At 37.0% G+C, this 115,450-nt stretch overlaps 7 protein-coding genes and 1 long non-coding RNA gene across 10 annotated transcripts; 3 read left to right on the forward strand and 5 right to left on the reverse strand.

The window, feature by feature from the left end:
• Positions 1-15,175: 15,175 nt before the first annotated feature.
• On the reverse strand, positions 15,176-18,135 carry LOC147556631 (DNA-directed RNA polymerase subunit beta). Its single transcript, XM_086657555.1, has 4 exons — positions 17,634-18,135; positions 16,879-17,323; positions 16,640-16,755; positions 15,176-15,742 (listed from the first exon to the last, which is right to left on the reverse strand). The coding sequence occupies exons 1-4, from the start codon at positions 17,947-17,949 to the stop codon at positions 15,321-15,323; spliced, it is 1,299 nt and encodes a 432-aa protein (XP_086513681.1). The 5' UTR covers positions 17,950-18,135; the 3' UTR covers positions 15,176-15,320.
• Positions 18,136-23,856: 5,721 nt separating this feature from the next.
• LOC147556632 (uncharacterized) lies at positions 23,857-27,090 on the forward strand. 2 transcript variants are annotated; one of them, XM_086657556.1, is made up of 4 exons: positions 23,857-24,004; positions 24,191-24,414; positions 24,604-24,822; positions 26,793-27,090. In XM_086657556.1, the coding sequence occupies exons 2-3, from the start codon at positions 24,200-24,202 to the stop codon at positions 24,800-24,802; spliced, it is 414 nt and encodes a 137-aa protein (XP_086513682.1). In that variant the 5' UTR covers positions 23,857-24,004; positions 24,191-24,199; the 3' UTR covers positions 24,803-24,822; positions 26,793-27,090. The 2 variants fall into 2 exon arrangements, with proteins under 2 accessions (XP_086513682.1, XP_086513683.1); XM_086657557.1 differs by having other exon boundaries at positions 23,900-24,004; positions 24,183-24,414.
• Positions 27,091-43,888: 16,798 nt separating this feature from the next.
• On the reverse strand, positions 43,889-47,298 carry LOC147556633 (auxin-responsive protein IAA27-like). The gene is made up of 5 exons (XM_086657560.1): positions 46,247-47,298; positions 45,620-45,843; positions 45,335-45,494; positions 44,513-44,574; positions 43,889-44,222 (listed from the first exon to the last, which is right to left on the reverse strand). The coding sequence occupies exons 1-5, from the start codon at positions 46,780-46,782 to the stop codon at positions 44,185-44,187; spliced, it is 1,020 nt and encodes a 339-aa protein (XP_086513686.1). The 5' UTR covers positions 46,783-47,298; the 3' UTR covers positions 43,889-44,184.
• Positions 47,299-56,669: 9,371 nt separating this feature from the next.
• On the forward strand, positions 56,670-61,203 carry LOC147556634 (putative beta-1,4-xylosyltransferase IRX9H). The gene is made up of 4 exons (XM_086657559.1): positions 56,670-58,716; positions 59,952-60,201; positions 60,448-60,632; positions 60,822-61,203. Exons 1-3 carry the CDS (start codon positions 57,803-57,805, stop codon positions 60,613-60,615), a joined length of 1,332 nt encoding a protein of 443 aa, XP_086513685.1. The 5' UTR covers positions 56,670-57,802; the 3' UTR covers positions 60,616-60,632; positions 60,822-61,203.
• A 638-nt stretch (positions 61,204-61,841) lies between these two features.
• On the forward strand, positions 61,842-65,881 carry TED3 (Pex2/Pex12 N-terminal domain-containing protein / zinc finger (C3HC4-type RING finger) family protein). Its single transcript, XM_086657561.1, has 8 exons — positions 61,842-62,256; positions 62,422-62,535; positions 62,631-62,787; positions 63,015-63,151; positions 63,242-63,342; positions 63,956-64,073; positions 64,443-64,609; positions 65,292-65,881. The coding sequence occupies exons 1-8, from the start codon at positions 62,122-62,124 to the stop codon at positions 65,404-65,406; spliced, it is 1,044 nt and encodes a 347-aa protein (XP_086513687.1). The 5' UTR covers positions 61,842-62,121; the 3' UTR covers positions 65,407-65,881.
• A 6,831-nt stretch (positions 65,882-72,712) lies between these two features.
• LOC147556636 (uncharacterized) lies at positions 72,713-74,536 on the reverse strand. The gene is made up of 3 exons (XM_086658668.1): positions 73,890-74,536; positions 73,316-73,847; positions 72,713-73,117 (listed from the first exon to the last, which is right to left on the reverse strand). Exons 1-3 carry the CDS (start codon positions 74,534-74,536, stop codon positions 72,713-72,715), a joined length of 1,584 nt encoding a protein of 527 aa, XP_086514794.1.
• A 15,301-nt stretch (positions 74,537-89,837) lies between these two features.
• Positions 89,838-92,464, reverse strand: LOC147556637 (uncharacterized). 2 transcript variants are annotated; one of them, XR_015233508.1, is made up of 4 exons: positions 92,356-92,464; positions 92,161-92,232; positions 91,228-91,301; positions 89,838-90,117 (listed from the first exon to the last, which is right to left on the reverse strand). It is a non-coding gene; the product is annotated as an uncharacterized LOC147556637 (long non-coding RNA). The 2 variants fall into 2 exon arrangements; XR_015233507.1 differs by having other exon boundaries at positions 89,838-91,301.
• A 16,797-nt stretch (positions 92,465-109,261) lies between these two features.
• LOC147556638 (uncharacterized) lies at positions 109,262-113,670 on the reverse strand. The gene is made up of 6 exons (XM_086657564.1): positions 113,570-113,670; positions 112,289-112,483; positions 111,475-111,664; positions 110,805-110,893; positions 110,562-110,659; positions 109,262-109,632 (listed from the first exon to the last, which is right to left on the reverse strand). The coding sequence occupies exons 3-6, from the start codon at positions 111,482-111,484 to the stop codon at positions 109,506-109,508; spliced, it is 324 nt and encodes a 107-aa protein (XP_086513690.1). The 5' UTR covers positions 111,485-111,664; positions 112,289-112,483; positions 113,570-113,670; the 3' UTR covers positions 109,262-109,505.
• Between the last annotated feature and the right edge of the window lie 1,780 nt (positions 113,671-115,450).

Raw genomic sequence — 115,450 nt, forward strand, 5'->3', positions numbered from 1 at the left:
ATTAGGAGAACTTTATGTCATTTATTTCTTTATAACTAACATTTCGGTTCCTTCTCGGTTCCCCCGACATTTCAAGAGTATTTTCTCTTTCATCGGTCTGAGAACCAAACTCACGTAACTGGGCTCGGCTTAGATGGAATCTTACAATATTTCATATAGGGTACCATCCAGATACTTAAGAATATCTCCCTCACAGTTCTAGGGTAACCAAAGAATTCTCCTTTTTGACAAAACTATTTTCTTAAACAACTCCTTTAGTGTAGCGTTTTTAGTTTTGTTTCATAAAATGATATGTTTCGATCATTGGAACCTTGAATCATAGAACAAGGTGGGTTTCTCTTTTAACTCTTTCTTAGGTTATATGTCTTAACATATATACTTACTTGTAGATTCAAAACTATTCCATGATCACCAAAGTTATCATTCTATATTTTGTCTTTCTTCGTCTCTAGATTTCTATTTTTACTCTTTAATTGGCAATCTTATAAAGACTTTTGAATTTATTATTCGAGCCCCGTCTAGACCGAATGACGTAAAATTCAACTTTTAGTTTTTATCAATCACGATTCCCTTATCTATCCAAAGAGACCAGGTTGTCCACGAGGATTTACGAAGGAACATTCTATAAATTATACAGAACTAGGGCCCTATTTACGAAGGACCATTCTGTATATTATACATATATATATAAGGCTCTTGCTGTAAACTCGACAGATTTAAACACCTCTCTGAAAGCTATACACGGATTTACCATCCGAATATAGCCCAATGATATTTCTGAATATATACATTTGTTATGCAAAATAACATTTTTTTCTCGAAGATCATGTTAATTGCGATATTTCGCAATTTCTGTCGACTCTGTATTTGAGAACGTTTCTTATAACATTTTTTATCTTGGACAAATGAATTTGTTTGAAAACTTCATGGTCGTCTACCTCTTTGTAGGACGAAAACATACATTCAGTCACAACTGAATAATTGATGTGGTGAACGCGTCATCTTCCTTGAGATCGTTTATTATCTCCATCATATCCCGAGCCACTTAGGGAAAATTGAACTTTTCCTTCATTTGACTGGCTTAGGCGACCATAACATATTGGTCTTTGTCAAATGATCACTCAGTAAAAGATAAGATATCTTTCTCTTTCACTTTTCAAGTTTCTTTAATCTCGTAGCATATAACGGAGCACATATACTTCCAATCAACTCGTTAACAGAAGCACATCTACTTTCAATCAACTCGTTAACCATTGAGTCGGTCCTTACTTTGGCTTAGAAGAAACAATTACATGACTCGTAACTTTCTTATTTCAGTTTCACTTCTCATCCAAGCTTACCTGGTTTGGTTTTTCAATCAAACAAGTAATGCTATCTTAATGTGGAATTTTCCAATCAACCAAATCATGCCTCGACAATTTGGAATTGACATTTCGTATTATTTGTGTACAAAATCAAAATGTCAAATGCCACACCACTAACTTGCTTTTCATACAAACAAAGTATAGTACTGTTTATTTAAAACTAGGCCACACACACACACATACACACATATATATATATATATATATATATATATATATATATATATCACAATTCATTTAGTCGACCAAACTCAATCAAACAAAATATTAATGATAGATCATTTTATAAACCGAACAGTTCTAACCACATTTTCATCATTGCTCACTGTTTATGTTCAAAACTTTGTGTTTACACACTTTGCATTCGAACCGAGGGTTAACTAAACCGAGTTCCTATAAATTTGATTCGGCGAACTAAAAGCAACATTCAGAGGCATAAAATCATTCTAGAATTTTTCTGCCATTCCAACAGACATATTAAGTGTTTAGTTACATAACATACATGCTTCGGACACCAAACGAGCCAATATAACTAACCTAACATGCGACCCATGATCTACGCAATACAATATCATCATCTCTTAAGGTGTTTCTTTATGTTATAAGCACGAGTTCACAATTTAAAACAATTCAAAAAATAAATAGAGATCTGATGCAAATAGTTGTATCTTATGTTTAATTTAAATCCTTTTTTCCCTTTATTTGAATTCAATCAAAATGGCCACAAAATATCATAATAGGTATGGACGTATTGTAACGCCCCAAATCTAGATTTCCACGTCGGCCGCCATGAAAACCTAAACTCAAAGCGTTTCTCCGCAGAACAGTAAACATAGTCGATATATCCATCAAAATAGACAAATAATATCAAATGTGAAGCTCAAGAATCAATAAATCGTCTAAAAGAAATCCATTAAAACTTTCTTAACTCAAACAATGTTACTAAATCATCGACACGTAGGTCGGACAATACCGAATGAAATAAATAACTGTCTAGGAGGCGAAACTCCAAAGCGAAAACTAAGAAAGAAACTCCGAGCTGACGAACTGAGATCAAACTGGTGGCACTCCCCGATCTCTATCACCTGAAAAAATAGTAGGTTGGGTCAGAACCCAGCTAGTAGATTTCTAATTACCTAAGGTCTAAATAGACCAATTCAATACAAAACCAAGTATCGAACAACAGAACAATAATAACAGTCCATTATGTTACCCCTTTCGTGCCAACACAACTACCTAATCTCGAAAGCAAAAACTAAGAAAGAAACTCCGAGCTGACGAACTGAGATCAAACTGGTGGCACTCCCCGATCTCTATCACCTGAAAAAATAGTAGGCTGGGTCAGAACCCAGCTAGTAGATTTCTAATTACCTAAGGTCTAAATAGACCAATTCAACACAAAACCAAGTATCGAACAACAGAACAATAATAACAGTCCATTATGTTACTCCTTTCGTGCCAACACAACTGAAGTCAACCTGTTACACGGTTGAAAGGATTCATACAATACAACTTCCCTTTTGGAGGGTCATAACCAATTTTGAGGTCCACAAGATAGCGTCACTTGCCATTCGTGTTTGCATCGACTTAAACCTCTCAATAGACAAAGGATACCACCCAAAAAGGGGATCCGTGTAACACGAACACATATGAGCAGGAAGCGAGCCAACCTCTAGTTGGTAATTACTTCTCAAACTAGAAGTATGTGGTCCACAAGAATGATCTTGTGTTTGCATCGACTTAGACCTCTTCATAAACTATGGATACCTCCCAAAAAGGGGATCCGTGCAACACGAGCACATATGAGCAGGAAGCGAGCCAACCACCGATTACTTATGGATTACAATCGTCAATCCATATTTGAACTCAAACCCCTGGTCCACTGGGTTGTCCTATATCACATTGACAAACCCGTGTTTGCAATCGATCCACATGTCAAGCCAACCAGTCTTAGTTCAATCCATTAACGGAACTCAAGATCATGGTTCACCAAGTTATCTAATATCACATAAATAACTAGTGTTTGCAATCGACCCACATGTCGAGCCAACCATTCTTGGTTCCGACTAGCCTATGCTTTCTAGGTTAACAACCTAAAGCAATATATCACACACAACTATTGGTAGCACTCATGCTCCAATATCACACAAATAATCTCATACGATCAATTATCAACATCAATAACATAAACACAAACAATTCTTAATATCTAGCGTTGTTGTCCGGGTGTATATATATACCATATTTGTATAACCTAAATAACCTAAGTTGTTGTCCGGGTATATGTATACTCCATTAATATAACTATAATGTTCTAGGGTTACTTTATTGTTGTTGGAATTAGTTTATAATCATGGTATAAGTCTATTGTATCACTAATTGGTACTAATTTGATGAAAAATTAGCAAAAATTCATGGTTTAAAGTTGTTATTGTTCTAACCATTCAAATCTAGGTTTAAAATTGAAAAGGGCTATGTAAACCCTAGGGAAGAAGAAACCTACCTGAGATGTAGCACAATGAAGAAGAAATCAAAACCCTTTAGTAACCCTTTGAAGCTTCTTCTCTTTCCCACACTTCTTCTCTCTAAAAATCACTCTCTCTCTCTAAGTCACTTTCCCTTCTTCAACTCACGACTACTGCTAAAGAAAGGAAAAGAAAAGAAAAGGATGAGGTAGGGTTAGGGGTATTAAATTCGTTTTACTAAAGGCACCCCTTATATTAGTAAGGACACTACAATCTCCCCTCCTAAAAGGAAATTTCGTCCTCGAAATTGAACGTACCTGATGAGAGGAAAAGATGGGGATAACGAAGTTGCATATCATCCTCCCGCTCCCAAGTAACTTCCTTGTCATTGTGGTGATTCCACTGAACCTTAACCATGGGAATCGTCTTTCGACGAAGGACATGCTCTCTACGGTCAATAATCTGAACTTGTTCCTCTTCGTATGATACATTTGGCTGGAGCTCCAAATCATGGTAATCTATCACTGAATGTTGATCTCCATCTCTCACATGTTTTCGAAACATCGAAATGTGAAAGACATCGTGGACCCCTGTGAAGCTTGTAGGCAAGTCAAGACGATAGGCTACTTTTCCCACCTTCTCAACTATTCTGAAAGGTCCAACATATCTGGGAGCCAACTTTCCTTTCTTATCAAATCGCAAAACACCTTTCATAGGTGACACCTTCAACAAAACCTCATCTCCAACAATAAACTCCAAATCCCTTCGTCGGTTGTCGGCATAACTCTTTTGACGACTTTGAGCTGCTTGGAGCCTACTTCGAATCAAAGCGATTTTCTCAGAAGTGTCCCGAATCACCTCTGGTCCTTCTAGTTTAGCGTCACCTGCCTCTGTCTAACACAATGGTGACCGACAAGGTCTCCCGTATAATGCCTCGAAAGGTGCCATGCCAATACTAGACTGATAACTATTATTATATGCGAATTCTACCAAAGGCAAATGATCTTGCCAACTCCCTCCAAGATCTAGTATTGAGCATCTCAACATATCTTCAAGTACTCTGTTAACTCGCTCTGTCTGCCCATCAGTCTGAGGATGAAAAGCTGTACTAAAATGTAAAGATGTCCCCATAGAAGTTTGGAAACTCTTCCAAAACCGTGAAGTAAAGGACGAATCTCTGTCTGAAACAATAGACACCGGAACTCCGTGTAACCTGACAATCTCCTTAATGTAAAACTGTGTCAGTCGATCCCCACTATCTGTCGTCTTCACTGGTAGGAAGTGAGCCGACTTTGTCAACCTGTCAACTATCACCCAAATAGCGTCAAAGCCTCTAATAGATCGCGGTAAACCCGTGATGAAGTCCATCGATATATTGTCCCATTTCCACTCCGGAATGGGCAACGGTTCCAAGAGCCCGGATGGATGTCGATTTTCCACTTTCACCATCTGACACACATTACACTTCCTCACATACTCCGCAACATCTTTGTTCATCCCTGACCACCAGTACTGCCTCTTCAAGTCTTTGTACATCTTGTTACCCCCGGGGTGAACTGTGTACTTACTTCGGTGTGTTTTATCTAATATATCCCGTCTCAAGACCGGATATGCCGGTACATATAGTCTGCCTCGGAATCTCAATCCGCCGTCCTGCCCGGTACTGAACTCAGTCTCAGTCTCTTGCATTAACGAAACCTGTTTCTGGCACCACTCATCATCAATTTGGGCATCCACAATACGATTCAACAAAGATGGTCTAACAACCATACTACCCAGAAATAACGAGTCAATTCCTGACCCAAGCACGTCAATGTCGTATGTTGCTACATCCTCCAACATCTTCCACTGGTTCATCATCAATGTTGCCACGATACCCCTCGGTTGTCGGCTTAGTGCATCGGCTACCACATTTGCCTTACCCGGGTGGTATTGCAACGTGAAGTTATAATCCTTCATCAACTCCAACCACCTGCGCTGACGCATGTTCAACTCCTTTTGTGAGAAGAGATACTTGAGGCTCTTATGATCGGTAAAGAGATCAAACTTCTCACCATACAGATAGTGCCTCCAAATCTTCAAAGCAAACACTATAGCTACCAACTCTAAGTCATGAGTTGGATAGTTTTGCTCATGTGGCCTCAACTGCCTAGAAGCATAAGCAACCACTTTATCTTTTTGCATCAATACACACCCTAAACCCTGAATAGAAGCATCTGTATAAATCACAAATCTGGTGCCACTCTCTGGAATGACCAACACCGGTGCCGTAGTCAACTTTGTTTTAAGTTCTTTGAAAGCCTCATCACACTTCGTATCCCATGAGAATGTCACTCCCTTCTTTGTAAGATTCGTCAAAGGTCCTGCAATACTTGAGAACCCCTTGATGAACTGTCGATAATACCCAGCCAATCCCAGAAAACTGCGAATCTCAGTAACCGAGGTAGGCTGCTTCCAATTAAGCACAGTTTCAACCTTAGAAGGGTCAACCAATACTCCGTCCTTCGAAATAACATGGCCTAGGAATTTTACTTCCTCTTGCCAAAAATCACATTTCTCGAACTTTGCATATAACTGATGTTCCATCAATCTCTCTAACACCAATCTCAAGTGATCTTCATGATCCTCCTTAGTCTTGGAGTAGATAAGAATGTCATCAATAAAGACAGTGACAAATTTATCCAAGAAGTCCCTGAACACCCGATCCATGAGGTCCATAAACACTGCAGGAGCGTTAGTCAAACCGAAAGACATAACAAGAAACTCATACGAACCATAACGTGTCACAAATGCCGTCTTAGGAATGTCTTCCTCTCGGACTCGTAACTGATGGTACCCTGACCTCAAGTCAATCTTAGAGAACCACTTGGTCCCTCTCAGTTGATCGAACAGATCGTCAATCCTTGGTAAAGGATATTTATTCTTCACAGTAACCTTGTTGAGCTCTCTATAATCAATACACAACTGCATCGTCCCATCTTTCTTTTTAACAAAAAGAACAGGTGCACCCCAAGGAGAACTACTCTGACGTATGAACCCCTGATCTAGTAATTTCTGAATCTGGTCCTTAAGCTCTCGCAGTTCTATCGGAGCCATTCGATAAGGAGTTTGGGCTATAGGTTTAGTACCCGATTTCAACTGAATGCAGAAGTCAACGTCTCTGCGTGGTGGCAACCCTGGTACATCTCTGAACACATCGTGGTACTCACTAACCACATCAATACTATCAAGCCCCTCACTCATTACCGGATGCTCTTCTAGCTCTACGTTACTCAAGTGAACCTCTCTCATCGGACGAGTCAATGCTGACACTGTAAACACTTCTTCCCCTGGAAGAGAAAATGTGACTGTTTTGGCATAACAGTTCACAAGTGCATGGTATGAGGCAAGCCAATTCATGCCTAAAATCACATCGTATCGCACCAACTCAAGCACAAAAAGGTCCGCAGCGAAGTCTCGCTCACCTAATCTAATAATACACCCCTTACAGATGTGGTCTATCACGATCAAACCACCCCAAGCAGAAGACACCGAAAAAGATCTCCCACATCGATCTAACTCTATGGGTAACTTACGAACAAAAGAAATAGAGATAAATGTGCCCATGGCACCAGGATCAAATAAAATTTTACCCATTCTAGTATGAATAAGGAATGTACCTTCCACCACATCAGTAGGTGCGCGGTCATCTCTAGGAAGGATGGCATTCAACTGTGGTTGTTGCCCACGTCCCTGTGGTCTGCCCTGCGGGTTACGCTCATGATGACGCCCCTGATTTCCTGTTTGAGCTCTAGTCCTCCTCGGACAATCAAAAGACCTGTGTCCTACTTCCTGACAATTAAAACAAACCCCTCTAAATGGTCTCTGTCCCACACCATCAACATTAGCCACTGGCGGTTGCCTATCTGTAGTCACCACTGTCATATCCCTGTAGCCTCCCTCGACCCGAGGCATCTTACCGTCCCGCTGACCATTATAGTCGTTGCGCTGATTCCAACCAACCTTCCCATAATTTCTACTGTTCCCCTTTTGTTCACCCTTGCTTTGCACTTTGATTCCTCTCTGCTTCTTTGCCTCCTGTATCCGAGCATCGTGAACCTTAGCACAAGAAACCACCTTCTGATAGGTGTCGAAACTAGGTTGCCCAGCAATGTACCTAGCAATGTTGTCACGCAACCCATTTACAAACCTCTCGATCTTTTCATCCTCTGTGGGAATTAGTTGAGTAGCAAAGAGGGAGAGTCTGTGAAACTCATTCTCATACTCCAAAACTGATTGATTCTCCCCTTGCTTCAACTCCTGAAATTCCCTCTTCAGTGTTTGTTGTGCTGAGAAAGGAATAAAGTTTTCCATGAAGACCTTCTTAAATTCTTTCCAGGTGAACCTCAACGGATCCACTAGCCTAGACTGAGTGTCCCACCAAGTAGCTGCATTCTTCTTCAACTGGAACACTGCCATCCGCTGCTTATATTCCTCAGAGCAATCAAACGCCACGACATCCTCTCTATCTCCTTACACCATTCATATGCCTCTACCGGTCCTCCAGTCCCATCAAATGTTGGCGGTCCCATTTTCTTAAACTCATGGTAGTACTTCAACCATGTCATCTCAGTCGGTGGTCTCTGATTCACCACAGGACCTCCCCTCTCTAGTGTCGGATTCTGCGTCTGAGCTTGTTCCCTTGTCTGGGCCTCTGCTGCAGTGTTAATCAAATTTTGCAATGCGGCTGCATCAATGGTCACTGTCTCTCCTCTGTTCAGATTAGGATTTGTGGTCTCATGACCCCCTGACTGTCCATGTGTACCCTCTGGTGCTGTAGAACCCCTTTCCTCAGGTAGAGCACCTCGACCTCGACCTCTACCGCCTCCTCGGGTGCGAGCACTGCGACGACCTCTGCCACGACCAGTAGCCCTTTCGCTTTCCATAACTCTATTCAAATCCAAACGAGAAACCAAGTCAAAACGTAGACAGTGAAGAGCTTCGTACAAAAATTTACTACGTACTATGCGCTTAGCAAGGTTGAACCCTACACATTGACCCTAGGATTTATGAACCTAGAGCTCTGATACCACTTTGTAACGCCCCAAATGTAGATTTCCACGTCGGCCGCCATGAAAACCTAGACTCAAAGCGTTTCTCTGCAGAACAGTAAACATAGTCGATATATCCATCAAAATAGACAAATAATATCAAATGTGAAGCTCAAGAATCAATAAATCGTCTAAAAGAAATCCATTAAAACTTTCTTAACTCAACAATGTTACTAAATCATCGACACGTAGGTCGGACAATACCGAATGAAATAAATAACTGTCTAGGAGGCGAAACTCCAAATAACTACCTAATCTCGAAAGCGAAAACTAAGAAAGAAACTTCGAGCTGACGAACTGAGATCAAACTGGTGGCGCTCCCCGATCTCTATCACCTGAAAAAATAGTAGGCTGGGTCAGAACCAGCTAGTAGATTTCTAATTACATAAGGTCCAAATAGACCAATTCAACACAAAACCAAGTATCGAACAACAGAACAATAATAACAGTCCATTATGTTACACCTTTCGTGCCAACACAACTGAAGTCAACCTGTTACACGGTTGAAAGGATTCATACAATACAACTTCCCTTTTGGAGGGTCATAACCAATTTTGAGGTCCACAAGATAGCGTCACTTGCCATTCGTGTTTGCATCGACTTAAACCTCTCAATAGACAAAGGATACCACCCAAAAAGGGGATCCGTGCAACACGAGCACATATGAGCAGGAAGCGAGCCAACCTCTAGTTGGTAATTACTTCTCAAACTAGAAGTATGTGGTCCACAAGAATGATCTTGTGTTTGCATCGACTTAGACCTCTTCATAAACTATGGATACCTCCCAAAAAGGGGATCCGTGCAACACGAGCACATATGAGCAGGAAGCGAGCCAACCACCGATTACTTATGGATTACAATCAACAATCCATATTTGAACTCAAACCCCTGGTCCACTGGGTTGTCCAATATCACATTGACAAACCCGTGTTTGCAATCGATCCACATGTCGAGCCAACCAGTCTTAGTTTAATCCATTAACGGAACTCAAGATAATGGTTCACCAAGTTATCTAATATCACATAAATAACTAGTGTTTGCAATCGACCCACATGTCGAGCCAACCATTCTTGGTTCCGACTAGCCTATGCTTTCTAGGTTAACAACCTAAAGCAATATATCACACACAACTATTGGTAGCACTCATGCTCCAATATCACACAAATAATCTCATACGATCAATTATCAACATCAATAACATAAACACAAACAATTCTTAATATCTAGGCTGTTGTCCGGGTGTATATATATACCATATTTGTATAACCTAAATAACCTAGGTTGCTGTCCGGGTATATGTATACTCCATTAATATAACTATAATGTTCTAGGGTTACTTTATTGTTGTTGGAATTAGTTTCTAATCATGGTATAGTCTATTGTATCACTAATTGGTACTAATTTGATGATAACCTAGCAAAAATTCATGGTTTAAAGTTGTTAGTGTTCTAACCATTCAAATCTAGGTTTAAAATTGAAAAGGGCTATGTAAACCCTAGGGAAGAAGAAACCTACCTGAGATGTAGCACAATGAAGAAGAAATCAAAACCCTTTAGTAACCCTTTGAAGCTTCTTCTCTTTCCCACACTTCTTCTCTCTAAAAATCACTCTCTCTCTCTCTAAGTCACTTTCCCTTCTTCAACTCACGACTACTGCTAAAGAAAGGAAAAGAAAAGAAAAGGATGAGGTAGGGTTAGGGGTATTAAATTCGTTTTACTAAAGGCACCCCTTATATCAGTAGGGACACTACACGTATGGTGTACTTTCTGATTTATGATGGATCCATCAAGATAGAGTTAACATATCTTATAAATTTATAGCACCTTACTTCCTTCCAGAACTTCCATCGACCACGTCCCGATATAAATATGGAGACTAACAGGACAACTTTCGAGGAAAACCCCGAAGATAGCTTCTTGAACATTCATCACTATATTTCTTGTCGACTCATTTCATTAAGACAAAGAACTTGTATATAATAATAATTTAATTTAATGATTTAAATCCATAGTTAGATGCATTATTGTAGCGGAAAAAGAATTGCAAATGTCTTACAGACATTACGTCGAACAGGATGTGTGCATCAATATTTCCATGTAATCTCACCTTTCCTTGTATGTTCCAAACAATGAATTCAAGGATGTAGAGTTATATGTTCATTTAGGTGCATGAAACTTTACTACTAGATTAGGACAAGAAAACTTTATTCTCGAAATCCAAATTCCAGAATTCGGGTTTTCATGGATAGTCAAACTGACCTTGGATTACTCCACCAAATTTGTTCAAGCATATTCACAAAGATAAGTAATACAGTATTTACCCATATTCCTCTTAATTGTTATTACATATGTCGACCCAAATATATAACTAATTCGTCTTTAGATTGTTGGATTCGGGTCTATATATAATTTAAATTCAAAGAAGATTGAGATTCAGAATTACCTCTTAATTGTTGAACAAAAGAATCATTTCGAAATACAAAACAAGGGAAAAAGCTGAGACGAGATAAACTCTTGAGTAACGACGAATTACGCCATGTGTGTACCCACAGATCAACGACGTTTTGCCTCAGAATACAACGGCTTTGTTCTCCTTCCCAGGTACGTTGAAGAAGACCACGACGAACATTGACTAGTATTATGAACTTCAGGATTTCGAAATGACCATAAAACAAATGAAATTTATGAGTAAATTTTTCTGGAGTAATTTTGAAAATTAATGCAATATTGTTATTCTGAAATGATATTCTATCTATGGTCTAAACACTGGAAGAAATGGATTCGAATTTGGAGTTCATTTGGGTTCTATAAAAAGAAATCGAATAAGTGCATTCATTAGGGACATGGTTGTTGGGTTTTAGGGACACAACTGTTGAGAGAAAAACTGACGTTTTCAGGGGGGTGGCTACATTGGGGCACATGCCCCCCCCCCCCCCCCCCCCACAAGCCCCAATGTTAGTAATGACCCTTAGGTTTTTGTTGTTGAAACAAATTAGTTCTACTAATACCCTAGTGCCTAATTATGCACAACATGCATGTAGACCACATATGTGTGGATCAAGTTTTATTACATTTTGTAACTTTTCTTTGGTTAGTCTTAATAAAACGGGTTACGGTAAACAGGAAATTGGGCCTCCGGCCCAATTTCTTGTATTTTTTTTGTTAAAAAGACAACCCATCTTTTTAACTAGCTAGGCCCCAAGTAAGTTATAAAAATAGGTTTGAAGGACATTTTTAAAAGCACCAAATTTTTAAGAGTCAAAAATACTCTTCATTCAATTAGAAATACCTAGTAATAATCTAACTAATACATCAAGAACTTGTGTTTTTCTCATGAACGAACCGAGTTGGATTGTCGACGCCGATTAGAATTTCTGGGGTTTGAATCGATTTTGGCTATAAGATAGGTTGATGTTTTTAGGTTTTGGTGATTTAATCTATTTGCTTGTTGTTTGAAGATGCTTTTAAGGGGTTTGATTTAGTTTTTGGTTCTAAATTCTAGAGAGAGAAAAATTTATATACTTTCAATGGAAGGAGAATTTGATAGTGTTTCAAGGTATAATCCAACTTCTTCATTGCTTTATTTTCATTGAGTTATGAATGATGGATGACAATTTGTTAGTTTTGATGTTTATGTTCAAACTTATTCGTTGGATTTATATGGAAGTTGTGAAAGTATAGTTGATGCAAACAATGTGTTTGATAAAATGCTTGAAAGAGATGTTGTTGCTTGGAATGCAACGTTAGTTGGTTATACAAGACTTAGGTTGGTTGAAATAGCTATAAAGTTGTTAGATGAAATGCCTGTGCGAAATATTTTTTCTTGGACAATCATGATTGGTATTTATGTTCAAATTGAGAATTTCATGAAAGTTTTGGAAGTTTTTCGAAGAAATGTAAAATGATGGTGCTAGAGCTTATAAAATGACTATTATGAATTTGTAGGGGTTTTAGCTAGTTTTTCGTTACAACATTCTATTAGACAATATATAATAATTTGTAACAAATTTCATGTTAAATCAATTCAAAAACTAATTTGCAAACCATTTGCATGGCATTGCAAGGTGTTTGCAAGGCTCTGCAAGGTGTTTGCAAGGCTCTGCAAGGTATTTGCAAGCTTTGCAAGGCTCTGCAAGGTGTTCGCAAAGTTGTGCAAGGTATTTGCAAAAGTCATGCAAGGTGTTCGCAAGGCTCTGCAAAGTTTTTGCAAGGCTCTGCAAGGTGTTTGCAAGGCAGTGCAAAGTGTTTGCAAGGCAGTGCAAGGTGTTTGCAAGGTATTTTCTTATACTAGGGTTAGGTTGGTCTTTTTACTGAAATTGAAAATTACATAATTGTCATCAGGGAGGTGAAGCCTAAAAAACTTTGATGAATCCTTTTTAACCAAAGTCATAATTTCTTAAGGAGTTTTGGCCAAATTCCCGTAAACCGGAAATTCAGTGATTGCTCATGTATCCAATTTCTCATCAAGAGCCTTTTTGGATTTATACTAATGAAGAAAAAAAAATAACTTAAGTAACACATTTTTAAATAGAATTGACGCTCTAGAGCAGGGTCTCTTAATCTGGACATACTCGAAAAAAGGAATGTACGTATTAATAAATCCATATGATCATTTCCAAAAAGTTTTTCTATCTCTACAAATTGGAAATGTTTTCCGTCACCTATTAATTTGGTAGTAGTTCAACCACCTAAAAATATATAATTTTAAAGATTGAAACCGTTTTTTGTCTTTTAAGATTATGAGAGGAAACAGATATAATGAATCTACCGGTCATGATTTGAGATGAAACGGAAGGGACCATCGTAATGTATCATGGTTTTTTTTTTTTTTGTTGAACATGTATCATGGTTCTTTTGCATAATAGAAATAGATTTAATGAGGGTGCACCAATTATCATTTTCTGTGAGAAGGTGACATATCTGCAAGTCAACATTCGAGATCAAATATATTGTATTTTGTATAATAGAAATGAGGGTGGACCAATTATTATTATTTGTGAGAAGGTGACATATCTACAAGTCAACATTCGAGATCAAATATATTGTATTTTGTATAACGGGAATTGTATTTCAATCTGGGATGTTGATATAGATGAGGACTACATTAGAAATGACTAAGGACTTCTAGAAATAGAATAAAGTAAACCCTAATACATGAGACCGGAGGCTTCTTCCACACTTGTTAACTCACCTAAGGACTTCTAGAAATAGAATAAAGTACACCCTAAATACATGAGAGGAGAGGCTTCTTCCACACTTATTAACTCACCCCCTTACCTTCAATCCTCGTCACACATTGATTCTTGTTATACCCAAACTCTGATACCAGTCTTGGGTGGTCTTGGACCTCTCTCACACCAAAAGCTAGCTCGAGATGTAAGGTTTTTCTCACACTTATAAACTCACCCCCTGCTCCTTCCACAAGCAATGAGGGATTATGCCAACATGGAGAAGATAAAGCTTCAAAGGTGGCTTGGTCCTTTTTTCTTCGCCTGCTGTTAGAAATATTTTTTTTTGAGAAATCGACTACGATCTACGTTAGTCGTTAAAGGCATTGACACATCGAGACGATGTGATATGACTATTGAGCCTAAAGCCCGACGTAAATGGCCTATAGCTTGACGAATGATATGGCCTAAAGCCTACATAAACTATCAAGTTCAATATTCATGGATTTGCACTTCCATGAGATCGAACCTGGGACCTCTGCATTGCAGAGTATATGCACTAACCAACTAGGCTACCGGTGGTTGGCAGCTGCTGTTAGAAACTTGGATAAGAGAAAGAGGAGATAAAACCCTAGAAAACACTGATTGTTGAAAATAAATAAATAAAAAAAAACATAGTTCTGCTCGACCGAGCTAGGCGCCGCCTAGCTCGACTCGGCTGCCTGGGCGCCAGCTAATTTGAAAACGATTTCGGCTTCAGTCGCTCGGCGCCTAGACGCGGATTTTACTGCATATATGGTTAAACAATATAGAGTAACAAACCTTATTAAATAAGTTCAAAGACAGAAGAGTGCTTCAAACTCTAAGGACTTCGAGTTGAGCTTTATACCCTTAGAACAATCTCTGAATATACACTGGGTGCACTCTGCAAACTAAGAGAAGGTGCTCCCCCCTCCAAAACTAATGGGTAAAACTCATAATTAAAAGTACGTACATTAAGGAACTTCTCACACTCATATTACACCATAAATCAAAACACGGGCTGCTCGGACGATCATCTCCCTCTATATCAAAATCGATAAAAGAGAATTGACACAAAAATTAGACACTAACTGAGATAAATAACCAATTCATTTACAAAGTAAACAAGAGGAAATGCAGGCACATTAATGAATCTCATAATTCGTGCAGTAAAGGCAAAACATCTGCTAAATCTAAATTTTGACATAAAATTTTAAGACGTTGAGTCTGAAATTTGAAGATACACCATCTGAGTGTATCCATTGAAGACAGAAGTTTCAATTCGGTTCAAGCCGAGCTTCTGAAACAACCCAAATCGACCATCTTCAACAATTGGGTTGGGTACACGGGCTGGATCATATCTTGTTTGATGAGTAAGAGAAGGTCCAGCCGCCGGAGGTAGCTCCCAATAGATATCAAGAACAGATTCAACAAACCTACTGTTCTGAAAATGTTGAGACAGTGAAATTGCTTTACTACTGTGATTAAAATCATCCCTCATATGGCCTCTTACACCCCACCATGCTTCCCCAGGTCCGCATAGTTCTTCTACATCAACTGCTTTCTCCCAGAATTTCTTCCTTTTCATCCTTATCCTAGCTTCATCACTATCTTTAAAACAGCTATGTCCTCCACCTGCAAAATATGAAGGCTCAATATCATATAAAAACAATTTCTAGAAGCTCAAAATCATGGTTCGCTTGTCTCTTCAACACTTACTTGACACACGCGTGCGCACACACACACACACACATACACACATATGTGTACATAAAATTTAAGGAAATTCCTAAAAGCTTTGACATCAAAATAATTGAAAGTGCTACTGCTCTTAACTTCTAACATCTTGCTCAAATACTTTTTAAGACAGCAGGAGCATAAATGTTAGTATCTTACTTGGGCAGATAAAAAATCACCTTAGTTTATTAAGTTCAAGAAAATAAAATACACGGACAATGTTGCATCACAAATACTATTTTGGTTTTTCGCTCTCTTGCTTAGAGAAATAGAGTTCCTCTTTGCGTTCGTCTGAGGGTCTTGGGTTACGTCCACAATTTGAGCTTGTTCTTGAGGGCAGGGATTGCCAAAGGGAGATAAGAAAATTTGGATAATTACTCCTCATGTGGTGATGTGATTCGTTCAAATCAGAAGTAAAGTTGGCGTGTCTACTTCTTTTCCACTTTGGTGTAAGCAAAATAGTTGGGGCCCTTTCGGGTTAGAGAGATTTATAATTCGGAGGACTTTATCACAACTCTGTGAGTGTGAATTCTTGGTAGGAGTGTTGTTTTCCCCTTCGTTTGGGTCTTGCATTTTTATAAAACCTATTTCTATGTACCCTTTTCTTTGAATATATATATATATATATATATATATATATATATATATATATATATATATATATATGTATATAATATATTAATTCTTCTTTTCTGAAACATGTATCATCACTAGTTTTATCTATTGGAAAAACGATAAAGGTTCTACGTTTCATATCAGTTCTATATCCGCAAGAATTAATGGACGAGTGCACACCTCTTATATAGAATTGATCACATATTTGTCTCAATGAATAATGATCGCCGGTGCCAGTATCGTAATTATCCTCAAAGATCAGATGCCGGAATCCAGCTTTCAAGGCCTGTTTCAGTCTATTCAGACAAATACAAAGATAAAATTTCACACTGCAATTTATACTAGAACTGCTAATAATTAGGAAACCAAACTGAACTGAAGTAATCAAGATTTATGACTATACTACAATGAAAATGTACCTTTTCAGTTCATTCTGATGGTCATCAAAGAAGATCAGAACCTTACTTAAATCAGAAACTCCATGCTTCTTCATTACACTCTTCCAATCAACATTTCCAAAATCAACGAAATCTTTACCAGCATAGTAAGTACAATTTCCATCAACATAAGCAGGGCCTTTCTTGAGGTACTTCTCTGGGTGCCGAGGGGTAAACGACAAGATTGGAGTCTCTGGCATCGCTTGTCGAAGAACCCAAGTCGAATGCCCCTTGAAAGCTCCACTCTCTATCATAAGATTAGGTTTAAGCCACCGAGCCATAAACCATAGTCCAAAGCTGTGATCAAAACCCATTCCATACATATTGTTCTTGATCGGACGGGTTTCATATATCGGTACAAACTCTTCCAAGCCCTTCAATAAATCCTTGGATGTCCATTCAACTGTTCTTCCCAATTTCGATCTGCCTTTTGACAAGGAGAAGAACTTAAATGGATACCCAAATCTCATTTCTTTAAGGTGGATTAATTTATCCAGTTAATTCTATTTTAGAACAACATTCTGTAAATGCTAAATGAATAAAAAACTAGAGAAAAAAGAATCAAGATATTTAGTAAATAGGACACCATGAGATCTATCAGAAACCCTAGAATAGAGATCGAAGCTTCATTTCTCAAATCTAACAAAAACCCTAGAAAAAAAAATGCATAACAAGAATCTATCTAGATGTACAAGATGGTTAATTAAAATTAAGAGATCTGAGTGAGAGATACTTACACCAAGGAACACCAAGAGTACCAAAATCAGAATCAAGCCCATCAACGCCAATGACACTCCGAGAATAATAAGATTCATTTGAAGAGATACAAACGAGATTGCGAGAGCGAATGAAGAGAGAGAAAATGAGAATAAGTAGAAACATAAGGAGAAGACAAGGCCATATACCACCAATTTTGTAGGTAAGATGATTAGTTGCTCTCATTGCGAGAGAGACGTTCTTTCTAGGTTTAGATTCATCATCTCTTTCGTTTTCTTCATCTTCTTCACTAATCTGCGCAGTTCTACCACGCAGAGAGAGTGCTCTCTCTAGCATTTTTCTGAAAACAGAAGATGATGAGTGAAGATTTAAGTTCGCCAGTTAATTAGAGTTTTTCACAACTGAAAGTGTGGGGAGAAGAGAGAGAGAGTGAAATTAGGAGGAGTGTGATTCGGACATGGAAATTGGGGTGATTCGGGTTATTAGCGATTCCATGTCAACATGAAAACCCGTTATAGATACACAGAACCAAAATACTCGGTTCGGTTAGGTTGTTGTTCCAAGCAATGGGCTTGAAGAGTCCTAGTCGAAACTCAAAAAAAATTAAGGAGTCCTTGTCAGAATCGGAGTCAACTTCAGATTGGTTCTACTCGTTAAACTGAAGATATAAATGAACCATTGTATTCGTCTTGCCGAGCTCTTAAGCTTAGAGTCAAGAATAGCTCAAATCCGATTCCGGATGAATGACATATTCAAGTTTACAAGTTTGGACGATGTTTGGTTAATGGAGTGACTAATTGGCAATAACAAACTGTTAGATTGGAGACCATTTGCACAAAGAGAGCACGCCCAGATCGGACGGGTGACATTCGGTCCGTGCATAAGGATAGATCTGACAGATCTCGTTAAACCTGCGTCGGGCATGGAGTGGGACATCTCCTAATATCAATCTAACGACCACCGAGCTTCATTTGTTAGGCTACTTTCAGGCATGATCTGATCGATCTAACGGAGGGCGTTGCCTCCGAGCTTTTGAGGGCGATTTAACGACCCAAATCGCAGCCGACCATGATCTGTTGTAAATTAAGTGAAAACGTCCAGTGGCGAAGCTAGAATATTTTTTCGGTGGGGGCACTTCGGTAAAGGTAAAAGTATTAATATGCTAAACTTACGACAATAAATAAAATCATTCAAAGAGAAAAGTTCAACGAAAATAAAATTTTCTTTTTTAAGTCTACCGTTATCTTTTGTTTTGTAATAATAAAGTAAAATTTCGAATACTGCAATTCTTGATATATTTATAATCGTACTCAACACCCTTTTTTTTTGTTCGAATCTATCGCATAATAAAACCATAGATATATCAAATTGTTGTAGTTTTGTCGAAGCGTAGGAATAACTTACAATTGATCCATATTTCTTTCATAAACCAACTTTAGAATTTATATCGGAAAAATCGTGTTATGGTAAAGATTGTAATAATAAATAAAATTTCAAATAATTTAAAGTCTTAATATATTTATAATCGTATTCAAACATTTTTTTTCTTTCGAACCTATTGCATAAATAAAATTATAGATATATCACATTGTTATAGTTATCCTAATGCATAGGAATAAGTTACAATTGATCCGTATTTCTTTCATAAACCAATGTTCATATCGAAAAAAATTCATGTTATTGTAAAATTTGTCATCGATATGACAGTAAAGAATCTTATTACATATAATCTATGTTATATAGAACTGAATTAAATTTTAAATATCCAATTTTGTATAGAACCGAATTAGATTCAAATGAAGAAATTACAACAATGTATATTTACTGTACGGGAATTTGGCCAAAACTCCTTAAGAAATTACGACTTTGGTTAAAAAGGATTCATCAAAGTTTTTTAGGCTGCACCTCCCTGATGGCAATTATGTAATTTTCAATTTCAGTAGAAAGATCAACCTAACCCTAGTCTAAGAAAATACCTTGCAAACACCTTGCACTGCCTTGCAAACACTTTGCACTGCCTTGCAAAGCCTTGCAAACACCTTGCAGAGCCTTGCAAACACCTTGCAGAGCCTTGCGAACACCTTGCATGACTTTTGCAAATACCTTGCACAACTTTGCGAACACCTTGCAGAGCCTTGCAAAGCTTGCAAATACCTGGCAGAGCCTTGCAAACACCTTGCAGAGCCTTGCAAACACCTTGCAATGCCATGCAAATGGTTTGCAAATTAGTTTTTGAATTGATTTAACATGAAATTTGTTACAAATTATTATATATTGTCTAATAGAATGTTGTAACGAAAAACTAGCTAAAACCCCTACAAATTCATAATAGTCATTTTATAAACCTTAGCACCATCATTTTACATTTCTTCGAAAAACTTCCAAAACTTTCATGAAATTCTCAATTTGAACATAAATACCAATCATGATTGTCCAAGAAAAAATATTTCTCACAGGCATTTCATCTAACAACTTTATAGCTATTTCAACCAACCTAAGTCTTGTATAACCAACTAACGTTGCATTCCAAGCAACAACATCACTTTCAAGCATTTTATCAAACACATTGTTTGCATCAACTATACTTTCACAACTTCCATATAAATCCAACAAATAAGTTTGAACATAAACATCAAAACTAACAAATTGTCATCCATCATTCATAACTCAATGAAAATAAAGCAATGAAGAAGTTGGATTATACCTTGAAACACTATCAAATTCTCCTTCCATTGAAAGTATATAAATTTTTCTCTCTCTAGAATTTAGAACCAAAAACTAAATCAAACCCCTTAAAAGCCTCTTCAAACAACAAGCAAATAGATTAAATCACCAAAACCTAAAAACATCAACCTATCTTATAGCCAAAATCGATTCAAACCCCAGAAATTCTAATCGGCGTCGACAATCCAACTCGGTTCGTTCATGAGAAAAACACAAGTTCCTGATTTATTAGTTAGATTATTACTAGGTATTTCTAATTGAATGAATGGTATTTTTGACTCTTAAAAAGTTGGTGCTTTTAAAAATGTCCTTCAAGCCTATTTTTATAACTTACTTGGGGCCTAGCTAGTTAAAAAGATGGGTTGTCTTTTTAACAAAAAAATACAAGGCCCAATTTCCTGTTTTTCTTTAATGAATTTTACTGTTCGTTGTAATCCGGCATCAATTATTTTTTTTTATTCTTTGTAACAAGTTTCAACTTCATCTCTGTTATATAATTTATCAAACTTTACATAAGTTTTTTGTTTCCAAAATTATTGAATAATTTGGTTAGTTTTGATAAAAAAAAAACAATAATTATTGTGGCAAAGGCGAAAACGTCTATGGGTTTAATTTAAATACATAAATCACACAGTTATGTTAATGTCATTTTATTCATCCTTTTGGCATCAAAGATCGAATGTGAATAACAAAAACAAATTGAAAAGAAAGAACATAAACAACGAGTTTGTTCATTTATGATTGATGTTGACTAAAAATGAAGGTGCTGTTTGTTTTTTCAAATTTTCAGATCTGAAATCTGAATTGGAATCAATTCAGATTTCAGATGTTTGTTTTCTTCATTTAAGAAAATCTGAAATGTTATCTGAATTGGATTATTGTCTGAATTGGCTGAAAAGTAGTCCATATTTTTCAGACTTCAAAACAAGTCTGAAAACAAAAGTCCATGGCTGAAATGAGTTAAATGGCATTTATGCCCCCATATGGTTTCAAAATATTCTACCATTATTTTATTTAGAACCAAAACCACCACCAAAACCACCAGCAAAACCACCACCAAAACCACCACCGAAACCACCAACACAACCACCACCGAAACCACCACATTAACCACCACCGAAACCACTACCACCACCACCACCACAGAGACCACCACCACCGATACTACCACTGAAACCACCACCACCACCGATACTACCACTGAAACCACCACATCCCACTGAAACCGCCGCCACCACCACCCACCGAAACTACCACCACCACCCACCGAAACTACCACCACCACCACCACCACAACCAACTAAAACCGCCACCACAACCAACTGCCCGGACTACCACCAACAACAACACGGGTACAAATCCCCCCACTACCAGAACAGGAACTAGACCGCCACCACAACACTAATCAAATCGGCACCACCACTAGAAACCAATCGTCACCACTAGAATCATGAACCACCAGATCTGTCGAGAAAGTGAATCGGAGAGAGAGATAGAGAGAGAAAAAAGGTTTCAAAGAGAGATAGAGGGTTTCAAAGAGAGAAAGAGAGTCTCAGAAAGAGGGAGAAAGTGAATCACAGAGAGAGAAAGATAGAGAGAGTTTGAACCTCGCCGGACTTCATGGCCGGACCTCCATTGTGCCTCCACTGCCGGACATTTCTTGTTGGAGAGAGGAGGAGAGACGGCAAAGAGATGAAATAGAAAGAGGGGAAAGAATTTAGGGTTTGGTCTTTGGTTTATAAGGTAGGCCCATAGGGGGGGAGAAATTGGACTTTAGGTTTTATTTTTCAAAAACATTTAACAAGGGCATAAATGTCAAAATAACAATTCAGACTTATCAATTCAGATTTAAAAAACAAACATCTGACTTCTAAATTAATTTGGTCAATTCAGATTCAGCCAATTCAGTTCAGGCAATTCAGATTCAGCTAATTCAGATTCAGACATTAAAAAAAAACAAACACCACCGAAGTCTTTTTTTTTCCAGAAAGCTATGATTATCTAGTATGTCCTGGATTCTCTTGGATTATACATTTGCTTCAACAATCGACAAATTATTATATTGGTTTCCTTGTTGACATACATTGGTTCGACAAATATGAGTTTTCGTTGTTCATATGTTTCTATAACAATAAGTTCTTATTTGCGAATATTTGAATGTAGATATGTTAAGCTAACATATATGTGTCGTATTTATTTGAAATTTAAGGATCTCCACGGGAAAGTCTTTCTCTATCAGGAGTGCTTCTCTCATGGTCCAATTGGGATAGCTTTTCCATTGTTTAATAAATAACCAATCAACTTGCGTTACTCAAATAGTTTTTCGAAAAAAGAGGAATAGGTAGATGCCAATGTTGTTATTTCACTGATTTATTTACATTAGTTTTTAATTCAAATGGTACTACGCATGATATGAAAGCTAGGACTGGAGGTTTATTCATAACAGTGAAACACACGGTGCTCATGGAGCCAACAGTGGTCCTGACAATGTTGTTACGCTCTAATTTAGAGTCCCTTCGATCCCACCCCGCCAGGGACGGAACCAGGATTACAGTAAAAGGGGGGCCACTTTAATACGAATTTGGTTGTTTTGTTTGACAATTTATTTACATTTTATACTTATACTTCGTTTATAAAAAATGATCTTTGTGTACATATAATTCGAAATAAGAGTTATGATTTTTTTTAACCTCATTTTACTTTCATCACTTGAGACCGTCTTCTAAATAGAGATTTCTGAGACTAAACTTTTGCTAAATAAGTCACAATTTATTTTTATAGTCCAATCCATGTGAGTGGTGGTCTCTCTTAAACTCTATAAAAATAAAACATAAAATTGGACAATATGTGTGAGGTTTTTGATACAATAAATTGTATGTTTTTTAAATTCAAGTTCCAGAAAATTTGATGGTTTTATATAGCATTAGTCTTAAAAAGTAAGACTACATTGTAAAAATCATGTAGGCACAAGGGATTGAACCCGGGTTGCTCAAGTCATAAACAAAGGGTACTGCCATAAAGTCTACAAGTTTTTGGTGTTATATTTTATGTACTCTCTGAATTAATAATTGCAAACCTTGTGAATCAAAGTTACAACAACAGTCAATACGGCTAGGTCTAGGTCGAGGGGGGCCATGGCCCCCTTCGGCCTAGCTGTAGTTCCGCCCCTGCACCCCGCATAATATATCTTTCTCTACATATGTTTTTATCTCCAAGGAACGATTTTGAAGCATTTGAAAATTTTATCTTTGAAGCATTTCGATAATTTCCGCCATTCGTGGACTTCATTTCCTTTTTCACGTTTGTCAGTAGCTCGTGTTATCTAATCTAGTTTTTATAGGTTCCGCAGGATTGAAGTTATTACTAATAGATCATAGAAGATTATGGTGTTATTATGGTCGTGTCAAGTATTTATGTCTTGTTAAGTTAAAGAAGCGGTCCAACGGCACGGAGGGTGTGTACAGAGAAAATTTGTAGTTGTTTTGGTCACACCGTCCAAGCCCAGTCGAACTTAAATCAGTTTCTCTCTCTTCCCTTATCCTTTAAATCGAAGAAAACGTCGTTTCTTCTTCTTCGTATTTCTGACCGAAGAACACTCACTCTTCTTGTTCTTCCTCAAGGTCATCTTCTTCAACTCAACAACACTCCCTTCCTCTTCGACTCAACGGTATGTCTACTTCTCTTCTTTTCTTGTTCTTGCTTTTCTTCACTGTTTTTGCTTCACAGAATTTACGGTTAAAGTTTTCTTTTGAAGAGTCTGAATTTACTTGGTGAATAAATCTAGGGTTTTGAACGGATGCTAAAATAATTTCCATTTGTAATCATAAGTAATAATGTTTTCATAGATTATCAGCTCACAGATATGTCAACTCTAAGCTTTGGCTCAGTACTCCATCTACCAACAAGCAGTGGAATCCATTATAGAGGTGGAAAGAATAGATCGAATGTAATTCAATGTCGGTGGGAGAAGCCGCTTGAGGAGCTTTACAATTTGAAGGTGGAACGACAGGTTTCAAAGAAACGGTTGGATGAGCTAGCAATATCCCGATGGTCGATGTGGAAGACAGGAAAATGCAGGTAATCTTCTTTATTCTTGAACAAATTTGCTCGAAATGTGAAAATAGTCCCACGCGGGAGAAGAGGTATTAGACTATTAGCAACCAAGATTATAATGTCTAGATCCTTTCCACTCATCGACAATTGTTTTTGAGTTGGATGACCACAAACTTAAAAGTAAATTATACTTTTCCCTGTTTACCAAATTAGGTTGTCATGGGATTGGCATGTGGACCAACTAGTTTATGTCGTGGAAGGTGAAGTTCGTGTAGTTCCAGAAGGAAGTGAAAAGTACATGTCATTTGTTGCCGGTGATCTTGTACGTTACCCTAAGTGGTTCGAGGCTGATCTCTACTTCAATGCTCCTTATCAAGAGCTTTATAGCTTCCGAGCCTATGGAGATGACTAAACTTTCTTCGTGTTTTTAGGGTATGTTCTATTCCTGATTTTTTGATTTCTTCAATTGTTTCATGATATTATATTGTTGGCTTTACTTCATTCATCGTATTCAATTTTTCGTTACATTTGTTCATAGTGAATGAAAACTCATGAAATAGTAGAATACAAATAAAAATAGAGTATTAGTTAAAACACTCTTACCTGTTTCTTTAGAAACATTTAAGAGGACACGAGTATTTCCCGCACAGTCCCAGTGGCGAAGCCAGGATTTTGTCTCGGTGGGGGCACATATCAATCATCACAACCAACGCTTAAATAATGGTAAAACAAAATGGCAATTGTTTATAGTCATTGCCATTGTAACATAAAAGTATTTGTTACAATTACTTTTAATTTGAATTTTGTTCTATATGGTCTGAACTCAAGACCCTAGGGGTGCTTAGGCAAAGAGTATGAAAGGTAAAAGACTGCTGACAAATTCGGGGATTAATTTAGTAAAGGGAAAAGCAATAAAAACTTCAAATTTGGAGGTTGTGGTCTGAACTCAAGACCCGTGGCCCGTGGGGTTCTTAGGCTGCAGTCTGCATGACAATTAGTTTTACAAGATATAAATAATATAGCTATGAAGAAAAAGTCGGGATTAATCCCCGAGTACACCCTGACTACTCCTCAGTCCCCATCTTGCCGACTCGACTAGGAGCCAAAACCCTAGTCCCGTGGAATTCCGAGTAAATCCCCGACTTGGTCCGACTAGGACCGAGTTGACTAGTCGGGCCAGTCGGGATTATTTAGCTGAGCCTTTTTTTCTTTTGCTCAAATCGACAAAGGTGGTTTAGGATTTGCTCATTTGGCTTTTCACCCTTCCTCTCCCCTCCAAATATCATTATAACCAGATTGAAGTAATTTTGAAGTTTTCTTGCTCTCCAAACAAGATTCCAAGTTTCTCTATCTTTTCAATCTTTTTTTACTACTTCTTTTTAGAACCCATATTGTACTCTTTTTCTCTATAAACTCAAATAAATGTTAGTTGTTAGTGTTTTATACTTCATTAATGTTGTAGAACTTGTTGATAAGTATATGTGTGCTTCTTAGGGATGAATTTTTAGTGTTTATAATTCATTAAGACCAAATACTTATATTTATACCTATATATAATTATATATTAATATTCTACGACTAGTCCCGTGTAAATACGACTAGTAGCGACTATGCCTAGTCCCAAGTCCGCCGACTAGTCCCCCTTGCCGACTTTTCCAACATAGTAATATAGAGAAGCAAAAGCAGACTGCTTTACAAACTAGTCTTTACGAAGGTCTGTTCATGGTTGTGGCCTGCGGACACATGCCCCCACATGGCGTTATGTGCCTTCACCCCTGCGGCATGCTCAAGTATTACCTGAAACTTTGATTTGTATAATGCGACAACTAACTGTTGTGGTAGTTTAGTTAAAGTGTTATATAGTTGCTGGGTACTTGGAAAAGAAATAGCGGAAATGATGTGATTTTGAATTTCATAATAAATTTGCCTAGGCAAGAGAAGTTCTTTGACAAATTATTTAGCCCAAGTTTCCATCTTAATGCCAATCGGTTATGTGTGTATTTGACTGAAATTATATGGACCTGGTTCAAATTCCAACCTCAGTCCATGTGTGACTATATTAAACACGCCCTTCTTGTGGTTCACTTGAGTTTACGCTTCTCTGTTTTACTTGGATGATATGGAGAAAGTGTAGCCACTAGGCCTGTCAGTTTGTCATGTGTGGGTCTAGATCTAATACCATATCAATTTAGCTTATCATTTTAATACTTGATCTTACCTAGTTACCTTGTATCATGTTAAAGAAGCATGAACGTTACTGTTTGATTAACAAAAAGTATTAAGTAATGATGTCCTCATAAATATTTAATCTTGATTGACTACGTTAAATATCTATATCAAGTACTTCATGAGTTCTTGCCCTTAACCCTGAATTCTGATACTTATTTCATTGTTGAAAATAGGCGAATGAATTATGAAGCGGCTTCAGATGATTTAGATAAGGGTTTCGCGAGGATGATAATGATGAGCGCTAATCAAATTAAGATATTATCGATCTAATCCATGTGACAGGTGGTGATAGTTAAGTGCGATTTCTTTTGGTTGAATGTTAATATTATCATGATGATGGTGTTGACAAGTGAAATTAAGCTTCAATTTTGTGATCTGAATCAAAGTTAGGACGTGTTAATTATATGCTAATGTAATGTTAATTTATTTAGTCAATTGATTATGGGTCGAGTGATGTTCTCCCCGAGAAAAGTGAATTCCATGTCCTTCATGCTTTTTATCACATTCTAATGTGAATGAAATATGACTCAATGCCCGGTCATGACCTCGCCGAATTCTGGTCAGAGTACATCTCACTAAATCTGGCCTAGATATTTGCCCTGGCGGGGATATGTCTGGATTATGGCAGGGCTGAATTTGTCCCTTTAATTTACTCTGGGAATTGATGTTGTTTGGAAGACCAGGGACGACGCGTCAAGGTTTCTCTCTTTCATTCTCTTTTTTTCTAAAAATATTTTTTTTTATATTCTCCTTCATCCGTAACAAATTCTTTCGTTGTCATTTGCCTTTATCTTGCTTCTTTTCTCTGTAGCTTTTGTTTGGCATCCGAGTGATCGGACTGATATTATGATTGTCCCTGAATTACCTGCAAGCGTAATGCCCTAAATTGAAATGTTATTAGTATAGGAAAATCATATTATAGTATTCGGAATCACTTGATTGGATGTTCTGAAGAAATTCGTAATTTTCGTTTGTTCCGGCAAGTTATTTGTTCATAAAGAAATAGGGGATATTTTGTTAATTCATCATGGTTGGTGAGGCTTGCTTCGCTGCCTGACAGTGCAGCGCTTACTTTGTTGTTTGACCAGAAGGCTTACTTTCTTGTCTGATCAGCAAGGCTTACTTTGTTGAAGCACAAAGTATCTTTGGTTGGGGCCTGCTTGTGTAGGACTTTTGTCCGGGTAGTTGAAAATACTTGTGCTAAAGAGACAGTTTTTTCGAGGATTGGCGAAGCAGGGTTGCATTGCCTGATGAATCAGGGGTTTTTTCTTGTTCAGTATCTGACGATGTAGAGCTTATATTGCTTTGATGGATTGGGGTTTTTTTTTTCGGTGTCTGGCGATGCAGGGCTTACATTGCCTGATGAATCAAGGGCTTACATTGCCAGATAAATTAGGATTTCTTCTTTTTCGGTACCTGGCAATTCAGGGCTTACATTGTCTGATGGATCGGGACTTTATATTTTTGGATAAGTAAATGCGTGAACTGAATTACCAAACTGACTTTTATTAAACAATATTTGCACGTAATAATATCTCATTTAGTTGATCAATCTAAAATATTTCATGATAAAAAACTAACATTCTTGTGAAGAAAAGTGAGATATGTTAGTTGGGTATCACCTCGATGGCCCTTGAGAAGGGTCCTTTATAAGGCTGTTTATCTGTTGTGCTTCACAGTTACGGGCTTGTCGTCTTTTAACTCTGGCTTTCTTTGAAGTAGCCTTCATTCGACATGGTTGTCACTCCGCCCTATGCTAGGATTCTCGCCTTGCCCAGGAAACCTTCTTTCCTTGATTCGTTGATTGTTATCATCCGCCGTTCCTTAGCAGATGCCATGTAAGATTCTTTGCTACTTTCAGATAATCTCTTACATTTCCTACCAAGCTAGTTCTTAGGGCAAGTCCAATGTGGGGCTCGGGCTGCCAATTTTGGGAGCCCCTGAATTTTAGGAGCTCCAGGCTTTTCTCTATTCCAACGTCGGGCTTCCAACCGGGGCTCCCAAATCAAAACAATACACGTGTGCGAAATTTTGATTTTAAATTTCGACTGTGAATTATTAAATTTCGACTATGAATTAAAATGTGATATTATTCGATAGAGATAATTTCAAAAAGATAAACACAAAAAAAAATTCGAAAAAAATACTTAAAAAAAATATTTAAAATAATAACAAGATTAAAAAAATTAGTTTACAAAAAAAGAAAATTTTAAATGAAAAAAATAAAGTAAAGTGGGGTCGATCCCCTTTTTTAGGGGATCCACCCCAAATATGGCTGTTGGAACTCCCAACGGCCATATTTTAGGGGCTCCAGCCCCGGGGCTCCCAAATTTGAATTGGGAGCCCCAACCCCCACCACATTGGAGTCGCCCTTAGGACTCGAAATTATTGCTTCAGGTGAGGTATGGAAAGAAGTACCACGCCTTCAGCCTTGTAAACTATTCGTAGGTCTACCACAATGATTTCCAATATTACTTTTCTTTGCAGTTTGTTTTTCGCCTATCATAATGGGAAGAAGTATCACGCCTTCAACCTTAACTTGATTGTTGCCAAACCTGAGCAGAGGTGCAGTTTAAGGAACCTTTCGTCGATTTGTAGTTTCTCATAGCAAGTTCTGGACATAATCTCAACAGAGTTGTTGCCGATTAACATCCTCTAGATCTTCCAGTAAGCTACTGACGCTTCTATTATTAAAGAACTGTCGTGGGGGATAATTGTCCCAAACAGATCATCATCCATGAAGAAGATTTGAGCGGTTTCAGGTTTAGATATTTTGAATGGAGGGAGTGGGCCTTCACGTCTCGCGCATACTTTTTATGCGCGCTATTTTTGCGATCTCCTGCAGTCGGACCTCCCACTATAGTAGTATGGTTCCTCCCTCAATCGATAGGATGCGATCATCACTGTCTTCTCGGTGCTGGAGCGATCCTTTTCCTTTTTAGCACTGGCTTTTCCATGAGTTCGAGATTAGGTGGTGGGTTCCCGTATCTAGCTCGGACCTTAATCATTTACCCGAGGCACTTAGACTGCTGAACTAATTTGACTCAACCCAACATCCTCTTTTAATGAATTTGTCGAGTTCTTCGCTTCTGACCATTGTCTATATGATATTTCTGAGATGTTTGCAATACTCTGCCTTGTGACTATTTTCTGGACCATTTCCCTTTTTTTTTCTTCTGGATTCAGTCGGGGTAATTGCACCTGGTTTTTTAGAAGTATTTCTAGGATTTCCCATCTCTTCCTTATCAGGGGAGTATACTCGGTATACTCTGGCCTAACTCTTTTATAACGGTCTTGCTCGGTTGAGCGGCAGTCCTCTTCTATTTCTCTCGACCTGGATTTTTCTTTCTCGTTCCGAGATTTATTCACCTCGTTATTTTTCGAAGCTTTTCCTTAGTCTATATAACGGCTTGAACTCTACTAGTCATCTCTGCCAAGGTCGCTGGCTCTTGCTTAGCGATCTCATAGAGTAAATGATTGTTACGTATTCCTCTTTTCAAAGCTATTCGGGTGAACCATTTCATCTTTGAATCTCTTCTCGAAACTTTTCAATTTTTGTATGGCCTTCAAATCCTTATCGTTTCCCATGAATGGAGAGATGTACCCGTAGGAGTGGCAAACAGATTTTTAGTGAGGGGTTGAAGGGGTTCCCCCTTTCTTATGTTTGTTGTTTGTTTCCTCACTTGCGACACAATTCTCAGAACGATTGCTTTACCTTTTCCTAATAACACATTTGGACAAAAAAAAAAAGTTTTGGGAGCTCGTTTCTCGTTTTTTCTCATTCTTCTTCCTTTTCTTGTTTATTCTCCTTCCTCGTCCTCATTTTCTTAATTTACACAATCCTTAAATCTATCATAGTCTTGCTAATGATTGGATTTTTCTTCTTCTTCTTAAAGTAGGGTTTCATAAATGTCTTTTTTGGATGATAAAGATTCAGAAAGCAACTATATTGATCTTCACGCATATCTTTAAGAGTTGTATAAAAAAAGAATCCCCTCTTAAGAGCATCTCCAATGGTTCTTCTCCAAATGCCCCTCCAAATGAATATCTTCTCTAAATTTGGGGCCCATTTTTGGAGGGGCTCTCCAATGGTTCCAACTCTATCCACCCCTCCAAAACATTTACTACATTATTTTAACCTAACATTTAAACAAAAACATATTTACTACATACATAATAAATTAAAAAAGACAAAATAATTATATTAAAAATTACTAATATATTAGAAAAAAATGCAAAAAAATTTGCATGAAAAGAAAATTAAACTAAAAATAGTCTAAAAAAATTACAATACATTGCACTACTTAAACTTAAACTTAAACTTCTTCATTAATATGGAGGTAAGTCTCCATTTCTGGATCCATCTCCGCATTAATGAAAATTTTTATCAATGAAAATTTGTCGTAGTTTTCAGTTTAATTTGTCTTCGTTTCAAGTTGTACTATCTATTTCAATTAATGAAAATTTAGTTATGTTAATCTTTATAAAATTATATTTTATTTTTATTAATTAAAATATGTTGAAATGAAACTTAATTAGTACAAAAAAAATAAAATAAAGCAGGGATTTAAAATGAATAAGTAAGAACTTATACAATAAATTAGGACTAAAAAAATAATTTAAAGGACTTAAATTAAACACATAAAAGCAAAAGGACCAAATAAAAAGTCCCATCTCATATGGAGAAGGTGAATAGTGCCCCTTCATGTTTGAAGAAGTACTATTCATGGTTCTTCAAATCTTTGGAGATTTGGAGAACCATTGGAGAAGGATTGGAGCTCCATCCCTCCAAAAGTTGTACTTTTTGGAGGGATAGAGCTCCCATTGGAGATGCTCTAAGCCATTCAGAAAGTAGGTTTTCATAAATGTCTTTTATGTTCGGAAATATGTTCACGCATATTTTTCTTTCATTTTAAACTTCTATCCAAACAAAAAAGAATCCCCTCTCAAGCCTTTTATCCTTTTCTTACTTGACGGAAAGGTCATCAGCAGACGACCGATGACTTTCAACATTAAATAAAACTAATCTCTTCTTATTCCTCTCACTACCACTTTCTTCTGAAAAAACCCACTTAGGTTTCAATTGTGAAATCCTAGGTTGGGCTTCACAAAGAAACTCCAGATTTAGGCTTCACGAAGAACAGAGAGATGTGCCCATCGGACTGGCGAAAAAAAATTCAATGAGGGATGGCAGGGTTCCCCTTTCTTCTGTTTGTCAGTTGCTTTCCCTATTGGGACAAATTCCAAAAACTAGTGTTTTTCCTTTTCTTCAAAACACATTTGGAGAAAGAAACAATTTGGGGAGCTCGTTTTTTTCTTCTCATTCTCTTCCTTTTCTTGTTTTTAATCTTCTTCATCTTCATCCTCGTCTCTCAATATACACAATCCTTAAATCTATCTTAGATTTGCTAATGATCGACTTTTTTTCTTCTTCTGAAATTAGGGCTCATAAATATATTTCTTAGGCAATAAAGATTCAGAAGCAATTACATTGATCTTCACATAGCATATCTATAAGATGTGTATAAAATCCTGTTAGAAGATTCTCAACATAAATTTCTGGTATGTTATCTGATTGCTGACATAGTCTTATATCTGATGCATAAAATGAATAGGGTTCACAAGTATCCTTTTAATTAAGATTAATTTTTATGATTTGGTTCATAGGCATGAAATGAAATCATTGTCGGTGACCTTCATCATTAAATAAAAGTAATCTCGTCTTCTCCCTCTCACCACCACTTTCTTCCGAAAACGCCTTTAAGGTTTCAACCAAGAAACCTGATGTGACATGAAAATGTCTCATCTAAATCTCTTAACTCGGGTTAGTTATTCTATAACGGGCAGTTACTCTGATAAATTATGTGTTTCTGTTTCCCAGGTGTCTTTTACGGAGTTTGGTGCGAAAAATTGCTAATATCGGGAGAAAGACACACTTGAGGGTATTTCGGTCATTTAGAGATGAGGGTGTTCTGGAAATTTTAGTACTCGGTTGAAAAGTAGAGTCCAAGACGAATCCGTGGGTAAAAACGGATGTCGAATCGGAGTCCGGAGCGAAAAGTTAGCTGAAGTCAAAGATCGGAATGAAAAAGGCTTGACCAGATCAACGGATGACACGTGGCAAGAATTTAATGGGTAACAGGATTAATCTGGACGTTATTGGTGTCATTTCGGTATGGTCTTCGGGTCCAGTGGGATAAAGTCGAATGGCAAAATGAAGAATAATCTGGTACTCCCGTGCGTCCATATTTCGGTGCTCCCGCAAGGATCAGTGGTCCTCCTTTACGTCAGAAGCACGTGGCTGCATCGAAACCTATGTCGTACCGCCTTTTAGTCGTCCGCGAAGCAGCAAATCAGGCCTACTTAGCCACCACGTCACCTCCAGCACGTGAATAGCAATTGGGCATATACAGCTCACTTCAAATCCAATCTTTCCCACATTTTTTTGGAATTTCTTTTATTTCCTTCTATCTTCTCCAACTCTTTGGAAAGAAATATTTCAAAACCAGTAGGGAGAGAGAATGAAAGAATATGCTTTTATATGGAAATAGGTGAGTTGTTCTCTATCTCAAAGAAGATTGTAAACAAGATAAAACAGAGATTGAGATTGAAAGAGAAGGCATAGCTGGAAATATTTCCAGAGAAAGAAATAAAACTGAGTGAATCTTAAGAAGGAAATCTTAATAGAGATTTAAGAAGAGATTTTCTTAGACAAATGAAGAAGGATGGAAGTGATATTTATAAAGATAGAAAGCTGTTATAGGGATCCTCATATTTTAGAGAGAGAAAGAGATTCGGCTAAGATGACAGAGAAGAAGGAAAGAAATTAGAAACAGATATTGAATGAAGTTGTTGATGAAATATTTTAGAGAAGCCGAGAAGGACAGAGATGATCTTTGAGAGATATTCCATTGATGGAAGGGATGATTTGAGAAGATTTAGAAGATTGACAGAGGAGCTGAGTATGATTTTTCTACTCTTATATAAGCAACAGAGAAGAAAGAGAGGGTGGATCTCGACTGGGGGGTCTTCCTCTAGTAGCTCAACCAAAACCGAATATATTAGAGAGAGAGAGAGAGAGAGTGATGTAGAGAACACTCGGTTTTGAGCAGAAATCATTATCTCTCGGCTGAGAATTAAGAAGACATTACACCATTATTGTTGGAAGGTCTACTCCACTCGGCTAAACCGAGTGGATTAGTCCACGGTTAGGATAAGGATTCCTAGTATAATTAGGAATCCTAGTATTATTAGGATTGTTGTATTAGATAGAGTTTTATATTTCTAAAACTTCTCCGATGTAAACCTATATAAAGAGATCCATACATAATGTAAAATATAAGTTGTAGTGTTAATAAACCAAGGTATTTACCTATCTCTTTCTCTCTCTCTCACACGATCAACAACTCACCATTATCATCTCAGTTTTCACTCGAAGTTCATCATCAACCACTCTCGGTTATAACCGAGAGCCTCATCCTTCACTCTCGGTTATATCCGAGAAGCCATACCATCACTCTCGGCTTCACCCGAGAGTTGTCAATCAACCTCTCGGTTGTTATACCCGAGAGCAACATCTCACTTCCTCTCGGTTCTCAACCGTGTCTCCAACTCACTTCACCTCCACTCGGTTATACCCGAGTGTGTTCATCGTTCAAAGGTCTAACCCTTTTCACATGGTATAAGAGCCTAATTTTTTTTTTCTCTTGAATCATGACTACTCCCGAAACTTCGGAAACTTCTCAAGTTCACACTAATGTCAATAGTGGGCCGTTTGATGTTCACCATTCGGATTCTCCTACTACTATTCTCATTACACCACTTCTCACCGGTGATAATTACTCCTCATGTTCTCGAGGAATGTCAAAGGCTTTAAGAGCCAAAGGCAAACTAGGATTCGTAGATGGAAGCATCGATAAACCCACCGACCCTAATGAATTAGAACAATGGGGACGATACAACGATCTCGTTTCTAGTTGTCTTATTAATTCGGTAGACCCACCTCTTAGATCATCTATCTTATATGATGAGACGGCATCCGATATATGGAAGAATCTCTTTGATCGATTCCATCAAACCAATGCTCCTAAATTTTTTCAATTAAAGAGAGTTATTTCTTGTCTCAAACAAGAGAATTTAGACGTTTCTACGTATTTTACACATCTCAAGGCTCTTCAAGATGAACTCAATTCCTTGCTAATCACCAAGCCTTGTATATGTGGACATGGTCGCTCTTTGGTTGAAAGAACCAACCAAGATAGAGCTATGAAATTTCTTCAAGGTCTTAATGACCGGTTCTCCTCAATTCGGAGTCAAATCTTGTTAATTGAACCCTTCCCTTCAATTCTTCGAATCCATTCGCTTATCAAGCAAGAAGAGGTTCAACAAAATCTCGTTACTCCCATGAATGTTGACTCCAATACTGCTGCCCTTGCCGTTGGTTCCAACGATTACTCACATAACCGATTCAACGGTTCCGATAGACAACGTACTAAACATCCTCGACCCTTTTGCGAAAATTGCAAAATTCATGGACACGATGTTTCCTCATGCTACAAATTACATGGGTATCCACCCAATTATGGTCAACGTAGTAGGAACCGAACACGACAAGATGTCGTGGCTGCCTCGGTTTTGGACAACAATGGTTCGGCCATGAACCATAACGGTTCGGGGGTGCCTGCATCGACATCTTTCACTAATGAGCAATATCAAGGTATTTTGGCATTATTGGACCGAAATAGGCAACCCACCGACCACTCTAAAGGCACCAACAAAGATCCTCTCGTCAACTTAACGGGTAAGTATTCTTCTTCTTTTCATCCTCCTTGGGTTATTGATTCGGGAGCCGCTAAACATATTTGTTCAAATCTTTCACGATTTTCTTCTTATTCCCTTGCACCACCGGACTTCTATGTTCGATTACCGGACGGTTCCCTTATCAAGGTTGATCACATTGGTACCATCTATTTTACAAATAGATTTTATTTACAAGATGTGCTTCATATTCCATCTTTTCAATTTAATCTCATATCTATTTCTCAAATATCTAATTCACTTCGTTGTACCGTCTTCTTTGACCGCAATTTGTGTGTTTTTCATGACCGAACAATGAGGACGGAGATTGGGCGTGGTAGTCTTCATGATGACCTTTACTTCCTTCGCACGGAGCGTCCCATCCTTTCGGTTTCAAGTTTAGATAGTTCTAGTCATGAGTCATTTCTTTTATGGCATTCGCGTTTGGGACATCCATCTTTTAGTCGTTTTCAATTTTTCAATTCTAAACTTCCATGTTTGAATTTTAAGTTTTTATCTAATAAAGTACGGTGCGATATTTGTCCACTTTCTAAACAAACTAGGTTACCTTTCCCACTTAGTACTTCTTCTTCCTCTCATATATTTGAGTTAGTCCATGCGGATGTATGGGGACCCTTTCCGGTCCCATCCACCTCCGGGTGTAGATACTTTTTAACCCTTGTCGACGATTTTTCACGTTGTACTTGGATTTTTCTTATGAGTTCCAAATCGAATGCTAGCAAATTCATCACTAATTTTTTCGATTATGTCTCCACGCAATTCAATTGCAAAATCAAAACATTAAGATCGGACAATGGATCCGAATTCATGAACTCATATTTACAAAATTGGTTCATTGATAAAGGAATTATACACCAACGTAGTTGTACTTACACACCTCAACAAAACGGGGTGGTTGAACGAAAACATCGCCACATTCTTGAAATGGCCCGTTCCTTACGCCTTCAAGCGAATCTTCCTCTCTCCTTTTGGGGAGAATGTGTGTTAACGGCCGTTTATTTGATAAACAAATTACCAACACCTATCCTAAAAGGTAAGTCTCCTCATGAAATTATAGTTGGTTCTCCTCCAAATCTTTCCCACCTTCGTGTGTTTGGTTGCCTTTGTTATGCCCGAATTCCTTTGGTCAAAACAAAGATGGATGCCCGCTCTTCCGCCGGAATATTTCTCGGTTACCCTAGTGGACAGAAGGGATACCGTATTTACGACATCTCAACAAAACGAATTTTTATTTCAAGAGATGTAACGTTTGTCGAAACTCGGTTTCCGATGTCATCTTCTCCTCCGGCAGCAGCGTCCTCTCCATGTCCGACGCCACATCTGTCCATTGACGACAATGGTACGTTTGACTTTCCGACAAACGTACCGAAGCACACTGTCCAGACGACGGACAACAGCTCGAACGAAGCTGCTGTTCCTGTCACTTCTGGACAGGCTACCAAAACAGGGGTGCCTCCAGACACCCCTGCTGGACCTGCTTCGGGTTCTCAACAGACCACCTCTCCTTCGGGGGTGCCTGCAGATTCCACTGATGAGCTCCCCTGTCCAGGAGCGCCCTCAACATCAGTCGCTCCATTACCTACCGACGCCTCCTCGTCGTCTCCTTCGCCGACCGTCGCTCCCACTTCGGATTCCGACGACGAGAATTCCGGCCAACCCAAGAGGTCTCGCCGGCCACCAGCCCACCTTGCGGACTACATATGTTCCAATACGAGTACAATCAAGTATCCACTTGAAAATTATTTCTCTATTAACTCGTTTTCCACTTCCCATCAACAATTCCTCTCTTCGGTTTTGACAACAACCGAACCAACCTCTTTCACTCAAGCAATGAAGTCCTCCCATTGGAAAGACGCCATGGCCAAAGAAATTTCGGCCTTAGAAGAAAACAAAACTTGGACAATTACCAGTTTACCACCTGGCAAGAAACCCATCGGTTGTAAATGGGTATATAAAATCAAATTCAAATCTGATGGCTCCATCGAACGCTATAAAGCACGATTGGTAGCCAAAGGCTACACCCAAATCGAAGGATTGGATTACAATGACACCTTTGCTCCAGTCGCTAAACTAGTTACTGTTCGTGTCCTTCTCTCCATCGCCGCCATCAAGGGCTGGACTCTCCATCAATTGGATGTTAATAACGCTTTCCTTCAAGGCGATTTGAGTGAAGAGGTTTACATGAAACTTCCCCCCGGGTTTTCCTCTCAGGGGGAGTCTAAAGTATGCCGCATTCACAAATCCCTTTATGGACTCAAACAGGCCTCCCGTCAATGGTTTTCAAAATTTTCATCCGTTCTTATCGAACGTGGTTTTTCTCAATCTAAGAGTGACTATTCTCTTTTTACTTTTCGTTCTCACTCCACTCAAATTTATGTTCTCGTCTACGTAGACGATATAATTATCACGGGAAATAATGACCATGCTATTTCCCAGTTGAAAGTTTTTCTTAATAAGGCATTCTCCTTAAAAGATTTGGGCCGCCTACAATACTTTCTTGGTATTGAAGTATCTCGCTCTTCTCAAGGCATTTTTCTATGTCAACGAAAATATGCACTTGATATTCTAAAAGATTCTGGACTAACCGCTGCACGTCCTTCGGAGTTTCCTATGGAACAAAAACTCCGTCTCTCTCCCACCGACGGGACACCATTGGCCGATCCGTCAATTTACCGTCGTCTTATCGGCCGACTACTTTATTTAACGGTCACACAACCGGATATAACTTTTGCCGTAAACAACCTCAGTCAATTCATGCAAACACCTAGTCAAGTACACTTAGACGCCGCTCATCGCGTACTACGATACTTGAAAGGTACACTTGATAAAGGAGTCTTCTTATCCGCAAACAGCTCTCTCCACATTACAGGATACTGTGATTCAGATTGGGCTGGTTGTCCTTCAACCCGTAGATCAACTACAGGATACTTTACAATGATTGGGTCCAGTCCTCTTTCCTGGAAATCAAAGAAACAACCTACAGTTGCCAAATCTTCGGCAGAAGCAGAATATCGAGCTTTAGCCATTCTTACATGTGAATTACAATGGCTCAAGTATTTATTACTTGATTTTGGAATTGATCACTCTGATCCGATGACAGTTTACTGTGACAATCGGGCCGCTCTCCACATTGCTGACAACCCCGTCTTCCACGAACGTACCAAACACATTGAGATAGATTGCCACATTGTTCGTGAAAAGATCAGAGGCAACGTCATTGCCACGCGCTTCACCAGTTCAGATAATCAGTTAGCGGATATCTTCACAAAACCACTTGGGGCAGAACCGTTCAAGAACATTATTGGCAAGTTAGGCGTTACTTCCATTCCCGCTCTAACTTGAGGGGGAGTGTTGGAAGGTCTACTCCACTCGGCTAAACCGAGTGGATTAGTCCATGGTTAGGATAAGGATTCCTAGTATAATTAGGAATCCTAGTATTATTAGGATTGTTGTATTAGATAGAGTTTTATATAAAGAGATCCATACATAATGTAAAATATAAGTTGTAGTGTTAATAAACCAAGGTATTTACCTATCTCTTTCTCTCTCTCTCTCTCTCACACGATCAATAACTCACCATTATCATCTCGGTTTTCACTCGAAGTTCATCATCAACCACTCTCGGTTATAACCGAGAGCCTCATCCTTCACTCTCGGTTATATCTGAGAAGCCATACCATCACTCTCGGCTTCACCCGAGAGTTGTCAATCAACCTCTCGGTTGTTATACCCGAGAGCAACATCTCACTTCCTCTCGGTTCTCAACCGTGTCTCCAACTCACTTCACCTCCACTCGGTTATAACCGAGTGTGCTCATCGTTCAAAGGTCTAACCCTTTTCACAATTATCATCTCAATCTTTTTTTTCTTTTATTCTTTTTTTGTTCCTTCTTCTTGGTGAGAGAGAGGGAGATTACAGAAAGAGAGAAAGAAATTGTAGAGAGAGAGAGAGAGATTGTAGAGAGAGAGAGAAATTACAGAAAGAAGTTGTTCTCGGATTGTTTGTTATTGTTCTCGATTTACTGTTTTCTTAAGTGAGAAAGAGAATACAGGGAGTTCCAATAGAAAGAGAGAGAGAGAGAGAGAGAGAGAGAAACAGAAACAGTAGAGTGAGGAAGGTTGGAGAAATTAATTGGAGAAGACGAGAAAATAGGTGAGAAAATAATTTTCCCACAGGGAATTCATTTCCGGGAAGATGAGAAAATCGTTTTCCTTAAGGGTCTGTTTGTTTATAAAACAGTAAAAACAGAAGGAAAATATTTCCTTTAGGGGTGTGTTTGGCTTCCAGACAGGAAATCAGCAAGAAAAGTTATGATTCTTCTTCCATTTTCTCTCTTACTTTTCGTATTTATTTTAAATCTCGATCATGATTAGTTTATAATCTCTCATCTAGGATTTTATGAAGAAACTAATTCTTGATCTTTTAGATATATTCTTGATTGATTAATTCTTTTGATTGAACGATAAAGTTTAATTTGTTTTAATTTGTTAAATCGGTTATCTTTTCACTATTTATACTTTTCGATTTGATGCATCGTGCTTATGTTAAATCATTTGACGGTTCATACTTATTAATTGATAAATAGTAGTTTAGAAATATATTTTTCAAAAGAAGACAAATACCATTTTATGATCTAAAAACCGATTTTATCGAAGACATCTCCCGGAATTAGGATAGTTCATTATCCGAAATTCTGAGTTATAAAAAAAGAGAATTAACCATTTTAAGTATTTGTTTCTAAAAGTGATTTTATGTGGTGGAATCCTAAACCCTAGGCTCCTCTCCCCATTTGAGTTCATTTTCATTTCCGTAATTTTATTTTAATATTTTATTTATTTTATTTTAAAAACCAAAACCAAATCATTTTAAAATCTTATTACTTCCTAATTTTAGAATAGGTTTCACTAGTCTCTGAGGAACGAACCGGTCTTACCGGAATTATTACTTGACGCCCGTATACTTGCGGGTGGTAACCTATTTAGGAATCTTTCTAGGCCCATCAAAACCCTAGATTGGCCTTCGCGAAGAAACTCCAAACTGAGGCTTCACGAGGTAACCCCAATTTTTTTGTTTTTCGTGTTTTTGAAACCACAAAAGGTTTCTTCATAAAACCCCGATCTGCGGTGTCACAATTGAATTCTTGTTAGGGTTTGTTAATATTGTAGTAAGCAAGAAACAAAGAAACCCTAGATTGGCCACTAGTCCTCTCGGCGAGCTTCCTGATGACCCTTCAAGAAAGAAAAAGGAAATGTATAAAGGGGGAGATTTGCGGAGTAAGGTGGAAAAAAATTGAAAAGTTTGACTATTAACTTTGACTAAAAGGAAATTGATGACGTCTAAATTTATCCTTCCAGAATCATTCAAGATGTTAAGACTGCTACGATGAATGTCGATCTGCTCCTCAAGAATTGGGGACGAAACTTACAAGGAACTCGGAAACTTCTTCGACGCTCAAAGCCTGTCAGATTGTCCTTGCAGTTGAATATTAATTGAGTATTGATTGACCCCTAATTTAGGAGTTGACGACTTACTCATTGATTGGCCAGTTTAGGGCGAAGCTTTACCTTTTATAGGCTTTTATGGCTGACCTCATCGAGCGACTGAGATGAGGCGGTTGAAATCCACCGTGTTGAATTGAAATTATTATTTTGTAGTTGGGAGATATTAGGGTACCTCTTTAAGATAATCCTGTTGAAATCCACCGTGTTGAATTGAAATTATTATTTTGTAGTTGGGAGATATTAGGGTACCTCTTTAAGATAATCCTGTATATTTGTACAGGAAAGTTTCCTTACCCAAAGATACTCGTTATTTTGGATAGATCGTGTTTCCAGTCTTGGGAAAATTTTCCTATCCGCTGGACTCTTGTATCCTAAGTTTAATAAAGACATAAGATCTTCACCGATTGAGATCTTTGATAGGATTCGGGATCAAATTGGTAAAATCATCATGCATGCTTCTACCCCATGTTTCCGGGTTGAGATATAAGCGCCACTTACCCAGATCTCCTTGTCTTCTCTTAAATCCCAAAGCAGACCTGGTTGCACTTCAGTTAGAGTAAGACTTCGCCGCCTAGGACAATCGTACCGACCCTCGGTTCTGGGCTTAAGTGCATACATCTTTTGGATTTAACTTCCTTATTGACTTGATACAGATTAAACCTTTGGACTTTTTATATTTTCTGAACTTACTTCTAGGGTCAAATTCTTTAGTTGGTCACAATTCGGAACCTGAACTGGAATTAACCTTGTGAATAAAGTACAAAAGTTTCTTGAAGACATCACGGTTCACATGCCCAACTACCCTAAGATGGAATTCAACTTTGCTACCAACTTGATACAGATTGACCCGTTGGACTTTTGATCTTTTTTGAACTTATTAACCGTAGTCAACTAATGATTATTTTATCATCAGATATACTGTGTTTACAGTCAAATTAGAACATTAGATAAATTTTAGGGTCAAATTCTCTAGTTGGTCACAATTCGGAGCCTGAATTGGAATAACCTGTGAATAAAGTACGACGGTTTCTTGAGACCTCACGACTCAATGCCCAATTACCGTAAGACAGAATTCAACTTCCCTATTGACTTGATATAGATTGACCCGTTGGACTTTGATCTTTTCTGAACTTATTAACTATAGTCAACTAATGACTATTTTATCATCAGATATATTGTGTTTAGTGCCAAATTAGAACATTGGAAAATTCGAGGGTCAAATTCTCTAGTTGGTCATAATTCGGAGCCTGAATTGGAATTAACCGAGTGAATAAAGTACAAAGGTTTCTTGAAGACCTCACGGTTCACATGCCCAACTACCTTTTTTTTTTTGCTAAGGACATGCCCAACTACCCTAAGACAGAAAAACATCTTAAAAAAAACAGAAAAACAGAAAAACAAAAGTATAACAATTATATTTATATATTTACTAGGTTTCCGCCGCGTTCTACGGACGCGACATATCCCTCTTGGCTAACGCCGTAATATTCTCAAATTCTTCCTACCAATTAAAAACTTCGATAATTTTAGAGAAGAAAGAATTGCAGAGAATAGAGAGAGAAATATAATTGCAGAGAATAGAGAGAGAAAAGTAATCCTATGAAAGAGAAACTTTTTTTTTGATGAAAGTAGACTTATAGTCTATATTTTATTGAAGAATAACTTCGTGAACAATGTTGGGTTTATCTATACCCAATTCAACTGAGATACAACTTGAGGGTTGTGGCCTTTGCCAAGCATTATTCGACTCATTTCTAAAAACAAACTTCGCTAAAGTGTGTGTTACAATATTATTTGAACGAAGACAATGTTTAAAGGAAATTGAGTGAATCAAGTCACTAAAATGGTGGATTTCTTCAATAATGAGTCTGATTCTCCAAGGAGGAATCTCCCTCTTATCCGAGCAAGCCTTAATAATTGTAGAAGTCTCCTTCTGTATCCACTACTTGGTGTCGAAAGCCTTGTGCCAACTCTATGGCTAGACAATGTTTAAAGGAAGAGTAACTTATTTAGTGGAAATATTTGTCAAAGAAATCATGAGAGTAGAATGAGAAGAAAGTGGGGCAGTAGTTATTTTAGGATTATACTGTATTTAAAAAATAATAATAATTAATGACACTACCTCCCTTCCCTTAAAAGTTTATTCACATAAAGAAGGATTTATACCAGCCGTCAGATGTGATCTCTATCAAGCTCCCAATAAAAATGGACGATCTGACTTATCCAAAATATTAATGACACTACTGCCCTTTTTTTAGAGTTTATTTACATAAAGAGGGATTTATACCAACCGTCAGATGTGATCTCTATCAAGCTCCTAACAAAAATGGGCGGTCAGACTTATCCAAAACAACCGACTAATCTGTTTTTATATATGATATTTATATATATACATTACAAGTTTCTCCTTTATTTATAAAAAAGAAGCCTAATTTTAGGGCTGCGCAGGCAAAAGTGTCACTACTATTTCTTTAGTATTTTTTTTTTTTGATGAAATACTATTTCTTTAGTATTGCTTTAAACTAAAGTGGAAAAAATTGGACAAGTTGTGTAAAATCTGTCAGAAATTATGAACAAGTTGAGAAACCCCAAGAGAAAAAACCAGAAGTTGTCTATGTTAACTGAATCAGATCTGATAAGAATTAAAATAGTGATCTCGTCTTTTAATGATTTCTTGGTCTTGTCTGCTTGAAGAAAGAGTATTGAGACAGACAACACAGTAGATGAGTGAGAGAGCTCAGAATATATATAGGGTCATTTTGGGAAGAACATCATGATATCATATTCCATCTTTAAAATTGTGCAAGACCAAGAAATCAAGAGTAACAACTAATTTTTTAGGTTAATTCATGTTGTAATACCAAATTAAGTCATACCCAATTTCTAAAATCCCTCATAAGTCCCTTTTTTCAACACTATTGTCTCATTCAGAGGGTGGAGAGAGAGAGAGAGGAGGCAAACAAACCATTTACATAGGTAAAATCAAAATACAAGGTGAAGGACAATGAAGAAACAAAATCCAAGTAAACCTGGATATTTGTCTCATGATACTTTTACTAGCTAAACAAGTATATCCAGATTACCCAAGACAGAAAACCTTGAGATTATATTCTAGAAATATAGTAGTAGTATATGTTTCATAAACACAGTAACCAACTAATTAAAACCCTTTTAAAGGGTTTATGAATCAGAGTTAATGCAGCTTACTCACCGCCTCCATGCAAGCGGTAGGACCGATTTCTCTCTTTTAGTTCTTGTTTTTGCTCTTCTCCATTGTCCTAGGAGCTGCAAGCAAGCCAAAAAAAAAGAGACCTTTAGCTTTAAAAGTAAGAAATCAAGTAAGCAATGCAATACGATACGAATTTGGAGTATTTTGAACTTCAATATACCAATAGTATTACGGTGAAAGATATTGGACATTGAAAGGAAACGAGGGTGGGAAAGGATTTTAATTTTCCTTTTTGGGTTGACAATTAAGGGTAGTTTCGACCAATAGCAGTGGGGTCCGATTCGTCGAAAAAAAGAAAATGCAGTAAACATAATCACATGGGAAGATATATTTAAAGGATATATACCTAAGCCAATGGCCTCTGAACCTTTCATAATTCTCAACCTCTTGCAAGAATCAGTAAACATGCTGCAATAAGAAACAAATTTAGAATCAGGCAGAGAATATTTTTACAGCAAAGAGTAGTACTACCTTACAAGAATAACAATTGTTAATACCAAATCAGATCAAGGAAAAGTTACATTTGAAGAAATTATGAAACGAAAAACCTAATCCGCAACATAAATTATGCTAAATAGCCGTAAAAGATTATTATAAGAAACGCCCAAGTTTATTCAGTTGTTTGTCTTTTCTCGTATTTCGGGGTTCTTTTATCTAAATTATTCACTTAAGTTACTCATCTGGCATAAACGTAATTAAAGTAGGGAGAAATTCTAAATGGCTCGAATTTTGGGGCTGACCACGGGCAGAGAAGTGATGTGACCGACTCCAATTGGTCAGGCCATGAGGAGAGAGAAATGACCTGACCAATTGGGACGGCCACCCCACCTTTCCGACCATGGCTGACCCCAAAAATTGAGCCATTTAGCATTTTTGCTAAATTAGTAGGATTATTATGTTGCGAATTTGAAAGTGAAGTAAGAAAATCCAAAAACTTGCACGTTGAGAATTGTTTCTTGCTAAACCTGTGAACTAGAGGAATATCCAAATGTTATCAATTATGATTCCTCAAAGTTTCATCAGTAGTGAAATTATGGTGAAATGTTTTATTATGTTTTAGTCTCAAATGAATCTTGAAGCCAAAGAAGTATTTGAAATATTTGATTTATGAGAAAGTTAAGTTTTTAATTATGTCCGAGGACTAAATTAAGTTTCATAGTGTACTTACTCCCAAGGAACATCGCCAACAAGCATCCAGTCTCCGTCCTTGTCTTCATAAGTTAGAACACAGTCGGACCCGTGGAGAAGATCCCTCAATCGGCTCTCGCTTAGCCCATCTCGCCCTGGGATTCCATTATAATTGCACTGCCCTGAATTCTGTTGTAAATCTTGTCGATTCCAACAAATTCAAATTATCATCTTAAGTTTGAGCATGTCTACTTTCAATAGATTGACAGTAAAGGTAATTAACAACCTAATCGCAAAAGGCTTGAGAGAGAGAGAGAGAGAGTACCAATCGTAAAGCAGCTGAACATCTTCCTAAGAGCCGATGAGAGCTCGACGTAATTGGTGTAGGTCTTAAGATCAACCTTCCTCAAGTAAGGAGCACCATCCATACTAACCTTTACATATAAACATTCAGACTTTACTTCAGTATCATCTTTCTTCTTTGCCGGGTTAGTAGCCAAGGTATTCTTTCGAAAAGATCGAATTGGTGGCCATCCAACTACTTGTGACCTAAAGAAGATAAGAAGAAAATGAGCTTCAGATTTCAAGTTTCTCTTATCAAACTACCAAAAACTGAAGAATTCTTTATAACCCACAACTTCTAAAACACCAATTATCTCATACAAACAACAAAAATCACTTGTTTCCTTGATTTCCCAAACAACATTGAAATTGTCAATAGAAAAACTTATTAGCAGAACCAGTAGCTCAAAGTAACAACACTAAAGAACATATGGTAGGAATTATACAGACTCAAGAAAGACAACCAAATTGACAAGATCACAATTATAGAACCCTAGAATCATAATCTGAAAAAACCCCATCAACAAATTCTGAAGACAAATTGAAGCAAAAGCTCACATTAAGAAAGATGAAACCCAGTAAGAGAGGGGAGAGAGAGAGAGAGAATTACTTTGCAGGGGGAGCTTGGTCATTTGTGGCAGAAATTTGAGGTTTCTTTTCTTGGGAAGGATTAGGGTTCTGAGGAACAACATCATTCATGAGAGTAGCAGCAGAACAAGACTGTTGGATACTATTCTCAGCACCTCCTAGAGGTTTCCCACCATTTCCACCTCTGGGAGAGAACAAAACAGATCCTTTTCCTAACTCAACATCTGATCCACCATTACCAGAGAAAACCCACTTACCAGAAACATCAATAGCATCAGAAAACCCCCTTTTTCCACTAGGAACAAAATTCTTCAACAATCCAAGTGGGTAAGCCCCATTTTTATCCTCTGAAACCTTTCCTAAAAAGGAAACCCCAGTTCCTCCTGTTGTTCTCTCTGGAGACTCAGAACCAGGTAACCCAAGTCTTAACTCAGTTTCTTTGTGGTTAAGAACATTGTTCTTCTTCTTCTTCTCATTCTCCTCTGTGGAAACAGTTGATGAAGTATTCTTCTCAATCTCTGATAATCCTATGTAATCATGCTCTAATGGGGTAGACATTAAAAACCCACTTCAAGAAGGATCACAATAGTAACACAAGCCAGCTAGTTCACAGAGTTGAAATCCAGAAGAAAGCATGAAAGATCAGAGTAATTAGGATCAACAACTCTCTCTCTCTCTCTGTAAATACATATATATTTATCTCTCTCTATCTCTTTCTTTCTCTAACCCAAGCTTGTTTAGATGATTCAGAAGGTTCCTCTATCCTTTCTGTAACTCAATTTTTTCTTTTTAGTTCACTACTCAAAACCCAGAACAGCAAATGAGAATGGCAGAAAGCTGAGACAACTTAACAAGATAGAGAGAGAGAGAGAGAGTAATAAAATCTAGAGAAAGAAAGTAGATGGAGAGACGGTCTTGATTTACTGGACACCCTTTCCAGGTGTCGAAGAACATTTTCATACAGTGAACATTTCTAGGTTGTCACTCCAGAAAATCCTTGCAACTTTTTGCCCCCGACTAAAAGACCGGGGTCCGGGAAGGAAAGAAAACTGACTGCTAAAATACGCCTCCACTAGAATGCACGAACGCCTGAGACGTGTGAACTCCTCGGACCATCCCCAGTTCAACACTAAGGCGGGGGGGGCGGGGGGGGGGGGGGGTAGTGGATCGAGACTTTCACAGACTTTCATAGACAAATTGTCCCGTAGACATTTCAAGACATTTCAGATGACTTATTATAGACAACATGTGTTCATAGACATTTTCAAGACATTGAGAGTTTGTAGACAAAATGTCTTTATAGACATTTCAAGACATTTGATCCATAAACAAAATGTCTTGCGGACATTTTAAGATCTTGAGTCCATTGACAAAATGTGTAATGCATATTATATTTGTGCTAATCAACCCTAGATGATTCAGATAATTTATCCCTAAAAAATGGTCCAACTATTGTTTGGTCTAGTTTTAGTAATCCAACTGATACAATCTTACCTACCTAGAACTTCACTACATCTAAAACCCTAAAATCTGGGTTTTAATCTTTCAATATTCCTAGTTTTGGGATCTTCCTCTTGAATGGCATTAAAACACCACTTACTGGACTTTAGCTATTTTAATCAATTTAATCCTATTAATTTGGCACACTTGAAACATACTGAAATTTAGGTGATGAAGATGGTGGCCATGGGGTCGAAGATATTGATGATGGGAATTGGGGACGAATATATGGTGGTGATGATGGTTGTTGTGGTGGGAGATGAAGATGTGGCGGTGGTCTGAGAAGATGAAGATGATGGTGGTGGTTCTCAGTGAAGGTGGAGTGGCTGCAATTATAGTCGAAGAAGGTGACTAATGGTGAAGAAGGAAGAAGATGGTGTTGAGTTGGAAATTGATATGTAAAAAAGGGTATTTCCGTCTTTATTTACATGTGTAATTCACGCGCTTGAAACTTAACTCCGAGTTGAGGGTTTCCGTCCATGTAGGGGTGTAAATCAAAAGTTTCAAAAAAACGGGGGTGTACTCCTAATATTGATATAAAAGTGGGTTCATTGTCAAAATCTCCCCCCAAAAAAATCTTATTGTCATATTTATCGTCTCAATTGCAGCTCTTAGTACAAGGGAAGCGAAACCAATTCTATCAGGTATCAGATAGATAGCAGAAAATTACTTGCAACAACAAAAAATAGATAGCAGAAAATAATCATCAATTTATCCACATAGAAAGTGACAATCAAAATATCATTCACCATTTAAACGATGTTACGAACAGGCCGAGCCCACATATGAGATAGTGGGGGCACGTCCCAATTTGCACTTCCCTGTGGAGATGTCTTCAAACCTGGACATATTAAATTTAATGTTAGTAGTTTAAGCCCATAACTCATAAGCCCAAAACTCATGTGCCACCAACAGTAATTTAAGCTCACGTGCTCACGTAAGTAAGAATCCCTATTACTCACCCAAAACCAATTTCTTCACTTATTAATCCTCCAAATCACTTTCTTCGCCCTTTTATCCCCAAAATCACTACCAACTGTCGTTATTTGTTGAAAGATTACCAACTTAAATACAAGCACAAGACATAGAACCGAAATGACTATAATTAAATATGTAGGTCATTCATAAGGGTTTTTGTTATTTTCTTTTTTTCTTGGCTTTAAAATAAATATAATAACATAGGAATTTGCGAGGGGGATTTAATATATTTTCTCTCTCAACGTTAATTCGTTTGACGGACGTTATATTTCTAGCTTTCTTATTTGATTGTATGATTGTCCTCTACACTATAAATGCATAACATTTCATGAATTCATTTGTCATGTAATCCAAATTATGCATGCGAGAAACATTACTTTTTATGTTTCAGTTAATGTTTTTAACCCGTCGTTTAAATGTATTTATAGTTTCTTTATCTATAAAAAAGTGCATGGCTAATAGGGGTCAATTCCCAAAAAATGTTTTTAACCCGTCGTTTTAATGTTTTTATTTCCATGATTGCCCTTCTTACAGAAGTGTTTTTTTAATTCAACATTGACCCCCATTTAGTATGGGTCAATTCCCAAAAAATTATAACCTTTTTAAACCAAACTAGGGGTCAAAATGGAATTCACTGAAGAAAAAATTAAAATCATTAGACACCTCATCTATCCACTCTGTCCTCCACATCATCTTTCTCGCCACCTCATTGTCTTCTCCGGCAAAAGTCGCCGGCCGGTAAAGTTTTCCGGCGACCTTCAAAATTTTTTACTTCTAGCTCTTTTTCTTTTTCACTCTCTCAAAACAAAAATAGATGCCCCAAACAAAAATAAATATTCACTTCCTCTCTCCATTCTCCGCCTTCCAAACCAAGGGCAAAAACCAGTTCCGCCCACAGATCAGACAAAGCCCTAAATTCCCAAAGAGACAACCATCATAAAAGCCCTCTTCCATTAATTGAAAATTGAGTTGTAAAAATCATATCAAAGAAAACATCAAGAACAAGTTTCAGAGTTTTGGGTTCACACACTGTAAGCTTTTGTTAATTAACACCTTAACTAGCACAAGTAAAAGATTAGGCTCGTGTACACTCTAAAACGACGAGGAGTGCTTGAAGAGATTTATAGATTGTCCTAAGGGATTTATTGGTGTTAGCATGTGTAGCACTTGCCCCTCTTACCTTCGTCACCTTCCCCTGGATCCTTACTAGTTGTTGGGATAGAAATGAAGTGGACCAATGCCCCTTAAAAAATTAACACCTTAACTAGCACAAGTAAAAGATTAGGCTCGTGTACACTCTAAAACGACGAGGAGTGCTTGAAGAGATTTATAGATTGTCCTAAGGGATTTATTGGTGTTAGCATGTGTAGCACTTGCCCCTCTTACCTTCGTCACCTTCCCCTGGATCCTTACTAGTTGTTGGGATAGAAATGAAGTCGACCAATGCCCCTTAAAAAAAACTAGTAGAAGAAGATAGCCAGCCCCACAGACATAAGGAAGAAAATCTATTGTGCTAGAGGAAGCTCTTTTCTTTGGCTTGGCTCTTTCTTGGTGGAAGGTTTGGTCGAATTGAATCAAGAGTAAACCACAACTAGAAATTGCATCACCAAACACTCTTTGATCGAAGATTGCTGAAATTTCTTTTTAATAAACGTCTGCTTTTAAAAAGTAACTTAGGAACCATTGGTATAAGACAACTTCTCCTTATCATCTATACCTAGCTATCGTAGACTGGAAGCCTCGTAAACTGGATCAGATCAATAAGCTATCACAGAGGTAAGGCATGCATCATCAGTCTATCGATTGATCTTTCTTCCCCCCAAATGAGCCGATCTAAAGTCAGCTCCATAGTTTCAGTAAGTAGAGTGAGAGTGACTAGCCTTCCTTTAAAGGCCAAATGGGTGCCTTCGCCTCTATAATAACCTTTATCTTGAAAGAGATCAAGCTTCTTCCATCTCTAACAAGTTCCAAAATGGGACTATAGTTATCTTCCTAATGAGTGTTGTATGTTTTAATGACCGAAATTTAATAGAGAAGTATATTGGGTATTAGATACCCTCCATCCACGTGAAGCCTAGTAACCAATCAATGTTTCAATTTAGTCATGCATCGAAAATTAATGGAGATGAGAAGGATATTGAATATTATATACCCTTCATCCACGTGAATCCTAGCAACCAAGTATTGTTTCTTTTGTCCCACACCGAAAGTAATAAAGATGAGAAGGATATATATTGAGTATTATATACCTTCCATCCACGTGAAGCCTAACAACCAATCTACATTTGATTTTAGTCCCACATCAAAAATTAATAGAAATGAGAAGGATTTTAAGTATTACATACCCTCCATCCACGTGAAGCCAAGCAGCCAAGCTATTTAAAAATTGTAGGTCCTGTAATCGGGTTCCCTCGAGTTGCCAATCAGTACGGGCTCGGGTGGGTAGCCGGCGCAAGGTTTCCACTTAAGACCTGCATTTTTTCCAATCAGTATGGGTGGGTTATGCTCGTTAGCGGGCATCGGATCCCGATATTGAGGGTTGGTCATGGGTACACGTGGCGGATTCGGGATTGCGGGCTTTATTCTCATCTAGTTGGGGGCAACTATCGACCGAATTACTTTTTCCTCCTCAATCTGATGGAACAGATTTGTTGAAATTATTAGTCTTTAAATTTGGGCGAATTTGAGTAGGAATTTCACCTTATATATCCAACAGTTGTAATTACTCGTTTAATACTTTAAACCGAACCACAACGATTTTTTTTGAAATATCAGGAGTTTGCAGATGAAAAGGGTTACACATCAAAAGAGGAAGTAAATATTATTACCCTAAAAAATTAATATAATCAAATCAAGGAAATTTATAGTGAATTTTACATATTTACTTCGATTGTTCTCTTCCAGGTTTTCCAGTTTTAATGAGAACTGAAAGAAGAGTTAGAGGTTACAAATATAAGGTTGTGTTAGATATTCTTTTTCGGATTTTCAATAACTAAAGACACGACCGAATTATGAAGTTTGTAGAATGACGGAGAGAAGGAGATGGCTATTGGGTCTCCGAGTTAGAAAGTGACTTATCGTCCTTCTACCTTCGAGTAACTATTTCTCTGTAGCATTGGTGAGGAGGTGAAGGTATATCTGCAAAGACTCTCCGGCTCTCAAGTAAGTTCAATATTGTGGGTTGAAAGCTAAAGATAATGCAGAGGTTAAGGATCATATTGATTTTTAGGGAAAACCTGTGTCATTTATATAGGCTTGCATTGCGATGGTGAATCATTGCCTTAAAAGAGGCCACGTGGCAGGGTCGTTAGTAGAATTTTTCTGATCATAACGGATATGGTTGTATATCAAGATATGACAAGCGGATATTTGGCGCTACCAACCTTCTGCATAATCAACATTCCTCTCAATAAGATCAGAGATTAAGGTGTCGGACAAACTTTTACAGTCCTCCAGTTACAAGGTTGATCAGGTTGCAGAGCTGACTCAGATTTACCCTTCTATTGGTCATTAAGCCATGACAAAGTTGGTGCCTTAGGAGACTCACGCTGACCTCCTATGTCAGGGCTCAGTTAACTTCTTGGCAGGTCAAGGTTGATCAAAATATGACTCAGGACGAGCCTCCCTCCTTAATTAGTAGAATGCAAAGATGTTTAAGGAGTAGAAAATTCTATGTTTCGTTCACCTGTAATGGCTAGTCAATGAAAAATTCATTTTATCAACAAATCTAATTCAAAGAGGTAAGTCATGTCTGAGGCAGAGACGGAAGCATTGCTCTGCTAGTATGTCTTTAGTTTTTCAACGAGGTAGAACATCTGCTTAGTTCCCACCTTTCCTGTCTTTGCTCACGCTACCTCGAAATTTTAACTGCAATTAATTCATTGCTCGATATTCTTCCAAAAATCTAGTTGGTATGTCAAACGATCTTTTAATGTTACTGTTATAAGTTGCATTCTCGCCAAACATCCATAACTCGGACATTTTTCTCGACACAGGTGATATGTAGTCATTATTCAAGTGGATCTCTGATTTTCTATAAGTAGTTTTATTATGACAAGAGAAAATGGATTGTAAAGTGAAGTCATGCTGAAAAGCATTGTTGGGGAAAAAATTCCTTCAATCTTATGGTTTTATATTCTCGATACCTCGTTTGATGTTGAAATTCTTAATCCCAAGCACTTACATGGTAGGGACTATCAGAGGCGACCAAAAAATAGTTCGAGATGTTACATGATCTCAAAAAAATACATGCCTAACGGTGGCATAAACTGAGTTCGAAGAAGAAGTCTTTCAAGTACTCGAGATAAAATTAGTGAAAAAAGCTTCGATAGTTGACCCAAATTAAAGTTTAGAATAATAAGTGAAATATGCAGAGTTAGAGGCAGCCCACGAGATGATTGTTGAAGCAGAAATGATCATCCCCAACTCTGAAAACCCAAAAGTCAAGTAGTGGATATGATCAAACCAAGTGCCCCAACAGAATATGACAGTGCCACTCCAAATCAAAATATCTGATGTAGAGGTTTCCCATGACAATACTTTGACTGAGGAAGAACGACAAGAATTGACTGAATTCTTAAGAAGTTATATGCACATATTCACTTTTAACACTGACGAAAGGCTAGGTATAGACACCTTAGCATTCGTATATGCTAAACATGAATACGAGAATGGAACTGTTAAACAGAAGAATAGGATCTGTCCTTATAAAAGAAGCTGAAATTGCCAAACAGGTGGGGAAACAATTGGAATTTTGAAGGACAAAACTGTGAGTAAAATAGTCTTTAAAAGTTCTTGGTTCAAAGTTTAAGTTAACTCTAAATTTCTAATAGAAAATGAATAAGACTTCACTTATAAGTTCTCTAAAAATTTGGAAAAATGTTTCTAAACCTTTAACGTCAAATTTAAAAGACATAAGTAGAAATTTTGAACCAAGAAGGCTAGACTTCTTTCTCCTCTTAGAAAGTGATAATCAAAGCCTCATGAGTCATATGCGCAACTCCATAAAGATGATACAAAGGCAATCAAAAGCTCACATCTCAACAATCAGAAATCTCCTTCCGAAATTTTAAGGCATTAACTTCTCACATATTCGCCGCAATAGCAATGCTCATGCCGACAAACTTGCAAAAGGGACTTGTGTCCAGTGAAGTAAGAGCAACTCCAACCTGGGACTGGAGGGGCTTTAAATTTGAATTTAGGGCCCCTCCCCCAGGTCCAAGCTCGGTTGAACGCCCCACATGACCGTTGGGGAGGTCCCTAACGGTCATGTTGAGGATCACATCCAACGGTCCAAATTTTTTTGTTTAAACAAAATAAAATTAAAAAAATAACTCATTAATAAAAAACTAAAAATAACTAAAAAGGCATTACATTGATAATCCAACTCGTTGATAAAAACTAAAAAAAAAACTTAATAATCTATTCGTTGTCGTTAGATCTCGTATTCCACAAATGTTCAACAAAATTTGCCTTCAACCGGGTATGGATGTCGTACCTTATAAGTCGACCCATACGGTCAAGCAATTCGTCTGGTAAAGATTCTTCGCGATGTACCAGACCCATTTCACATCCCTCGATAATGGTTATAGCATTTGGTCATTCGTCTTCAATAATCATGTTCTGCATTATGATACACGCCTTCATGATATGACTCATTGTCTTTACATCTCACTAACATGACGACCTCCAAATAATTCTCCATCGAGCTTGCAGTACACCAAAAGCTCGTTCAACATCTTTTCGAACCGACTCTTGTCTATTGGCAAAGTATGCTTCTTTCGGGCCACATGGATTACCATGGAGGGTACATCCCATCAACAAGATAATAACCTATATCATGTTGTGTACAATTAATTACATAATTAACCAGGGGATTCTCACCCATTAACAGTTTATAAAAAAACCGATGAACGCTCAAGAACATTAATGTCATTGTATGATCGACCAAACCTCCATATGCAAGCATCCTCATTACAGATGTAATCTTTTGATGAGGTGACAATCTCTTTTGACCCATTGCATCAATTCTTTCGGTAAATTTGGGATTGTATTTCCCAACAACATTGAGAATACGCAAAAATAAATCACGATTCATGTTGTAGCGTGCGCGAAACTTTGTATCATCATACGTTCAAGTTTCATTGAAATAGTCTCATAATGGTTTCATGACCGAGTTGTCTATTACGATCTATCGTTTGGTGACCCGAAACAGAACCAACATGACGAGAACGTTTTCGTTCAGCATTCTTTTCATTTCTTCTAACATTCTGAGATCATCATCATCCCTTTCTTGCAGCCCATGCATCTTCTTCAAGTATCATGTTCAATAAAAAAAATTGTTTTTCATTGTAGAAAAGATAGAGGGTATAGGAAGAGAAAGAGAGAGAGAGAGAGAGAGAGAGAGTGTTTGATAAGTTTGTAGAGAAAGATAAAGATGAAATTGATTTGAGTTTGTAGAGAAAGAGAATTGTATTTATAGAGAAAAAAAGTTGATAAAGAATTGAATATGGTGGTTGGAAGGGTAGAAAAGAGATAAATTCAAAATTCAAATTTTAGGGTCCTAAGAGAGGCTGATGTTGGAGCTGAATTTTAGGGCCTTAGCTGAGGCTGTAAAATTTGGGTGCAAAAGTGGTTTTTAGGATCTGGAACAGGTTGAGGTTGGACTTGCTCTAACTATATAAGGGCTAGGAGGGGCCTCACCCTTAAATTTTTCTCCTATTTATGTCCATGCAAGACCCAAAACTTTCCTTTTTAAGTGGATGCCCTCCCCCCCTTAATTGCAACCCGACACCAAATCCAAGTTATAACCTAAATAGCCAATGGTTGGTGAACACAAAAAAATCAATAAGGTACCCCCTTGTTTATCGACTAATTGAGCATTTCCTAACTCTTCTTGTTTCTACTGCAATAATTGAACAATCTTTCTCATCTATGCGCATAATTAAAACAAGTCTATGCAACAAGATGGATGACAATCTTCTCTCAGATTCTTTGATTTTGTACATTGAAAAGGAAATTACTCAGAAGTTTAACACGGATTCCATTATAGACGATTTTAGAGATTTGAAGGAGCGGCGGGTTCCATTTTGATACTTTAAAGAAAAAAATCTCATGTTATTTTTTTTTTATTTGTGTTCCTTAATCTTTATGACTTGATTGATATTTTTAGGTGGTAATTTTAAATGAATTCACTATATAAATTTCTCAAGTAAATTTATGACTAGAAAAGTTCGACCCCGTAACAAATAGAACTTGGTCTGTAATACCGCCCCTTCTCAGTCTGGATTGCAATTGTACGTTATATACTCTTATCTTTTCAGCAAAAAAAAAAGGCCGCGGCTTTGGGGAATAAAGAAAATTCTCCGGGGAATAAAGACTTTTCTTAAAACTAGTCAAATAAGATTGACTTTTATGTTTCTTTTTTTATTGCTAAGGGGCTTCTAATTTTAGAAGATGCTATAAAAAAAGGCTCCTTCATCTCATCACCTCTCTCTACCACCTCATCTTCTCGGCACCTCATCATCCTCTCCGGCGAAGGTCGTCGGCCGGCAAATTTTCCGACCGGCGACCTTCAAACATAAATTTTTGTTTTCTCTCTTCCTCTCTCTCTAACACTCCGGCGAAGGGAGACCTTCGCCGGAGGTCTGGTCCGTCCATGAACAGATCTGTTCGTGGACAGACCTTCAAGGTAGGTCTGTCCACGAACAAACCTTCAAGGTAGGTCTGTCCACGAACAGACCTTCAAGATCTGTTCATGGACAGACTAGACCTCCGGCGAAGGCCTCCCTTGACCGGAGTGTTAGAGAGAGAGAGGAAGAGAGTAATTTTTTTTTATGTATGAAGGTCGCCGGCCGGAAAATTGGCCGGCCGGCGACCTTCGCCGGAGAGGATGATGAGGTGGCGAGAAGGTGAAGTGGCGAGAGAACAGATGAGATAGAGGAGAACTTTCAAAAAATGTATTTTGTATTCCCCATAAAAATTTATTCTCCGGAGAATTTCAAAAAAATCTGGATTCTCTCGAGAATTTATTCCCCGGAGAATTTCCTTTATTCCCCAAAACCGCGACCGCAAAAAGCTAGAATTCCGTTAAAAGGTCAGTCCCGACTTACCACTCTCTTCGCGAACAAGTTAACATGTCGCGTACTTGCCTGATTCAAAAGAAAATAAAATTAACATATGGGAATGACGTGTTTGGCTTTTGTATTTTCTCAGTGATTGGGTGATCTTACTTCTTTCCACTTACCACTCTCTTCGTTCTTATTGCTCCGTTGTCAATGCTCATGGAGATTCGTCAGAAAATTCCTTATTACTTCATTATCATCTTCTCTCTCTAAAATCCCCATTACTATGGCAGAAGAAGAAGAAACCGGAAAGTATAAAACTTTACAAACAGATCCAAATCCTTGAAGATTTTTGGATTCCCCTACCAACCCAGATCGAGTTGATTACTGTGATTCTGCTGTTCTTTCTCTTCTTCATATTATTATATTAGTAGTAGTTGAAAAGATAGAAATACCCATCTCTTGTTTCTTGGTAATGTTCTTTTCCAGCTCATTTAAATACTGATTTCTTTCGTTTTAGTTTGAGATCTCAAATTTAGTTGCAGAAATCCTGATATTTTTGGAGGGTTAGTAGAGTTGATTTGTGTTTTCTGGTATTCTGGTATGTTGGTTTAGTTGGGTTTTCAGTTATTGATTAATAGTTCTAAGAGTTTCAGTAGATCATTTACAGTGATAGATAGATAAAAGTGAAAATTTTGACCTGAAACTGAAGTAGTTTAGACATTAGAAGAGAATTTGGGATTTTGGGTAAGTTGAAGTGGATTTTTAAGTAATTTGAGTAGTTTGATTTTAGTGGTTTTGATTCAATGCAATGGAGTAGTATTCTTAGTATGATGAGAAAGATTATGATTTCTAATCAGGAAGGTTTAATGTTCCAAGTTCGATCTGAGAATTAGTGGAGAAGTATGAAACTTTGATTTTCTTCTTTCTAATCATATATTGATGTTGTTAGTTTGATTACTGGGTATCTTGGATAAAGGAATTAGAGAACTAGGGTTTTGTATTTTAGTCATTTTTTAGGTCTGGGGTTGCTTAAGATGGCTTCAGTTAGAAGAACCTTATCTCCAGTGCCAAGACCTGGGACGATACTCAATGGTGATAATCAGTTGGTCCCTTCTCCATTGTCAAAGTCTTCTTCTGCTCAGACTCAACAAGTACCAGGAGGGATTTTATCTACATTGTTTGGTTGGATCGATTCTCACCCACTTTTATATAGAGTTAAGTCTTTTGTTCTTGGAATCCTCTCACAACGATCATCTCGGCCCATGGAAAGATCAAAATCGAAGAGACCTATTTGGAAGAGGTTGTTCTTTCAGTTCTTCATTTGTTTTGTGATTGGAACAGTTGTTGGTTTTATCACATTGGTCTCAATGAATTTTTCCATGAATCTCATGCCCAAGAATCAGACCTTTTCGTTCTATATCTTCCCTCCCAATGAAAACAAAGAGCTTTATCATCATACTGCTAAAAATGGGTTAGAAGATTCTTTATTAAGACTTAATAAAAGCTCACAGGAGGAATCTGTATTGAAGCAAGTAGTACGAGATGGAATCTCCAATCAAACTATAATGGGTCAGGCTCCTATTCAAGTTTCCGAATTTGTGCATCGGAAGCTTTTGCTAATTGTTACCCCAACTTATACTCGTCCATTTCAAGCCTATTATTTGAATCGTCTAGCTCATATACTAAAACTGGTGCCTCCTCCCTTGCTATGGATAGTTGTGGAGAAGTCTTCTCAATCTGCTGAAACAGCAGACATATTGCGGAAAACAGGAGTCATGTATAGGCATCTTGTGTGTTGTAAAAATGGAACTGACATAAATAGAGGTGTTCATCAAAAAAATGTGGCATTATCTCATATTGAAGTACACCAGCTCGATGGAATTATTTGCTTTTCAGATGATTATACCATGTATTCGGTTGATCTTTTTGAGCAAATGAGGGAGATCAGGTACTACTTGTCGGCATGAGATTTCATGATACTTGCATTTAATTTATGGTTTATTTTACTAAAACGAAAAACCTTCTTCCTCTCTTAATAAATCTTATTACATTGCTTTGTTTAGTTGTATTGCCACTTTGAGGGTTAGTGAAAGCTCACGAGAAACACATATTACATGCATCCGGTCTGGCACTTGCCTGTTACATATTTAGTTAGTATTTTGATGGGCAAATGTCCCAAGTTTTCAATAATTCTATTTCCATAAAAAGCCTCCCGGAATACATTTCGGACAATGGTGATGTAAATTTGATTTTGTAAAATTTGATGTCCACTTTGTTTCTCTGTGCACAGTACTTGAGATAGCTAGTTGTGTGTTGTAGTTATCTATGTAAACCAGTGCGATGTTACCAGATACACTGCCTCCCCTTCCTTACAACATACCTATTACCTGGTTCCCAGTACAGTTTTCGGTTGGGTTCGCTATCCAGTACCCAAATTCTTCGTGCCTTAATCAACCCAATCTTTTTGTAAAATTCTACAAAGCTCAACTAGTTGAGCAGTTAATTACATGACTTTTCAAATTGCTTAGCTGTCTTTTATATGCATCATATAGAGTACAGGTTCTCTTGAAAAAATAGGCCAAAACGTGGTGCAACCAAAAACTAGCATACTGAAGAAGTATACCCCCTAACACACCAGATACTCAAATGGTAGCTTATCGCGTACCCGTACCACGTACCAGAGTAACCCCATTCCAGGTAACATCGAACTAGATTCATGAGATTATAGTAGGGGTATTAGAACAAATATGAGTTTCAACTTTCAACCAACGTATTTAGAAGCTCACTAAAATCAGTGCGTGGACAAATTTTACTCAAAAACAAGAATCTAGTAAACAAATATTCGTCTGATTTCATTGTGTATGTAGAAGAACTAGCACTCAATGCATCTTAGTATTTATAGGTAACTGAAGCAACGAAAAGCCAAAAAAACATGTATCCCATGAGACAAGCTACAAACTCTACCAGTATTTCTTTTTTGAGAAAGTAGACACTAGTAGTTTGTGATTTGCCTATTTACCATGTTTTTATTTCTATATGCAACAACCTAGAATACTTCGCTTATGGAAGAAACTCTTATATTTTTGTGCTTCTTCTCTATTCTCTCAATCTCTATCCAGTTTAGAGGGAGAATGAAAAGACACTATGGCGTTACCATGACAGCTTATTTGTCTTAAAATGCAGGCGTTTCGGCGCATGGCCAGTGGCAACCATAACAGATAGAAAGAACAAAGTAATACTGGAAGGTCCAGTTTGTAATAACAGCCAAGTTAATGGATGGCATACCAATGAAAGAACTGGAAGAATTAGGAGATTCCATACAGGTATCTCAGGATTTGCATTCAATAGTACTATCCTTTGGGACTCCAAGAGATGGCATCTCCCCACTCGAGAGCCTATCAGGATGCTTGACACAATCAAAGAAGATTTCCAAGTTTGTTCTCTCTCTCACTCTCTGCATAACGACCCGAGCCCCATGAATTATTGACATTGTCCTTCCTTTTCCCACCAAAGATCTACCCCGTCAATACATGGTTTTGTTCTTAGCGAAGGCTCCATGAGGCCACCTAAAAGGCCTCGGCCGTCACTAGCTTGAGCTCCTATACCGCAGTCTCTGATGAAGCAATGTGGGATATTATGCTCTGTCTCTCTCATAACCAACATACGTTAATATTTGCAGGAGAGTGCATTCATTGAACAATTTATTGAGGATGAAAGCCAAATGGAATGTCTAGCGGACTGGTCAAAGATCATGGCTTGGCATCTTCAACAAGAAGCTTCCCATCCTTTCTATCCTCACAAATGGTTGACTACGAAGAATCTCAATGTTGTTATACCAATCAAATAATTCTCCCAATACAAATGGTAAGTAAGATTTATTTAACTTATCTTTTCTCAAATTGTCAGGTATTGTTGCTATTTGGCTCGAGCAAATCCTCGCCCCGAGTTATTTCCTATATATAAGATTATATTCCGATAAATGGCAAATGGGAACATTTTCACTATGGTTCTCTCTCGAGCTCATTTTTGTTTTGTTTAATTTTGTTGATGCAGGAAATATAATCAACCAGTCTCGATCTTCGGGTGCTTTGTCACCTCTACTCAAGACCGCTAGTTGATTCAAAAGCTGGCACATTTATAATTTGAATGGCAATATTATTGGCATAGGAAGAGAATGTTTTTCGAATATGAAGTTTTTCTATGACATTCATTTATTCTTGTTGTTCTCTTTCTTCCAACGGCTAAAGTTCATCAATGTACAGTCATTTGAGTTGGTTGTTGTCTTGCAAACCTCTAGTAGTTTAGGAGAACCATTATCTTTCCCGTTGAGGAAGAGATGAATGAGTTCTAAGTGTAACTTTTTGCTCAGTTTATATTAAAATTCCACAATTGTTGTAGCTCAAAATTTCATAATGAAAGGAATTGTTGTACTTTATTACCGTTTTTACTTATCGGATTTTTTTTAAAAATTCTTTCGGGAATCACAATTTTCGTTTGCCTATGACGAGTTTGACATCACTCTTTGGTCTAAATCGTGAAGCATTCCTCTTGATGGATAATTAAAGAAAGTACCATTATGTAGATGAGATACTAAATCAAGCGTTTATCCTTTATATTTAAAGATTTCAAAGGTCTTTTATAGAATGTTATGAATTTTTCTTTCTTCCATTTCTTCATTTGTTTTTCTTCTTCTCGATAATCTAACTTAATTGATAGGGGAGGTCTCCTCCTCGAGCGAGAAGGAGAATGAAAAAGCAACGACAAAAAGAGAGTTGAGATGAGAATTTTTAAAAAATGCGCCTCAATCTAAAAAGCACTATGTAACATTAGAAAATTTGCATTATTATCCTAGGAAAAAACATCTAAATTGCCCTTTCTAACACCAAGTTGATGAATATATTCGTAATAGAACTTGGTGTGTAATACACTCGTACCGCACCCCTTTCTGACACCAAGTTCGATGAATATATTTGTAATAGAACTTGGTCTGTAATACTGCCCCCTACTTAGTATGGGTTGTAATCATAATCTTATTTCCCTTAGTTATATATGCTTATCTTTTTACCAAAAAACAAACAAGCAAGGAAATCAATTAATGTCAAGCTATAAATCAAGTGGGGTGCCCTAATAAAGGAGGGTGGTTGATAGTCCTAACCTCCCCAAAGCCATACATTTTCTTTGCTAGAAGGAACCGTTCCAACTCTTTTTCTTTTTCCCCTTTTTACCGCTAAAAAGAAAAAAAAGATTATCTCTGATACTATTAGCAACAACACCAGCAGAGCTCAGCAGGGATTACCAGAATCTTCTCTCTCATCAATTCTCTCTCTCTCTCATCTTCTCTTCACAAGAACTGATGAATGAAAATAACCTAACCCTAGCTTCATCATCTTCTTCTTTATCCACCTCAGATCTTCCCTCACAGGATGCTTGGGTTAATTCCCACCAAAGATTACTTCCTCAGTGGCAGTCTGTTGTGGGTTCTTCTCAGGTTTCTTCCTCTTACTTTTTGTCATTGTTAATCTAGAGAAACCCTTGTTTTTCTTTTTCATTCATTTCTGTTTTATATTTGATTCAATTATGGTGTCTTCGTTTTGTAGTTCGTTTACCCATTTCAAATTCCGTAATAAAGTTAGGGTTTCTGTTTTGTAAACAGCCGCCTATCCCGATTCCGATATCTAGAGTTAATCAGGTTGATGCAGCTAGACTGGACGTGGAAATTTCTGGCATGTTGAAAGAACAATTGGTTACAGTTTTTAATTTGATAAAGGTGTTTTTTTCATAACCCCAGATGTTAAATTTTAGGTGTACTTCATTTTGGTTGTTGATATTTACTTGTGCTTCATTTTCTTTTGTTGGGATTAGCCAGGGTTCTTATTTCAATATGAACCAGAGCTTGATGCTTTTCTTGAGTTCCTAATTTGGCGATTCTCGATATGGGTAGATAAGCCTACTCCTGGAAATGCCCTGATGAATCTTCGATATAGAGATGAGCGTTCTATGAGTATCAGAGGAAAGGAAGGTAAGTGTCTATTGATGCTCACAAAGTAATATGTAGTCATGTCATAGTTATAAACTCGGATTAGGTATTGCTCTATAGGTCGGGTTTCGGAAATGGCTATAACGGTTATGTTAAGACTCTATTCACATTCTTTATCTTCGCACCAATTTTGCATCTTATTGTGTGGATTTCATAATTTATTTTAGTTTGGTTTCAAATTTGAATATTATGGCTATCTTTCTATTTAGTAAGAACGGGACTTGAAGGACCTGGACTAACTGTTTCTCAGAAGATATGGTACTGTCTTGCCAATGTCGGTGGTCAGTATTTGTGGGCTCGTTTACAATCATTTTCTGCTTTCCGTACATGGGGTGACTCGGATCAGGTATTACTCATCTCTCCACATCTAACTAAATCCAAGTCCATCATTATATGGTAGGGAATGGACTCTGATTTGTCATTTCATTTTCGTCAGAGGTCATTGGCACGCCGAACATGGGGATTGATACGACGTCTTGAGGGATTCTACAGAGCAGCTTCCTTTGGAAACCTCCTGATATTTCTTTACACAGGATGGTAATGTTTCAGCAAATGCTTCTCCTACCATGTTATATTTTCGATAATTTTATAGTTCATGCAAGTATTCCCGAGTACGTTAGTATGTGGGATCATAGATTTGACTTAGCATCTTTCTTTGATCCATATATAACTTGGATACTTTCATAGTTCATCTTCCTGAGTAGAATAGTAGTTAGGATCATAGATTTGTCTTACTGTCTGTCTCTGATCCATATATAGTATGGATAAGATTTAGTTACTTTTCAATTTGTTAGTTATCAATGTTGAAAAGCAATAAATAAACTGTCTTGAGGTGAGGTTGTCTTCGCCAAACGATGCATATCTTGGTTCAAGGTTCTGTTGTGTATATATATATATATATGTACTGAATGGTGCAAAAATGATGTTATTTAATACGTGACACTGTGATTGTTTACCAGTTTGCATGTCATGTGTTTTATGTTATCATCCTACTCAGTTTGCAGCAAACTGGTGAAGGTCCATGCAGCCATTGTGTTGTTTCCTATTAAATTCGATTTTCAACTGAAACTCATTTTCTTGACTAATAAATTCCTCAATGATAATTATCATGATTGATATTTTGTTTGTAATTGTGATTCTGCAACTGCAGGTATAGGAGTATTGTTGAAAGAGCTCTTAAAGCAAGGCTTGTATATGGAAGCCCTAACATGAACCGAGCTGTTAGCTTTGAGTACATGAATAGACAATTGGTCTGGAATGAATTTTCGGTGGGTATTATTTTCTGATTAAGTAGTTTTGGCTTCAACTTCAATTATACAATCATTTTGGAACACCTGTTGGTATCTTTTTTTATCCTTTCAAATTCAGACATAAAATTTGACTTGAGATGTGAATTGACTGGAGTCATATTCCAAATTGTTTGTTTTTATGACAATGTGTGTCCGAATTGTTCGTATGCAGGCTGATTTTGGTCCATTTGAGTCAGACACAAAATAAGTTTCAACTAAAATCTCATATACCAACTAGTTTTGTTTTGAAACACTAGCTCTTCCAATTGTCTCAATTTCTTATAAGTACATTCGAACTATTCCAAAAGGAATAGAATCTGAAACTTATTCGTAAACATCGATGTGCAGGAGATGCTGTTGTTGCTTCTTCCGCTTCTCAACTCATCGTCAATGAGAAGACTTCTTCGTCCATTCTCTAAGGACAAAACTTCTGGTTCTGTTGAAGATTTGAGTGCTTGCCCCATTTGCCAGGCAAATCCAGCTATTCCCTTCCTTGCTTTGCCTTGTCAGCATAGGTATGTCACACTTCACTCCCTTACCTTCTAACCTGCATTAATGTTCTATCTAATACTGATTTGTGCATTTTGAAATAAGCGTTTGTTAAAAGGTGTGTCCACTCTAGTCAATAAGTACTTCCTACGTTCTTATTCATATATCCTTGAGCCAAACTTTAAAATCTTGTCATGGTTATTTACTGTGACACCATTTTACCTTACACAACCTTCGCGAGAGAATTGTAGTGATGAGAAAGGTAGGGACACGACCAAATCTGGAATTCCTGTAGTGTGGTATTTGGTGAGGTATGAGAAATACAACATCTAATTGCTGACTTGTATTTGATTTTCTATCTACTTCTTTTTCTCACCAACTAGTCATATCTTAACATATACATGTGTACATATACAATTACTTGCACAGTAGATATGTATGTTCAGCTAGTGAGGTAGGCTTTAGATCTAGTTTAACATGAATTAAATGCGCAACAATTTTTTACTTTGGTGGGCTTACCATGGCCTTTTACAGGATATACCAGTGCCCATTTAACGGTTTTACCTCAAATTTCTGCATTTTTTCCTTTCTTGCTTACCCTTTATCATATATGAGTGCATCTATTTTCTTTAGTTTCTATGGCTATATCTTTTTTTTTATTTGATTACCTTCGGCAGTTTTGTGACATGATATAACTTGTTGAAACAGGTACTGTTATTACTGCTTGAGAACACGATGTGCTGCCACCCCATCATTCAGATGTTCGCGATGCAACGAACCAGTTGTTGCCATGCAACGGTACGGAGGTTCAATAAAAACTTAAGTTTCAAATTTCGATCTTTTTCATTCAAAATAACAAGGAAATCCGAGGATGACATTCAATTTAGTCACACCATTTCTTTACCTTCTGGTAAAAACTCTCTTCCCAGATTGAAATTCTTTCTCTGGTTTATTTCTCAAACATCCGTAGTCATTCTCCATCAGAAACTCAGATAATGTCCCAGCCAGGCTTAAAATGATTGGTTCTAATAACCTGTAATTTCGGGTTATCGTCTTCACACTTCCAAACCTGGGAAGGAAAAACCCAGAAAAGAAATGGTCACAGTTCAGTTTGTATCAATAAATTACAGTAGATTTTCTTCAAATTGGGGGATATTCAGCCCTTACTTAGCATATTACTGTAAGATGTTTAATACTGCATCTAAAAATATGCGTCTTTCATTGCATTGGGAACTAAATTTGTATTTCAATTTCCCTGCTCATAAATGAAAATTTCTTAGTGATTGAGGGTTCTCAAATAAGGTATTGTTACAACTGAGATTTGCAGAATTTGGTGTTTCTGATTGATCACTTCATTCTTTATGAATTAGGTTTTACCACTCTAAGAGTGCAATCTATTGAGGCGGGCGGTTATCCTAACTCTTATACCGTATTAAATTTGTGGGTCTAATAAAATATATATCAGTAAAGTGAGAAGCTTTAGGTCATGTGATCTTGCCTAGTGTTCTTTGTTCATTTTTAATATGAGAACCTGAAATCCCAATATAATTTAAGTTAATTTTAGTTATTTTATATGCTTTTATTTTTATTACGAATTTAGATCAAAATAAACCTATGAATCGTACGTATTGGATATTATTATGTTAATCAAATAAGTGAGGATTATCCAAAAAACTTGTGAGTAATAATTTATTGGGTTATTTCCCTAATGGCCCCCAACTTTGTGACCAGCTTCCCGCCTGGCCCGCTACTTTACGAGAAATATCCATATGGCCCCCTTCCGTTATAACACCGTTACTCTCTCTCCTCTATCACATTTTCTCTCTGCCACATCATCTCACCTCGCCCCGTCATCATCTTCTCCGGCGGGGTCGCCGGCCGGAATTTGGCCGGCCGGCGACCCTGCCGGAGAAGATGACGACGGGGCGAGGCGAGATGATGTGGCAGAGAGAGAAAATGAGATAGAATAACGGTGTTATAACGGAAGGGGGGCCATATGGGTATTTCTCGTAAAGTAGGGGGCCAAGCGGGAAGCTGGTCACAAAGTTGGGGGCCATTAAGGAAATAACCCTAATTTATTTCCAATAAGCTATTTGTGGGTGTTGTGGTGAAGAAAGAAATTTTTGGGGAAAAGGTGGAAACCCCAAAAAAAAACCTAAAATGACGACGACAGGCGGCATTTTTACTTCTTTTCCCTTCTCTATTATTCCTCTCTCTCTCTTCCCTTTCTCTCTCTTCTCTCTGTCCTACTCTCTCTCATCTTTATCTTCGGCAAAGGAGATGTAGCACCCTGGCTTTAGAGTGCTACCACTAATAGCGGGAGGCCATATAATTAACCCCCTAAACCTACCTCATTCTTTTCGGCCTTCTTTTCTTTCTTTTCCTTTCTTTACTTCTGCAACCGTGAATTAAAGAAGGGAATACAACCTAGAGAGAGAAAGTGACTTCTAGGCTATGTTCGAGGACCATTTTTTGGGGAAAATAGAAATAATTTCTACAATATTAAAATTTTCTACCTGTTTGACAGGCATTTTAGAGTAAGAAAAGTTTTGGCTCACGTGACCATATTTTCTCAATTTTTTCTAAATTTAAGGTAAACTTTTACCCACCTGCCCCATGAGAATATGTTTCTCCGGGAGGGAATCTCTCAACAAAACTCTCGGTCTTCTACTTTGTGTCAATATCTCTTCTTCTCTCACTGTAAATCACTCTCTCCTCCTCTCTCTCTCTCTACTAACTTTAATCCTAGAAATTGAAGCTTTTCTCCTAAAACAGTGATTTGGTGTACTTTGATGCAACTATTATTTTTGCTTGTATTTTAAGGACGAAATTAAATAGTGATGTTACTTTCTCTCTCTAAAACTCTTTTCAATGGGAGAGAGAGTTTGAATGGAGTAGGATGTTACCGTGTATAAAAATCACTAAAAGAACAAACAAATTTAAAGAAGAAAATCAATGGAAGATCTCTTTCATAACTTTTGATCTTCATCAGGAACAAGGTTTCGAATTGCTATCTGGTAGGTTAAGCTAGCAATCCTCTTCACCGAAATCACCTTACTCTTTCTGTCTCTTCCTTTCTTTTCTTCCTAGCATGTGGATCTCATTTCCGAGTTGGTTATCTCCCCTATATCTCTATATACTTGTCAATTTCCTTATATGAATTGTAAGATCAGTTTAATAAATTTGCCAATAACATGAACACAATAAAATGAGTTGTGGAATCTGAGAAAATGACATAGTATGGATGATTATGATGGTTGTTTGAATAAGACAATTCGAAGAACCAATCACTGGACAAAGGAAATAGAGATTATGATGGTTGTTGTGAATAAGGTAATTTGAAGAAACAATCACTAGACAAAGGAAATAGAGATTATGATGGTTGTTGTGAATAAGGCAATTATGATGGTTCAATCAGTAGCTATTTTCTCAACTGCTGAAATCAGAGAGACATCAAAATTGAATTGTATTTCTTCATCACTAGCTGCAAAACCATTATCTCCTTCATCTTCTCTCCATTATAACATGCCCTCTTCTATATTGCTTCAATCAAGATTTCTAAGTTACTGTAAATTTCAAATAAGCAATGACCTTTCATCATCTGTGTAATCTTAAATTTTTTTTTTTACAATTTCTTGCGGGGTTTTATGACACCTATGGTGGTGTTGATGGTGTATGAAGATGAGCTATACACTTCTCGAAATCAGCTGATTCAAACTAAGTAACGAAGATGGGGTATTGACGGTAACCAGATTTTCATGCAACCAACCAAACGGTGGAAATTGGGGAAAGGCTTTTTGAAGAATCGTTTTTCTAGAGAGAATGTTTCTCGAAGAAACATTTTCTCTTTATTTTTTTCTTTCCCTTATTTCCTATCAAACACAAGCCTAGAGAGAAGAAGTGTGAGAAAGTGAGGGACCTTCAAAGGGATACTAAAGGGTTTGGGTTTCTTCTTCTTGGTGCTACAAATCAGGTAGGTTTCTTCTTCCCTAGGGTTTATGATGGGCCTAGAAAGTTTCCTAAATAGGTCTACACCCGCAAGTGCACGGGTGTCAAGTTGTAAAATTCCGGTAAGACCGGTTCGTTCCTCAGAGACTAAGTCAAATTTCAATTCTAATCTTAAAACTATTATGTCTTCAAAATAGTGGTTTGATTGGTAATATTTTTTTTCAAATAATAAAAAGATAAATAGCAATTAAAAATTAAATAATACTAAAGTTGATATTCAGATAAAGGGAACCTATGAGAAGGGAGAATCTAGGGTTTCAGGATCCACTTTAGCAAATATGACATCTGACTTATGCAATTTGGATCTTCTTCTTTTATAACTCAAGGAAGAATAACCAACCTCGGATGATCTTTACTTTTCAGGACACTTACTTTAAAACTTTCAATTTCGGTACATAAAATCACGGGTACTCTAACTATTAGATATCAAACGTAAGCATGATACATTAAAGACCTAAAGCCTAAATATGAACCATCAAACATAAGTATAACTAATGAAAGGGGTTATCGTAAAATATACGCGAAGAAATCAAAGTATTTAAGCACTTAAAAGAGATTAAGTCAGAAAATCACATAAAACTAAAGCTTAACCTTAACCCTGGATCGGGAAAGTTAGTTACTCATGATGGATGAGAGCATAATAATGATTAAAAAGAAGGAAAAGAATAACATAAAAAGAAAGGAAAATAATTGGAGAAGAAAACACCTTATTTCGCGAAATTTTACTCTGTGCAGCCAAACAGACCCTAAGGGAAAATTGTTTTCTCGTCTTCTCAGAAAATACTTCTCTGTGGGAAAGTTATTTTCTTTACTTGAATTTTCTCTCTCTCTACTGTTTTCTCTTTCTTTCTCTCTCTAAACTTTGTATTTCTCTCTCTATAAAAATAATATAACTATCTCTTTCTCTCTCTGACCGAAACAGAAAAGAAAGAAGAAGAAAAAGAGATTTTAATGGAGTTTTATAATATTAATTCAATCTCTCTCTCTACAAATCAATAGCTTTCTCTCTCTTCAACTCTTTCAATCTGATCTTCTCTCTCTCACAAAGATAAGAATCATAAAGAATAAGAAGAAACAGAGAAGAAAAGCTCCAAAGTTCCTCTCTCTGACTACCTCGGTTTTAGTTGTTAATGGCCGAATATCCTATTCTCTCTCTCTCTAACTCTTTTTTTTCTCTTTCTTTTTCCGTCCAGAGATGATGGATAAGCTGAATCCTCCCCCTTTTATTCCCAGCCGAGAGAACCAGTTTCTCTCTCTATATCTCGATTATCTTCTGAAATCATTCCATCTCCTTCTCTCGGTTATCTTTTATCTGTGAAAAGAAAATCCCCCAGCAGCTTCAATTCCTTCTATGTTTATATATCTTTCCTTTAATCTCATCAAAACATCTCAATCTCTGATCCACGTCTGTCTCGGTTTCCTTTTAAGTTTAGCCGGTTCTATCTTTCCATGTTAAACACAATCTCCAGCTACCCTTACCCGAAACTTCCATTTTCGAAAAGATCTTCAGCCACCCATTGCCTTTCACACACACACACTCTCTCTACTGTTTACACTTGAAATTCTTAAACAGGAATAATAGTAAAGGAAGGAGGTGGTTATTGCTTAGTCAACGTGTAATTGTGTGGGTCATAGTTGTATTAGAGATGATTCGGTGTATCAAGCAGCATTATACCTCGTTGCAACGGAAGTCCATATAAAGCCATGTGACAGCAACCGATTCTAGCCGCTAGATGCATTCCGATTGATGGTAGTATATTGCGTCAGGTTACATGATATCAAAGACCCTCGAAATTCCGAAATGCACCGGCCTTGTGACAGAAGCTAACCCACACTCAAGCTGCTCTGTACACGTGTCCATCTTAGGCTTTGACCTATTGACTTTGACCACATCTTTATCTTGCTATAATCTCCTCATTCGGACTCCGATTTCACATCCGTTTTCGGCTATGAGCTCGTCTTGGACTCTACTTTCACATGAGAACTAATATTGACCAGAATACCCTTGTCATTAAAATGACTAAAATGCCCCTCAAGTATGTCTTTATCACATGTTTTCGCATCGAACTCCGTAACCGAGACCTGAGAAAGAAAATCAACCAAATCATCAGAGTAACCGCTCGAACTGGACTAACTAACCCGAGTTAAGAGATTCAGATGAGACATTCTCATGTCCCATCAAACATCCCCAAACTTAGATTTTGCTAGTCCTCGAGCAAAAATAAAACTAAACCCATCTCACCACTTTCGTAGGGAATCACGATTGCACTTAGCACGTGCAATAAGCCGTTAAACCTCTAGGTTGCCCTAGAGGACGAGTTTCGTCTCGTGAGGGTTTGCAGTGAATATACCCACAAAATTCAAATATCAAAAATGCAGAAGGGTCTAAATATGATGTGGACTAAAAATGTTTATCCGGTAAGTTTTCGAAAGTTAATAGAAATGAAATCCGAGTCACTCAAACCATACAAATGCTAAAAATCTTTTCACTAGTAATCAAGACCCAAAGTGCACATGACTAGCCAATATGAGCATCGTTTCGGTTCAGAACAGACAAGACCTTGATTACCTTCTCAATACATTTCGCCTCGACTGCTGCCTCACGGTCATACACTCAAAAATTAAAGTCACTCAGAAATGTTTCACTCAATGTGCGAGTATGAGCATGAAGAAAAACTCAACACATTACAAAAGATGGACTAAATTTTTGGTAAACGACTGATCTCAAAGAAGGAAACAACCACTAATACGGAATGGGGAAGCTAACCAACTCTTCTCACCTGATCAACTATCTAACAATGCTTCCTAGAGGTTAATGATGATGTCACTAGAACTCTTGAGAACTCGACGTCTTCAAATCTTCAAAAACTACTTCAAGTGATAAACACTTAAACAAAACTACATAAACATTTTTTTTTTCTTCTTTTTCTTTTTCTTTTTTTTTTTTTTTTTTTTTTTTTTTTTTTGGTAATACAACTCAAAATACACATCTTACTTTCTCAACAATTTCCTTGGGTATAATTTTCTCCTCTTTGCTTCATGTCTTATTCTAAATGATGGATGAGATCTATTTTCCTCTAGTTGACATTGCTTTCAAGTTTCTCAGACTACAAGAGAAGGGTTTACTTCCTGATGACATCCCTAGTGGTTGTAAAATTTGAACTCAAGAGATCAACTGAGCTCTAATGAATATTGCGAGGTTGAATAACTCTTCATTCTACTCGGAGTTATCACAGAAGAGATCACTCAAAAGAACAAGAAAGGCTCAGAATCTCACATAGGTTAAGTCTCCACTAATGATCGATTAAGTTCTCTCAGAAAATTCTACTCTTCACCTATCTAACACTCACATGGCTAGTGCACAGACAACTTCAAGACTCGAAATTCATGGAAAAAACTTTAGCAAACGGATAGTCCGACAAACTAGACTCTATAACTATTAACAAGCAAAAACAACTAAACTCACATTTTCAATCCAAAAATTAAAAATTTTGAACCCTTTTGAATTTTTGAAATAAGGACTAAAAATTCAATCCCCTATCCCCAAACTTAAACCGAACATTGTCCTCAATGTTCTGAAGACTATGCAAAAATAACAGGATGAGGGAAAGATATTACCTGGTTCCAAGGTCCTATGCATGGGTTGCCTCCCAGAAAGCGCTAAGTTTAACGTCTTCAGCCAGACGATACAGATGATTCAACAATCCTTAAGTAACATCTCCATAAACCAATAGGCGAAACATCTGAGGATCTACCCAAGACACGAAGTGATTAGTGCATGATAGTCTCACACTTGTGTAAAAATGTTGCAGTACCAGTGAGACTATAGCGATCAGGTAAGAATCCCCAAACTTAGACGTCCATAAAGTCGTTAAGTTTGGCAATGGACTAGAAAAACTATAGTCCTGATAGAAAGGATCTATGTAGTACGGAGAAACCAAGTGAGAGATTGCACAAACTTCCCAACATGCTCCCGATGGACACGATGCAAAAGGATCTTGAGGACTATCAAAGACGTCTATACTTAGACTAGCGGTTTCCAAAACAGGTATGTTGGGTACTTCCAAAGGAATAACCCGACTTACTGACTCAAATTCCCTAAAAATTGGTTCAGATCAACCTTATGTGATCTCTTTTATCATGATGTAATCAGGGTCCTTGAAGAATTCTGGATCTTCATCCAAGTCGAACGAGTCATCACTCTCATTTAATAGATTGAGCACCCATGACTCATCATCTTCGTTTCTGGAAAGACTTTCGTGTTTATCAATAAGATTATCGATAAAACGAGGTGTTGATATCGAATTTGACATGACCTCGACTTCTCCCTCCTCTAGAAGGGGCTCCAAAGTTTCGTCAGGACTAACAATTGACTCATACGATGGAAGTGGTGACTCTAAGGCTGGCAAACTAATCGACTCAGACACCAATAATGAGGTAGACTCCGATATGTTATCTAACTCATTAATAATAGCCTCCTCATCTAAGCTCAAAAGGGCTAATAGAGTTTCTAAGGGATCTCTCGACTGAGTCGTTGGTAATCCATCTTGAACTAATAACTCTACCAAGTTCAACCCACTAAACTCATCTATGTCATCCGGATGGAGTCCCGCATTAAAAATATTCATCTCCACCGTCATATTTCCAAATGACAATCTTAAAAGACCATTTCTACAGTATATGACAACATTTGATGTAGCTAAAAATGGTCGACCTAAAATGACAGGGATTTGACTCTGGGTATCATGAATAGGTTCAGTATCTAAGATGATGAAATCTACAGGAAAGATAAACTCACCAACTTTTATCAAAACATCCTCTACTATGCCACGTGGTCGCTTGACAGACCGATCTGCCAACTGAAGAACTACAGAAGTAGGTTTTATTTCTCCTAAACCTAATTGTAAGTACACAGAGTAAGAAAGAAGGTTGACACTGGCACCTAGATCTAACAAAGCTCGTTCGATCTTATGGTCCCCTATAGTGCAAGGTAATGTAGGGCTTCCTGGATCTTTGTACTTAGGTGGGAGGTTTTGCTGGATGATAGAACTCACTTGTTGAGTCAAGAAGACCTTCTTATGCACATTCATCTTACGCTTTCTAGTACATAGGTCCTTAAGGAACTTAGCGTAAGCTGGGATCTGTTTAATTGCATCTAGTAATGGAATATTAATGTTGACTTGTTTAAATATTTCCATTATCTCCTTGAACTGAGACTTTTTCTTTGGCTCTACGAGACGCTGAGGATACGGGGCTCTAGGAATGTAAGGCTCAGGCACTACAGGTGGTTCCTCAGACTCAGGAGCCTTCTCAGGCTCTTTACTAGGGACACTAGTTGGTAAGGTGGGTTGATCAGAGTTTAGTTCACTATCTTCGGGAACTCCTACCTTATTCTCAATTACCCTACCACTTCTAAGGGTGGTTACTGCATTGGCCTGATCCATTGGTTGTTTACCTAGTGTACCTTTTGGGTTTTGCTCAGTTTGACTAGGAAACATACCCTTTTCCCTCTGGCTAAGGGCTTCTGAAAGTTGACCTACCTGGATTTTCAGACTATTCAAGGATTGGTTGGTCTCTACTTGGCTATTAGCTAGTTTTATGAAGGCCTCCTCTAGAGAGTTCTTGTTCTCTGGAGGATATTGTGCACTAGGCTGAGTATAGGGATTCCTAGAGGCATTAAACTCAGGAGGGTTTATTGAACTGCTAGGTTGACTCTGGTTTTGACCCTTGTACCAAGAGAAATTGGGATGATTTCTCCAACCTGGATTGTACGTGTTGGAATAAGGGTCATACTTCTGACGATTGTCTGGCCTAGAGGTTTGATAAAGAAAATTGGCCTGTTCTTTTTCATCATAACCAAATAACAAGGTACACTTGTTCCCTGTATGAGAAGGGTCTCCACAGACGGAGCACGGATAAGAGGTGGATTCATTTACAACACTCATGATGTGAGTGGGATCCTCCCTGAATGCTTTAGGCTGACCAAGCTCTAGGGCTTCTATTCTTCTACCCATGGTGGCGAGTTTAAGTTCTGACTCATCAACTCTATAGATGCCACCTTTATTTGGAGTAATATTTGTCCTAGTAGGAGGTCCTCTAGAAGTTTCCCATTGGTGGGATTTCTCAGCTAATTCTTCTAAAAAGGCCATGCAATCATCAGCACTCTTACCGATAAACCCGCCATTACAGAATGACTCTACCATGGATGTAGTTGAATAATTTAGTCCATCATAAAGAATCTGGACTAGTCTCATTTTTTCAAAACCATGATGTGGACACTGCAGTTCAAGTTCTTTGAACCTCTCAAGATAGTTATAGAGAGACTCTCCTTCTTGTTGCACAAAACTGTTAAGACTTTGCCTTAAAGTGATAGTTTTGTGTTTAGGGAAGAATTTCAGAAGGAACAAATTGCTTAATTCTTCCCATTTAGTAATGGAATGAGGTTGTAAGGCATACAACCAAGATTTTGCTTTCTCTTTTAAAGAGAAAGGGAACAACCTAAGTCTCAAAATTTCATCAGGCATATTGGGGAGATTCATAGTCCCACAGATTTCTTCAAAATCCCTAACATGGTGGTAGGGGTTCTCGTTCTCAACCCCACGGAAGGTAGGGAGCATTTGAATAATGCTCGGCTTCAACTCGAAGTGAGTCGTGGAGTGGGGTAACCTTATGCTTGATGGTTGACTTTTTCTAGTTGGATTCATGTAATCCCTGAGTGTCATAGGTGGGTTTGCGCCCCTGGCTTGGTCTGGATTTTCACCCATAGTGTCACTCAAAGGGAGATTCGCTAAAAGATTACTTAAATGTGTTTCTCTACTGATGAAACGACCTCTCTTATCACGATATCTATCGGGCATAAACTAGAGCCCAATGACCAAGGATATTCTCAACAAAACTTTTTTTTTTTTTTTTAAATCGAAAACCGAGGAATCACTACGAAGACCCTAGAGGAAAGCAAACACAATCAGTCTGACTCCACCAAGCAACCTAAACAAAATCTAGACGAAAGACAAGTTGGTCAGATTTCCCTTAAAAATCTAGACAGCTCCTACTTCGTTACAAAGCTTGAACTATAATGTTTATGAGGGTTACTCCGTCCAAGTACTACGATCAAACAACTCTTGGAGACGACCAACGATAAACGTTGTGATAGCCGTCCAACCTGGTAACGTTTCCTCTTCTCGAGGCGACCTTATAAAGAGTTGAGTGAACTTTCCCTTTAGGAATGCCCAAATAAAAATCAAGTCCCTGAATTGTTCCAAAGATCCTATGAGCTCGTCACCTTAGGGGCTGATGTCTAAATCAAATTTTAATTTTAGGTGAGGTTTAGGATCGTGAATGTTGTTACCTATTTGGGCAAGAGAACGGTGATGAAATCCGTCTCCTATCTTTCAATTGGGTTATTGCCCTTACTAGAATGCTTATACTAAACAATTCGATCAAGCAATTAGGCACACAAAACATACAATTACCCACTGACAGGGGCTTCGTGGGTGATTAAAGAAATTACCTCCCGTTCAAGACGGGCGATGACCCTTGCAGACGACCCGGGCCACTCTCCCGTGAGTGTTCGAACCCGAGGCTTCGTTTTGGTTTTCGGTTACAATTTATAAAGCCCTCCAATTTAGGGTCAAAACTTTAATACCAAAAATAAAAACTAGAAAGTCGAAAAGTCTCTCTCTCACCAAAAATAAAAAACACTAAAAATAAAATGTAAATTTTCCTTCTTGAGCTCCTCTCCTTGTTGCGCCTTTTCCTTCGCTCCTTAGCGTTCTACACACCAAAAATGGAAAAGCAAGTCAAAGTGTCCAAAAATAAAAACTTACCAAAAATAAAACTTTCCAAATATAGAAATAAGATAAGACAAATTCAAACTTAGTCCCCGGCAGCGGCGCCAAAAACTTGATGGGCCTAGAAAGTTTCCTAAATAGGTCTACACCCGCAAGTGCACGGGTGTCAAGTTGTAAAATTCCGGTAAGACCGGTTCGTTCCTCAGAGACTAAGTCAAATTTCAATTCTAATCTTAAAACTATTATGTCTTCAAAATAGTGGTTTGATTGGTAATATTTTTTTTCAAATAATAAAAAGATAAATAGCAATTAAAAATTAAATAATACTAAAGTTGATATTCAGATAAAGGGAACCTATGAGAAGGGAGAATCTAGGGTTTCAGGATCCACTTTAGCAAATATGACATCTGACTTATGCAATTTGGATCTTCTTCTTTTATAACTCAAGGAAGAATAACCAACCTCGGATGATCTTTACTTTTCAGGACACTTTAAAACTTTCAATTTCGGTACATAAAATCACGGGTACTCTAACTATTAGATATCAAACGTAAGCATGATACATTAATGACCTAAAGCCTAAATATGAACCATCAAACATAAGTATAACTAATGAAAGGGGTTATCGTAAAATATACGCGAAGAAATCAAAGTATTTAAGCACTTAAAAGAGATTAAGTCAGAAAATCACATAAAACTAAAGCTTAACCTTAACCCTGGATCGGGAAAGTTAGTTACTCATGATGGATGAGAGCATAATAATGATTAAAAAGAAGGAAAAGAATAACATAAAAAGAAAGGAAAAGAATTGGAGAAGAAAACACCTTATTTCGCGAAATTTTACTCTGTGCAGCCAAACAGACCCTAAGGGAAAATTGTTTTCTCGTCTTCTCGAAAAATACTTCTCTGTGGGAAAGTTATTTTCCTTACTTGAATTTTCTCTCTCTACTGTTTTCTCTTTCTTTCTCTCTCTAAACTTTGTATTTCTCTCTCTATAAAAATAATATAACTATCTCTTTCTCTCTCTGACCGAAACAGAAAAGAAAGAAGAAGAAAAAGAGATTTTAATGGAGTTTTATAATATTAATTCAATCTCTCTCTCTACAAATCAATAGTTTTCTCTCTCTTCAACTCTTTCAATCTGATCTTCTCTCTCTCACAAAGATAAGAATCATAAAGAATAAGAAGAAACAGAGAAGAAAAGCTCCAAAGTTCCTCTCTTTCACTACCTCGGTTTTAGTTGTTAATGGCCGAGTATCCTCTTCTCTCTCTCTCTAACTTTTTTTTTCTCTTTCTTTTGCCGTCCAGAGATGATGGATAAGCTGAATCCTCCCCCTTTTATTCCCAGCCGAGAGAACCAGTTTCTCTCTCTATCTCGATTATCTTCTGAAATCATTCCATCTCCTTCTCTCGGTTACCTTCTATCTCTGAAAAGAAAATCCCCCAGCAGCTTCAATTCCTTCTATGTTTATATATCTTTCCTTTAATCTCATCAAAACATCTCAATCTCTGATCCACGTCTGTCTCGGTTTCCTTTTAAGTTTAGCCGGTTCTATCTTTCCATGTTAAACACAATCTCCAGCTACCCTTACCCGAAACTTCCATTTTCGAAAAGATCTTCAGCCACCCATTGCCTTTCACACACACACACTCTCTCTACTGTTTACACTTGAAATTCTTAAACAGGAATAAGAGTAAAGGAAGGAGGTGGTTATTGCTTAGTCAACGTGTAATTGTGTGGGTCATAGTTGTATTAGAGATGATTCGGTGTATCAAGCAGCATTATACCTCGTTGCAACGGAAGTCCATATAAAGCCATGTGACAGCAACCGATTCCAGCCGCTAGATGCATTCAGATTGATGGTAGTATATTGCGTCAGGTTACATGATATCAAAGACCCTCGAAATTCCGAAATGCACCGGCCTTGTGACAGAAGCTAACCCACACTGAAGCTGCCCTGTACACGTGTCCATCTTAGGCTTTGACCTATTGACTTTGACCACATCTTTGACTTGCTATAATCTCCTCATTCGGACTCCGATTTCACATCCGTTTTCGGCTATGAGCTCGTCTTGGACTCTACTTTCACATGAGCACTAATATTGACCAGAATACCCTTGTCATTAAAATGACTAAAATGCCCCTCAAGTATGTCTTTATCACATGTTTTCGCATCGAACTCCGTAACCGAGACCTGAGAAAGAAAATCAACCAAATCATCAGAGTAACCGCTCGAACTGGACTAACTAACCCGAGTTAAGAGATTCAGATGAGACATTCTCATGTCCCATCAGTTTACATAGCCCTCTTCAATTTTAAACCTAGTTTTGAATAGTTAGAACTATAATAGCTTTAAACTATCAATTGTTGCTAGGTTATCATCAACTTAGAAATAATTATTGATACAATATACATATACCATGTTTTTAAACTAGTTCCAACAACAATAGTATAACCCTAGACCATTATAGTTATATTAATGGAGTATATAGATATCCAAACAACAACATACACTATTAGGGTTATATAAATATAGTACAAATACACCCGGACAGCATCCTAGACGCTAATGATTATTTGTGTTTATGTGATTGGTGTTGATAATTGATGTTTGAGATAAATTAGATGTAGTATTTTGCATCTCTTGACATACTTATGAAAGTAAACTCATCGTAATAGGTTATAGTGATATTATAACCAATACTTATCAGACTCGTTTGATTGTATGAGATTATATGTGTGATATCGGAGCATAAGTGCTACCAATAGTTGTGTGTGATATATTGCTTTAGGTTGGTAACCTAGGAAGCATAGGCTAGTCGGAACCAAGAATAGTTGGCTCGATATGTGGGTCGATTGCAAAGTGGGTCGATTGCAAACACTAGTTATTGATGTGATATTGGATAACTTGGTGGACCATGATCTTGAATTCCGTTAATGGATTGAACTAAGACTGGTTGGCTCGACGTGTGGGTCGATGCAAACACGAGTTTGTCAATGTGATATTGGACAACCCAGTGGACTAGGGGCTTGAGTTCTAATATGGATTGACGGTTGTAATCCATAAGTAATCGATGGTTGGCTCGACAGGATGATCGATAAAAACACAAGTTCATTCTTGTGGACCACATACTTCTAGTTTGAGAAGTAATTTACCAACTAGAGGTTGGCTCGCCTCCTGCTCATATGTAAAGTGCTCGTGTTGCACGAATCCTCTTTTTGGGAGGTATCTGTGATTTATTGAGAGGTTTAAGTCGATACAAACACGGATGTTAAGCGAAGCTATCTCGTGGACCTCAAAATTGGTTATACCCCTTCAAAAGGGAAGTTGTATTGTTTGAATCTCTTCAACTGTGTAACAGTTTTAGTGGTGTTGACACGAAAGGTATAACATAATAGACTATGTTATTGTCTTTCTTTTGTTCGAAACTTGGTTTTGTTGTTGAATTGGTCTATTTAGACCTTACGTAATTGGAAATCTACTAGCTGGGTTCTCACCCAGCCTACTATTTTTTCCAGGTGATAGAGACCGGGGATTTCGACCAGTTTGATCTTAGTTCGTCAACTCAGAGTTTCTTTCGTAGCTTTTCCTTTCGAGATTAGGTAGTTGTTTGGATTTCTTTTCTCCGATTCGTAGTATTTCCTTTCTGACTCATTTGTCATTGATGTAATCGGATACTCCAAAGATTATTATTTAATCTGTTCTTCATTAGTTTGACTTGTGATTTCTTATGAGCTCCATAATACATTGTTTTGCCTTTTATTTGACTTTCATGTTTATTATGTTATGATTCCGTGGCGGGATGCTCTATATCTTGATTTTCATGGCGGCCGACGTGGAAACTGGGACTTGAGGTGTTACAGGAGTTTATTCCATTCGTCGGAGCTCGTCTGGTTTCAAAACCAAATCTCTTCTCCAGCGAAGGGGAACCCCTTGTCGGAGATATAGACAAGATAAAGAAAGAGAGGAGAAAAAAGGGAAGATAAGAGAAGAAAAGTGTCGCCAGAGATGCTGGAGGTATCGCCGGAATTTGAGTGAAGGTCGTCAGAGTTATTGGTGGTTGTGGGAAAGGAAGAAGAAGCTAAAAAATACAAGGGTTTGGGTGTTTGAGGGAAACAAAAAGTTATTAATTATTTTTGTTCCCACCCAAAATTTTGCACCCAAAAAAATTTCTTGATTTCCCCGTAACACCGTGGATGAAAAAAGGTCACAACTCTTGCGAAATAGTTTGTGCTCAGGAAATCCAGAAGCCTAAAGTTCCATTCGTAATATATGGGTTGCAAACAATCAGTGTTGACCCAGAAAAATTTCTTTGTGGGGGTACTTTTAGTTATAATAAACAGTTGTAGATTATCCGAAAATCTTGGTATGACGTTCAAGTGAGTGACTTATATATCATAGCTACATTCTCAACTAACTCGACTGTTACTAACCTATGAGTTGTACTGACTGTAGTATCAGTAAAAATAATTAGTCTTTTACATATTCGAATGATATAAAAACAAGGGTATAACTCGTTCTTGATAGACACAAATAGTTTTGTATTCTCAACACGTAAAGATAAGCTTGGGAGGTGTAATCTTTGCAATTAAAGATAAGTTTGAGAGTCATTTATTCATGATCAATTTATGTTGCCACAAAAGTTAGGAAAAGAGAGATGAGACAACTTTTAGAAAAAAATGGTAAAAAAAAATTGATCTTATCACTGGGATAGTCCATATAGGTTGCTTTATCGTTCTGTAGTCAGTCTTAGTCACAAACGTGATGGTTATGTTAGTGATACTGAGTTTGTATGCGGTTCGGAATATGAAAAGAATGTCTCTTTCCATCAGAAGATGCATGTGCAACAGAAATTCATAAGTTAGAACTCGAAACCTATCATAACATCATGTTGGTACTGTTTATCTCTTCTTCAATAGTAAAGTATAGATTACATTGTCTTAAGAATTTCTTTATATTTTTATCTCTTTTGCAGTAAGACTTCTTAAGAAATTGTGCAACTTGATCAATAGATACAAAATTATATCCTTGCAATTAAGATAGTAACCATTTGATTGGGACCAACACCAGCAAGAAGGGACAACTTGACCTCCCTAGCAATGGAATAACCATAATTGGTTCTATTAGTATATACTCGACGAATTGATGACTTAATAATGAATGATTTTTTTATCTTATTAATTAAAGCCAATGAATTTCGTAATCTACATTTTTCTTATGAATTATGTATGCGTTTAATGTTCATAACATTTCATCCAAAATTTTAACTCTGATTTATATCATGTGGGCATAGATTTACATGTTTCCAAGTGTTTTTTTAGGATAAATTCATTAGTCTTCTTGCGTTTCCTGTCGTCGCTAATGTTTTAAATCTATTTTCCAATACCACCCCTATTTTTTTTAACCAGCAGAATGCATAACCCGCAAGATAATTCCTTCAAACACACAAAAAACAATAATGATTCACATCCATTGAACCAGATGAAGATTAACACAAACATATCTCAAAATGTCAACACAAACATATCTCAAAATGTCAACACTTGAAAAGAAAAAACATTTAAATTGTATTCAAAGATGCGAAACATAGAAAGAGGGCATGCTTTAGTGTCTACTACTTGATGGCCCTAAATCTTCATGCAAAATCTTCCTTATCCTCTCAGAACTCTATGTATATCCTGCATAACAAGGTTCACAACGTGCAAGTACTAAAACACAAAAAGTAAATAAATTATACAAACGCATAAAGTTTCAATCATTATAATTAACTCAATCTGGTGTTGCAATAGAGGATTAGATCAATTAAATCTTGATTTCACAAGTTATTCAGGTGAATCGCTCGATTCGAACTAAGTAGTACTAAGTAAATAATATTATTAGAAACGGTATGTAACATGTCGGTAATAAGTATTTACTAACGGTTTTTACCGTCGCTGATGTTTGAATTACAGGAAATACGTTGACAATATTGGAACTGTAACGACAATATTTAATTAGAAAGCCATCGCAAATGTTTAAAACATCAGCGACGACGCGTAGAAACCGTCGTTAAAAATATTTTCGATGCCGCTTGTACCGATGGGTTCATCAACGTCAGGACCTCTATTAGTGACAGTATAAAACCGTAGCTAATACGTTTTTTTTTGTAGTAAGAAGTCAGTTCTTCAATACCTACGATGGAGAGATGTTGGGAAAAAATAGACGAATAATCCAAACGGAGAGCAACAATAATGAAAGAAGCTATATAGGTTTAACAAACTGCTATACGGGTTCAACAAGATGCTATACGAGTTAAACAAGAGACTCTACAATCAAGTATAAAACACATGAACCGAAAATATGGGCGACTTAATGATGATTGACGTTAGGTCTCTCGACGAAGATGGTTTACAAATGCTTAAGGCAGCGTATGACGCTTATTTATCCGGTAAACTACGGTACCCAAGAATCCTTCTAGCTAGATTTAAATTTTTCTATTGTTGTTTAGTCGTATTTAAGTAAATTTAAATTTTTAATCGATTATTAGTTGTAATCAATGTTGTTTAATCGAACTTATTAAGTAAATTGAGAAATTTCAAATTCAAACTTTAGGTCTCAAGAGAGGCTGAGGTTGGAGCCAAATTTTTGGGCCTGAGCTCAGGCTGAAAATTTTGGGTGAAAAGTGGTTTTTCTTGCCTAAGACAGGTTGTGGTTGGAGTTGCTCTAACATCTGTACCAATTGCTGCCGACCCATTGATAATAGGAAGAAGATTGATAATGATTGTAATATTTGGGTTGTGGGTAGATCTACAAATGCTTCATCAGTGGAGTCGAAGACTGTAATTCCAGCTCCATCTTCATCTTCGTCAAGGGCGGAGTCAGGATCCAAACCTAGGCCTGCTAGCCTGTAAAAGAAAAAAGTGGAATAATGACTTGAACTCAAGATAGATTTTGTAGATGAAGTGAAAGAGGATTGGGTTAGAAACAAAATAGACTTTCATTATTTTATTTATTTATGTTCTCTTTTTGATTATTCTTTATTTGAGAAAGGTGCCTTTAATATTTACAAAATCCCCTTAAGACTTCTCTCTTAGCATGACCTAACAAAGAGAAGAAAAAAGGTAAAGAAAGGAAAAATGCGGATGGGGGGATTCACACTTGTACTTAGGACGCACACATCCAGAGACAAGACTAACTGAGCCATCAACTTTCTTTGACAACCACTACCTTCTACATAGATATTCAGAAAAACTAAGCGTGGTTGTAGGTAGGGTTAGTCTCCATGTAGCTCCGTCCAAGGGCAGAGCCAGAATTTGAAACTATACAAGACTAGCCTAAAATTTCTATAACCAAATTTCTTCTTACGATAAATATATAATCGCCGAAAGTAACATGCAAAAAGCAATTTTCACTGTCAAAGTAAAGCTTTGTATCATTATTATCACAAACCACATATGCAATTACCTAAATTAAAGTTTAGTCGTAAATCATTTCGAAAAATGAAAAGGAAGAACACACATATTAAGAATGCGAAAATCGTTCTTTGTAATTTCAAACATCTGCCAATATCTCCATGCATCTTTATTGGGGAAGCCAATACAAACTATTAGAGCATCCGGCTAAACCACAGAACCTAGTAAGCAATCCTCAGGATGGAATTCATAATTTTTCATGTAAAAACATTACAGAAAGGTCGTTGCAGCTTAGTGGTTCAGTAACTTGTCCAACATGTTTTTTTTCTTCTTTAACCTACGGAACTAATTTCGTCTTGCCATCTTGTTTTGACCAAGTTGCTGAAACAATCCCTATATTTTGTCTAGCTTCTAAAATAGTTCCTTAAATAAAAAATATCTGTTATTCTTTTTCTTCTTTTGTTAGTGACTACATCTTATTTTGATATGAATTTTACCTTTATTTATTTTTAATATTACAAAAGATAAAGAATTATTATGAGGGAAAACGAGAGATTTGGTATTTTGCCCCTCTCACATATTTTGTCTTCGTGTCTGACCTCTCTTTTATTTCATCTTCCTCTGGGAGAAGACGAGACTCGTTTGCAGAAACGGACTAGTTCTTTGTTGGCGAATCCCATTACCCTTTTTTTTCTCGCTCTCTATGTCATTCTTCAAACTACTATCTACTTTATTATAGAAAATTATATAAATTTGTACATATATGTATAATAATCTGCAAAATACGTACACATTTGCATAATATCTATATGTTTGATTTACTTTAACTTTAAACTTGCGCCAGTTAACTGAAAATGTTGGTTCTGCCTTGGCAAAGAAGCTCAACTTAATTATAAACATTTTGTTTCAGACACTAAGACATTTTAGATTACTTGTTAATTTTCTTACAATGCTTAACCAGTAGAAATGTCCGTTGCACCAAAAGCTTTACTTGGAGTGCACAAAAAAAAAAACACACACATCTCCTCTTGTATCTTAGTGGTTTTCTTTTCAATCTTGGACTGACATCTAAAAATATGTAACGGGAGTCTAAAAGATTTTGTTATTAGTATTGGATAAGGGGGATTCATGATGTTTTAAGAGAAGGAAACTTTAACCAATTTCACATTTCTTGAGGAACATTAATGGTTTAATTCTCTAATGATCCCAATTTCTTGCCATTTCATTATTATAATCTACATTTGGTTGTAATTGGAGGTTAGCTCCAAGTTGTCACTTATTATAGTGATTAAAGGACATTTCTTTATACGATTTCAACGTATTTTTTTCGTTTGTCAATGAAGTTACATTAACTGCATAAAACCTTTCCAAACCACTCTATAAAACTTTCAAGATAAGAATCATGTACAAATTTTTTTTCGTTAGATTATAAAATCTCCCGTAATAAAATATAATTGATATAACCCGTAACTTTTGATTAGGGTGTACAATTAGAGAAGTAAAAAGAGTTCGATATTGTGCTACACTTGTATTGATATTATAACTCAATAAAACTAGAGAGCCATTTGTATATCGTCTGGACAATTAAAGCAAACTTTTATTTAAGTGAAGGGAAGGAAGTAGAAATAATTCTAAAAAACTTTGAACTAGTGAGCCCGCGACCCGACCGCCCGAGTCCGTCATAGCCTGAGAGCGGTCGCGGGAACTCTAATTGCCAAAATGGTCCGGCCTGAAGTGTCGCTACACCCTAACGGACAACCTTGTTTCGAGCCCGACCTACTCGAGTCCGTGAAGAATTTGCCTTAGCTCGACTGGACCCACACGATTCCCACCCTCAGGCGGGCTTATGGCTAAATTACGAGACGCCTATTGGTCAAGTCGCTCCCATTTGCTCCCAACAATCTTCCGACCCTTGAGCTTCTCGGCTAATCCACAAACAGATTCAACAAGTTATTTTGTTCCTCCAAACTATATCGCATCAAAGTTTCTACTTCGACCCTCACCCTCATCCTAAACGAACAAGGAAAGAAAATAGAAGACGAAATTCTTTTTCCCTAAGTTGTACATATATTGCCCATGTCTATTATAAACAATCGGTCTTCTACCATGGGGTGTTTAGCCTCATAAATATGTGTATAATCGGTCGTATTTGTATTGTTTAGACGCGTTAAGAACAATATTTGTTTCTCTATATTATAAAATTTACCTGTGCCTTCACCATCACAAATCCACTCTATAATAAGACATGTCATTTAATAAAATTAAAAACAATTACTTAATAAAATATTAAAACTAAAGACCATTACTTAATAAAGCTAGTAATCAATAATAATAAAATATATAGTTAACATAGTTAGTATTTCGTTAAAGTTAATTAAAACTAGTTAAAAAATTTGATATTTATAAAATTAATAACTTATATTAATAAACATAGTTAATAAATTAAAAACATTAATAAAGCTAATAACATATAGTTAATAAAGTTAGTAACATTACATCATATCGTTAGTAAAACAATAAACCTAGTTCAATAATATCTCTTTTGCAACTGACTTTCCAATAAAAACTGATTTTTTTTATAAAAAGTAAAAGTGAAGAACTCGAGATTAAATTATAAGTTTAAGATTTAATATTGTTTTTAGTTAAAATGAGGGTTATAGCTAACATATCATTTAAGAAATACATACGAGGAAACATTAAAAAGAACAATGATCTTGTTGAGTATTCACAATTGATGTACATGACACCATTAATGATAAGCACTTGCTTGAGTTATTATTAGAAAAATCATTATATGTTTTTAGGTTTTCTTCATTTTTGATGATTACTATTTTTCATTTGAGTGTTTCCCCTTACGAACACGTTTAAAGTAAGGCATTTTTTTCTTTTCGATCTAACAAGAATAACTTTTGTTTATCTATTATACAAAACTATTTAATGCTTTTTGAGATTATAATTTTAATTAATTAAAATATAAAACAACCCTTATAATAAAATAGGTCACAGTAATATTATTAAAATAAAAAACTATTACTTAAAGAAATAATAAAATTAAAGACTATTACTTAATAAAATTAGTAAATAATATCAATAAAAGATATAGTTATTAAAGTTAATATTTTATTAAAATTAGTTATTAACTTATATTAATAAACATATAATTAATAAATTATAAATATTATTAAAAATATAGTTAATAAAGTTATTAATGTTAATAAGAGTTATTTCTTAAATGGCCACCTAGTTTGTGACCAGCTTCTTGCCTGTCCCCCTAGTTTAGGTTAAATACCCAAATGACCCCCTTTTTGTTATTTCAATACATCGACTGAAAAGTCAATTTTTTACTGTCCTAAAATACCCTTCTTTAACTTTTATTTATTTTAATTTCTTTCTTTCTCTCACCTCTTTCGTTTTATTATTCTCTCTCATTTACTAGAGTTGCAGTCCACCAATAAGCCAACAACCACTGTAGGTATAACCACAACCGGATCACAATATTTTTTTCCTCTCTTTCCTTTCTCCTCTATCATCTCTCTCCCCCACCTATTTCCTCTCATTTATCTTTATCTCGTCCCTTAATTTCCTTTTCAGAGTTCCAAAGAAGGGAAAAAAGCAACATAAATTCTCAAGCCTAGAGAAGGCGAAAGTTCTTGGTCAACCAATGCGACGTTCTTTGAATGAACCGGAGAATTGGGGGAATCCGGATTAAAAATTTGGGAATGTTGAGTATGGGATTTAGAGAGAGAAAGTAGAGTTCGATAAAATCCTGGCTTGGTAATTATCCCCTATAAGAAAGAGAATTAAACAAAAAAGATACTGCAATATTAGTCAATCATGGGAAATGATCATACCAGGCGCTGTCATACATCAAGTCTCGATTCTGTAACTGATTAATGGAAAACCATTTTTGACATCAGCAATCATGACTATACTAATAGTATTTCTCTTTCTTGATATTGCACTAGTTTTTGTTTCCACCACATTAAGAAAAGAGACAGCAAAAGGAAGTTTACCATATGCCAAGTTTGCAAGTAACTAGTGTTCTAAATCTTGAAATAATTTTTCAAACAAATGAGGAAGGAAATTAGGTGATAGAATAACAACTGTTCACCGATTAGTTTCCCCGTTTGGAAAGGTACTTACAATTTAAATTCTTGTTTTCCCCTTACAAAGAAATTTCAATTATAACAAAGTAAGGTCATGTCTATCAGGCTGGAAAGTGTTAAGGTTGTGGTCATTCAACTCAAAATCAATTGACAATGAGTGGAGAGGACCTAGACATTATATTCTTGGTTGCTAGGTACCCTTCCCCCCATGTGGAACTATTCTTACACGTCCCCTCACGTGTGGCGTGGTTAGCCTAACACCTTTTTTGCGCGTGACGTGGAACACGTGTAGACCTAGTTCTGATACCATGTTAAGTTTGTAGTCATCCAACTCAAAACCAAATGACAATGGGTGGAAATGACCTAGACAATATATTCTTGGTTGCTAGTTACCCCTTCTCCCACGAGGGATTGTTCTCACAGGAAGGATGAGATTTTCGAAAATAACAAACACGTAATATGGTTTTTGGTAGTCATAATACCTTTCTTTATGATTTGATTTGATAAGAAAACGATAAACACAAGGGAAAAGGATTCACAAATCACTATAATGAAACAAGTGAGAAAAGAGAATATCTTCCAAACAAGAAGTAACCTTTATATTCATTTGGTTGTTTTTTATTTTTGATTTTCTTCTTGAACACTAAAGAGTCATAGAAAGAGATAAGACTAAAAGTGATTTTTCTTAGGGAGCGGCTAAAAGCACCCGTTAAAAATGTTGTTAGCCCCCTGTGGAGGAGATTGGCTGAGGTCAATCTGTTTTGACCACAAATATCTGTGGCACTCGTTGAAATTTTTGTATACGGATCGACCCTCCGAAGACCTAAGCAAAGTTTTCGACTCCGACCAGTCCGAATGGGTTTTGAGTGGACAATCCGAGTGGTTTCAGAGAGGACAGTCTGAATGGTTTTAGATTGTCCTCTCCGAAATCATTCAGAGTGGACCGAGACCAGCCCGTGATTAGGTCTTGGGACGGACATTCGGAATGTCCTCTCCATAACCATTTGGATTATCCTCTCTGAAACCATTCGGACTGGTCCGAGACCAGTCCGTGATTAGGGTTTCCGGAAGTATTTTTAAGGGTGATTTTGGATCAAGGTTGTTTCTCTCTAACGCCTCATCGTAGATCAAGGTTGGTTTGAAATCAAAGTTCTTCCCGTAATGGTTTTACTCTCTTTCTCTCTCTAAAACAAGGTTCTTTATCTCTCTAACTCCTCATTGTTGATTGTTGATGATGAATTTAGAAACAAGGTTGTATCCATGATAAAGTGTTGATTGTTAGTCGAAGAAGGAGAAGAGATGAAGAAGAAAGAGAAAAAGGAGAAGAGCAAAAAGAAGAAGAAGAGGAAAAAAAGTAAAAAAATTAGGCGGGTGCCTCTTTTGTTGTTAATCAATCAATATGGAGAAATACTATCATGATAACAGTTTTTCAATTCAAGTTCACCCACGTAAGAGATACTAATGAGTACAAGATCAATGAAGAGATACCAATTTCGATGGAACTGTAAAAGAGTTCTTCAATTGGTTAGATAAGGTCGAACAACAAGTCAATATGTGGGATACTATTCCGAATGAGCAGAAAGTTAAAATCATTGCTTGTAGACTTATAAGGAGTGCCGCAGATTGGTGAGATCAATTACAACTTCTAAGGATGAGACAAGGAAATGCTCCAATCCAGAGTTGGTCTTCTATGAAAGAGAACTTGAGGAAGTGGTTCTTACCACCTGATTATCAACAACGCTTGTTCATGATGTACCAAAATTTTAGAGAAGGGTTGCATTCAGCGGGTGTGTGACTCCCCGTGTCCCAAAATAGACACGACCACGCCCAAACAATTCACAGACGAGACAAAAATTCGGCAGAGTCTCCTCTGTAAATAAAACCGGTCGCACCTGTAAAACCTGTCATGCAAACCATACATTCGCATGCCCAAAGACATAAACTATTGAGCGGAAGCTAAACAAACTCAACTCAGTTTCGGGTCGAAACCCGAACCACAAAAAGAACTACAAAAGCCTCTTACACAAAGATACAACTTATAAACAATTCCAAGTGTTATATATATATATAAATATTCGAGTTCGGTTCTGCAATAAGAACATAACTTTAAAATAACAGAAAGCCAATAAACAAAACCAAAGAAAACGACATAACCCTGTTAGCCTCGTCAGACAAGATCACAGGCTGGAATGCATACTCCGCCTCGAGGCTACGACAAAGCACCTGAACACTAATAACTGGTAGGGGGTCAGAATACTCACCGACACGAGTTATTCTGGTAGAAGACCAATCCAAAACCCATCACATTTTAAAAAGTTCATTTAATAAGTTGTAAACATCATGACAGAACAAGTTATCAAACCAGTTACCATATATACTATATACAAAACCATTTTCCTTAATCTAGCAAGCAATAGCAGTGATTAGCTGCCCACCCATGGTGCGCTCCCAATAAGAGGAGAGTTCCTCAGGAGAGCCTAGAGTGCGTTAGATAATACCAGCCCATTTAGGCACTAGCTAATGCACCAACATCTCCTCGAGAAAGAGACTTACCCCTAGCCGGTAAGCCCCTCTCCCACTAAGGGACTCCGCAATCATTGAAAAGTTTACCTCATGATACATATACCTTAAGTATCTAAATAGGTTTTTGATCACTGAGTTCGAATAAGAGAGCCATCCCCCAATTACCATGGAAGGACCTGAACCTCATTCTCTTCGGTATCCTGTCATGCATCTAATGCGATCTTTCAAAATCAGTTTCATTTGTATATCAAAACCACATTCTCATATTCGATTCCAATCAGTTTCATTCGTATATCAAAACCAATATTCTCATTCGATTCATTATCTTATCAAACACGGAAGTGGAACAACCAAGAGTCATATCGCCACAAAGCAGAGGGATTCCCAGTCAATGTCACCTCCCAGGCGAGCGGCCAGGTGTACGTTCCTGAGCCTCGAACTGGAGGCACGAGCACCAATGGCCAGCAAGTGAAGCACTTTATTCCCACGGGTCTCATGACTAGTGTCGCCCACCTCATCGGTCTCACACGGGTCACACTCATGTCCACATGTCATCCTAACCTCAATGTCTACGTGTCCGTAGGTAGACATAATCCGCAGTCGGGTACATACAAGAAAACCCAAGTATTTCACAATCATCGTATAAACAGTTCGAATGCATTTCTCGTATCACAGCAAAACCATTCCCGCATATTTCCGTTCATCACTAAAATTGAGTTTCATGCTACCTAAACTCTAGTTATAATGGTGCATATATAACTGTAGAACCTAAGACATTTCATCATCTATAAGACCATGTTGGATAAAGGATTCAATACCCCTACCTAGCGGTACAGGAACTAGTCTTCCTCCGCTGCAACCGTAGCTAGATCGTCCACGAAATGCTCCGGCTCCCCCTCTATCATACCGTAAACAAAAAAAAGACATTAGGTTCTTCCGTAAGAACCTTGGTGTAATTTAAAGAGTATATAAAGTAAAACAATGAAACTTTAAAAACATAAAAGAAACCCGTAATTTGGAAGACTTCGACTTAACCGAATTTCGACCGATCTTCTATCTTTCACCATGTCCACTTAGGGTCAACCAATCAGTGTTTGAACTTACTTATGTCCTAATCATTTCGTTATTAAATGTTTTCACTAAAAATCAAAGTGAACCGCCTTTGAAATTTGTAAAATACAAACAACAACAAAGCAGAATTTTCCTAACTGCACATTGTTCGTTAAAACAGCCATAACTCTCTCGTCCGAGATCGAAACGACTTGTACCATACCTTTCTGGAATCTTCACAAGATGAGCTAAAATACTCAAGAAGACTCAAACAACATTAGATATCTCGATGACCAGCTAAAACAGTAAAACAGTAAGCAGATTTCATGTTTGCTGAATAGCATGCTGTTTGGTAAAATAGTCGTAACTCTCTCGTCCGATATCGGAAAGACTGGTTCCATACCATTATGGAAAGCTAAGATCCTAAGCTACGACTCTCGTGTTTCGAGAAAGTCCGTCGAAGTAACATATAAAGCCCAGAAAGGCTTGGACAGTAGACTAAATTCAGTCCCTCGAGTTGGCAATCGATCGATTGACAAATTATATCAAATAATCTCTCTAAAGTTGCTCATATACTAAAATTAATCAATTCCCAATCATATAAACCCTACAACAACATGAATCATCAAAATCCCCAATTTTTATAAACCTTAAACCCTAGAATTAAGAATTTTGACATCAAAACATCTAATTCATTGGTTTCTTACCTTGATTGGGATGAATTTGAGTTGTGATGGTCTCTCTTTGATCAATCTCAGCTAAATCCTTCCCTAATTCACCTGTTTCTTCAAGTTAAAAGAAAACAACTCTATTAAAACTCACTTCAAACATATTAGAGAGAGAAAACGAAATTTCTTCCAAGAATTCAACTAAAATCAAGAGATAAGCCATCAACAAATAACCTATAATTTTCAAATATATCAAATTCCGTTTATCAATTTGATCCAAAATTGCCTTTTCTTGATCGAATTATTTGAACCCAAATTGAAACCCTAACTCACTCGGTCGAACAAGATAAAAGAAAATCAGATTTTTGTTTCTTAAAGTTTGATCCCTGGTTTTGGCCTGTTCGCAAAAATACCCCCTAAATTGTCCTCTTTGCTGGTTTGGCCCCTCTTTTGACTTGACCCAATTGTCGAATAGTCCCTCAACTAACCTTAAAAACATGGGATGTTACAGCGTGAATATTATAAGGAGTTCTCAAACTTGGCTCAAAGAAACAGTACAGAAAACTTAACTGAACTTGATAATGTTTTACGATTTCTGAACGAATTGAAATTAAGCTTGCGATTTAGTTTGAGAGAAAAGGTGGGGTTAGTTACAATATAGACGATTCAAGATGCATACAACTTGGCCTTAAAAGTTGAAGCTAATTGGCAGCGAAACTATAGGAACTCTGGATTTCGGGGGGAATAAGAGCAACCTCGCTTGAATAGAAAAATGGTAAAAGAAGTGGTTCATAGACAATTCAAGTAATATTGTGACCATAAACAATTCAAGTAATATTGTGAGCAAAATATGACATTAGTGTGTTCATAGACAAGTCTCCTAATATCTTTACACGATAAAGGATTTGTTTCTGAAGAAGTTGTTCAGGAAATTGAATTAAACGAAGTGGTTCAGGAAATTGAGTCAAAGGAAGACGTTCAGGAAGTTGAATCAAAGGAAGGTGAGAAACTTCGAAAGTCAGACTTTAGTCCAACTGAAGTTCTTTCATATGAAGATCCGTTTTCAATATTTTGTGAATCTTAGGTTGTTTCACATGGATTGATAAATAATTTTATTGGAAAGTCTTCCTCGAAGTTTGTAATTTTCAATGATTGTACTCATGATCTACACAAGTTTCTTTTAGGGTGAAAAGGGAGTTTGAGCCACATTACAGTTATAGACAGAAATTTTTTTATGACCTAATAAAGTCTTCAGTCAAATCTGAAAGTTTGGTGATTCCTATGCATAATTCACGAAAGAGATATATCAAGGGAGTACCAATCAAGATAACATTTAAGTCAATTAGTAAACTCGAGGCGAATTTTCTTAAGTGGAGGAGACTGATGCAGAGAGATTTTCAGAAGATCTTCTTAAAATCTTAAATATCATCAAATCAAGTTATTTTAGTAGTTCCTATTTTTTTTGTAGTAGAGAATTATAAGTTTTAGCAGTTTTATATTTTTAGGAAACTTTCTAAGTTTTAGAAAGTTGTATTTTATTTTAGAAGTTGTTATTGAATTGATTAGGTTTAGGAAACTAGTATTAATTTATTACTCCCTCTGTCCCAAAAAGAATGACCTATTTTGAAAACCCAACTTATTAAGGGAACATCATTAATTGGTGTTTGACTTTCAAAAATAACATGGTTTTTCCAATTGTATCCTCGTTAACTATTATAATTTACAATGAAAAAGTTGAACTTACCTTTAAATAAAGTTGTCATTAAATTTATAGTAGTGGGTATTATTGGAAAGAGCGAAAAGTTTCTTTATTTATTTTTAGAAATAGGACACTAAAAGGGGACAATCCAAAATAGAAATTAGGTCATTCTTTTTGGGACTGAGGGAGTATAAGTTGTTAATTAGAGATTGTTTAGGTTGAGGATACCCCTAATGCTATGTAGAGGAGATCCAATATTTGTTTAGTTGATGAAGTTTGATCAATAAAATTAAGTATTTAGTGAAATCTTTGTTACTTTTGGTTCTACAAGTCTTAAGACAGAGATCTGGATATTTTTTCTGAGTTTTAAAAGTTATAGGCGAAGATCTAATTCTTTTCGGAGTTTTTTGCTGCGTCAATAAATGAAGCTTTAAATGAAGAAAGTTCTCAGCTTTATTAGGTTATTGTTTTTCCTTCAAGGAAAGAAGTACTAAAAGATCCAAATTTTCAGCTTTATGAATTGAGTTTATAAATAAAAACTACTTAAAAGTACCAAACTATGATTGTTCTTGAAATGATGTTAGGAACCATTAGGATATTAAAACTTAATCACAATGCTAATAATGTTTTAATTATTAATATTTGTGTTTAGCTATTGAATGATACCACCATTAAAAGGAGCAATTCCAAATCAGGTACTACTAATCTAACCATACTTAGGTTGTGTTTGTTTTTTCTATTTTGTCTGAATCTGAACTGGCTGAATCTGAATTAACTGAACTGAAATAACTGAATCTAAATTAGCTAAATAGTTTTATAAGTAAGATGTTTGTTTTTAAAATCTGAATAATGAAATAGGAATTACAACAGTTACATCTATACCCCTACTCCTATTGATATTGTTGAGGGAAAAAAACCCAATCCTTTACTTTTTTTCACTCTCACGTTCTCTCTCCTGTCCTCTTCTCCAAAAGGCAGCTACTTCCTATTTCTCCAAACCCTAGATTTTAGAAAGAGAAAATAGCAGCTACTTCCAATTTCTCCAAACCCTAGATTTTAGAAAGAGAAGTTGATATAACAAGATTAAAGATGATCAAAGAGAGAGCGAAAGAGAGTTTTACTAGATGTAACTGTTGATTATAGATTAAAATCATATATTAATCTAACCTCATGGTATTAACTTTAACTGGGTCTCAAGATGAACATGACGACAAGATGATACTGCCATTGGTGATGCTTCCATTGATGATGGAGTAGTACTCTTGTTGTTTTTGCTCTCTCTCTCTCTCTCTGTAGCCGAAGATCGGCCAAAGCTAAATCGTCAACGGATTTGGTGAGGGTCTTGAACAAGATTACCCTCGCCTAGTCCGTCAAGGGTTCACAAAGCCTTATGCAGTGGTGGTGCCGACGACGAGGGTTTATAAAACCTTTTCATGTGGTGGTGATGGTGTGTGTTGTGGTGGTGGTTAGGGTTTGTTTGAAATTGGTACTGTGTACTGTTGTTTTTCTTGTTCTGCAGGTGGTGATGTGGTGGGGTGTGGTGTTGGTGTGGTAGTGGTGGTAAGATTTCTGAGAATGGGACAAGAAAGATTTTATTAAATCGCAGGGGCATAAGCGTCATTCGATAACATTTCAGAAGTTTGCACTGAAATAAGTGGGCTATTTTTCAGCCCATTCAGACAAAAGTCCAATTCAGCCAAATTTTTAGATTCTCTTAATTTGAAAAACAAACATTTGATATCTGAATTGAGTCTCAATTCAGATTTCAGATCTTAAAAAAAAAAAACAGAACCTTAGACTTATTTTGTTCATACACCTAATCACATATTAAAATTTAAAAAGATCATTGGGTAAAATTTTCTTCTCAATGAACACATTCTTTATTATTATTAATTCAATTTTTCTTTTGTAGTTCGTATTTGAAGAACTCGATAATTTATTTGTAGTGTTTAATGACAATGTTTAGGATTCAAAACCTAATTCGAGAGAATTGAGAAGTTGAGGATTATCCCTTGTTCCGATCACTTTTACTCTTCAACTTGAGAGTGAAAATGGAGCAGATTGCTGGGCTCCAAGGTTCCGTGGAGGGTTTCGATAAGTATTTCAACAACATGTTAACAGATAGCACAGTGGTGAAAAAAGAGCTACATGGAAAGATGATATAACATCATCAACAATCACTCTGCCAAGAAATCCAAGGTTGATCGCTCATGATGTTATGCATTCTATGTTCGAAAAGAAAAAGTGCTATGAACTTATCTACTGTAACTCTCATGAAGTTGAGGAGAGAAATAAGAATTCTACCATGTAATTTCGTGATTATTATCACTTATGAATGAAAGTATGGTTTTGCTCAAAAAAAAAATGAGAACCAACAAAATGAAGTAAACAACAGATATTTTATTGATAAAACTAACACAAATAAGTAATACTAAGAGATTCAAAAACTTAACATTTTAGACAGATTTCATACTTCTATATATTCATAATTGACCTCTATGAGTTTTCATTGTTTGGAATTTCTTCATAATCATCTCATTATCGATCTCCATAAATATAACATTCTCTATGTATACAAGCATATTGTCATTAAACCCATTCATCACTCATCTGATTGCGTAGTTGACTTTTAATGGTGTTCGTTGCTGAAAGTGATCTCTCAACTGTAGTAGTTGCTATAGGTAAGACCATTGCCAAAGTCAAAAGCAAATAAATTAGTTTATATACTTCATGTATTCCTGTCTCTGCCATTTTTTACGCAAGGCCACCGATTCCATCTAAGTAGGAGAAGTCTGTTATTAGAACGTATATCAACAATATAATTCTTTAGTTGATCACTAAGTCGCATGATGTCTAGTGAATTGAATCATTTAGAAAAAAATGTATCGAGACGCATCAATTTGTTCTTGTAAAAAAAAAAGAAAATGAATTATATGAAATTAAAGAAGTAATCACAAGAGCAACTCTGTGTTGGATTCAGTGAAACATGCATTCAGTTCTTGAAGTTGCATATCTATAATAGTGCAAAATACCTCAACTTGATAATGATGAAGGATTGTTACTTCTGGTAATAAATGTCTTTTCTACCATCGAGCTATAAAATCAATATTCATACGAGGAACATTAACCCCATGCAAAATTTAGAGACTTCGTCAAGTAAAGAAGTTCACCCGTTCGCTCTTATTTCTTGAATTCGTTTTTCAGAAACTTGTATCAGATTCATAGCAATCACAATATCTTGTTCTTTCTTTTGTAATGATTTTGATAAATAATTTGTAATTCCTAATAATACAATCATTATATATAGACTAACACTAACTCAAAGATTTACACCGAGTCTAATAAGCTTCTCGCTTCAATGCGTTAATCAGAATAAGATTTTGTTCCAATAATCTCATGTAAGCACTTCCGTCACGACATCAAATATACCATTAAGCTTACCAAACTTTTATAATGCGAGATCCATCATGTATTACCGGCAAGTTTAAAACTAGTTTCTTGATTTAAGCTTTGTCATGCCGAAAGCTCTCCAACCTCAAATCCCTGCTTTGATTAGTATTTTTTCAGCTTTGTCATGTCGTAGTACATGCATTTTTTATCTTCCGACAACAATATATTTAATCTAGTAGCAGTTGTGTCTTTCTCTTTTGTTTTTTCTTCAATGCCTTCTCTTTTTCTAACTTTTTTTCTACTTTTTCTTCACTGTTTTTTTGCTTTTCGAAAATCTCACAACTTGATAGTTCCCGTTTTGTAGTCTTATCCATCTGACTTTGCTTCTTTGACGTTTGACCTTTCCCAACAATAGGATCTTCAGGCTCTCTCATGTTTGTTGTTTTAGGAACACCGACTAACCTTAGCTCGATTCTCATTTGCTTCCTCTCCGATTCTGAGGCTTTTTGCCACCTTTTCCTAGCTATCATGTGCTCAGGTAGGTCATCGTAGTTCATTTGTTCGACTTTAATCAAGCCATTTGCACGTGTTTCATTTCTCTCTGTTGGTGGACTCATTTCTTTAGGATTGGAAGCCATTCACTTCAGATTTTATTACACCTAAAATATAAAACATAGTAAATTCGATACAGTAAACAGGATACAATAACCAATTTCTCGCTTATAATGTTCACCTATAATACATGAACTATATAACAACGCAAAATGGAATCAGATATTTCTTTTGATTTTTGGTCTACACACTTCATTAACTAAAGCCTGGTCGACCAAAATAACTATACAGTAACACAGAAAAATTGCAAAAGGAAAATTGCCAAGAATCCTAAATACTAACACCCGATTAAGTAACATTCAGAATCCTAAATCCTAAATTGCATGAGAATTAGAAAATGTCACCTCAAAACTTCAACTCTATGGACATAGTAGCAAAACTCAACAAAAACAATCTCAATAGATGGTCTAAATGATGAAGTTTTTATTTCCAAATCTGTATTTTCAGATTCAACCAAGGCGGAACAGCCACCGAAAAGGCAAGAGTTAAAGCATTTGTTGAAGCAGTCCATGGTACAGTAGTGTTGGAAAAATTGGCGTTTAAGTTGGAATGGAAGGTCGAAGAAAATCGATGAATAATATAATGTTGATCACTAGACTTCAAAGCTCGATAAATCGATTCTTTTAGACAGTAATTCGCCCCCTTCTGGTATGAAACCACGAGTACACAACGGGTCAGGAATTATGCCTTCAGGATACGATGAAGCCCTTCAACAACTGCTTGGTTCAAAGTATGTACGCTTTGACCAAGACCAAGAACACTCTGTATTAATAAACTGATAATGCCGAAAAAGAATGCGAAAAAATTCACCAAAACTTGATAGAAATTTCAAGAACACTTTGTCTGTTGGTATGACTTTGAAAATGAGAGCAAGAGAGAGAGGGAGAGAGAAATTTCGTTGGATGCAGGATGGATAGATTGGCAACTTATTTATAAGTATTTAAGTGATGCCAAATTGTCAATGGATGGGGGTATATCCCTTCACATGGGAGATGCCTCATCACATTTCAAATTAAATGGGTACACCCATTCAATCCTATATTGTTCACGTCCAGTGCATGAAAGATTCTTCCTTTCATTTAAATGGCCACTTCCCGCCAATATTCTCTCCATCTATAAATTTTTTGAAAAAATTCTAACATTCCCCCACCATTTTCGAAAAATTTGAAAGTTACACTCAACGAAAACAAAACATAAAATACAAAATAAAACAAAACAAATAATTTTGGAATAAAAGACGATTTTGGCATTATCGTAGAAACTTGTACATAAATGATAGGTATCTTATGGATTTGAACCTTCACTTAGTGCAAACAACTCAAAGCTTCATCAGAATGCTATGGTGAACGTATCTTGAACCAAGAATCCTTAAATGATAAAACCGGAGTCATCGCACATACTCGTTTCGGAGGACAGAGTGTTCATACTCCGCACGTTAATGGCCATGTGCAATATCCCTTTCATGAGTCTTCTTTAGAAAACGGTCTTATTTTCTTAGGAAACGGCCTGATTTCCACACTCACTTAGGTAAGTCCACATAGGGTGTTTCCGCGAGGCACCACTTAAAAAATTTTGGACTTATTAAGAATTTTCATTCATCCTTTGTCTTGCAGAAAAAACCAATACTAGCTTAGAAATAGGAGAATATAAAACGCTAGTATTCCATAATCGCGAAAGCTTTAACTTGTTAGTACCCGTTGAACTTTGTCTATCTATTTCAAGACACAAGTTGGTTCCCGTTAAAGGCGATCAACCTTCATTCACAGACCTTAGCCCATTTCTTTTTCTTTAGAGATAAGTTCTCTAGATAACTCCGAAAACATTAGAGAATATTTGTCTAGATGACAACAACATTAGAAAATATTTCTCTAGATACAAAATTGACTTAATACAGTCAACCATAACTTTACATGAACAACAATTGACGGCACCAGTTTTGGCCAAAACATTTTATGAGTAATAGTTTCTCAACCGTCTACAATTTGTCTCATGTAGCTTACCCATCATAACTCACCATTGAGCTTCTTTCTAGTGCACATGACTAGAGAAATTAAACAAGTCAATTTTAGTGAAATTAAATCACCACTTGTTTCTTAGATGTTCAAGACAACAACATCTCACAACATGAGGATTTATGTAGGGACCCCAAAATGAATCCACCAACTTGTGTAATTGTATACTTTTAATACAATGGGATATTCTTTTAAACCAAAAATATCATGTCGCTTGAAAATAAATAGTCCAAAAGAACCATAATTGTATTCTTACTCAATACAATTTCCATTTGCTATATTCTTCACTCAAGAATATGATTATTCATTTCTTAGAGTTTTAATTCTAAGATCACCATTAGCTTTTTCATCATGTCAAACACTCAAAGTTAGAATGTACCATTATGTCTTCCACGAAAGTGAATTATAGTTTGACGAGCATTATTAACCACTTGTTAAATATCTTATGCTACAAAATAATGTTCGTTATTCCGTAAACATGAATTTCTCAAACGCATATCGTCTTCTAAAATCTCAATTAGAAGGTTTCACATGTTCAAAGATAACAAAATGATGTACTCATAACATGAAGTAAAATACTTTTGTCTTTCGAAATTGAGCAAATATAACTCACACATGAGATGTACCTCGTGTGCTAAAAGATCATATTTCACTCTCTCGTAGATGGATCAAGTGCACTTCCATCCAACACAAAGAACAATGTGACTAAAATCATTTTTTTTTTTTTTTCAAAGCTCGTAAATACCTCTTCAAGTGGGTAACCACTTGGATTTCAAAACCAAACAATTCTCACGAACAAATATTAACATAGCATGATTAATAAAAGATATCAAATCTACTTCATTTTATCACATAAAATCATGCATCAAATTTAACAGAAATACTTACAGGTGTTCCACTTATTTTTCTCACTCCGTTCGCCTTATCATATGGAGAGATGTTACTGAAATAACTTCCATTTCAACTACAGAATTACTGTCTAAAAATCGTTGGAAAAATTGGCGTTTAAGTTGGAATGGAAGGTCGAAGAAAATCGATGAATAATATAATGTTGATCACTAGACTTCAAAGCTCGATAAATCGATTCTTTTAGACAGTAATTCGCCCCCTTCTGGTATGAAACCACGAGTACACAACGGGTCAGGAATTATGCCTTCAGGATACGATGAAGCCCTTCAACAACTGCTTGGTTCAAAGTATGTACGCTTTGACCAAGACCAAGAACACTCTGTATTAATAAACTGATAATGCCGAAAAAGAATGCGAAAAAATTCACCAAAACTTGATAGAAATTTCAAGAACACTTTGTCTGTTGGTATGACTTTGAAAATGAGAGCAAGAGAGAGAGGGAGAGAGAAATTTCGTTGGATGCAGGATGGATAGATTGGCAACTTATTTATAAGTATTTAAGTGATGCCAAATTGTCAATGGATGGGGGTATATCCCTTCACATGGGAGATGCCTCATCACATTTCAAATTAAATGGGTACACCCATTCAATCCTATATTGTTCACGTCCAGTGCATGAAAGATTCTTCCTTTCATTTAAATGGCCACTTCCCGCCAATATTCTCTCCATCTATAAATTTTTTGAAAAAATTCTAACAAGTAGTACTTAAGTGGCCCCTAATCGAAAATGTATCATTGTTATACAAATGTGATTAAAAGTATATAAATATTTAGAGTTCTCAGCCAAAATATAACCTTTGAATCAAGAATACATATAATCACACAAAACATTTCACCATTAAACCTTACAAACATGAAAACATACATCTTTAAGTAGATTTCAACTAACCACTAACAAAAAAGAAACAGAAAAAATTCAATCAAAAGCCTCAAAATCATAAAATATAATCAAGATTCCTTTGGACTCTGTGAACTATTAAATTATTTACACACTATTAAATGCTTTGGATAATTTTCACCACATTGGACAACATTGAAGAAGACCAACTTGCTTTTATAACCAAAGACTTTAGTGAAGCATTTCTTCAAACACTTGTTGAGCAAACTTCCACAAAACTTATAAGAGAAAAGGAAGAAGAAAAGTTAAAACAGGAGAAGAAGAATTGCTTACTCTAAATCAAAAGATCAAAGTGGAAGGAACTAGGAGAAGAAGTAGACCCCAAAACTTCTAAGATTTCTACAAATACTTCCCTGCAATTCAAAAGAGAAAAACAAAGTCTGTTAGAACAGAGGTTACAGGGGTTACCTAATAATAACTGAAGTAGAAAGGGAGATGTCGGTGGAGGTAGAGAAAGATATCAGATTGATTGCAAGAGAGGTGTTGAATTCGATGGAGGTGTTAAATCAAAGGGAAATGATAGAGTGACTTAGAAATTGGTACTTAGAGGGTGACATATTTCCTCATTTAGAAATAAAAGCGGTCCCCACCGTAGTCAAACTTTGAAAAAACCTTGTCTTTTAGTGACTCCACATCAGCTGGGCATTAAAATGCCCAAAAAATTTGGGCTCTCTAGCATCTCCCTAAATCAAATAAGAGAGGGCAGTTTTCCCAAAAAAAAATAAAAAATAAGGGAGATTTTATAGGGACCCCCATTTTTGTTAAAAGGGCCCCTCCTTTAAAAGCGCCTCCCAAATCTCACATTTTGGTTAGAAGGGCCCCTCCAGAAAAAGGCACTCTCCCTTCTCTTATTTAAACTAACGGTAAACTTAACGCCGTTAGGTCAAAATTATTAAAATCAAGAAAAAGTCCTTTAACCAATCAAAAGCCCCACCCCTCTTTCATCTTCCTCATAACTTTTGTTTCATCTTCTTCTTCTTCATCTATTACCTCTATCACTACCGCCATTTTCATCTTCATCTCTCCATCATTCTCTCTCGGTTTCTCTCTCTTTCTTTCTCCTCTTTCCATCTCCATCTCTTCCTCTTTCTTCTTCCTCATAACCCTAGGTTTATTTTTTTTTCGATTTTTTGATGCTATATTGTTTGAATACTTGAATCTACTGGTTAGCAACACAAGGAAGAAGATTTGCGGACCTTATTTGGTCTAGAAGCATATGAAAATCAAGAGAGGAAGAAAACCCCCAAGTGAGCTTTCCGGTTGCACCAAACCGAAAAGCTACTGGTGACAAATACGGTGGGCTCGAGCTGTAAATGTTGCATAATTCGGCCTGAGCCCACCGAAAATTGGGCCAGTAGCAGTAATTGCTGCTGGACCAATTTTCGGTGGGCTCAGACCGAATTATGTAACATTTTTCGGTGGGCTTGGGCCGAATTTTGTAACATTTTTCGGTGGGCTCGGGCCGAATTTTGCAACATTTTTGGGTGGTCTCGATCCGTAAATATTGCATAATTCGGCCTGAGCCCACCGAAAATTGGACCAGTAGCTCTGTTTCATCTTCTTCTTCAGTTTATCTTCTCTCACTCTCTGTAAAATCTTTCAACTCTATCACTAACGCCATTTTCATCTTCATCTCTCCCTCATTCTCTCTCGATTTCTATCTCGTTCTCTCTTTCTCTTTCCCTCTTTTCATCTTCCTCTTTTATCTTCCTCAAACCCTATGTTTAGTTTTTTAAAAGTTTCGTTATCACCAAAGTGGAAGAAGATGAATGTTTAGGGATTTGAGTTTTGGAGAGATTTAGGGTTAAGATGTGTAGATTGCTAATGTGGGTGATATACACCCTTAAAGTGGGTATTTTTAAACCATTGTATGGGGGGCCCTTTAACCAAACAAGGTCAATGACTATTTACCAAGTCAATGAATTCATGGGGAGGCCTTTTAACAAAAGTGGGAGGGCCCTATAAAACTGAGAGGGGAGATTTTATAGCCCCCTGATTTTTTTTTAAGGCCTCGTCGATGATTATTTACTAAGTGAAATGGTTAATGGGGAGACCTTTTAACAAAATTGAGAAGACCCTATAAAACTTCCCATATGAGAAAGATAGAGAGAGGGATGGAAGGAAACTAAATTTAAAGAGTAAACTAAAATTGTTTCCAGAGAGAGAGAGACGAAGTTGAAGTCGGAAGAAGAGATCGTGGGCGAAAAAATAAGAACTCTTGAGTAAATGTGTAATATAGCCTACAATAGGTACTACACTAACACTTGGACTGTATTGACGATTGGACAGTTTCTGCCGTTAGATGGAAAGTTTGATCTGTCCAAATAATGGACGACCAGACTTATATTCTGAATAACTAATTGAGCTGTTTTTTTATAATAGATAATAATTTATTTTGTATATATAGAATTATATATTACTATAAATATAAGCATTTGAGACAAATCTCAAAAGAAATCTTACCTCGGTAGAGGTGAAAAGAGGCCTTAATGAAGTATAAACACTAAAAATTCATCTCTAAGAAGCACACATCTAATTATCAACAAGTTCTACAACAATAATAAAGTAAAAAAACACTAAAAATTAACATGTATTTCTGTTTTAAGAGAAAAACAACAAATCCAAGTTCTAGAGAGAGATAGAGTAAGTAAAAAAAGAATTGAGCAGACAGTTAAACGTTGTTTGGAGAGGAAGAGAAGTTCAAAATCTACTTTAATCTAGTTGGAATGATCTTTGGAGGAGACAATAAGGGTGAAGAAGTCGAATGAATAAACCCTAAACCCATCTTTGTTGATTTGAGCAAAAGAAAAATAAGCTCAGCTAAATAATTCTGACTGGCCCGACTAGTCGACTCGGTCCTAGTCGGGCCGAATCGAAAATTAACTCGGAATCCCATCCGACTAGAGTTTGGCACCTAAGCGAGTCAGCAAGATCGGGACTCGGGAGTACTCGAGGAGTACGCGGTGTCACAGGGTAAAGTTTTCGCTTCTGACTTTAGCACTGTGCGGCACTTGACTTAGCTTCCTCCTAAGTACAAGTCTAAGCCTTAACCTTCCAAACGCCTAAGTAACCTTGACTAAATAGGCAAAGCTCCAAGAAAGGTAAGCTTCCAAAGTGTGTACCAACTTAAGAGAACTTTGATCTTTATTACTAAGAACTCTTTTGTATACAAGAAGGCTTTTGGGCACGTTTCCCAAGTCACTCAACTCTCACACTATAGCTTTGAATCCTCACTTGGATGCTTTACAAATGAGGGGTGATCCCCTATTTATACTAGTTCCTATATACAATGGACGGCTAGGATTTACCCACATGTAACACATCTAATGGTGATGGAAATCTCTAGATTACTTGGGCTCCAAGTATCTCTAGAATTCTCTCCCAAAATATCTCCTTGCCATCTCTAGAAAACTCCTTGGGCTGGGCCAAAGAAGGTGCTCCAACTATGTACAAATGCAGCCTGGTCCAATGGTGCTGTTTGGTTCCTGTTTGGGCTGCTGTCTAGGCTGCCTGGCTGCTGTTCTGGGCGCTTTAGCTGCTGTCCGGCCCAGGTATAAGCTGCTGTTTGGGGGTACTTTAGATGGACTGTGACATTCTCCCCCACTTAAGCCGCAGACGTCCTCGTCGCGATCTCTTCCTAGTACTTAGCGATAAGATCCTTGTGTTGCCATAAGGTATCTTCATGCTCCCAGCTTGCTTCACTATCTGGTAGCCCCTTCCATCGCACTAAGTACTCCGTATAGATTCGTCCGGCACTGGAAACCCGTCTGTGCGACTCGATGCTTTCTACCTCTTTGTCAAAGGAGGTAGTCATAGTAACTGGTGCTCGGCTGCTTTGGCCTCTGGTTTCATCGTCTGGATCCGCATGGTAAGGCTTGAGGCAGCTTACATGGAAAACGGGATGGATCTTAAGATGTCCTGGAAGCTCCAACCGGTAAGATGCCTTCCCGATTTTCTTAAGTATGGGGAATGGTCCCTCATACCTCCTGATCAGTCCCTTGTGCACCCTCCTAAGGGACTTGAACTGGTTCTGGTTGAACTTGAGCATTACCAGGTCTCCAACCTGAAACTCCAACGGACGCCTCTTTTGATCGGCATATTTCTTCATCTTCTTGGCGGCCTTCTCCAAGTAAGATCTGGCAACGTCAAGCTCCTCTTGCCATCCTTTGGCAACCTGGAAGGCTGCCGGTAGGGGTGTGCAAAAATAGACCGAACCAATCCAAACCGGTCCAGTCGGTTTTCAAACCAAACCAAACAACGAGTGGTTTGGTACAGTTGTAGATTTCCAAAAACCAACTGGTTTGGTTCGGTAAGTGGATGCACTTTTTAGGAACCATTAAAACCAAACCGAACCAATCAAGTTCAATTAATATATATAATTATATATTTACATAATTTTTTCTAAAATACATCTATCATATCTCTATAATTTCATACAAATACATATCTTTCATCAAGTTGCTATAAATAAGAATAACTACTACCCATACAAAATAACAACACTACTACAATATAATGTTACTAGCTAGTATTAGATTAAAACAATTCATGTATCATCAATGTTACTAGTACTATATAATATTTCGGCGGGGGAACTGCACATGTCTTTCATGTGTTTCAAATGTTTTTTCGATGCATTATATATGTTAGTTTGATTGTTTCTCCAGGTTTTTCAGTAGTGTTGTCTTGATTTTATACGTCAATGTATGAAGAAAGTAACAAGATTCGCCGATTTTCATGGAGACCAAATTGCGTTTTATGGATGGTTTGGTATCCAGTAGTATCCAAACCGCTTATGATGGTTTGGTTAGTAACCGAACCAAACTCTGACTGGTTTGGTAACGGTTTGAAAAATCACTAACCAAACCATGAGTGGTTTGGTAACGGATGACACCAAAATACCGGATACCGAACCAACGAACATCCCTAGCTGCCGGGCTTGCACCCTTATACCCACCTGCAAGAGTAAGTGGGGTAAGTGGTTGTTGGCCTATAGCCAACTCAAAGGGACTATGCCCAGTCGATTCACTCTTCTGCAGATTATAGCAAAACTGGGCAATGTCTAGGAGCTCCACCCAATTCCTTTGGTTGGCTGTGACGAAGTGCCTTAAGTATAGCTCTAAGAGTGCATTGACCCGTTCCGTCTGCCCATCTGTCTGAGGATGAAAGCTCGTAGAGAAAGATAGCTCCGACCCAAGTAACTTGAATATCTCCGTCCAAAATTTGCCAGTGAACCTTGGGTCCCGATCACTAACAATGTTGGCAGGTATACCCCAATACTTGACTACATGCTTCACAAATAACCTTGCGGCTTGTTCGGCAGTGCAGTCGGTAGGTGCAGCGATGAAGGTAGCATACTTGGTGAACCTGTCAACCACCACAAGTATGGAACCTAACCCATCAACTTTGGGTAAGGCAGAAATGAAGTCCAAAGAGACACTTGCCCAAGGCTTCTCTGCTATAGGAAGTGGCTCCAATAGTCCTGCTGCCTTCTTCTGCTCCACTTTATCCTGCTGGCATATGAGGCAGGTTCTCACATAGGATTCCACATCCTACATCATCTTTGGCCAATAGTATCTCAGCTCGAGCAATGCCATAGTCCTCCTCTGGCCTGGATGTCCTGCCCATCTGGTATCATGACATTCCCTTAGGAGTGTCCGACGGAGATCCCCGTACTTTGGCACATAAAGCCTGTTCCTTTTTGCAAAGAGAAGACCATTATCTACCCAGAACTTCTTGGTCTTCCCAAGAGTCCATCTTGCAGAGTCCCTTCTCGACTTCGCCTGATTTGCGTCGCCACCATGTTAAGGCATCTCCTTTCAGGTACATGGCTGCTGTGCTCACCATAGATTCTGGGTCTTCAAGGTAGATAGCCTTGAAGTACTGCTCCATATGCCATATGAAGTTGTCAACCTCCTTGGCATTCCTTGCTCCAGTAAAGCTCTCAGGGTCAGGCACCTTGACCCTTGGTCCATCTCTAGTTGAGGGTCCTGTACCATTCGCCACGGCTTTCTACGGCTTTCTCTAGTAGAGCAATCCGGGTCTTGAACTCCTCAAACTGGGCATGCATCCTCTCGACCGCAGTGGAAGGTCTGGCTATAGCTGCCATCTCCCTCTTGAGCACCTCCACGGTAGTCTCTACGGACTTTTCAAGATTGGCTATAGCCTCATTCTGACTACCCATCACCTTTTCTACCCCTTCACTGAGGTCAGGAAAGGATTCTTCAACCTTCTCGACACGTCCCAGCAACATGTCAAACTTGGTCTCCAGTTGCTCCAACCTTGCCTCTATGGAAGCGTCCCTTTCTGCAGACTTCTCTCTAGCAGACTTACCACCCTTGGTCTTGGACCGTCCTTCCTTCCTTGGCTCTGGCAGAGTAACGTTCTCCACCTCGCTCGACATAGTTCCGACGTGGCTCTGATACCAACTGTCACAGGGTAAAGTTTTCGCTCCTGACTTTAGCACTGTGCGGCACTTGACTTAGCTTCCTCCTAAGTACAAGTCTAAGCCTTAACCTTCCAAACGCCTAAGTAACCTTGACTAAATAGGCAAAGCTCCAAGAAAGGTAAGCTTCCAAAGTGTGTACCAACTTAAGAGAACTTTGATCTTTATTACTAAGAACTCTTTTGTATACAAGAAGGCTTTTGGGCACGTTTCCCAAGTCACTCAACTCTCACACTATAGCTTTGAATCCTCACTTGGATGCTTTACAAATGAGGGGTGATCCCCTATTTATACTAGTTCTTATATACAATGGACGGCTAGGATTTACCCACATGTAACACATCTAATGGTGATGGAAATCTCTAGATTACTTGGGCTCCAAGTATCTCTAGAATTCTCTCCCAAAATATCTCCTTGCCATCTCTAGAAAACTCCTTGGGCTGGGCCAAAGAAGGTGCTCCAACTATGTACAAATGCAGCCTGGTCCAATGGTGCTGTTTGGTTCCTGTTTGGGCTGCTGTCTAGGCTGCCTGGCTGCTGTTCTGGGCGCTTTAGCTGCTGTCCGGCCCAGGTATAAGCTGCTGTTTGGGGGTACTTTAGATGGGCTGTGACAGTGGGGATTAATCCCGACATTTTCTTCACAGCGTTTACCTATGATGCTAGTTATTGAAGCAATCCATCTTCATCCCATAGAAGCATAGTAATATTCCTCAAATTAACCCATAAAGGAATGGATCAAAATTGCATATCTCCTTCTCAATATGAAGTCTCCAAGGTCTGGTAGTAAAGATTCTGCTTGCAATAGTCACAGGGCCATATTCCAACGCTCTATCCTCCTCCAAACACAAGGTGAACCACATATATAGCATCACCGTGAATATGAATAGTAATTGTAACCTCTCCAAAATTTGGGAGGTCAGGGGCTCGATTGACGGTGGAATAGAATCTATCATTTATTGACTTTTGTGTTCCGGTATAAATAAAGGTAGGAATGAGCTTTCATGTCCTTAAGATGGTGTTAAGGGTCTTTATATGGCCTTTAGAACACAATATGTCTTTATTGATGGTAGTTTTGGGACTGACTCAATTCATGTATTTATTCATGGTGGACTCTTGGAGTCAATGTCAAAAAATAGTCCCAAATTCATTTAATAAATGTAACTACCACGACCACCTGTTGAATTTAACTTCGTTGATTTCGTATAACTCAAGTATAATAGTACCAATCAAGAACTCAGACAAAATGCTTCTGTTATCAGACAAAAATAGTATAATCCAATTCGTCATTCAGCCTTTACATTGATTTCTAATGGACTGTCCTTGCTTAACTACTCAACCAAATGATACAATGAACTTTCTATTTTGATTTCTTCACTTAGTTGATTTTAAAATGACACAAAATTTAGAAATTAATCAGCTTTAAGTAGCTAAAGTCTTATTCCGTACTTCGGTTGAATTTGATGCAGTGTCATCAATTTTCTTATTCTTCTCTTCGTAGTTCTTCCCGAATCCAAGCTCCGACATATCTTGCTTCGCCATCAAATTCCTGGATAACCCAAAGAGTATACAAACTCAGTCAATCATTTAACAAGGGAACAAAACAAACACTTCAAATAAACAAAATAAAAGCCTATGATATATAGAACTTATTATATATTCAGGAGATTGAGCAAAAGTCCCAATTTCGCGTTGTTCTTTGTTAACAAGACATGTCAATATCTTTTTCTAGGCTTGGGCTCCCTATGCAAACATGTGCAAAGTATGGAATGGATGATGTTAAAATCGTAGCTGAACTGTACAAGTGTCGATCCAAACCGTGTCGAAAATCGTTTTTGACCCTGAACCGCACGATTGACAAGTTGATTCGTACTATAAATCGTGCATCATGGCATTCAAACTCATGATTCAACTTTCTATAGAATCATGAAGGGTTTTTCAGGTTTAAAACTTTGACCCCTTCGTTTGAATAAAGCTACGTTTAGTAGGTATTATTTTCTTGTTCTTCTATACTTTTTTCTCTTTCTGAGCTGACTTTTTCTTTCAAGATTGAGTTACTCACTTTAACATTCTGTTTTCTATTACACGCGTTCTGATTGCTTATTAGCATCTCATTATTTTTTTGGGTTTGTAGGTCTAATAACTTCAACATAAAGTATATATATGTGTGATAAATGTACATAAAAACATAAATGTTACGATTTTCGAATTGAATCTCCGTTACAATTTATTAAATAAAAAATTTCGACCTACAAGCCGGCAAACCTATGCAAACATATACGAATTATGTACATAATGTGTAAACCTTATTCGTATACCCGTGCAAACCTCACATAGAAAGTTGGAGCCTAAAAGAATTGCTAGATCAATTTCGACAAAAGAAAGTTTGGTCTCGAGAGTTTTCGCCAACTTATATGTATATGTATATATATATATATATATATATACTATAATACAAAAAGTACTTAAGATATTCACCTCTCCATTCGACATTCAAGGTACTTCTTTGAAAAGCTTCGACAGAGTTCATTCTGATACCCAGATAATTTAAGACAGCTGATATATTCCTTTTTCTCCTAATAACATATCAAAAACAATCTTTTTACAAAGAATATGAGGGTTATAACTTATATAATAAAATTTAAACCCAAAAGAAACACCACAGTCAAGTAAAAGAACAATAAGAAAGTTGGATATGAATGAGATTGTTGATTAGATTACCAAGTCACATTCGTGCATGTGGTCCAAAGGAAAAACACCTTTTTCCGGGGGAACGGGTCTCATTCCCCTATTACCACCAAATGCACCACCTGCAGAAACCACAAAATTCTTTCATGACGAATTCTAACACAATCTCTAAACCCATTTTGTACTACTAATTACAAGTTATGGGTATATGCTGATTAACTAATCAAGCTAGATTTTAGTGTTTTGGTACTTCTGCTATTAGTGTAGTTTACGGCTTTCTTTAATTGAATTTCGACCAGTAGAGAAATGAAACGAAGGGAAAACCTGAGAGAGCTACAGAGTCAGTGCAAGTGATTTGTGTTTGTCAAAACAGATAGAAAATAGAAAAATACGAGATCCTGCAAGGAAGCTCATTATTTGACCTCCTTGAATTACTACGGAAACAAATGATAAATCAAACGAGCCTTAAGTAACAACATAATCCAAATCCATCAAACAGAAATATTGTGATCGTCAAAACATGTTCTTCATATTAACTATAATATACATATTTCAAATGAATTTGGCGTTAAATAATTTATGTTGTAACCAATTAGTGCAGTAGAAATGCAAGTCACAGTTAATTCATCTCGCTCAAAACCCAAAAAGAAATTGGCATCAAAAGAATAAATAGAAGGAGAAGAGAGGTTTCGGAGTAGATTACCTGCACTCATATTCTGTCTTCTTCTTCTTCTTCCTCGGCAAACTTCAATTCTCTTGAAGACAGGTCCTCGATTTTCCCTTGTAATCGAAGTCTAAAAGGGCTGATATTTGGGTGTTTTGTTACGTCGGGATTGGTATTGGAGTAGCTATAAACAACGATATCTATTCTGCTGTCTTGCGGAAATAATTAGCTGTGAAGAGGGCAGTTTCATTACTTCAATTTCAAAGCCAAATTTTCTAAATTTCTTTATAAAATTACAACCCACTGAAGCAATTCCACACTTCGTTCATATTATTAATGTAATTAATTATAACAAAAAAAAACATATAATCACAAAACTTGACATATAGAAGCTACCTACAAAGTGGCAAGTTATTTAGCTTCTAACGACAAACCAAAGAATCAAACCAACACCGGAAAGGCCAAAACTGATTCTGAAATTGTAATATCTTTATATGTATGAGAACAATCAAAGTTATAGTTTTCAAATAATGAAGAAAAATTCAGCCAAACATTTTTTCAACGTTATTACGCATAGTTGATATACAAATATGAATTTAATTATAATCACCATGGGCATCAGAAATATCTTGATTTGAAATATCAAAACCTAACTCTAACTAGTTGTCTGAACCTATGAGCATGGGTTGAACTACTAAATAGTGAAATATCATAAAGGGAACTTTTCAGTTTGTTCACTCAAAAGGGACTAGAAACTTCAATAACAAATCAATTTTCTTCAGTTCATTCTATAGTTAAAGAGAAAAAGATAAAGAGTGAAGGACGAAGAGAGATAAGAAAGATATTTTCGTACCTGGTAGGAGGGACGAGCGCTAGATCCGCCATTATTGTGCATTGAGGAGAAGAAAAAGAGACGGGGGAAGAAAGAGTCATCTTACGGGTGAGTATGGGCCGATCCGGATCTAATACGCGTACGGGCCTGTTTTTATCCCTAATGAGATCCCTTAACGTGGGGATGCCACTAAACATGCCCTAGACGAAGTTAGGCCTCATTTAGGAAAGCTTAAATTTTCCACAGCTGCTTTTATAAGAGCACTTCATTTGAAGTGCTTAAAACAAGCTAATTTTGGTTGTTTGGTAATCTCTGTAGAAAGTGTTTTTTTATACGTAAAACTAGTAAAATTCATTTGGTAACAATAAGTTGAATGTAGTTTTATCCAATCAATGATATATTGAACTAAATAAGTAACGAAAATACATATTATCAAAAATAAAATAAAAATAATGATCATACGTGTGAGACAACTTAATTCTTAGATTAATTTTCTAGTTTCTATTTTTTTTTATTATGTTACGCTACATTAATAACATATTCACAAAAAATGAATGTTCGTTTGGAGTTACAGTTATGGATTACAGCCCAATCGGATTTGTCTTTTTGTAATAAGTTTTCTTTTTAATCTATTTAAAGCCCTGGCACTTGAAAATTAGATCAAATCTTAAATTTTGAATATTATATTTCGAACGAACACTTTATGGTTAGAAAAATAGACTCAAATATTTCACCCGTGTATGAAATCAAAAATTGAATTTATCCCATTCATCTTTATGTAAAACACTAGTATTTAAAAAATGGTCTGACATAATTAAAAGAATTATAAAACAGTAACAACTCTTGTATATATAATATTTAACCTAGAATGCAAAGGCATAAAGAGAAGTAGAGTAATGATTAGATTATTGATGAAAAGTAGTCAAGTACAATAAGTTGTTCCAGTTTTCTAGATAATGGAAAGAGAGAGTTTTAGTGAGAGGAAAGAAAAAGTCTAGAGAGATGTAGAGAGAATAGGAAGTGGTATTTTCAACAAAATTATGAAGTGACGTTTTGAAGAAAATCGGAGGGAAAGGGTTTCGAACCCGTGTAGTGTATGTCCGGCCTCAACACCGTGAGCGCTTCCCGAGAAAGCTAAATGTAGAAGCCACAATTTGTGGCTTTTGCTTTTTAGTTAATAAAGCGATTTTTGAACTTTTAAAAAGCTGTAAATTATTTTGCCAAACATGACAAATTTCAAAAGCACTTAAAAATAAGTGAAAAGCTGCTTTTCCACAGCTTTTAAGCTACACCAAACGCGACATTATCATGAAAAAGTATCACCGAAAGATAAGAGACATTCAATCCAATGGCAGTCATTGATCCATAACCAGAGAATTAGAGAAATCAGAAGAGAATTTGACAGAGTTCAATTCAAATACATCAACAGAAAGATAAACTCGCATGTAGATAAGCTGGCAAAATGGACAAGTAAGAAGAACAGAAGCAGAACATGGCATAATGTTCCTTGTATTTTAGTTAATAAATATTGTAATAACGTTTATTTTAATTAATATATTGAATAGTTCAACAAAAAAAATGAAAAAGTATCACCGTATATCTACTATCTGTTGCCGTGGAACAGAGGATTGCACTCAGAGTCATTACTGTTGGAAAATTATTTACTATATAAATAATTTATTATCTGAGTGAAATTATGTCTAATGAGTACTTGTGAAAAGATATGAGTTATGGATAGTCATACTCAATGGAGAGACATCTTATGGATTTGTAGAGTCATGACTTACTCTATAAATACTCGATTTGGTTTCTTTTTCAATATAAGTTTCTTTGGACAGATTTTGGTTAAAATTTTGAAGATAAAATTTTGAAGTTAAAATTTCTCAAAAAAACAGTAACATAAGCCACACTAGAATCAAAATCTCAAAACCTTCATATCTTCTCTCTTACCTAGATCATCTCATCTCAAAATTTTCATCTTCTGGTTCATCTATTTCAACCTATGAAATCTACATCTAGAATTTCATCATGAAGTGGTGACCACTCTTAGTCCGATTAAGGTTTTTCTCGAATCAAAAAGAAAAATCACCCCAAGAAGGCAAAGGATCTGACTCAACTAAAAATAAATTTGCACGTGAGAGAATGAAGAAGCTGCCATAGACAAGGACATACAAAAACTAGGGAAGTCCTTATACATTACTTGTTGTATTCTAGAACTGTTGATTTTAATTTCTTTACTGCCTACCTGCTCTTGGCTCATGTTCTAAATTCCCTGCTAGGTGATGAGGTAGACCATATTTTTAGTTTATCTTCTTTCAGTTCTTTATTCACTACTACTTTAGTCTAGGTTATCCATCCTGTATTTCAGAATAGGTGTAATTTTCATCCGTTTGAGCTTCACTTTAGATCCAACTAGTGAATCTGATAATTTTGCCTTTCATCACCTGTCTTTTATGGGATTGGCTTCTCCACTTTACATTTAAGTCAAGTTTCATCACTCCCAAGAATAGTCTTCTATCTGATTTCAATTCAGTCGGTCGTCCGGTCATGCTGAACCTTTATGCATACTTAGTTCACAACACTAACCTTCGTTACAACACGTTAGCATATAGTCAATCTACTTGCGATCGTTTTGATCGGATTTCCATGTTAGCTTCATCCATCATTAACCGTAATCATTCTAGAATCACTAATCGAACAATAGCTGGCCACTTTGGCCTCTAGATCAGCCGAATGACGAATAGAATACAACTCAACTTTCCATTCGACCCCGGACGACACCATATTTCGAATATAATTCTCCATATTAGTCATGCAGCTTATATCACTTATCTTCCAGCTCACTTTTTGTTAATAACTTTTGTCGTTAATTTTCATATAGATTTAACTCTTAAACCAAGCTCCGTAACATGTTCACTTCCACCCTTATTCGCAATTTTATTGCGTGCATTTGTCGAAATAGCGGGGTATTTATACTCGGGCTATGGCGGCGATCCCAATTTCCAGGTATCTGACAGGTTTCTACTTTGTAGAATTCGAATAGATATGGTCTCTTTATATGGAGAATACTGGCGGGATTCCCAGGAATCATTGTTTGATTCCATCTTGCAAACATCTCTATTTCTTCACGAAATTTTAGATGTATGCTTAATCCATCTCAAGTGTTACAGGAAGTTAGGAAAA

This window comes from Eschscholzia californica, unplaced genomic scaffold (genome assembly GCF_041429995.1).
Source record: "Eschscholzia californica isolate CP2 unplaced genomic scaffold, dmEscCali1.0.p SCAF_2, whole genome shotgun sequence".
Lineage (NCBI taxonomy): Eukaryota > Viridiplantae > Streptophyta > Magnoliopsida > Ranunculales > Papaveraceae > Eschscholzia > Eschscholzia californica.

Excerpts from the sequence above, each read along its gene's own strand:
- LOC147556633 (XM_086657560.1), bottom strand. The coding sequence starts at position 46,782 with ATGTCTACCCCATTAGAGCATGATTACATAGGATTATCAGAGATTGAG. Across the intron at positions 45,844-46,246 it reads GACCAAGCTCCCCCTGCAAA|GTCACAAGTAGTTGGATGGC; the intron begins GTAATTCTCTCT and ends TATCTTCTTTAG. Across the intron at positions 44,223-44,512 it reads TTCAGAGGCCATTGGCTTAG|CTCCTAGGACAATGGAGAAG; the intron begins GTATATATCCTT and ends GCTTGCTTGCAG.
- LOC147556638 (XM_086657564.1), bottom strand. Across the intron at positions 110,660-110,804 it reads ACATGCACGAATGTGACTTG|GAGAAAAAGGAATATATCAG; the intron begins GTAATCTAATCA and ends ATATGTTATTAG. Across the intron at positions 109,633-110,561 it reads CTTGAATGTCGAATGGAGAG|GAATTTGATGGCGAAGCAAG; the intron begins GTGAATATCTTA and ends TGGGTTATCCAG.
- LOC147556636 (XM_086658668.1), bottom strand. The coding sequence starts at position 74,536 with ATGAGTGTTGTAAATGAATCCACCTCTTATCCGTGCTCCGTCTGTGGA. Across the intron at positions 73,848-73,889 it reads GAGCCTGAGAAGGCTCCTGA|AGCCCCGTATCCTCAGCGTC; the intron begins GTCTGAGGAACC and ends TTACATTCCTAG. Across the intron at positions 73,118-73,315 it reads ATACCCAGAGTCAAATCCCT|TCGAGAGATCCCTTAGAAAC; the intron begins GTCATTTTAGGT and ends CCAACGACTCAG.
- LOC147556632 (XM_086657556.1), top strand. The coding sequence starts at position 24,200 with ATGTCAACTCTAAGCTTTGGCTCAGTACTCCATCTACCAACAAGCAGT. Across the intron at positions 24,415-24,603 it reads TGGAAGACAGGAAAATGCAG|GTTGTCATGGGATTGGCATG; the intron begins GTAATCTTCTTT and ends TTACCAAATTAG.
- LOC147556634 (XM_086657559.1), top strand. The coding sequence starts at position 57,803 with ATGGCTTCAGTTAGAAGAACCTTATCTCCAGTGCCAAGACCTGGGACG. Across the intron at positions 58,717-59,951 it reads GAGCAAATGAGGGAGATCAG|GCGTTTCGGCGCATGGCCAG; the intron begins GTACTACTTGTC and ends CTTAAAATGCAG. Across the intron at positions 60,202-60,447 it reads CAATCAAAGAAGATTTCCAA|GAGAGTGCATTCATTGAACA; the intron begins GTTTGTTCTCTC and ends TAATATTTGCAG.
- TED3 (XM_086657561.1), top strand. The coding sequence starts at position 62,122 with ATGAATGAAAATAACCTAACCCTAGCTTCATCATCTTCTTCTTTATCC. Across the intron at positions 62,257-62,421 it reads CTGTTGTGGGTTCTTCTCAG|CCGCCTATCCCGATTCCGAT; the intron begins GTTTCTTCCTCT and ends TTTTGTAAACAG. Across the intron at positions 62,788-63,014 it reads GAGTATCAGAGGAAAGGAAG|TAAGAACGGGACTTGAAGGA; the intron begins GTAAGTGTCTAT and ends CTTTCTATTTAG.
- LOC147556631 (XM_086657555.1), bottom strand. The coding sequence starts at position 17,949 with ATGCTAGAGAGAGCACTCTCTCTGCGTGGTAGAACTGCGCAGATTAGT. Across the intron at positions 17,324-17,633 it reads TACTCTTGGTGTTCCTTGGT|GCAGATCGAAATTGGGAAGA; the intron begins GTAAGTATCTCT and ends CCTTGTCAAAAG. Across the intron at positions 16,756-16,878 it reads CATCAGAATGAACTGAAAAG|ACTGAAACAGGCCTTGAAAG; the intron begins GTACATTTTCAT and ends TTGTCTGAATAG.